This window comes from Siphateles boraxobius, unplaced genomic scaffold, assembly GCF_051911475.1.
Source record: "Siphateles boraxobius isolate OS27281-9 unplaced genomic scaffold, OSU_SipBor_1 22, whole genome shotgun sequence".
In the NCBI taxonomy this organism is placed as follows: Eukaryota; Metazoa; Chordata; class Actinopteri; order Cypriniformes; family Leuciscidae; genus Siphateles; species Siphateles boraxobius.
Window position 1 is genome coordinate 383,874 of NW_027508833.1, and position 144,179 is coordinate 528,052.

Below are 144,179 nucleotides of genomic sequence, written 5' to 3' on the forward strand. Positions count from 1 at the left end.
GGTAAATGCTGAAAGACCTGCATTCTTTGCAGTTGTTTATTGAGAAATGTAATTCTTGAGCTGTTAAGACTTTTCTCTCATTAAATTCTTCCCATCTTTTATACCCAATCATGATACCCTCACCTTTTTACCAAATCACCTGCTTACTGTGGACAGTTTCAGAACAGTTTAACTTGAACACATGTGAAATGCTTCAGTGATGTTAACACCAAGAATCAGTGCTAGTGATGTAATTTAACTTCCGTTGCCTTTATATTGGGTACATCAATGCTAACTGGGTGATGTTTCACTCTTGTTTAATGCACTTGCATCTTTCGCTAGACACGAGAATAACATTTGAACAAACACAAGATTCAGCTACCTTCATCTAACATCCAAATCATCATCATGAGACATGAGTCATGTGACCGGCCCCGCTGCCGTCCCCGAGGATGATGCCGTCCCCGAGCATGCCTGCTGGAAAAGGGTAATTAAAAGAGTAACAGAAGACAAAGCCGTGTTTGAAGAGAACAGGGAGTGATTTCCAGAGCAACCGGCCGATGGGAGGCTTTTAAAAATAATAAGACACTAATCCCAAAAGATCCTCTATTAAACAGAACGCAGAGGTCTGAGGCAATGATGCATGTTCAAAACAACAGTTGTTTTTTTTGGCATCTGTTACACAAATGTAATTTCCGCCGGAGTGAGTTATTTTACTTCATATGTAAGTAACTCTCCACAGCAATTATTGCTTTAGCACGTGAAAATATGCTTGAGTAAATCGACCCGCATCAAAATAATTTATCCTCAAATGTGTGATAAGCTACGCCGGCTTTAATGGATCAGGTGAGAGGAGGTCAAAACAATGAAAGGATGGAAAATAATAATAATAATAAGTGGATAGCTGGAAACAAGACAGCTTACCTGAAATAACTCAGAAAAATGCAAGGAATGAATTCACATAAATTCATGCATTTAATGTGTTTCATTGAAAGTAATGTACACACACACACAACTTTATAAGGAACACCTTGCTAGTGCCGGGTTGGACCCCCTTTTGCCTTCAGAACTGCCTTAACTCTTCGTGGCACAGATTCAACAAGGTGCTGGACACATTGCTCAGTGATATTTGCCCATATTGACATGATAGTTGCTGCAGATTTTGTCAGCTGCTTTTCCATGATGTGAATCTCCTGTTCCTCCACATCCCACACCTGCTCTATCGGATTAAGATCTGGTGACTGTGGAGGTCGTTTTTGGTTTAGTGAACTCATGTTCTAGAAACCAGTTTGAGATCATTTGAGCTTTGTGACGTGTGTTATTCTGCGGGAAGTAGCCATCAGAATAAAGGGATGGACATGGTCAGCATGAATACTCAGGACGGCTGTGGTGTTTAAACGAGGATCAATTGGTAATAAGAGGCCCGAAGTGTCCCAAGAAAATATCCGTTATACCATTACACCTCCAGCTGTCTGAACCGCTGATACAAGGCAGGATGGATCCATGCTTTCATGTTGTTTACGCCAAATTCTGACAAGACCACGAATGTCGCAGCAGAAATCCGGACTCATCAGACCAGGCAATGTTTGTACAATCTTATATCGTCCAGTTTGGGGAGTCAGTTTTCTGTTATGAGCTGACAGGAGCGTCACCGGTGTGTTTTCTGCTGCTGTAGCTCGTCTGCTTCCAGGTTTGACGAGTTCAGAGATGCTCTTCTGCAGACCTCTGTTGGTTATTTGAGTTATTATTGCCTTTCTATCAGCTGAACCAGTCTGGTCGTTCTCCTCTGAGTGAAAATGCCTTGTTGAAGCCAGAGGTCACAGAACTGTGAAAATCCCAGTAGATCAGCAGTTCCTGAAATACTCAGACCAGCCCATCTGGCACAAACAACCATGTAATGTTCAAAGTCACTTAAATCATCTTTCTTCCCCGTTCTGATTCCGAGTTTGAACTACAGCAGATCGTCTTCACCATGTCTACATGCCTAAACCCTAAAGCCATTGAGTTTCTGTCATGTGATTGGATGATTAGACATTTGCATTAATGATTACCTAATAAAGTGGCCGGTGAGTCTATATATATATATGAGTGAGTGAGTGTGTGTGTGTGTGTGTGTGTGTGTGTGTGAGAGAGAGAGAGTTCATGCGCAAGTAAAAGGTCCATTATATCCTTTTATGGTAAAACAGGACATGGACGAAAATAGAGGCTTTATCATCAGGGAATTGAAGAGAATTCAGTGTATTTTTAATGGACTGCAGAGCAAAATATGTTTATATGTATATAAACCTTATATCACTTAAGAACTTCTCTAACAAACACAAACCACAAAAACATTCTTAATGTGAAACTCTAATATTGTGACATTTGAATGTAATAAAATGTATTTATAGGTCATTCAATTTAATATCTAATATACCTTTTAAAGGTAGCTATTGTTGGTATAAATGCATTAATAAAAAGGTGTGTTGCATGTATAATGTTAGCATTTAACAACTAAATTAATCATAACAGATTATTGCTATGGTAAAAAAACTAACAATTTGAGCAGTGGAATCAGTGCAAGTATCACAGCAAAGGGCTGGTAAAAGTTTTTAATGCTTATTATTATTATTATTTAACATTCATTTCAAAACCAAATTAACAAAATACCTTAAGTGTCAGCAAAATATAAAAATCAAATCTTAGTCACTTTAAACATTAATCCCTTCATGTGTTCTTCAAACCGTAACGTTTAAACACTGAAATGTTGTGAAGATGAACATCAGTTTGATGATAATTCATTTCCACATAAAGTACAATTATACCTGCTAAACCAGCAAATGCTTATGTTCAGCTAGTAAACATTCTTGAAGTCTTTTGTAAAACAAAATAATTGAATCTGAAAGGACTGTAAACATCCTTAATGTTGAATTAGATAATAAAACCAAACAAAGGGTTTTATTTCTGATAACTTCTCAGATCATTCATACAAAATAAAGTGCTAATAAACATACTTGAACGATCCTTTTGAACTATCCACACAAAATCCCATGACATCTGTCAGGTTTGATTTCACTGACGTATATGAGTTCTGATGAAGATTACTACTAGGTTAGTCAGTTAGTGTGCTGTATAAATGGGTTTGTTCCACTAAACTTACACATTAACTTGTCACTAAAGTTACACATTCAAGTTGTTTGTAGTGCTTTCAGACTAAAGTCCCACCAAACCACCAAAGATCCTACAAAAGAAATCATTGGACCTTTGGGTTTGGTGGCTCAGATAAAGGTTAACTGCGTTAAAGCATTAACAATCTAACTAATCAGAACAATCACAACGTCACTGCCAACCAGTGTTTTCAACGCTCAGTATCCAATAAATGACAAACGTTCCCAAATAAATATTCCAAACACAGAAGTTTAAAGAGTCGCGTGAGTAACTCACTGAATCAGAGTCAAATAAAAAAAGGCAAATTATATTTTCGTTCTTCTGTTTTGGTTTTAGTGCATGAAGTTTCGCTCCAGATGTGAATGACATCATTTCCATCTAAACAACTTTCCCATTCTCTCGTGCCTGGAATAAAAACAGAGAAAATATAAAATGAATGCAAATGTGTATTCCCCCCCAAATCATGCAGATCTAGTTCATTATAAAAGAGCCAGAAGTTTGTGTGTAGTGCTGCATTTAAACACTTTAAAACTGATGAAACTGTGCTCTTTACTTGGTAGGTTGAATATGTGGCCTGGTTACATATATAGTGCTGCTTCCTAGGGTAATTCTGAAGCACTTCAGCTCGATAATGGAGTTTCAGTGGGCCGCTAAATCCTGTGAGGTGGGACACTTCAAATCTGCAAGTCAAATGAGGATTGATGCTTTAATGCAGCACTCACCATATCAGCGCCGGTGTTGTGGTCGGGAAGAGCTTCGCTCGGATCCAGATTCAGGACAGACAGACTCGAGTCCATCAGTTCTTCTGCGAGAGAGAGAGAGAGAAAACACACAATCATGATCTCAGTGAAAACACAAGGATGCACAACCTCCCAGAACCTGCTGTGCATCACAATCATTGGAGTTTATAACAGTGCATTTGCGTCCGCACGCTTTTTCAGCAGAGTTGGTTCCAGAAGTATTGTTTCCTGTTCATTTTTTCCATAAGGATTAAAAAAAGTCTTTGTTAAAGCATTATAAGTGACATTCGAATTAAAAATGTAAAAAAATTAAAAATTAAAGTTGATTATCTCTATAGAAAATAAATATTTGGAGTTTAATATATATATATATATATATATATATATATATATATGGAAACATTAAGTTTTTTTTATTGTTTTTGAAAGCCTCTTCTGCTCAACAAGGCTGCATTTCTTTGATCAAAAATACAGTAAAAACAGTAATACTGTGAAAAATATATAAATACTTTAATTTAGCAAAGGCACATTAACAAAAAAGTTATATTTATAATTAATGCTTCCATAAAAATATTAAGAATGAATAATAATTAGAAATGTTTCTTGAAATGTTTCATTAAATCATCATATTATAGTGATTTCTGAAGAATCATGTGAAACTGAAGACTGGAGTAATGATGCTGAAAATTCAGCTTTGATCACAGGAATAAATTACACTTTACTATATATTCACATGGAAAATAGTTCTCTGTTTTTACTGTATTTTTGACCAAATACATGCAGCCTTAAGCCGAGTGCACACTGTGTGATCTATAATAGTCCTTTGCGATAGTTGCTTGTCAGACTGTACGAACATGATCGCTGTAAACCATGTCACACTGTAAGATCTCAGTTGTCATTAATGTCAGACTGTACGAGAGTAAAGACGCGTTAAAAACTGGCGCATGCAAGAAAACTTGTCTGAAGTTTTACATCATCAATCAATGACACATTCAGTGACAGTGAGCTGCGTTACACCCGGGATTGAAATGGTGGCTATAAAGAAATCTCTAACGTTAATTTTGGTCACGGCTTGTCTTGAAAAACAAAGACAATATGACGGTGGTCTTAGGAGAAGTCACTGCAGGACTGCGAGTCGAATCTTCTGAATTTCGTCTGAGGTCAAATTTGATCACAGCGGTCATTAATTGGCTGTCGGTGAACATGTCAAACTAACGATGAAAGACTTCAGATTTTAGCCTAGGATCAGACGATTCTTTTAGGATTTGCTAAATTTGTCTCAGACGGCCAAAATCGCACAGTGTGCACCCGGCTTTAGAGAAGTCAAGAGACTACTTACAAAAACATTAATGTTTCCAAAATTTTGACTTGTTTATAGGCCTACAATATCATTTATATACATTTATACAAATATATACATTATCAGAACAGATTTTAAAATACTAGGTATCATACACTTGCCGACTTTGTAAATTGTTACAGAGAAAAACTGGGCATCAAACACTAAACGACTGAGGCTCAAATCGGCTCAAAATATAAAACATGTTTTTGATATCCTCCAAAAGGATGGAATCATAGTCTGAAGCTAAATCTGCCTGTGCCCATCACACACTACAAGATTTTCTGTGATATTCGTCAACTCCGACTGCCCAAAATATGAAAACTGGCAGAGACTTTCAGCAACTATTGTTGGCTCATCTAGACTGCAAAAAATTGAGCAAAAGTCATGTAGTGTATTCCAGTGTTGGAGCAAGTTTCACGCAGCCAATGTTTCGTACCGTTTCCTCTAGAAGAGCAGCTCTTGCTGTGTTCAACAGGTTTGCTCTCAGACGGTTCTGCTGATATACAAACATCTGCAGGTTTAGGACACGATGGTTCAGTTGCACTTCCTTCAGTGGCTGGATTCAGTTCTATGAGTGTTTCCTGCTCCGGAGAAGGAGGTTTTATCTCTTTCTGGATACATTCCCTGTCGTCTCGTGCCGATGTTTGTTCATCGTCTTCAGGGCCGTTCGTGGTCAGTGAGTCCGCTTGCAGAGCACTGGTCTCGGTTTCTGACTTGTTCTTGTCATGGTTCTCAGAAAAGCGGACCTTTTTCTCAGTGGCCCTCTGAGAAAGCGGCTCTGAATGAGCAATTTCCTTATAAACCCGTCCATTCTGGTCCGCCGTCCCATTGGAGGTCACGGCACCGATTGTTTTCAGTGACTCTTCAGATGCACACGGCTTTGTGTTTTCAATGTCAGTCTCTGGATTGACGCTCTCAGGAGCACAAAGAGCATCGAGCTCCTCTAAAAACTCCTGTAAATTGCAATCTGGATAAACCTAGCAGAAATCAACCAACAAATACATGTATTAAAAAAAGACTGAAACACTAAAATCTCTTTAACCTCAAAATTGACCGTTTGAGTGAATTTCAAGAAAACGAAGACCGATAATCGGTTTTACCGATATTTATGATAATGGTCAGTCTTATCTCAAAACACCTACAAGATGATGCAATTTCTCGGTGGATCTAGGGCTGCAACAACTAATCGATAAAATCGATTATAATCGATTATGAAAATCGTTGTCAACGAATGTCATTATCGATTAGTTGGTCTGCTTACGTCACGGGGAGCGTTTACTGGTACGCACACACACGCAAGGTCTCTCTCCCTCAGGCGCTCTGCCGAGCGCGCGCGCTACACGGTTTGGAGCAGTCTCTTCTGTCTCGCATGCGCGCTCTTGCTTGCGCGCTCTAGATTTCGGGAGTTTGAACTAATTCGCGGGCATCAGGGAGCCGCAATCAATATGCGGGAGACTCCCGGGACTTCCGGGATGTCTGTATTTTGTCTCGAGCATCAGGTTGTGCAATCAGTTCGCTCGCAACGTAAGTGATGGATTAAAATAGCGCTACCGCAGAAATAGGTTAAATTAAAACGGTCTTTACAAAGCGAAGCACTAAATACAAAGGCAGTTAATAACAGCAGCAGTAAAATATTGTTTTTTAGTCACTGTACTCAGTGGTTTTCAGCGAATGCTTGTGCACTAATGCATCATTTCTCCTGTCCTTTACTCAAGCCTGTTAGCTTGCTGGGTAACGTTACCTCCATTCCGTTCTCTTTTTATAGCATTTGTCTACTAAGTTTGAATTGTTTTTCAAACGCGATCTACTGCGGCTCTACATTCACACAATTTTTTTCAGTCTTTCTATATTTATTTAATCAATTTATCCTTATATTATATTCTTTTATATATTATATATATAATATATATTATATTCTTTATCCTTATATTCCTTATATATAATTAATTTTAAATAAAAATTAAATGAATTATATATTTTAGATGTTTTTAGTTTGTTTTTAGTTCAGATATTCACATCTGAACAACATGTCTGTGTAAATTTGTTTTAACAAAAATTGTGTTAAAACATAATATGTTGGATATCATTTTTTTAACAATAATCATGTTTGTCAACTTGCCATCAGCAATTATCATTAAAAACAATGCAAATATTGATATTAGTAAAACTCAATGTGTGGCTTTTGCACTTTTTAAAGTACACTTTTACACATAAATACCCTGATTTACGGTTTTATTTAGTTATAATAAAAAAAAAATCTAATTTAATTTCTATCCGATTAATCGAAAAAATAATCGTCCGATTAATCGATTATCAAAATAATCATTAGTTGCAGCCCTAGGTGGATCCCATATTACAAAACCGATATTCAATTAAGGAAAAAAATTGTAATATGGGATCCACCGATAAATGGCGTCATCTTGTGGGTGTTTTGTGATTTGCACACAAGACAGACCATTATCATAAATATCGGTTCTGGATATCGGTTTTCACATAAACATGCAAATAATATCCAGAAGTTATCCCAAAAATCTAAATCAAAAATTTGAAATAAAAACAATTTGAAACCTATATTTAGGAGTATTCAAATAAATTTTATTTTAAAATTATTTCCATAAAAATTAAGCACATTTTCATCCCAAAATGTTCATTACTGTGGCAGTAATAATAACTATGATAATAAAAATCACCTGCAAATGCTCCTCCTGCTCTTTAGCATCCCACCTGAGGGCAAAATGAAGAAATGTTTTACAATCTTATTTATGATTTTAAAACAACTCCTTGTTATTATATAGTAAATGGACATTAATTTACTCATTAAACATGGTAATTGTTTAAAAAAAGTCTAATGTTTTGGAATCAAAGATATTATTATATGTTGTTCATTAATATATTTTTTCATTAAAGATGTTATAAATTTAACTAAAAGTAATGCCATGTTTTTAGTGTCAGTGTTCTTTGAAGTACCTTGGGTACCATATAAATAATGTTGTATGAATATTAATATATGATTTCAAGTTTTCATGAATAGAAGTCAGATGACAGTATATGTACAATCGTATTTATAGTAACCTCAAAGAATACTATGTTTTTATCTCTTTAATAAAAAATACATTAATGAACAACATAATAATATCGGTAATACTTTACAATAAAACTTTAACTAACAATGAGCAAGAACTTGTTTATGCATTAACTTAAGGACAATTCCGGCCAAAAATGAACCTGGGGTAAATAACACATGGGTACCGAGTCGACCGTTCTCTGGGATACGTTTTCATGATAATCTAATGTACCCAGTTTTAGCCTTAGTTTTAGTTTAACCTCAGATTAGCTTATAACGCTAGTATAGACGGCATAGAATAAGTAAAAATAAAAATCGCTAGTTAATACCACTAACAAGGCTCAAACTAGCCCCACACTAACACGGTAGCATAATGAGGGTCTCTACCTGCAAACCGAAGCATTGAGAACTGTGTAAGTGTACAGACAGTTTAATAAGAAGATACTTTATAAAGACAGTACACTTCACGTATACAAGCAGGAGCCATCTTTGGAAAACAGTCTCGACCAGTCGAACCACGAACGGCGAATGACTATCGACCAGGATGTAGCGCGGCGTTCGTGGTTCGACTGGTCGAGACTGTTTTCCAAAGATGGCTCCTGCTTGTATACGTGAAGTGTACTGTCTTTATAAAGTATCTACTTATTAAACTGTCTGTACACTTACACAGTTCTCAATGCTTCGGTTTGCAGGTAGAGACCCTAATTATGCTACCGTGTTAGTCCGTCTAAATCGGTCCAATGGCGGTTTCCGATAGAACGGGTGAAGGTCTCTACGTGTTACTGTCTTTGCGCGTGGCAAAGTAATTTAGTTACAATTAAACTTATCTGACTCCATTTTATCAACACCTCGAATTTAGGTTAGATTGCCAATTGGTTATTTGTCATTTATATAATAGTTTATCAGCACATTGATTATTCTTTTTAGCACTTTACTTTAACACTTTAGGTCCTCACGCCTTCTGTTTAACGCTGGTCTCACGATCACAAACCCGTCAGTTTTCGGCCACTAAACAGAGGTATTTGCTATATACCAGAGATGGTCGCATTCGCGCTTACACAGTCAAAGACACTTTGGTATTGCCCCCGTGGTTTTGCATACACTTGACTTTAAAGTAACGTTTACTTCAGTAGAGGTATGGCCGCTATTACAGATATAAGTCCACCAACATTACTTCTCTTATAATAGCTTTGGATTGGCCATGCCATGGTTTCCCACATACACTGATCTCAAGTAACATTACATTAAAACAGAGGTAAAACACACCCAAATTGAGGTTGTTCAAGCAGCATTTTGCTGTCCTAAACGGAAATCCACTTCTTGTCTTTACAAAACCAAGTACACTTGAATTAGTGACAAATATTATTCGTCACTAATCTGACGCAGATTTTGGGGTGACATACGAATCTACTAGTTTAATAGTTTAATCTACTTGGGAAAACAATTTCAGAGCAAGACAGAATAAGATCAATGTTTACAATTTAATTATGTCAGGTAAATGTATCAAGCCAATTTCATAATCAGTTCAAAGATAATCAATACAATAACATCAAAATGCTCAGAGATAAAGAGTAAAAGATGTAGGCTAAACCCGACATTTAGAAAAATGCCTAATGCTGAAGTCTTTGAGGTCCTTCAACATTATGGACTGATCTGAGTTACATAATCGCACACTGAACCCTCTTCAGCATCTCCCTAAATACTCAGACCAAGGCAGAAACCTCTTTTCAAATGTTTTTTCATTAATTCTCAATGGGAATTTGCATTAATCACCGTCCCAGACTTACGGGGGACAGATGTTGATTTACATGGGGGCGCACCCACAGCAGTTAACAAGATATCTCGAAACTCTACACCTTATTGGTTTACTTCTGTGGGAATGAGACCTTTGTACCAGTCACACTGAGAAATTTCAAATTATACCAAACATGCATGTTGTTGTATGATAATTGTTAAAATTGCACCACATAGAGTTTTGGGTGAATTTCAGGTGATCTCAGCATGAGAGAGAGAAGGAACGGGGGAATGGAGGGGCAAGGGAAAGAGATGTAGATTAGGATGATGCTTTGGTGAGACTTGCGTCTCGATTGATGATGCTAATTTCACAAGAGAGAGTTCAAATGTTAATTTCCAGAAAGGTCCCTTGTCTTCTCAGGGAGTGGTCGTTCAAACAGACACGGCATGTTCAAATTCCTCAAGTCTTACAGGACCTGATTGTGAAGTTTAACCATTATTTATTTATCTTCTAAAACAGCATCACAATATCTTCTGATTACAAAACATTTGTTTGGCCTTTTTGTTCAATTACTTCGTTTAATGAGCAAATGAATGTGCGTTTACTGTATGATTACAAGGAACTGATTTGAACTTAATGAGATTTTAAAAGACGAATTGTATCATTATAAATCATCCGGTCATGTGATCGGATGAGTTTGTGGTTGAACGTTAATGCTAAGTGGGAGTGGACATGCTCATAACCATAAATCCCTCTGAAAAGCATTTCCCATCATCCTTTGAGTCTGGGTTAATGGATTTGAGGTGAAATGTGGCAGGATGTTACTGTAAACGGTTCAGCACTTTAACAATTGAGAACGAGGTCAGTTTACCTCCTCGCTCGCCCCGTCAGACGGTCTTTACCCTTCGCTTTACTCCCCACCACTGGGACACTTTTCCCCTTCTTATCAGACGCTTGGTGTCGACCTAGAAAATCCCAAACAAATCAACACAATGCAGAATGTGATGTCGTCAACTTGACTACCAGTTTATAATCTTTAAAGTTTCAAATGTATAATAAAGTTTTGGATATTATTAATCACACAGTGCCACAACACAATACATTTTTATAATATATTTCCAATGAAAACTGAGCTTTAATTTTATTGCAGTGTTGAACTGTCTATTAAGGAGAAAATATTATAAAAATCATTAGTATATTATATTAGTAAATATACAGGACACATTTTAGAAAATGTACTGGGAAAGAAATGAAACATGGAAAAACAAATTATGATTATATTTAGATGTTCAAGCACTTTAGTGCTGAAAACCTATTGTAATTGCTTTTAAAAAAAAAAATCCCCTAAAACGCATCGTGCAGCCCAAACCGTAAGGCCTAGAGACTTGAAACTCGGCCAGATGGTAGGCCTCAATTTGGGTACAGCCTATCAGAGTATGACCCCGATTGGCCCATAGGTGGCGCTACAGCAACCAAAAGTACTAAATTCCGTGGAGATCGGACCATAGGTGGCGCTATGACTGTTAAAAAGCTTCAAAACCATGTATTTCCTATATATGGTAAATTGCCTGTATTAGCTGTAAATGGTCTTTTTCCATCTACGATCATATAATGTTCATATCATAATGTTCAAAACCATCATAAATCATTATAGATGATAAATCATCCTATAACATGGTAAATCATGCTAGAATCATATTAAATCATACTAGAATGTGTTCAATTGTGGTAAACCACGCTAGAGCAGGCTAAATCATGGTGAATCATACTAGAACTTGGTATATCATGGTAAACAATGGTAAATCATGCTAGATTCATGGTAAATCATACTGGAACATTTTAAATCATGAAAAATCACACTAAAATTTGGTATATCATGGTAAATCATGCTAAAACAAGGTCTATTCCATCTATGATGTCAGTGGTTAAATGCTTGCTACATAAAACTTAATGTCTTTTGATGCTTGTGTGGTTAAAAATCTTAAATGCCTTAACTGCTTGAACACCGCTAAATGCTGCTTGCAGCTTTAATTATGATTATATCTGCTATTGCACAGAAAAGACTTTTAGAATTTATAAACTTTATTCATTCATACTTTGTTTTTCCATGATTCATTTCTAATATCAATTCACAAAGCTTGTTTTTTTTTCCATTACAATTTTCCTGCATTACATTTTAATGATTTCATTAAAATGTAATAATCAAAAAGGACGTTTAATCAACTGGATTCACAAAAGTTAAACAATTTAATAATTTATAAAAATTTGAACAATAATAATTTTTTCAGAAATTAGTTTCAGTTTTTTTTAAAGCATCTAATGAAAACTAAACTTGAATTTTATTGCAGTGTTCAATGTGATCTGTCATAACTGCCTATTAAGAGAATTATAAAAATATCATTAGTGGTTTATTATACCATAAAAAACAAGCTAGAAAATGTATAAGGAAAGAAATTAAAGACAGATTATGAATAAATAAATTGTATGAAATATTATGATTGTATTTGCTATTGTACAGAAATGACTTTGCTTATAGAAATCATGAATGTTATTTATTCATAATTTGTTTTCCATGTTTTATTTCTAATATCGATTCACAATTGTAATAAAGCTTTGAGCGTCCCATCATTAAATGTACTGTAACTAGCACTTGGTTGGTCCATTTTGGTTAGATGTGCTCGAATCTACAGATTCCAATCCATCATAGTATTCCAAAGGTTTGAGAACAAACTTTCGCAGTGTGTGTGTGTGTGTGTGTGTGTTTGTTCAGTGCCCTGCGTGGCGTACTTTGTACCAGTCAGTTAAATGTTAGTTATGGCTAACATTTAGTGCCTTCGTGTTATTTTGGGTTTTATGAAAATGTTCTGAGTCTAATGGTTTTCAGGTGATGTATATGGGAAGAGAACAGGTCAGTCGATCGTGCGATATACATTGTGCCCGTAGTAATGTCAGGTGTTAGACACACTAGGTAAGAAGTGTGCGCCACCCTTTGTATTTTTGTTTTCTTAGAGAAGGTAGTTTATGGCGTCGAACACGCTGAAGATTTCGGGTTGTTTTTCACATTTTATTTTGTTAGGTTAGAGGTTGTGGGGATTAGTTTAAGGGAATTATTTTCGTTATATTTGGTTCTTTAATTTGGCGCCACTTAAGTTCTTTCTCCCTATAATTATTTATGTTCTTTTCTTTCTTTTGTGGGGTTCCATTTACATTGTACAGCTCATACACTGTATCTAGTGGCTTCGGCTTTCTGCTATTCCCAATCTAGCAGCAGTAGTGTGATATCTGAATGTTGCGTTCTATCTCCTAGACCTTTAAAAGTTCATAACACTCATCTATATCATTCAATCAATTTCTAGGTCCAGAGTTTTTGGCTTTACGCACCTCTGGATTCTTCCGATCTCAGATTTCCTCTTCTGTCGTTTTGACCTCCTATAATCAAATATAATTAACCCAGAAAATACAGTAATTACACACTACATATGGTAAGACCCAATCTTCAACAGAGAAAATAATAAATTTGTATCGAGTATCTCGATCTCAGCTGTAAATGGGTTTCATCTAAAAATTAAAACATTCACCTCTGTTTGACGTTCCTCCATGTTCCTTTTCAGAGACCCTACAAATAAAACATATTGGAAAAAACACACACGGCAACTGAACATCAAGACAAAACAATCACTGACAATTCCAACAATATACCATGCAAATCAAGCTCAATGTGCCACTACAAGTGCATGTGTTAGTTAGCTTACAGAAGCATGCATTTTAGTGCTGGCACTGACTGGTTTATGATGTTATTGGTGCAGATTTAGATTTATGGCTTCCAGATGGAGCTGGTTGACCAATTATTTTTAAACGACAATAGTGTCCGGACAGGAGGCTTTTCTTTAGACTTTAGAGACCCATTTTTCTTTCCATAACTTTTTAAAATGACATTTTCTTCCTTGATTTTGGAGTTAAATATGATCTGGATATTTCTTCATGAGACTTACCCAAACAGAACTTGAATAAAGGGATGATAGTTGGCTGGAAAAATTGTTCTGACTTGAACACTTGTACTGGACGTTCAGTGATCAAGTGTTTTACCTCCCACAGAACAGTTTCGCTGCCCTGAACAGTCTCTAGTGTACATAAACCCTCCCATATAAGGCAAGGCATTCAAAGCACCCTAAAAATAACCTCTTGTCCCCGTCCACTCGATAGGGAAGATTATTTATTTCAGAGGAACCCATATGAAATACTGAAGACTTCCAGACACTTGTTAACATTTGGCCAGAAGTCTTGTTTGTGGTACTGCATGTTCAGGTTTGTGAGGACTCACTGTTGGTGACATTTCTCTCTCTCTCTCTCTCTCACACACACACAAACGTTCATTTCACTAGTGAAGACATTGCATAGACTTCCATTGATTTTATATCAGGTTAATGATATAACCCATACCCCTAAACCAGGGGTTCTCAAAGTTTTCATAGGTGAGGGCCAATTTAGTAACCCAACATTGAACTGAGGGCTGCCAAAGGGGCGGGGGAGAAAAAGAAAAAAAACTGAAAAAAACCCCCATTTGAAATAATTTCAATGAACAGATTGCATTTCTACAGTTTACATTTATTGCAATAAACACATTTTAATTCATAACTGAGGCAAAACCTGGCGAGTTTTTTTTTAACAGAAACTTTTAAAATAGCTTACCAAACAAGTCATCATCATTCATATCTATCATTGCCTGTCAGTCGCGTTTCCATTATTGCAGATTTTCGCAAATGTTTTGCGCTATTATATATTTTTTTTTACCGCAACTGAAAAACGAAAAATTAACGGTTGTTGTCTTTAAAACGCAAAGTTGAACACCAACATTTTAATTTGAACTGGCAACAGCAACTGCTGCGCAAAAAAGTAAATAGACAGACTTTTTCAGATTTTTGTTTAAATTAGCCTACTTTTTGCCCCTTTATTAAACATTTAAAATATTCACAAATTAATATGGAAAGCATGTCGATTTTACTGGTTTTCTAAGGCCAAATTAGAACCTGGAATTTATATTTATATTTTTCCCGCAGTGCTGAATGAGAAGAGCCATATAGGCTATAGCCGGTGTCTCTGGAACCACAACCCACAGAAAGGTGATTTATAGGTGAGTTATAGGCGAATGATAATGTGTCTGAAAAAAAAACGAGGCATTTTAATTGTTTATTAATTATTGTTTTCTAAGTGTCGGCTAAAAACATATCTCTATCTCCGCTGTTAAGCAGATGCGCTTTTAGAGAGAAATGCACCTTTCATACGGATTACATAATCAGAAGGTTTTGCTTTCGATTCGAATTTGTTTAAAAGTGGACATTTCAAGCTTTCGCCTACATAGGTTATATTGTTTCAGTTCTCGCGCTCCAGTTCACGGAGATCATGAAAGCGCGCAGGCTAGCTACTGATTGTTTTATTTTATTTTACAAAAGCACAATGTTTTCTTGTTATTATGAGTTTACACAAATAAAAGTAGTTGCGAATAATGTATTATTATTTTCTGTATGACCAGAAATGATAGAGTATTTTAAGTTGTTTCCACTGTTGATAGGAAAATGCAAGTGTTCGCGCTAGCGAAAAATTTGAAAGTTAATGGAAGCGCGGCTATTAATAAGCTTGTCATTAAGTCACACTGAATATTGATTACTTGGTCAACATACCCTTTTAAATTGCAATGGGATTTGTGGTGCTGTTTTCGGCCGCTAAACACCACTAAACGGATAGATTAATTTTTTCAAAGCAATGTACAGTTTTAACAGTTTTACAGATGTTTTTCAGATGTTATCGCGGGCCGCCAGAAATGTTTCCACGGGCCGCCATTGGCCCGCGGGCCGCAGTTTGAGAACCTATGCCCTAAACCTACACATCACAGAACATAATAACATAAAACATGGTGTTTGAACATAAATGTGTTGGCAGTGTGTACACAACCACCCAGTATTCTTATTAAAGCTACTAAAGTTATTCAGTCAAGAGCAGAGAGTGATTTTCAGTTTTTCTTTTGTTGTTTGATTCATATTAACAGCATATATACAGTATATCAGTAAGTACTGTATATTATGCGGCTTTCCCTTAAATACACAGATCTAATAGACGTATGTGATTTCTTTCCTTGCTGTTTATGTTCACAGACATATGTGAACGTTGCAAATACACATGGTTATGTCAAAAACACACAGTTTAATCTCAATAAGACGTGAAAGAGAACTCCGTTTAATACTCACGGACGCTCCATCTGACAGCCAGCTTTCTGTGCGCGTGCTTCGATGTGTGCGCTCAGAAAACCATATATCAAAAGTTTAGATTGATATGGCTTGAAAAGGCACCAAGGGTCGGGGGCGGAAAAAAGGAAAAAGAAGAGACAGCGGGATGATACTCGCGCGTCGCTTGTAAGACAATGTTTTAAATAAAAATGTTAGTTTTGTAGCGCGGGCGCCCTTGCGTCGTGTATGCATGTCCAGGGGGGCGTCGCTAGCAGTGCAAATGATCCGGGGCAGGCTTTTTTAGCCCTGCATGTTGAATCTTTTATTTTAACGGGGGTCCGGGGGTTTCTACCCCGGGAAATTTGTGCTAAACCACCAAGCATTTGTGTTTAGGGCACCCAAATGGCTAGCGCCGGCCCTGCATGTGAGCTTGAACAAATGATTTAGTTTTTGTCAGAGTATCCGAGGCACGAGCTGGGGAGCAGCAGCTCATTTGCATACATGCACGAAAACAGCATGTTTTTCCTTCCACTCAAAAATGCATTTACAACATGATATACTAAATGATCTGTGGGGTATTTTGAGCTGAAACTTCACAGACACATTCTGGGGACAACTGAGACTTATATTACATCTTGTAATAACTGGCATAATAGGTCTCCTTTAAATAAAAGCATGTTTTGGCCGATTTAAAAGACGTTTTAACTAGTGAGGACCAATAAAATATCCTCACTAGTCAGTTGTCATAATATTTAACTGCATAAGTAACGACATTTGGCCCTCACAAGTATAGTCAAACCTTCTCACACACACACTCTCACAAAGCCTTTGTGCTAAGAAAACCCTTAGTTATGAAGGGTTAGTGATGAAAAATTATGAAGATGAACATTTATTTCTTTAGTGTAACATCACTGATGAATTGTTCACTGAATATGTAAAGAGTCCAAATTGCTTTCATGTTGACCATAACCATGTAGTAATGTTATGATGATCATTTATATGAATGCATATGCGCTATAAAAACATTTACAAAAAAAACTCAATCTGGTGTAAATCTGCATGCTGTGGAATAAATATACTGAATTTCAGCAACAAAAAAAAGACAAAGACTACATGAACTTTACTTCTAATAATCCACATCACTTTTAGCTCATCGTCTAGTGCTGTTTGATTCAATTACTTGATTCAGTGAGGTCATGAGACATGGAGGACTTTAATTCAAGACATTTGACCTTAAAAAGCCCATCGGTTTCACAAAAGACGTGATTCATAAACTTTCCCTGAAAACAACTTCAGTTTTAACAGGTGGAGATATATGAAATTGAGTTCTTGTTCCCACTCAAGTTCTAGTTCTTCTACATCAGCTCATGTTTAATCAAACCAATGAAGCAGATCAGACTTAAGCAGAAGATCTGGCAAGACGTCTTGAGCAGTTTGGCATCTAAGAAACTTTATAGTCATCTGAGCGGAAACAAGGGTCTTTTATAACCTCTAAGACATAAACAAGAGTCCAGCTCACTGATGTGGGCAGCTAAAAGGTCAAAGATCATTCATTAAACCAATTTTCCTTCCATAATGTGACATTTCTCAGAGCGAGACAAGATATTTAAGTTAGATTTGAATTTGAGTTTGAATTGGATTGTGCATCTACACATTTCCCAATGGTGACGCATCTTTTTCACAGCTATTATTATTTGATATTATTGCTTTAAATGTAGACAGTAACAAGCAAATTACTCTATTACTATAGGCAAGATTTTAGAAAGGCTGCAGAATCTATTGGCTACTTCGTGTAAGTACAACAGTAACCTAAAACATTAACAGTTATTCAATAACATGATACCTTTGTTGAGTTTTTGTTGCGAAATTTATTCGGCAAATGTATCTGCCTCAAAAAAAATGGTGTGCATTTTAAGATTTTGTACGCAATTTTTAATGTTGTTCAAGATCTCAAAATTTGCAAAAAAACACATGGATGGAAACAGCTAATGTCTAAATAGATATCTGAATATTGGTTAGTAATGCATGATATATCAGCCACCATATCGGTATCGGCCGACATATGTTCATTTTTAATGTTATCGTTATCGGCGAGATAAGAAAAATTGGCCGATATATTAAAGGGATACTTCAGGATTTAGCATTAAGCTGTGTTTGTATCAGTAGAAAACCAGTAGTATTTTGAATTACCGTGCTGAAAATGAAAGCCATTTCAAAAGGTTTTCTGATTAATCTATAAAGCATTTAAGTTAAGACAAATCAATGATATGAGTGAAGCATTTGAACTCATGGATCTGAAGGTGTCAGTAAGACAGCAGACACAGAGACGATTCAAACAGCTGGAATTTATGTAAGAGGCAGTTAAACAAGCAAAAAAAAAAAAATCGAACAAAGAAGAATTCAAACTGAATCAAGGTGCAAACTAAAGCAACACAGGTTAGTTTCTCTCACGTCAGAACAGAAATGAGGCGCTTGCGTCTGGCTTACATCAGATCGGCTTTATCCATGTCCCAGGCTCTCCTCCACTGGCCTTTGGCGTTTTTGTGCCGGGCCACACGCTCTCGGTCGATCTCCTCGCGCTCCTTCTTCCATCGCACGTACTCAAGATGTTCTTCCTTAGATGCAATGCTCAGTTCAGCGATGGCCTCAGAGATCTGTGAGATCATTTGAGTGTCAAATACAGAACAAAATAGAACCAATTTGTTTCTATGTCTTACATTTTAAATTTAAAGGGAATTTTTTCCTTGTTCATCTTTCTTCAGTGTGTAATGTTGCTGTTTGAACATGAAAAAGTCCCTCCAGCGGGAGTTATTCTCTATATCAGTGTCAGTGTTTCTGAACTCCTGAAACGCCTCCATTGTAGTCTTGAGTTTCTTCCGGGAACGAACACGTCACAATATTCCTCATTTAAATAATTCTTACGCAGAATAAAGGGGCGGGGCCTGGTTTAGTTAGTTAGTAGTGTGTTAAACTGGCGGTTATGATAAGGGGCAGAACATTTCCCAAACACACTCGAAGCTCTTGACCAATCACAACACACTGATCCAGCCGACCATTCAGAGCACAGTGTGCTTTTCAGAAGGAGACCGGAACTAAACAGAGCGTTACTGACAGACTGGGAAGAGAGGAGCTGCAACAATGGAGAATATGACGAAAATAATGTGTTTTTTAACATTCAAGCCTGAAAACGTGTTCTAGTAGAGCCCAAAAACAACATCAAAACTTTGAAAAAGGGCATAATAGGTCCACTTTAATATTCCTTATTCCACAGCCAGACATATTTTCAACCATGTTCATACTTTTTATTAAATGTAATTGTTTTCTTTCACAATGATTATTCATTATAATATGATTATTTATAGATGCAAATACTTAAGCTATTATGTGATTTTTATTTTTTTTATGCAGAAATCATACCCATTTCTTACTTGTAAAATCTGCAGTTTGTCTGTCAAATGCACATGTAAACGGTCTAATTTGACAGATGAATTTGTGACTAATTACTATTAAGTCTGACTGACCAACACAAAGCTATGGGAAGATGGAACAATATCTTCTTTCCCTCCCTTTTAAAAGCTGATGAATTATTTATTTTGCTGTCCTAACAACATGATTAGTGGCATTTGAACATTTTGTTTTAAGCTCTGTGCGTTTAATTTAATTTGAGTGTGTGAGTGGTGGAAACACTCTCACCGGGACATCGTGAGAACCTTCACATCGACTCCATTGATCTTGTCCTGTGTCCTCCTAAATAAACACACAGATGAGAGAGAGACAACGTTACTGAAACCTCAGTGTAAAAGATACAGATCAAGACTTCAAAAACGGTGATCCAACAGCTGAGGTTTACTGTTACTGGTGCACACACACACACACACACACACACACACACACACACACACACACACACACACACACACACACACGCACACACGCACACACACACACACACACACGCACACACGCACACACACGCACACACACACACACACACACACACAAATATTTAGAAGGGGAGTGGGTGGGGTAAGATGTGACACCTGAATCTGAGCATGTCACCATATTTTGAAGAAGCACATAACACACAATAGCTGGGATGCGCTGCCCTCATGTGGATTAACACAAGCATTACACTTTCTTTAGTGACATCATCATCATCAGCATCATCAGCATCAGCTGCTAGATCTGTAGATGATCTATGCATTAAAGTTCAGAGCTGGTAATGACAAAGCCATGAGACACACACACTGACTTCATCTGTAAATCAGTAGGGTCTCATACAATCTCTAGAAACCTTACAACGGTAGAGTTTTGAAAATGTGGCATTAAATAGAGCAGTTCTCAACCCAGAAATGACTGATAAATTCACAGACAGCAGAGAAGAAACGAGGATAAAATGCAACAAACCATTTAGTTGTGTTAAGTTTGGATCGTAGAATAAATAGAGCCATTTTAATAACTCAGATTTTATAAAGTAGGAGAAATACTTCCCATATCATTTGATGTTGACGTCAAAGCATGCAAATTAAACTACAGTATTTTCAGCACAAATTAATCCGTCACATTAGTCAAATGAAGTACATGTCAACATGGACAGGTTGTGCGACAGACAAAATTCAATACAAAATCAGCTGCAGTGAGAATAAACAAGTTTTTGCTGAACACATCATGGTTTTGTGGTTAAGCATTAAAATTCAACATTTATAAACCAAACTACTCACTTTTGTTATTCAGCAGTCATGTTAATAATGTTGTACACTTTACAATAAGGTTTAATTTGGTAACATTAGTCAACATGAGCTTTATTCAAATCATTTCATGTTAATATCATCATTTACAAATACATTGTTAATATAAAAAGCTCTATTTGGTAACATTAGTTAATGCACTATGAACTAACATGAACATTTTTATTAACTAACAATAAGGTTACTAAATGGCACAAAAATATATTGCTCATTGTTAGTTCATGCAATGTTAACAAATGTGATCTTATTGTAAAATGTTACACTTTTTTTTCCTGAAGCAAAACCAGCAGAGAAATGCTGTCCTAAAGAGAAACACACACTACTGTGACAGAACGAGACTAAAACACACCAAAAGTGTCTCTCAAACTGGCACGTTGCCTCTGCACTCATAATAAACATATTCAGAAGAAAGAGCAGCCAAATGTTAATTAGATTAAACCATACAGATAATTATGATTGCAAACAATGAACCGAGAGAGAGAGAGAGAGAGAGAGAGAGAGAGAGAGAGAGAGAGTGAGAGAGAGAGTGAGAGAGAGAGAGAGAGTGAGAGAGATAGAGAGTGAGAGAGATAGAGAGGGAGAGAGAAGAGAGAGAGAGAGAGAGAGAGAGAGAGAGAGAGAGAGAGAGAGAGAGAGAGAGAGAGAGAGAGAGCTACACTGGCTTCTTTTCTCTCTCTCTGCTTCTGTCCTCCATCATGATCACAGCATGACATCACTCGATATCATTTATGGCTGTGGCATGATGTCATTCTTCTGGAAACATATTTGATGAATGCTGCGATCGGCGAGGGCAGAGCACTCAACTGCACTGATGCATTATGGGAGAATCATACTGTATCATACAGAATACTCCCACTCACGTTACTAAAATCTGTCTGACAGCCACTAGAGCATCGGCTGCTCACAACAGTGATGAAGTTAACATCAAATATGAGTTTTGGATCAAATTATGGCATAAACTGATTTTTGAAATACTTGTATTTCAGCCACCGTGATTCAGACACTTTCCACCATCCAATCAATTCTTCTTTTATATAAAATTGAGACCACCTTTTTTCTCATTGAATCTCCTCTTTCACTCTGAAAATGTTAGATTATAGAATTTAAATGTGTTTTAAAGAACCTAGCAACCACTCAAACGGCCATAGCAACCACACCACAAAAAGTGTATAATGGCCAGTGTTATTATTGTTAACTAAAATTAAAAATATATATATATAAAAAAATTCATTAATTGAGATAAAACTGTGGGAAAATAACAAATATCAGATAAAAAAAATTGAAATTTTGCCTTGGCAACTATCTGAAATAAAAGTAGTTAAAGTAGTAAAATTACTAAAATAAATTAAAGCAAAAATAGAAATATTTTGACAAATACTGCCCTTGCAGCAAGTGTCTTATGGCCAGGGTTGTTATTTTTAAATAAAATTACTAAAAATACCTTTCGTTAATTGAAATAAAGCTATTATTAAAATAAATTTTACATAGAAAAACTTAAAAAATAGAAATGCAGCCTTGGCAACTAACTGAAATAAATAGCTTAAATTGAAGGACTAAAATGATTAAACATTATTATATATAGTTTAAAATATAATAATATATTATTATAACATTATTAAAGAACTCTAATAAAAAATTAAAGCTACAAATAAAAACTAATAAAAATGACAAAAGCACAAAACTACTAAAACAAACAAAAATTAAGAAAAAGCAAATTAAAATTTTTAATCAATATAACAGAATGTGAAAAATACTAAAATAACACGTCTCTCAGTTTTTAAATGTAAAACACAGACGCTCAGTGAAGTCATATATCTTAAAACGCGGCCGATGCTCAGAATCACACTCATTCAGTCAGTGTACGAGTGTGTGATCAGACAAAAGCTCTGATGATAAAGCGCTTTGGCTCGGCCTGTCACACAATGGGCCTTTCAGACGGCGGAGGACAGAAGCAGCTGCCGTCCAGACAGATCAGCCCCGCCGGGGGGAATACAGGGGACGTCACATCGGTCCACACCCGCACATTCCCACACGTCAGTGACAATCTGACAGACAAATCACACATACGTAACACTAAACCATCACTTCTGGGTTTGAGTTTCTTATAATGGCATTTCATTTTATCTTTTAATTAATACCTCAAATAAATGCATCACAGTTTACACACAAATGTGAAGATGCAAAAAACGTTTTAACACTGATGATAATCAGAAATGTTTATTGAGCAGCAAATCATATTATAGTGATTTCTGAAGGATCATGTGACACTGAAGACTGGAGTAATGATGCTGAAAATTCAGCTTTGAACACAGGAATAAATTATATCTTACGATATATTCACATAGAAAACAGCTATTTTAAATTGTAATAATATATCACATTTTTACTGTATTTTTGAAAAAATAAATGCAGACTTGGTGAGCAGAAGTCAAGAGACTTCTTTCAAAAACCCCAAGCATTTGAACAGCAAACGGTGAAACGGGCAGAGAGAAAATACCCAAACAAAACAAATGAGAAAGAAAGAGAAACAGTGTGAATCAGTGTTTGGTGTGGCTGGTGATCCAGTGACGTCAGGCGTCTGGAATCTACCAGAACAACTGAACAGACGCACAAACTTCAGCCCAATGAACATTCACACGCTCGGCTCTTATAATCAGTCCTGTCATGTCTGAATCTATTTACAGCATCAAGGCTTGAGAACCAAATGAAGAGGGCGTCCCAGACACATGCTGGTAAAACTCCAGAGAACATCTGCTCACCTCCGGGACTCTCCTTGTGGACGGAGGACGCTTCTCTCGTGCGTTGGACTCCAACACTTCAACACAACACTTCAACCTCACTGAACTTACGGGCCGGTTCTGGTCCTTTCTTTCCCCGAACACCCTCTTATCCTGAAACAACATCACATAAACACGCTCTAACATCCTTTAAATTCATTCTCGCTGTCTAATGCCTGTTATCACAAGTGTCTGATGAGAGTTACTGACGAGTAGAGCTGCACGATCTGGGGGAAAAAAAAAAAATCGAATCGTGATTTTTCTGATAAAAATGTATAATTTTTTAAAGCTCCAGGTTGCTGTGCTTGTTTATAGGGTTGCATAATTGGCACAAACCTTATAAAAATACACATTAAACTTATTATTATTAAATTAAATGATATTATTAAACAAAATTAGAAATATAACTGCGGTTTAAAAAAAAATATATAAAAAGAAGTGACCATTAAACCATCAAGTTTTTATTTTGACTTCTCATTGCATATATTGTTTCTCTATTAAAACGCCACTTTATTAAACTTAAATGGGTTTTAAAGCACCTAGAAACCACATAGAAACAAGTGTGAAGTGGGAAATAAAATATTAATATTAGAATGAAAAACACAATGAAAATTATAAATGCAGCCTTGGCAACTAACTGAAATAAAATAAGTTTAATTTGATGTACTAAAATTACTAAAGCTAAAACTAATAAAAAAATAAATCAGAGCTAAATAGAAATAAATAAATAAAATAACAATGACAACATGATAAAATTACAAAAATTGAAATAAAATATAATGGAAATGTGAAAAAATTAAAATAGGTCTGAAGCCTTGACTCTGTATGTAGTCCCTCTCGAATAACTCGGTCTCACCTTGATGTTTGCTGGCGCTGTGACGAGCAGCTGCCGTCTCTTTCCTCTCCCGATGCCGAAGACACTGGATCCGGGATCACAGTCCTTCTCCAGCTCTCCTTCTCTCAGCCCTCCCGGCCTCTTGGTCACCACACGCTGATCCTGAACACAGGTGCATACAACATGAAAACTCGACATCATTATTAATATATACTAAACTACTCTTAGTTTGTTTTTCTACACATTTAATTTACTTTAGGTTCCTGTAGCTTGACTTGTATAACAGTGTTAGGTCAGCAGTTCTCAACCTTTTTGACTCCAAGGCTCCCCACATGACTATTCCAGTTTGTGATTAACTAGATACATAAAATAAGGATTTAAAAAATATTTTATCACAGTTTCTAACTGAAGTGTTGGTACAGTACAGCCTCCTTTAGTGTATTAAGCACTAAGCAGTCAACAAAACGCACTCTTGCATAGCTCATATTTTTTTGTAGGGTTGATAAAAAAAAAAAAAAAAGGTATTTAGGCACAATCAGCTACAAAACTGAAAAACATATCTTATATTATAACATTATATTATGCTAGAAAAGTACAAAATAAATACAATAAAGACAAATAAAACTAGTTTTTGCACTCCTGTTATCTTTTTCTGCCCAGCCTAGTTTACCTATCCACGAAAGGTCCCATTTCCAGGACACGCATATGTCATCACTGGACTGTAGTGAGATTTCCATTAAAAAAATCAGCACAATGCCAAATGATTTTTTCTCATTATAACAACAGAAACAACTTAAAATACTTCATCATTTATGGTCATACAGATAAAAAGAAAGACATCTTTCAAAACACTTACAATAAAAACAAAACATTGTGCTTTTGTAAAATAAAGAAAACAAACATAATGCCGCTTTCTGCCGTTCCCAGTTTCCGGTCCGTGAAGTTTGTCTCGCATGTCACAAAAATTAAACGAAACTCAGCGTATAGGCGTTTATATTAGGGCTGGGTAAAAAATATCGATTTCTCGATTTTAATCGATTCTCATTTTTACGAACCGATATCGATTCTTAAATCCCAAGAATCGATTAGTCATCCTGTTTTCAGTTGATGAATGAATGGAACATTGTAGCGCGCATCCCATCCAATAAACGCAATAATCTTTGTGCTTTGTTACTATTGATATGAAACAAAGTCTCAGATTTCAAATTACGTCCATTTTCTTATTTTCAATTCAAAAACATAAATACCGTTTTGGCGCTGTGGCGTGAGATCGCTCTGGCAGCTCAAGAGAAGCAGCAGCGCCGAGCACACATGATCTTCTCTTCCGCCTTAATATTACCAGTTACAGCCAGCGTGAAATAAACATGAATGAGCATCTGAAAGTGTGTTAAAAGAGTACAACTTATCGAAATCCTTATTGTCACATGGAATCGCACAATCAGTGTTTCAACCGAGGAAAGACGTCAGTGAAACAGCTTGTAAACAATGTCATGTAACGTCACATTTACCTCAGAAAAACCATATCCAGTGACCATGAACTCGTTAGTCAGCTAGAAAAATTAACTCTAGAGAGGAGCATTTTGCTAAATATATGCAACATATTACATATGCATTTTATGTTATTTTATAATTATTTTATGTTTTTCAATATTTAAGGCATGTTTGAATAAATCTGGCAAGTTTTTATGACAGCCACCATTTAAATATTTATATTTCATATAACTTTATTATTAGAAAAATAAATAAAAGTGTAATTGTTTGTATACAAATCAGTAAATCTTTACCTTCAATATTAGGCTATAGTAGGCTAATGAAACAATTTTAATGATACAACTGACTCCCATAGTTTACAGCATTGGTTAAGAGATTTGTTTTCCTTGAGAAAATTTGCCATGTATTGTACCTGATATCCAAAATAATCAATATTGAATCAAATCGAATTGCAAGCTTGTGAATCGAAATCGAATTGTGAAATTTGTGTCAATACCCAGCCCTAGTATAGTATATGCTCAAGCTCTTGCATGCCATTTAAACTCTGGGTTTGGGTTAGTGCATAGATCGTCTCTTCCTCTTCTGGTGCTTTTTTTTTCCTGTTGTGGCGGTTAGCAAACAGCATTGCATTACCGTGCACACCCCCTGCTGGACTGGAGTGTGAATCGCCCGTGACTGATGGATTCGTCATCTGACTGTATGCACCGAACCGTGACGGTTCTGGACGAATGTACCGTTACACCCCTAGTAAGTAGTGTTCAATTTACTCTTTTCAAAATATTTCTAATCAATATTTTTTTTTTTTTTTTCTTGTGATGAAGCGATCATAGCTGGTTAAAGAAGTTCATATGCTATTTTAGCTGTCCATAATTTTTTTAGCAAAATAATCCCGATTATCAGTTTATCCTGTGAAGGAATAAAGCAGCTCACATTGAAGGATTTGTTGATGGTGATGGACAGATCATCAAGCTTTCCCTTCCTGCCGTGGGGTGACATCACTTCCTGTTCCGCCCGCTTTTTATCCTCCTCCACTTCCTGCAAAACATCATAAGGAAATCATATCATAAAGGGATCATGTTCTGCATCTCTTAGCATTTTTGTTTTTGTAATAATATAAAATAATAGAATAATAAATTGAAAGCATAATAATTTAACAAAAATAGATGAATCCCACACACTGCTATAACTTTCGAACAACATTTTGGGTCACGTGACCTTCATCAGGCATTGTTTTTCTATTTTCCATAGATTTATGATTTCTTACTAAACAGGACTTTAAATGATTTGTTTACAAATTTCAATTAGATCTAAATGTGTTTTTTGGCGTATTTTAATCAGGTTCTCACCTGGTACCGTTTCATAAGTGCTTCATTTTTCTTCCGCAAGGCCTCGATCTTTTTATCCAGCTCTGCATCCTTGTGTTCCTTCTTCATCATCATCATCATCATCTCTGTCGAGCTCTGAGCACAGAACGGTTTATGAACATTACATACACAAACACAATAATCCAAACAATCTGTGAGACATAACAAAGATTGTCTGCCAGCAGGGTTCCTGTTATTTACTGCATCTCACATGACAATGAAAATCTTTATACACAAACAGCAAAATAATAGTTTTGCACATTTTTCTTGTCCAGACATTGAAACAGCCTGGAGGAAAAATAACAGAACTACATAAAGCAAATCTAATGGAATAAGGCTGTGTTTATATTATATAAATGTCTAATGCCAGAGACCCAGGAGAAACAGTCCAGGACTGAAATATAAACACAATGGCATATGATTAGTTATAATCAGTCAATTACTGTCTACATGTTTCTTTAACACGTGTACATTTGTGGGTTTAACTGCACATGGACATGCCATTATTAGCATCAGCTGCTACGAGTGGCAACATGAGCTCAGCGCACTAAAACTCCTCATGCCATCAGCTGTTTCAAGACGTCTGACATTCACATGTGACCACGATTTCAAACACTGTAGCTCAAAACTCAGCCATAACCCTCAGATATTGAGCAGAAAACGGTTTGCAAGGATATTTAGTTTTACAGCATTTGCCAGAATCTCTCTGTTAATATTCCTCAAACATTTTGGTAGGGTTGCATGATTTGGGGGGAAATCCAATAGCGATTCTTCAGATAAAAATTGCAAATGTGATTTAAAATGCGATTTACAAAAAATTCCAGGTTTGATTTTCTTGCTTTAATTTTGTCAAAATGTTATGATTATTTAAATATGGCTATAAAACAATAATAATTTTAAAATTATTAATTATTATTATATTAAAAAAATTACATTCTAAATAAAAACAAAATAAGAAATATTGCAAGTTAATAAGAATATTTAAGTAAAAATGTATATAATAATGACATTATAAATGTTAACTTGCAATACTATTATTTATGGCTGTCTTAATTTTTTCATTAGCTATGTTTCCATTCAAAGTTGTGAATTTAACTTATGTGCAAAATTGGAATATAATTGCATAAAACATGTTTGCGTTCTCATCCCATGTGTTCAAAAGAGCAAAATCATCACTTCCTGGGAAATTGGCGCAAAATATCTGCAATAAAAATTTAAATTTCTGCAGTCGGGCTGTTTTTCCCTCCTTCATAAATGAGTTTGTTTCAAAGCGTCAGACGAAACTCAATAAGTGCTGTCATGTTCTCTTGCGTTGGGTTGCTGGTGTTTGGGAACACACTCGTGTGAGACGCTTCTGGAGGGAATTAAACCAATTAACTCTGATCACACACTTTGACTAAGGCGTTTCAGAGCGAACAAACCAACATTTGAGATGTTGCGATGCCATTGGTCCACTGGTTAGTCCAGTTATCCAATCACAGCCTCTGCTGAGGCAAAGTCACCTGAGTTTGTTGTTGCGAATCAAGGGATTTATTCAGTAAATGTGTTTATCCATTGTAGTTTATGCACGTCTTCTTATCGGATAATTTTTTTATCCGCCTCAATGGAGTGCATGCAATATCCCAAAATGCGCATAAAAATAGGGGGATGGAAACCTGGCTATTTTCAAAAACATTTATCTAAATTGCAGCCTTAGTGATTTGATAATCACACAAGCCATCTCCTGATTTTAGTTTTATTCTGATTAATCATATAGCCCTACTTTTTTGGTTTGTTGAAAACCTCTAAACTTATGCAATTAAAATACAGACTTAAAATGTTAAGTCACTATGTGAATGAGTGACAATGTTTTGTCTGCTTCACATTTCAGACATGCTTTTTGATTATTAAAATTTTGAATTAATCCATTAAAATGAAATCTAGAAAAAATTACATAGAGACCAGAGAATTTGAGAACAATAAAACAGATTTTGGGAAAAAATAATGCGAATTTCAAAGGGTGCTAAAATTAATTTTTTGTTAAACTTTTAGTAAATCGGTGTTAAATTGTATAAGTTGCATTATTTCAATTAAATGGTCCATATGTAGAATTCAGAAAACCTTGTTATTAGCGACACCGGTGGCCATTAAGTAAATTGCAGCAGCACTTATTGCTTGTGCTCGCACTCGTGAACAGTAACGTACAAGAGACTGAAGGCATTGATATACTCACGGCGAAGATCTTTCACTTTCTTCTTTGCTTAGAACAGAAGTAAAAAGAAGTTGGAAAAACCTTTCCAATGATTTACTGTCACCGAACACCTAGATGCCGTCCACACTGCTTAGAGCCACGTTTAGATGAATATGTGAATATGTGCTGCTCTTTCCTCTCAATAACAAAATAAAGAACAACTAATGACAGCGGTGAGAAAACAGCAGATCAGAAATCATCTGATCATAGAGATGTGTGGATGTTAGGGGTGGGGGAAAAAAATCAATACAGCATAGAATCGTGATATTTTCTGTGGCAATACTGTATCGATACACGGGCGCCAAGTAGCGATCTTTTATTATTTAAATCGCCCCCTAAACCCTCATTCACTAAGTTAGGCCTGTAAGACTGGAAAAACTGGAAGGACTTTAAGAGAGAGCCACTCTCTGAGAAAACAAAGGAAATTAACATTTGAACTCCCCCTCATGCACTATTGAGACGAAGGTCTCACCTCCCTCATCCTAATCTACATTTCTCTCCCCCATTCTTCATCCTGGCAGAGATCTCCCAAACTCACACAAGAATCGAAATGGTTCAATGTGAATGATTATCATCGAGTTTTATACATGTTTGGTATTATTTGAAATGTCTCGGTGCGACTGGTACAAATGTCTCATTCCCAAAGAAGTAAACCAAAAGGTAATAAAGTTCTTAAGAAGTTTAGAAATATCTTCCACACTGGAGGGTGTGTCTTTGAGTTAACACCTTCTGACCATTTGACTGAATGCTAATTTTCCACTGCCAGCAAATGCTGACTTACCACTGTGGATGATGTTTAGATTTGAAATGAGGTCTGGGTATATAATGAAACGTAGGGAGAGATCGGGGCCTTTTCTATTTTTGAGATCGGCCCGTGAGGCTGAGTTGCGAGACTCTCAGCCTCACGCATTTCTTGTCGGGTAAACTTTTTCCTCTTTGTTCTAGAGCATTTGATGTTTTGCATTGATTATCCTTGAATTGATTATGAAATTGTAATGATACATTTACCTGACATATTAAATTGTGACATTTGATTATTCTAATTGACTTTGACATTATTTTCATTCAAGAGTTTAAAAGAATAGTAAAACATTCGCTCACATTTAATGATGCACAGATATCATTAAAGCCTTTTCATTTATGGAGTCAGATGAAATAACGAGAAAATACATATGAGAAAATTTATTGCATTTAACCAAAAATACTTTGCCGCGAGAAAAGACAGTAATACGCAAAGACCTTCACCGCTAATTCGATTACCGCCATTGGATCGAGTTAGACGGCCTTACAGGCCTATTCCCTAGGTTAGTCCACTATTACTGTTCATTTGAAGGAGTGAATGAAAATGAATGAGCAAATTCGGACAGCCGTTGAGCGTAGGTTACATAAGCTGTACATTCTGTGAGACAGAGGCGCGATCTGACACGCGTCCCTATTTCTCACAAATCTCTACGTTCATTTAAGACTTTATTTAAATCATTTAAGACTGCTCTTATGAGGACACTCGACAAAACGGACATTTTGGCATAATTTGTGTGTTATGGTTTGTTCAAGTCTTTTCTGTGTGTCGTGTGTGTGTGTAATACAGGCAGGATTTAATGGATACTGCGTAATTGCGTTAAATATTTTTAACGCTTTAAACTTTTGTGTTGTTGTTGCGGTGCTGCGGTGGGCAAGTGATGAAACCGTTGTTGCGACAACGTGTAACACCGAATATCGTAGCAAGTCTAGAGCTCACAATTCATGTGAGAGATCTCCTATTCAGAGAATAATTATGTCCTGTCCTGTAATACGGTCCTGTGTCCTGAATGTTCAAGAAAAAGTTTTCAAGTTTTTGCAATATACCCTCCTAAGTTTTTGCACTTCAGTTAATGTGTAGAAGATAATGTTTACAGAATTAAATGTGACATTTAGAGTGAGTCGAGCGGTCTTATTTTCCTCATTTTTTGTAATGCCTTTGAAAAATATGGGGGACATAAATCGCAATATAACAGAATCGAATCGCAATACTTGCTGTATCGCAATATATTGGGAAGCACAATAATATTGAATCGTGGCCCAAATATCGCAATACTATCGAATCGTCACATTTTTGCCAATTCCCACCCCTAGTGGATGTGTGAACCAGCTCTGAGATTCACTGGCATCATGTCGACAGATGAGGTCATTAAAATTACACTGTTATGATAGTTTAATTATAAAGAGATAATTATATTTGAGACTATCGACTATATAGATCTGGCGTTGTGAGACTATAGTTTGAATTAACATGCTGAACTACTGCAGTTGCTTTAAGCGGTTGCTTAACCACATCAGCAAAAGGACAATAAAGTCACTTAACAGCACTAATAACTGAGGCTCGAGTTGAAATTGCCCACTGAGTTCAACTAAATCCAGAAAACTCTGCATTTCAAAACTGTGCATTGGACAAAATATTGGTAGCACTTCACTTGAAGCCTTATATATAGATATATATAATGCATTATAAGAGTATTTTTAATGCATTAAATATGCCTTGTAGTGCACCGAATAATGTATTGTGTGATCTCATGTACAATTGTACTAACACATATCTATTCATTATTTCACCTTTAGAAAGTATATTTGGTAACACTTACGTTTTTATTAGTTAACAGGAAAAAATAATGAACAATAATTCTACAGAATTTATTAATCTTTAATGTTAATTTCTACATTTACAATGAACTGAAAAACAACTGAAACACGGGGCTACATAAACTAGACATGTGAAACTAATACGTAATAGAAACAAACGAGACCATAATCAGAAACCAACAAAACCGAAATCAAAGCCTGAGAAGGAAAGCCTGAGGAAAGATGAACGCACTCAGCCGATCTCTCTCTCACTCGCTGTCTGTTTAGGCTTGTTTAGTACAAATCACAATGGCCACAGAGTCTTAAAGTCCCCCTGTAGTCAATAATTTAATCCATTTATCCCTTTGATCACCAAAATTATATATTCAAACGTTTTTACCAGGAAAAAAAAATCTTCATGCCATGAATGTAACTCGACACCCTTGTCTCATTTAGTATACGCGGTTCTATGAATACGCAAATAAGCCCCGCCTCCACTCACTCACTCACTCACCCATCTCAGAGATCCACTCGTTGACGATCACACGTTGATCTGATTGGTTACAAGGTAGTTTGTGACGTCAGAAACACCAGCGATTTCAAAGCGTGTTTTTGAGACTGTCTTTGGTTCACTGCAGTTTTAAGAAGAAAATACTCAGCAATCGTGTTGACATGAATTTGCCCATGGTTTGTCTTGAAGCATATTAAAAAACAACACATAGACATATAAACAACATTAAAAGCTGGATTTTCACCACAGGGGGTTGTAACTATATTGCAGTTATCACGACAGCCCTACATCTGTCCAATGCAGAGTGAAGCAGAGGAAGACTAAGCCACCGTTCCCTGCTGTCACTTCATGTGAAGAGATGTGAAATTCAGCCGAACTATGACTCGACACTCATGCAAACCCACTGAAACTAGAGCCCGACCGATATATCGGCGGGCCGATATTATCGGCCGATTTTAGGCATTTTCCTAACTATCGGTATCGGCATTTATAATGGCCGATAAATGAATATTTAAAAAAAATGCGGGTACGGTGATTCATGTAAGGGTGGCGCTGCCAATAAAGCACCAAAAAAGCTGTCACAAGAACTGGCAAAAATAATGATTATGAATACAACAAATATAGCAAGGAGACATTTTAATTGTTTATTAATAAACAAGTGTTTTCAGTCAGTGTCAGCCAAAGATGAAGTTGACGATGCTGACTCGCGATCTTCAGTGAGCGCGCGCCAGAGAGAAATGCACATTTCATACCATTACATGAGTCTGTCTGTCTTTCGTTTTGAATTGTTCTGTTTAAAAGTAGACATTTCAATATAGATATATTTCAATTCTCAGGTCTATACGCTGAGTTTCGGTTCATGAGACGAGCTCCAGTTCACCCGCAGGCGCCTCCGTGTCGAGATTATCTATCGTCTGCTAAATTTACTTCTTATAAATTAAATCCAGGCAAATGGCTGATGAAACATTGATTAAAATTAAGATACAATTAATACAAAACGAAATTCACTTTGAAACGAAAGGTTTTGTGCTTTCTGTTTGATGTCTATGTGAAAGTTTCAAAGCATTAGTGCCGCTTTCAGAGCGCTCACGTCCGTAGTGCTGAACTGTCGCGTCTGTAACATTGTTTTTTCCTCATAAATGCAAACACGAAAAATAAAATAAAATAAAATGAATATTTTATGTAGCCTGTGGAGACTGAGAGCCAACCCTTCTTCATCCGGTGGGTAGTAGCTTGTGATTTGCGCAGTGTAATTCACAGAATTGATTTCTCTGCTACAAGCCTCTGTCACGTATTGTGTGAGCTTGTGACTATTGCAAGCGCGCAGCTGAGAAGTCCTGATTATATTGTCTGCTATATTTAGGCCTTCTTCTTATTTATTAAGGCAATTGGTTGATGAAACATTGATTAAAATGCGTGGCGCGAGCGATCTCCGACAGTAAACTGATTCTGCTTTGTCTAGGGTAAACAGCTGTTGCGAAGCGAGCAGTAACGGCCGCGTCCGGTGTAGACACAGTGTTAAAGCTCATTCTGCCTGATAACGCTACGTTACAACATCAAGCAATATTCCAAAAATGTATATAATTATAACACTTTATATAGGGCCATTTTGCATTAAGAGTAGCCTAGTTTCACGTTTAGTACATTTTGCTTACTAATTATTTAAAATAGTATAAAAGTACTGTACATATGTAATTAAAAACGTTTTCATTATGATATTATTCATTTTACTTTAGTAAAAAGATCTGAGTTCTTCCTCCACTGGTAGAGATTAGAGGAATTAAGAGTAAAAATAGAAGATAATAAGGTTTTGTCAGTGACACTTTTTATATATTTATTGATACAAGTTATGACTAAATTAAAAGACAAAGTCGTCGTTAGTGAAGATTATGCAACAGTATTTATAATATAATATAATATAACATGCAATGCAAACTAGTTTGGTTACAGCTCAGCTGTATAATTCTCATTCTATCATTCCCCCTGCCTCCATTACATATCTGTGTCACACAAGTGTTTGATTACCACATTTGAGTGATCATTGCAAAACGTGTTTATAAAATATATTTATTCTGTTTATAGCTACTGTGTAAAGTACCCATCAAAAGTTTGTACAAACCAATAGGAAAGTGTCCAAACTTTTGACTGGTATACTGTACTATAATACACATAAATAATATTGCTACTGTATTATAATATACACATAAATAATATCGGCCGATATATCGGTATCGGGCTTTTTTTACTCCCTAATATCGGTATCGGCATCGGCCCCCAAAAATCCATATCGGTCGGGCTCTAACTGAAACACATGCAGCCGCAACGCTTGAGTGTTTGCACACATTTAAAGTGACAGCACTCAATAGATGGCATGCTACAAGCAAACTCAGCAATTGTGTTTTTGTGCTATGATTAAACTGCACATCAGCATTTTATGCCATCCAGCTCTCTAGATATCTGTAAACAGCACTATATCCACATACTACAACAATCATGAACCCCCCAGACACAGATCATTTATTAAAACTAAACTGCAAAAATGGTCATGACATCACGATCATGAGCTCATTAACATTTGACCGCATAAATTTGGATAACACACACACTCATTATTCAGCAGGTGGACACACCCTGATAAAAAGTTTAGAGAGGAAAACTATAAATCTTTAGGTGCAGGAATTTTTTTTACATAAAATTACAAAGGATAGAAAACTTGAATGTAACACAAATATAACATATGATCCCTGTAAATAGATTCACATGCATTGCAATGGAGGAATTAAATGAAATTCTGCATGGAGGATTCTCATTGGTTAATATCAGCAGAATAAGTTCTGCTACTGATGACACCAAACATCTTAACTTTGTTAAGATTTCCAGCATTCCTGTTTCTCGAAGCACACACTAGTAAGCATATTATACAGGCCCTCTGTGGGGAAAAACATGCAGACTAATAATTCAAATGTGTCTGAAACCACTTCATATTAAGGGTGCAGACCATTAAATAAACATACAGTCATCATTTACTCCCTCATGCTGTTTTTGGCACCCATTTGGCTTTTTTTCTGTGGAACATGAAAGCAAAGATGGTGATTTTTACTGAAAAAGCTCCAAAAAAAGACACAGAAGCACCATAAAAGTACAATCATGAAGCATATGATTGGTCTCTGAAATACAAGCTATTACTTGCCAAACATCTCCATGCAACTGTGAATAAGATTTGAGAGCTACGGCAGAGGGGATTTTTAGAGAATAATGACTTAAATTTTAGCCTGTTCCTTTGTTTTCAGAAGACTTGAAATATATAGTGCAAGACACTTAAAAAAAATGATTTTTCGAAGTCGATTACATTTTTCAAGAAAATACTACTGTATTTCAGTGTTTCTTCAAAATTCAAAGTGTTACGTGCCGTTTCTTTGTAATTATTTGTGAAATTTACAAGCAAATTTGCAATGCAATAATTAACACCAAAATGCAATAAAAAAATGCAATAAATTTTCATTATGCATCACCTGGAAAACAGTGGTTTAAGCATTCTTCAAAATATCTTTTTTGTGTTCGGCATAAGAAAGAAAATCATGTGGTATTAAATGAACTCATATTTGGGTGAATAATCCCTTTAAAGAACATTTTAAGTGATAATGATGCACACTTTTAAAAATTAAAGTTTCCATAAGGGTTCTTTTGCAGCAATGAAATCCCCAAAGATCCTTTCAGTGATCACTTCTTAAACTAAAAAATGTTTCTTAGGTGTTCAGAACATTTTATTTAATCTAAAAACCTTTTTCCCATTATAAAGAACCTGGAAAGGTTCCATGGATATAAACTGTTCGTCATGAAACCACTGATTCCAATAAAGAACCTTTATTTTTTTATAAAATAAGTGAACAGTTAACAGATTGCAAAGGCAAGTGCACAAGGAACTCACACAGACTTCGGTTGTCAGGGGACCAAAACAAACCTCGCGGAGGTACAAACACATCCAGAAATCCAGTGCAATACGAACCAACATGAATCATCAATGCTGCAAAAAGGACTGGGAACATTCCAGCGCTTCCCACTCATCTGCACAGATCACATGTCAAACAGCCCAACACAGCGGCTCTAACTATAAGCTGACGTTCCCAAACCGAGGCCTCGTTCTTCAGAGAAACGTGCATCTGACAGCAAGCTCACGTTAGTGTGAGCCTACCATCCTCATCCAGACTGCTGGGGAAAAAAGGAACGAGCAGGATCCAGAGACGAGCAAAGATGTGCACGAAAAAGAGATGAAAAAAGCTAGTGGAAGAATGAGAAACAGTGGCACTCACAGCTCTGTTCATGTCAGCAGGGAAATCTGGGATCCTTGCAAACGGCAGGCAGCCGACGCGGCTCGGGGAAGAAGCGCATGGAGTCCCGGATCATGCCTTGATTACAAAAACGCCAGTTGGGCTGCGAGCCAAGATCTCCGAACGCAAAGAAAAGCCCTGCTAACGGACCCCGCCACTCACCCGTACGGCTCAGCCTCTCTCTCTCTCTCTCTCTCTCTCGCTCATAGTTAAAATTACCCCTCACTACCCCACCCACGTCTGCTGTCATACCCCTGAAAACCATTCATTCTATGACTTTCAATATGGGATCTTTATAATAACAGTGAAATTTAGAAATCAATACATTTAAGAGTGTTGAACTAGAAACACTTTTCACACTCTCACTAGTCGATTTAAAGAAATGGTTCAACTAAAAAAAATCTTTTTTTTTACAATTGTTTACTCACTCATGTTGTTTCAAAACCGTTGGACAGGGTTGATGAAGTTAATAATGAATGAAATCATAAAAATGCAACCTGGTTCAGTGAGTGATGATTCACCCGAACCAGGTCGACTGATTCATTAAAACGATCCGGCTCATAAGAGTCATTTGTTTGGGTGGATTCATCTAATTTAAAATTAAACATTAATTCCAATGCATGACGAACACTGACATAGAGATGAACTACTTAAATCCAGCAATTAGCTATGTTCTGGGTTGACAGGTTGTTGCTAAGGAGTTGCTAGGGTGGCTTTGTAAAATTTGACAACAGCACATGCCTCCGAAAGGTACATTTGCATACTTGCTTCTGAAATTCACATAAAACAAAAGAACTGTGGTTGGTTACTTTGCATGTCAATTAGATATGCAAATATGAACTGAAGACACGCCTCTTCCTCTTTAGATATGCAAATCTGAACTGAAGACACGCCTCTTCCTCAAGTACTTAACTAATCCACCACCATAAACAAACTCTTATTCTCTTCTGCTCTAGCTCATGTACTAATCTAACTAATCTGTATTTATATAACTTGTATTTTCAACTTGGTATTATGTACTGCAAAAATTATTATCTCTTATAAACATTTGCTTGTGGTTTTCCTCACCTATAAGTGAAAATCTTTTGCTAAATAAATAAAAGCAAGTGCATAAAATAAATTAAGACTTTTTTATGGAATATTACAGTGTATTTTATAAATTATTAATCAGTGCACATCTTATGCCTGGTAATCTTGAATCAGAATTACTTCCCTTCCCTCTTGCAGCATCTCTTGTCTTCTCTGATGACGAAGGCGGGGCAACCTGTCACTCACATGAGATCAGCCAATAGCAAACCACAACCATCCAATCAATTCCCCACAGACAAAATCAAGCCCCGCCTACATTTGTTCTTGTTCCAGAAGCCGTTTCACTCAGATATACGGGACAATAGAGAAGAAAAAAGTGTATTGTAACACTTTACAATAAGGTTCATTAGTTAACTACATTAGTTAGCATGAACTAATAATGCACTGCACTTATACAGCATTTATTAATATTTGTTAACGTTAATTTCAACATTCACTAATACTTGATTAAAATCTTGTTAACATTAGTTAATGCACTGTGAACTAACATGAACAAAAAATGAACAGCTTTTGTATTAACTAACATTAACAAATATTATTAAAAACAATAACAAATGTACTGCTCATGGTTAGTTCATGTTAGTTAATACATTAACTAATGAACCCTATTGTAAAGTGTTACCAAAAAACTAGTGCAACCCTAACTTTAAATGAAGTAAGCCTAATCAAGTCTGGTTACATGAATCAAGATGACTTCACAATCTCGATCTGAACACAACCAAAAGTGTTTCAAACACTCACATGAGTCTTGTCCTCCAGCAGATAGTGTTCGTCCGTGAACATGATGAGATGCTCCTGGTGTTGCATGATGATTCCTCAGGCTCTGTGATCCTCCGCTGTAAGAAACAATGACAATTCATGTGTATATAGAGAGACAATTCATGCATATATTCAAATTATCCAAAAACAAACTTGATTATTGGCAGAAAACATAAAGAACCCAAGTTGAACAGACACAGTATATTCTTTTGAACATGGAAATTCCATAATATTTGATGGAGTAGTATTATTATAGTAGTAATATTGAATACAGTACCAGTAAATATTATTATAAATGGGTCATTCCTGGGATTAGGTCATATTTCAACTTGTATTTTTTGTTTATTATATTATAATAAATAATTCATTTTCTAAATACCCCATATCATTACCCACATCAGGCATTAAAGATCTTTTATTCTATTATGTATTATTTTTCACAAGAAATCAACACAAATAATACTTACAATATTGCACAAAAAAAGTATATACTGTGCACAATTTGTTAAATATTTTCTATGTACAAATTCAGTTAAGTGCCTCAGTGACATATTTAAATGTGATCTTTCTTTTAAATTATTTGATTATTATTTGTAAATAATATAATTCAGACATTAAACAAGAAAATGTATGTCCAAATGAGGTAAAATAATCAAATAAACCAGTATTCAGGGTGGATGTGGAACCGCTTACCTGCCCACTAACGTTACGTATAAAAGATAAGTTATGTTCATGATTACATACCGCGTATTGTGAAAAGCTTTTAATATTTAATTTAGGTGAACCACCACTTTAAAAAGTCTGAAATATTACCGAATCCCAGGAATGACCCAATTATGAATATATCCAAATAATATTCAATATTATCATGGTAAAGCAACAGTACTGTAAGTAGCAGGTAACGGTGGTGATCTGGTTTGTCCTGCTCAATATCTAAACCATATAGCTATATATATAGTTGATGGTTTAGATATTGAGCAGGACAAACCAGATCACCACCGTTACCTGCTACTTACAGTACTGTTGCTTTACCATGATAATATTGAATATTACTTGGATATATTCATAATTGGGTCATTCCTGGGATTCTGTAATATTTCAGACTCTAAACTGCATCAACTAACGTAAAGTTAGCAAACAGGAACATTCTCAGAAAGTTGTGACAAGGTCCTCAAAGTTAAGAACAAACGTTCTTCCAGTAACTTAAATAAAACGTTCATTCAAAGTAACCTGGTCTTTAATATTGTTCTCAAAACGTTAGCACAAAAACATTGTTTATACATCTTTCATGAAACGTTTTTCTGAAACATTTCATTTGGACGTTAGAATGTTTTTAATGTCCTACTTTCTACCAGATGGTTCAAATTGGTCCCACATTAAGTTACTTTGCAAAACGATTAAACATTCGCATAACCAAGAAAAAAAGTTTTTACATTTTTTTGTTGAAAAAACTAAACGTTTTGAAAGTTCAAAAACATTCCGAACGAACTTTTTCATAACGGTTATAAAACGTTTTTAGAACATATTATTGTTAGCTGGGTAGACTAGCAATCAATCAAACTAGAATAAAACAGCACTAAACCATCAACAATAATGTGTTTAAGACAAAAATAATGTTATGTAACTTATACCTCTGAAACATTACATTAACTAACTTAACGTTACATCTGAGATGGAGTTGTAAATCACAGATTTGACAACTCTATGTTTGTATTGTAACGTTAACGTCAAAAACGCGTTCAGCATTTTTATGTTGCATTTTTATAACACTTCAGACATTAAAAAAGAAAAATTATGATCAAATGAGGTAAAATAATCAGATAAACCAGTATTCAGGGTGGATGTGGAACCTCTTACCTGCCAACTAGGTATAAAACACAAGTTAATTTCATTATTAGCAGATTGAACTGAGGCCTGACTGAGTGACGTCACCGCGCGCTTCAGATCGGGCGCCACCTGCTGCTCAGTGACGAAAGTGCGGGACCACGTGATCTGAGCTACTACGCACTTTCATAGCTGTGCTCTTCATTTTATTTATGACAACTGTTGACTCATTTGAGTCTATTTTTATTTCTCTCAAGGAAGTTTAGCATTTGATCATTAAGTCTCTGGGCAGTAGACGTTCTTGGCAATATATATAGGCTACACATAGGCTATTAAACAGTGCAACGACAGAATAAACAGTGTCCAAAACCAGGAATTGGGTCAAAGTGCACATCTATAATAAAAGCAACATTGCATGAAACTATTACACGAGTGTTTTATCTACTGTATAGATGGTTTAGTTCAAGATATAGGTATTGAATGCTAGTGAAACTGAAAATATATTATATTCATAGGGTAAATATCAAATAAAAATCCCAAATCAGTCTGTTTCAGAGGGCACACCTGAAACACTGAGCGTAAACCACACCTGTTGCTCGAGGGGAAACAAAGTGTTTTACTACATGACCGCTCATCTCCACAACACTACGGCTGTGTATGCAGACCATTAAAAAGGAGATTCAGATGTCACTGTGGTTTCATGTTACACACTCAAATAGATACCTGCTCTTTGAGCATATTTATGTGTGTCTTCTCATAAACCAAAAAGCAAAGCACACATATCTCACCCCCAAACTACACATGTAAGATCAAAAAAGTGATACATTCAGCATTAAATACTACACTGTTTGTGTTACCTTAAGCTTTTCAAACCTCCCATTTTTCCACCCCGTTCTGCTTTATAAAACATGAGCAATGTGGAGAAAATGGCTAGATGCATTTATCTGAATATACTGGGTTTGCACATGTGACATTAAGGCTTGTTTAATAGGTTATATGTTTCTATTTTTTTGTGCTTGGAATTTTAATGCCATGTTTAACATTGTGTGGTGATTTTAAATGTTATAAACACAAAACATTATAACCAGTATTTATTTCCTTTTTTTAAAAATTCACATTTTAACCTCTTTTCATGCGTATCAAAACAATTTTGAAACAAAAAACAAAAAAATTAGACCGCAAGTATGCTACATTACGAGACTTTTGGAAACGCCAAGATCTTTTAAAAAATAAACCTGAAGTTCAGTATAGTAGCAGGTTTTATGTTGATCAGACACACCTCCATGTCGACCAATCAGATGAGAGTGAGGTGTTAAAGCAGTGACTCATGTCATTAATGTGAATAATACCGGTGCTTGTCCCAGACTATCAGCTTTCACTAGTCATAACAAGAATATGCTTTTAAATATGCTTGCGTTGTTTTTAAGGAATGTTTTTATAAAAGGATTAAAATCTGCACCTCAACTTTATTAACTTGATTATAACTGCAAGTTCATCTTTATATTTTTAAAACACCTCATCTAACTGATTTATGTCATTTCAAACATTAACAAACACTATAGTGGTACATCATTGTCACTAAAATATTTTGTGGTGTTTTCCTTTTAAAATTATGTCATCTCCTGGAGGTATCATGTACTATAGTCAGAAACTGACTTTTGTTAAATTTTGCTATTTAAAGGTATTTCTACAAAAGGCTAACATCTAAAAATGTAGGATTGGGCTCTTGGCAACCAACTGTCAATGTGCATGTGTGTGTCAATGTTCTGTGATGGTAAACATGACCAAACCTGTTCATTCTCTAAGGATTACAGTCAAGAACTCTCACCTTCTTGGCATGGAGTTGGTTAACCTAGTTAAAGCAAAAGCCTAAGTGGTGTGATATCAAGAACCTTGCATAAGTAGTTTTGATGAAGCGAATCTCATGAAACCTGTCAGGAACACATCACAATTTACCCCCAAAATCTAATGAAAAAATAATAAAATCATCCCCCTGTTTCACAGACATACATGTTTGATCTGAAAGCAACGTGCACTGACAGATCTTAAAATATGTCAGTGGCATTGTCTCACACAATGTTTTATAAGGCACGTTTATAAAAGATACTAAAATGGCCTACTTGAACTGAGGCCAATCTAAGCCCTGTCTGTGATACAAAGCATAAATGAAAAGGGGAAATTCATGAGAATTTAACACATTTTCTCCCATGGATCTGCTTGTTAACATGCTTTATTAAATCAATTATAGATGACGGGTGCACAATCCTCTATATATGCAACTCATTCATACACCTTTACAAACACAGAGCGGGTTAATCCAGATTCACAGAGCAAACACCCTAATGCTTTATGTTTCAAAAGAATATAAAACAAACATACACCATCAAGCAATACTTCAATTCTATTCTCAAGCTCAACATCTAGTGTCAGTTTACATGTGAACTTATGCAAACTTTAACATGAATCAATATCCTTAGGGAAACCTTCGTAAATTCTTAGTTCTGTCCAGGATAAATATGAGATAGATATTTTAAAAGATCTAATTTGTGAAACAAATTGGTAATCTAAATATTACACCATCTAAATGAACAGGTTTTATTTAAGTCAAATATATTATTTGATATTGCTGAATCAACCTTGTAAAGCCGCGCTGGATCAGGCCAATGAGGGTCTTCTGATCAGCGGGTGAAGGGCTCTGCGTGTTACAACTCTTTTAATTTAATTCAAGATTAAATGAAATACATTTTCTCATATGTATTAACTCATTTCATCTGACTCCATAAATGAAAAAAGGTTTTAATGAAATCCGTGCATCATTAAATGTGAGCGAATGTTTGACTATTCATTTTAACTCTAATGTAAATTATGTCAAAGTCAGTTAGAATAATCAAATGTAACAATTTATTGTCAGGTAAATGTATCATAACAATTTCATAATCAGTTCAAAGATAATCAATACAAAACTTCAAATGCTCTTGAATAAAGAGGAGAAATGTTAACCCGACGTTTAAGGCCTAGTCCACACGGACACGGGTATTTTTATAACCGGAGTTTTTCCTCCAGCGTTTAAAAAACAAATCCCATCCAGAAATGCTCGGTTTCAAAAAAATCTCCGTCTACATGAAAACGCAAAAACACGCTATCAAGCACTGTCGAGACGTACGCAGCGGCGCACAATCTGACGTCAAACACAGCGGATAACGTCGCAAGGCAAAAACCCCGGTTTTACTGTGTACACGACAACACTGCAAATCCTCACCCTGGCAGGGGTTTTCAAAAATGTTCGGTTTCAGTGACCTGATACTGCGATTCCATGTGGACGAACGGCCGGGCCGCGTAAAAAAAGTCACGGTTATAAAAATACCCGTGTCTGTGTGGACAAGGCCTAAGAAATACATGAACCTCACGGGCTGATCTGAGCTACAGAAAAGGCTCTGATTCTTTTGCTGCATTCCATTATATAGCCATAACCTCCTTCACATAACATGGTAATTTGCTTTCGGAAGTCACACCTTTTGTGAGTAGACGACCATTTGTCTGAAAGTCACACCCTCCTGTGTGCAAGATATTCCTAAACCTTTAAGAACTGTATTACCTTTTGGTTTACTTCTTTGGGAATGAGACATTTGTGCCAGTCGCACTGAGACATTTCAAATGATACCAAACATGTATAAAACTGTATGATAATTGTTCACATTCATTTCCACAGGTAATTTCTTTTGTTATTTTAGAGAATAGCCCTCTCTTCCAGTTTTTCCAGTCTTACAACCTACACTGTAAAAAAATATATGATCAGTAAGTTATGACCAATCAAAATAAGTTTCCTGACTTTAATTACCTCAAATGCAAATGAAGATCAGCTAACACTTTCAGTTGTTTTCTTTTGAATTTGAGTAAAGTCAGATCTATTTCTATGGTGCGTTACACAATAAAGATGGCTTCACAGTAACAGAAAAATAACGGAATCAATGATGCAAACCTCATCAAATATGAGGCTAATCCAAATTCTGCTGTATGCGGCTCTAACAAGTCAGTTCAGTGAAAAAGTTTGGTTATTGAATTATGAAAGATGATTACTTTGAATGAACGTGAACTTTTTCATTCACTCTCAGAAAAAAATTGTACCTTGTAACAGCTTGTTACTGGGCCAGTGCATTCAGAAAAAAAGGTACAAAAGCTGCAACTGCAATATCTTTCACACCTTAGTAACTAAAGAGTACATACCTTAAAGGAACATTAGTACTTAAAAGGAACGAACGTATATCTTATGAAAAGGTATCACCCCAGTGACAACAGACAACTTTGACCCTAATTAACCCCTAAATTCACAGTAGTACCTTAAGATTCATATTTCTACTCTAAAATGCACCTTTAGGGGTAAAAAAGGTATAAAGATGTCCTTTTAAGGGTAATGCTACAGTGACAAGCAGCTGTACCTATAAAGGTAATTTTTTGTACACATTTTCTGAGAGTTTGTAAAATGTTTCTCTGCATCGTCTCATGTAAACTCTACTGTAGTCACAGACAGTTGGGTTAGCATCTCACAAGATCTTTCTGACTTTTGTAGATTTTCTGGTTTGTGAAGTGGAAACGGAGGCTGTAATTATGATTCCTTCAACTGCCTATTTCTGTGGACTTGCCAAGATATTTTGGGCGTTTCTCCATTCAGATTGCATCAGTGTGGGACAATAACATTCCTCTCCCCATGAAAAGCAATAAAACATCACCATTTTACAGTAAGAGAACTTTTACATTTAAACGCACATGTTTATACATGTAGGGATCAGATGTCTTAACTTTGCAACTACAAGCCAACTGTTAGATTAGGGTGCGGGTTAGTAGAATAAGTTGATATGTACTTGCAAAGTTACTTATAGTGTCTAATGTCGAAATAAAGTGTGATGTTTAGTGCATCAGTCATGCACTCAAATACATGAAACATACTAATAGAGGAGATTTAAGACACATTTTTAGCATATCCAGAAAACACAGTTGATATTAAACATATAATTATCATTCAACTCTTTTTATGTGAGCGCGCAGACTCCAAACGCAGACTTGTTTATCCACTCTTGGGTGCGGATGAGCAGGTATCCGTGTCACCTGAGGGCGGACCTAAACGTATAAATACAGCAGGGAAACATTATTTCCACACTGAAAGAAGACAAGACAAGAGGTAAGACATTCTTCATTTATTCGCTGCAACAGGACTGAGAGATATTTGTCAAATGCATGATTAATGTGACTGTTTGATGAGAGAAACCAACACAGATTGAATAATTTATTGCATTTAGAAAATTCATTTGCTGATTATAACCTTGTGAAATAATACATATAATTCAAGCATGCAGTCAAAGGCAAATTCGCTTATGACTTTTTTTTTATAGTTCAACTTTACTGCCAAATTGCAAATCAGAAAATCTCAACATGTGTGATAAACGTAAGTGATATTTTATCTAAATATATTGACATCTTTCTGTTTGTGGCATCGACAGACATTGTATTAAATGTTTAAGATGTTTTACATTTACACTTTTCAAATTGTTTTCATTAAATGCCCTTATTTTTGTTTTCCTAATGTCTACTACAGCACCAAAGAAGGTGAGATATTTATATTTTTAAATGTGCATAGCAATTCATTCATTAAATAAAAGGTTAATTTTAAAGAATGATACACTGATCATACTGTATATTAACAGGATTGCGGAGAAGCGGATTCCCACTGTGAGGTATGAAGACAATAACTTCAAACACTTAGCCAAACAGTTAAAGAACTTTTCCATTTTATGCTAATCATATTGTCATATTTCCTGTCTCATTGGGCTCAGAGGAAGGTGGAAAGGTAAAAAATAAATAAAAATGTAATGGTGAAAAACATATGATGCAACTTTAACATATCCAATGACACATCTGTTTTACTGCTATGTCTTCTAGGGAAAGCATGGAAAGGGCCATGAGAAAGGGAAGTCAGGAGGTGAACATGGGAAAGGAGGTGAACATGGGAAAGGAGGTGAACATGGGAAAGGAGGTGAACATGGGAAAGGAGGTGAACATGGGAAAGGAGGTGAACATGGGAAAAAAGGTGAACAAAAAGGAAAAAAGTGAGACTAAAACTTCAAAGCCTGAAACTACATGATGGTCCATGCAACAAACTGGGTTTCAGTTCAACTTTGCATTCAAATAATTAAATTAAAACATCCCTGAACAAATTGTCTTTGTTTTTAATCATTGAGCATGAGTGTTTTTAATGGACTGTGGAAATTGTATCTGTTTTGTAAGCAATAAACACATCAGAATCTAAACTCAGAGATTGACATTCATTGTGAAACTGTGCTGTGCAAGAAACAAAATGCCTGAGATGTTGCATAAGTGACACACAAACAGATTAATGGCACAAAAGGTCACTCGCTACCCACCTTTTAGGAAGAGAACCTAAAACTCCAATAACAAAACAGTGCAAGACCAATTTTTCAGCAGCATTGTTTAAGTACTAAGCCAACCAGGTCAATGAATCCCAAACTTTTATTTGAAGATTAAAAAATAATTATATGAAAATTGAACAAAACACAATAGGCTGGACTTAATAGCTTTGATGGAAATAACTATCCCACAAAGAATTGCAAATGAAAAAAAGTTGAGTAGTCACAAAATATGAGAGAATGCATTATGGTGACATGGCATTCCCTGAAGACCTCTTGGTGCAATTTGCTCACTGAAGTTTCTTAAGAGCACCATGGGTAAAGCAGTTTTTCCACCAGTTATTATGTTAAACATTAATAAAAATAAACTGTGGGAACTTAAGTTCTTCCATTACTTTAACTCAAACAAGTTAAACAATTTTAACTTAAGTTATGAGATTCTACTTACAGTAATTCAAATCAGTTTAAAGGGGTCATGAAATGAAAAATCCAATTTTCCTTGAGGTTTTGACATAAGAGGTCATCAATTTATAAAAATATCCTGAGAGTTTCGAAACTGAAAATGTCCTTGTTAGTCCAAAATCAACTTTTATTGTGACCAGGCCCAGTGCACGACTCGTCCTGGTGTGTGTCTCTTTATGATGTAATAAGGTAGTGAAAGACCGCCTCTGCAGAAGATGAGCTTAGGCCCCGCCCACTGGCATTAGTGAGATGAGGAAGACAGAAGAGCACAGGATCACTCACTGGACTAAAAACAACATTACCTTCCAAATGATCCTAATGCTAGGAATGTGGTTGTTTATTTTCAACAATGTGAATGTCTGAGTTGAAAATAATTCGTATTCGATACATTTCACTGGATTCTTTGATAAATATGTCTGCAAACTGGGCGCAGGCTTTGACGATATGGACTCGACAGAATTGCCACAACATTATGCCGGGTAAAATTAACCCAAAATGTGTTTTATCCTATAGAGTTGTTTTTAACCCAGTTTACTTAGAGGCACCTTTCAAGGCAGTAATTTACTACCTTGCTTTATATTGTACGAAGCATCCAAAAACTCGAATCATTAAAAGCTATTCTCAACGGACACATTATCTGAACTTTGATGGAAAATTGACTCCAGCTTGCATATGACAGAGGAATTACATATAGGTCCTGCACAACTAAAGCCCTACCACCAAAAGAACTCAACTTCAAGTTTGGAACCAACAAGTCTGCATTAGATGATCGAGGAACACAGTGTGTATATATGAAGAGCTGCAAGATAATGAGGTGCCAAATTATGGAGCACTTTATAGGTAAGGAGTAAAATTGTAATGTACACAGTAACAAACCAGCTTGGTTTTACAAGTTTGACTTGAGGCAGAAACTGAACTTAAGTTGTAATATACATGGACTTATTCCCATGGAGAAAAATGGTTTAAACCTCCAGAACCCAACTGCTGCACTCTATATTGGAGCTGTAGAGGTAGTGACAATCCGTTTCCAAACATTAACTGTATGAACCACCGAGTCAAAAGCAGTTAAACTAGACAAGACAAAGTGACAAGTCAGAAACAAGACTGATTCCTCAATTTTATTGATAACTAGTCTTTTGCCCTTGAACCATTAAGGGACCAAGTGAGGCCTTACCATGACATACAAGTCACAAAACCAAACCAGATGGGAGGAGTCAAATTAATTAATGATATTTGTAGTACATACAGAAGGACTGTTGCCCTCCTGGTACAAACGCCTCCAGCTGGAAATGGATCTTGTCAACCTGGGACCGAGGCATGAAGCGGGAGCTGGAAGCTGTAGTTTTGGCATCCACAAAGCACCTGACGACAAAACAATCACAAAGAGTAACTCATGAAAGTCAACTATAGAGCATCAAGCTCAAACAGAGACACCTTACCCATTACATAGTTTAAGTAGCTTTTTGTAACCACTGTGTCACAGTCAAACCACATCAAGGGCCGTGACCTTACCCATGATTCCCAGTTAAGGAATATCTCGGAAGAGAATTCACATCAGGTACTTGAATGGCCACACAGCCATCCACAAACACACAGAGGCACATAATTGTGCTGCTTCACAGATCCCTCGATGTTAAAGGTGCTCTAAGCAATGTCACGCGTTTTTTAGGCCAAAACGTTTTTGATCACATACAGCAAACATCTCCTCACTATCCGCTAGCTGCTGTACTCTGAACACACTGTAAAAAAACATTGTCTCTGTAGACACCCCAGGCTCCAAAAACGGCAACAAAAACAAACTGGGCTAACCCGCACTACGAAACATAACAAACTGTTCCAACCAATAACCGACAAGAAGGATTTGGGGAGTTAGTGCGCGGATGAGGAGGAGGGAGGGTCTAGCTAGCCTCCATTTTTTTTTGACAATACTTTGAACGTCAACAAGAAGTGACGTCACCCAACATCACTTATAGCATCTTTAATAACACCGTGGAAATGGGAGTATGACGGCCTCTGCTAGGACCAATCACACACACACACACACACACACACACACACACACACACACACACACACACACACACACACACACACACACACACACACACACACACACACACACACACACACACACACACACACACACACACACACAATAGCAAGGGTAAAGGTTTATTTTATTGAAATAAAAAATCCTGTAACATCAGCAAGACTTCTTGACCAGCCTCGGTTGAGGCAAAAGGGAACCATGTTGGCCACAAGGCATCACTGCTTACATTTTGGAGTCTGCGGTTCATGAAAGTACCCAGTAAATGGGCTCCCAGTTGCACAAGAAAGTGTAGAAAGTCACAGAGATACTTACCTTTGAAAATGGCATTGAACACCAGCAATTGCACCATCAGCCTGGCCAAGCGGAGTACCTGCAAACTCTTCTGGGGTGTAGGTAAGAGAGAGAAGGTGTAGACAAGCTCATCCTCATTTATATGTAAAAAGATTGTAGTTACCAAGAGGGTCATCCAATAGACTTAACATACACCAAGATTGTGCACTCATATAGCTATGATTTGGAAAAGGTGCACTGTGCAATATGGTGGAATTCCTCAAAAGCAAAATCACCAATTTGTAAAATCCTTCACATCACAACAGCTGCCCTCAGAAGCTCTGGTGTTAACAGAGATAGTCAATGTTTTGGACACATGAACTTAGGATTGAACATGCACATTGGCTGTTCCAGGGTAAAAACTAGCTTTAACACTTAAGGCAAAATATTGTCAAGGGCTGCCTCAACTGGAAGTTCACCTCTGACTCGCTCTGCACCTCGGGAACGACAGGATACCTCCAATCCAAAGGCTTTACTGGACCCTGCAACAACTGTTTCTCCTGAAGGCCAAAAGGCTCCTGTGCAAGGCTTTTAGATTCAGGACCCAAAGGATTCTGAAACTGAGAAGCCACTTGAAAAGGGTTGCAGAGCCCTAGAGAAGAAAGGGCAGGTCTTCTGGAAGCTGGATCTGATTTTGGCCCCATGCTTCTTGGACTATGACTGTACCACAAACTTACCAAGGCATCAGCCAGATAAAATGCAACCACCACCACCACCATTTTTATGGTTCCTTTCACACATTCTGTTGACTATATGTAACGTTGCACCAACATGTCAACTTACTCTCATTAGAGTGTTAGTACAGTATTAGAAGACTGGTAGGGTTAGAATAAGTTGACGTACTTGCAAAATTACTATTCAGTATTAGTCAGTAAAATGTCTGTTGGGGACATTCACAATAAAGAGTTTGTCTGCTTATTGTCTGCTAACTCTTTATTGTGATGGTTCCCAACAGACATTCTGTTGACTATAAGAAACATTGCAGGTACATGTCAAGTTATTCCAACCATACCAGTGTACTAATACACTACGTACACTCTAATGCGAGTTAGATGACATGTAGTTGCAATGTCACTTAGTCAACAGAATGTTCAAAAGGGACCATCAAAATAAAGTGTTAAAAATGTTTTCCTCGACATCTCGCAATTTCGGGGCATGCAGGTTTCCAAACACAATGCACGATTGACACGCATAGCCTTGAATACCACTCTGAAGCGGTATTCGAGATGGTGTGGGTTTAGTCTACATTAAGGCCATACATTTAGTGTATTATTTTTAAGACATGGGAAAGTCTTGCGCACTTACTTCCTGTCACATGCATGTGTGGACAAGTGGCCAAGTCATCAAGTGTGGATTTTTCCACAGGCACTTTGGGTGCTTCTCAATTCTTATTTTTGCATGCTTGTTTCCTTCCCTCACTTCCTTTCCTTGCGTCTCAGCTCCACTCCCTGTAGGAAGTGCGGGAAGGCTGCAAGGAAAGAAAAGGAGGACTGAGGAATCAAAGGAAAACTTATTTATACATTGGAATATTTGGATGACTTGAGTGTCACTTCAAAGCGTCATAGGCAATACTCAAGGGATCTGCCCTTATGTTGTTGAAGTTAGATTAAGAAATTCATAATAAATAATAATAAAGCGAGATACCCTGTTGAAATGTGAGATGTGTGGTTTATCGAAACTGCAAAGGTAAAGTATCAATTCAAATGATTGTGACTGATGTGAAAGGGGGGACAGAGAATTTTTATGTGCGTCACATTTAGTCGATAAAACACTTCCGCAAAGGATACACCTGTGCATTTTCACTTATGACTCCTCAGGAAGCCTCCTCACTCCTTGCCTTCTCGTGGTGCAATTAGAGACGAGATGTCCTTCATGATGGCTGAGCTCGATCGGTTTTCGGGTCATAGGATGGAGCGAGGAGAGGAGGGATATTGAAAAGCACTCACTCACATGACAATTTTCAAAAAAAAAAAAATTTGTATGCATTGTTCATTTACATAACAGCATATTTGGGGCCTTAAAAAGCAACCTTTTGAAAAATGCATTTCAAAGTGCAAGTTCTTGAAAAGTATACCATTGTCTCCGTGCACACAACAAAAACATGAATTTGTGAAAAATGTTATGCGCATGCACATTACATGTTCAGTCTTTAGAGTTGCAGGTATGACACCAGAACCCAGAAGACCAAGTCACTGCTGGTTGCTTTAGGATTTTCCTTATACTTGGACATTCTGTTATACAACGTACACTGCACACACCACAAATGGTTCTCTTATTAGAAACATTTCTAAAAATGAACGTGTAGCATTAATTTGAACTAAAAGTGTGTTGATCAAAATGTCAAATTTGAAAAACCCCATAGGAAAATTTTCAAATGAACCAGCAGCAAATGAGTCTTTGTACGAGTCAACCTGTTCAAAATTGTGGAAGTTGTAGTATCAAAATATGCACTCTTTTAATATTCCTGTTCTCTTGTCTGACTCAGTTACATTACCCACAGTACTTCATGGGACAAGGTGTTCCCTGCAGAGCTCTTTTGGAATGATAGGTTTGCCAAATTAAGAGCACCATCCTTCAGATGAGATGTAAACCGAGGTCCTGACTCAGTATGGTCATTAAAATCCCATGGCACTTCTCATAAAGAGTAGAGATGTAACCCTGGGGTCCTCCCCAAATTCCCTCCATTGGCCCTTGCCAATCATGGCCTCCTAATAATCCCCATCTGTTGAATTGGCTCTCTCCACCTATAGCTGGTGTGTGGAGAGTGCACTGGCACCGTTGTACCGTGGCTGCAGTCACATCACTGCACACTGGTGATGGTTGAGGAGAGATCCCCTGATATGATTGTTAAACGCTTTGGGTGTACAGTAGAACATATGAAAGCTACATACACCTAATTATTAGTAAAGCTTTTCACCAGGAATTCCTGTTTAATTGATGGCTTCAAAAGCATAACCTTGAGCTTTCACAAACTCAAAAGGTTAATCATTTAAAACTCCTATGGAGAAAGTAAAACCATTAACTTCTGGAACCCTATGGTTGCATGCTAGATGTGACTTGCAGTACAGTAAGACTATCAGTTTCACCACATTGGCAGAATAAGGCACTTTTTCCCAAGTCAAAAGCAGGTAAACAAGACAAGCAAAATTACAGTCAGATACAATAAAGGATTGATTAGTAAGTTTTATTGAGAACCTCTCTTTTGCCCTTGAACCATTACAGGACCAAGTGAGGCCTTGCCTTCCCACTGAATGCCTAGTGTAGAAAAAAAATCCAAGTTAGAGCACTTGAACCAAAAGCAACATTAGAAAAGAGCAAACACTACAAACCTCCATAGGGAGAAGCAGCAAATTCACCATCAGGACCACATGTTGAGTCACAGCAACCACAAACTTGGTTGTTTTCATCAGCAGCAAACCACCTGCAACAAGACAAAGACATGGAACCTTCAACATGAGAAAGGTTAGCTTTTAATTAAAAAAAAAAAAAAGAAAAAAAAGAAACATACCCATTGGAAAATGAACAGGACTTGCGCTGAGCATCACTGGGTGCAGAAGCAATACTTGCCTTCAGAATGCATGTTATGTAGATCTGCAAGGGATGACAGACAAGTCACAAAACCAAAGCAGATGGGAGGAAAAGTCAAATTAACTCATATGCATAGTACATACAGAAGGACTGTTGCCCTCCTGGAACATAAAAGCCTCCAGCTGGAACTGGATCTTGTCAACCTGGGATCGAGGCATGAAGCGGGAGCTGGAAGCTGTAGTTTTGGCATCCACAAAGCATCTGATGACATAGCAATCACAAAGAGCTACTCATGAACTGTAGAGCAGCAAGCAATTAGACCTTACCCATGACTGTGTGACAGGGGTTACAAAAGACAACTTAAACAGTCCTACCGCATCAAGAGCCATGACCTTACCCATGATTTTCAATAAAGGAATATCTTGGAAGGGAGTTCACATCAGGTACTTGAGTGGCCACACAGCGGTCCACAAACACACGCAGAGGCACATGATTGTACTGCTTCACAGATGCCTCGATGTTAATAACATCACCCAGGAAATAGGAGTATGAAGGTCTCTGATAAGCCCAATCATCTACAAAAACCCCCCCACATATTTTAGGCACAGCCACAACAGAAAAGGGTAAAAGTTTATTTTATTGAAAGAAAAAAAAAAGAACCAACCCATCATGATCTTCAGGGAGAACAGCAAGACTTCTTCACCAGCCTCGGTTGAGGCATAAGGAACCCATGCTGGCCTCAAGGAATCACTGCTTACATTTTGGAATCTGCGGTTCATGAAAATTCCCATTAAATGGTCTCCCAGTTGCACGAGAAAGTGCAGAAAGTCAAAGATCACTTACCTTTGATAATGGCATTGAACACCAACAATTGCACCATCAGCCCGGGTAATCGGAGTACCTGCAAGCGCCTCAGGGGTGTAGGTAAGAGAGAAGGTGTAGACAAGCTCATCCTCATTCATCTGAAAAAAGATTGTGGTTACCAAGAGGGTCATCCCAAAGACTACAATAAACCAAGACTGTGCACTCATATAGCTATGATTTGGAAAAGGTGCTCTAACAGAGTTAGTCAATGTTTTGGAGACATGCACATTGGCTGTTCCAGGGTAAAATCTAGCTTTAACACCATTAAGGTACAATATATATTGTTCTGGCTTCTTAAGCTCATTTCATACGGTTTATTGGATAGTTTACATCAGATGTTGTTTGAAGCGTTATTTAAAGGCAAGCAACTTGAAAAATCAAGATTTATCCATTTAAATAAAACATGGTCTTAGCTGCCCTGGCTTTGTAAAAGCAATTGAACTGACTTTCCTTGAAAAGTCCTCTGCCACAACAAATAACCCATTAAGATTTAGGAGTTCTTACCATCAGCACGCTGTTGCAGTCCTGTAATTCATACTCAAAGATGAGCACTCGAGACTCAGGATCCTGACCAACAACAGGACATCCACCTAAAGACAGACCAGTTGGCTGGATCAACTGACCATTGCTGAAAAAGTCCTGCTGGACCTCTACAAGAACCCGGTTCTCGCCACATTGAACCGCTACACTGCTGGGAGTCACGGGTTGCCTCAACTGGAAGTCCACCGCCAACTCGCTCTGCACCTCGGGAACGACAGGATACATCCAATCCAAAGGCTTCACTGGACCCTGCAACAGCTGCTTCTCCTGAAGGCCAAAAGGCTCCTGTGCAAGGCTTTTGGAGTCAGGACCCAAAGGACTCTGAAACTGAGAAGCCACTTGCAAAGGGTTCCAGAGCCCTAGAGGAGAAAGGGCAGGACTTCTGGAAGCTAGATCTGATTTTGGCCCCATGCTTCTTGGACTATGAATGTACCTCAAACTTCCCCAGACATCAGGCAGATCAAATGCCACTACCAAAATCACTACGAACACACCTTTCAGGAATCCCATACTAACAAATTTGGATTCAAATACCACAACACACATCAGTGCTTGGCTTTGCCATTTTGTACAGCTTTGAATTAAGTTGGCCCCACCCCTTTTACATTAATTGATTACCTTTGATTCTCCTCTGGACCTGTAGATTGAATGCATCTTGGGGACGCGTGATTTTTTTTCCCAAACCACTTCAGCGGAAATCCCGCCCTGCAGCCGATTTCATTGGTTTAGGTTACAGTGACGGGTAGGTTTAGGGATCAGTGTTTGGTGTAGGCAATCAGTACAGTGATTGACATGACCAATGAAAACTTTAGAATCGGCTGCAGGGCGGGATTTCCGCTGAAGTGGTTTGGGAAAAAAAATCACGCCTTGGGGACACACCGCTCTTCACATTTTGTCTTGGTGCATCTCAATTCGCCTACTAAGGCCCCGTTTACACAAAGGGAAAACGCAGATATTTCCCTGCGGTTTGGCCTCTCGTTTACACGAAAACCCTGTTTTTATCACAGAAAACGATTATTTCTAAAAACTCCGGCCAAAGTGAAGATTTCTGAAAATGCCGGTTATGTGTTGTCGTGTCAACTGGGAAAAACAGGGTTTTAGGTTCTCACACGTCACATTATGCGCCAGAAAATGCTTAACGTCATGTGAGCGCCCTAAGTTTGCAGTTTGTTTGGCTACTGATCATGGATGCCGTTAAGGTGGTACTCATTTGTACTTTTGTGCAAACGCTTTTGGCCTGTTTGCATTTGCAAATATAACTGCAGTACTATATCGAGGAACAGAGGTGTATTTGTTGTTTTGAAAGGAAAAAGAAGGAAAAGGAAGTCGCTCGTGTTTGTTGTCGATTCTGATTGGCTTGCATGGCTTTATCCTTCTCCCTACACTGCCGCCCATAGGTTTGGCATAGTTATGATGGCACTCGACGGTGTATTTATGCGGGTTGATGTAAACGACAAATTTTTTGAAAACGATGTTGTGTGCACAATGTTATTATTGAAAACGGAGGGGGGGAAATATTTGTTTCTCTAAATACCCGGCTATGTGTAAACGTGGCCTTATACTATAAGTATAACAGAAGAGTAACAGAAGAGTATAGCTTTGTAATATAAAATAGCGTCTTTAACAGTTGCTCTCAGTCGCTTAGTTACACGTATCCTGTCACGTAAACTGACCTGTAATTCATCTTGTCAAAGATAAAATCCTCCACATTTAATTTAGTTTCCTACTGTATCGGAGAGAAATGCAGAAGCACGTTGATCTGCCAGTCGTTCAACTTTCATGCAGAGACTCCTCATATTAATGCAAAATGATGCATTTTAAAGTTAATGGCCTAACAGATCGTTATAAAAGTTCACATTGTTGTTAAATTGTTGCAGATTAAATATAACACGGATAACATTACATAACTATTTTAATCAGCTTAAATGTTGATTATTGGTCACCCAAACACCTTTATCTAAACCTCTCAACTTAACCATGGATCGCACACATCCGCCATGTTTTGTAGTTTTCTGACTTAGTTTTCTTCTGACTCTGATCACTTAACTCATGGATGTAGTTCTGAACGGAATCTTCCTCTTAAGCGCAATGGGTTGTGGGCAATATTAGTCATTATAGTGAGCACGGATCCACACTTCGAAAATTGAGCAGAAATAGTAGACCATCTAGGGACTTCTGGCATACTCTTTTCAACCTACTATGCTTTGGGACACAGTTATTTTAATCTCATATACTGTTTAGGATAAAATAGTATGGACATTGAGACACAGGGTCAGTCTCTATTATTTGATAAAAGGGCTGTATCCGAAACTGCATACTTCCCTGCCATATAGTTGTCGAAAAACAGTATTCAATTCAATTCAATTCAATTCAAATTTATTTGTATAGCGCTTTTCACAATGCATATTGTTTCAAAGCAGCTTTACAGAAAGTGCATTTCAGAAATGTACATAGAAAAAATACAGTTAGTTAATCATGTAGTAATTTAGGGCATAACATATCGCCGGCGTGGAGTCATCTCTTCACAGGCGTCGAGTCGTCTCTTCACAGTTGTTTAGTCATTTCATCGCAGGTGTTGGGGCATATGAAGTCTCCGTGAGAGGCTGGATACAAACTGGAGCTGACGAACGCTATTTACCTCGGGACTAGCGTCCCGAGATTACACCAGAAGAGCAGATGGGAGATAATTAGCATAGCTGCTGTTCATAATATTAATGCATTCGATCTAATTCGAAAGTACTATAAAAAAGTAAGCATTATGTGAATGCTTGGCTAAAGAGATGTGTCTTTAATCTAGTTTTAAACTGGGACAGCGAGTCTGAGCCTCGAACAATATCAGGAAGGCTATTCCAGAGTTTAGGAGCTAAATGTGAGAACGCCCTTCCTCCTTTAGTGGACTTAGATATCCTAGGAATGATCAGAAGCCTCGAATTTAGTGATCTTAAAGAACGCGATGGTTTGTAGGGCGATAGGAAAGCAAAGATAGCAAAGATTTTATATCTTTGGTCCATTAAATACACAGGAGCTAAACCATTTAGGGCTTTATAGGTCAGTAGTAGTACTTTGTAATTGATACAGAACTTAATAGGTAACCAGTGTAGAGATGATAAAATTGGTGTTATATGATCATATTTTCTTGACCTAGTAAGAACTCTAGCAGCTGCATTTTGCACTAACTGTAGCTTGTTTATTGAGGATGCAGGACAGCCAGCTAATAAAGCATTACAGTAATCTAGTCTCGAGGTCATGAATGCATGAACTAACTTTTCTGCATCAGAAACAGAGAGCAATGTTACGTAGCTTAGCAATGTTTCTAAGGTGGAAAAAGGCTGTTCTTGTAACATATGAAATTTGATTTTCGAAAGACAAGTTGTGGTCTAGTATAACACCCAGGTCTTTTACTGTAGTGGATAAAGTAATAGGACATCCTTCTAAATTAAAGTTGTATTGTACAAGGTTTTGTGGGTAGTTTTTTGGACCAATAAGTAATATTTTCCTCCGTTTTATCTGAATTTAATAGCAGGAAATTACACGTCATCCAGCATTTTATATCTTTGAGACACTCTGTCAATTTAGATGAGTTAGTGTTTTCATCTGGTCGTGATGAAATATATAATTGAGTGTCATCAGCATAACAGTGGAAATTAATTCCATGTTTTCTTATAATATTACCAAGTGGCAGCATATATATTGAGAATAGCAGAGGGCCTAACACTGATCCTTGCGCCACTCCATAGTCTACTGATGTTATCTTCGATTTTTCCCAGTTTAAATAGACAAAATGATAACGGTCTGATAAGTACGATCTAAACCAGCTTAATGCCTGTCCCTGAACTCCAGTGTAGTTTTGTAGTCGATCCAAGAGTATTTTATGATCTATAGTGTCGAACGCAGTGCTAAGATCGAGTAGAACTAGTATTGAGATACAGCCTTGGTCAGAAGCTAAAAGTAAATCATTTGTAATTTTAACTAGCGCAGTTTCTGTGCTATGAAGCCGTCTGAATCCTGACTGAAAATTTTCATAGATATCATTTTCTTGCAAGAAAGAGCACAATTGAGCGGACACAACTTTTTCTAGAATTTTAGACATAAATGGAATATTTGAAATGGGTCTGTAATTTGCTAGGTTATTTGGATCTACTTGCGGTATCTTAATGAGAGGTTTTATTACGGCCAGTTTGAATATTCTTGGAACATGACCTAAAGATAAAGACGAGTTAATAATATTGAGAAGAGGCTCTTCCACTACAGGCAACACTTCTTTCAGTAGTTTAGTGGGTTTTGAATCTAATAAACATGTTGTTGGTTTAGATGCAATGATAAGTTTATTTAACTCTTCCTGTCCTATAGTTGTAAAGCGATGTAGTTGTTCTTGAGGGGCGATAATTGAGGCTGAGTGATAAGACACCATAAAAGACTGTACATTTACATTGTGTTTCTGATGCTTTCTATTTTCTCATTGAAGAAATTCATAAAATCATTACTACTATAATGTAACGGAATATTTTGCTCTAGTGATGTTTGTTTATTTGTTAGTCTAGCTACGGTGTTGAATAAAAACCTTGGATTATTTTGGTTATTTTCTCTTAGTTTGTGGAGATGCTCAGCCCTGGCTGCTTTTAGAGCCTTTTTAGAACTAGTCATTTTCTCTAGTTTATCTGTTTGTTTGGGTTCACTGAGCAGCTGAGATAGATCAGGTAAGCTATTTGACAATCTATCTATAGTGGTTGGGAGGATTGTTCTGCCTGGTCGATAACGTGGCGCAACATGACAAATTTCAGCAGTACGTATTATCCAAGTTATCATGTAATGATCAGTGACATCATCACTTTGCGGTACAATGTCTATATCGGTTGGATTGGTTCCATATGATATAATTAAATCTAGTGTATGATTTAGACGATGAGTGGGACCACTGACGTTTTGCTTGACCCCAAAGGAGTTTAATAAATCTGTAAACGCAGCCCCTAACGCATCATTTGTGTTATCTACGTTTATGTTAAAATCTCCAACAATTATTGCTTTATCGACATTGACCAATAGATCTGAGAGAAAGTATGCAAACTCTTTTAGGAAATCAGCATAGGGCCCTGGAGGTCTAAATACAGTACAATAGCCAAGGCTAGAGATAATAGGGATTTCTTTCTTACATCTAAGAGCGTAACATTTAGCACAAGTACTTCAAACGAATTAAACCTGTGACCTGTTTTCTGAGTAACATTTAGAATATCTCTATAGATTGTTGCAACACCGCCTCTAAGCCCGATCCGACGGGGCTCATGCTTATAACTGTATCCTGGTGGACTGGACTCATTTAGACCGAAATAATCATTTGGTTTAAGCCAGGTTTCAGTAAGGCAAAATACATCGAAACTATTATCTGTTACCATATAATTTACAATAACCGCCTTAGGTGTGAGCGATCTAATGTTTAGAAGACCTAGCTTTAGAAATTGTTTTTGTTCACTGAAATTGAGATTTTCTGGTTTAATTACAATAAGATTTTTCCTAGATCCTACAGTAGATTTATTGTTTGGCCTCACTAAACGAGGAATAGACACAGTTTCTATATAATGTTCTACACTACTTATATCAATTAAGTTGGGACAGCTAAGACTGTGATTTGGACTTTGACTTACTAGTCATATGGTGTGTAACGTCTTGGAGATGTTGTCCGACAGAACAGCCGCTCCGATTCTGCTGGGGTGCAGGCCATCAGCACGGTAGAGCCTAGGTCGCTCCCAGAACAGATACCAATTTTTTACAAAGAGCAGTTTCTGTTCATTACACAATGACATTAACCATTCATTTAGTGCAAATAATCTACTGAACCTTTCCTGTCCTTGTCGGTACGTGGGAAGCGGTCCAGACATGATGATCGTTGCTTTAGACGATGTGCTGCATACCGTCTCGATCAGGCTCCTGTAGTCCTTCTTCAGAACCTCTGTCTGCCGCAGCCTGATGTCGTTCACTCCCCCGTGCAGCACAACAGCTCCGACGCGCTCGTCACTGTTCAGGATCTCGGGAACATGTGCAGCGACATCTAGAACACGAGCACCAGGAAAGCAGTGAGTGCACACCTTACCCTTACCTGAGGTAGCACGGACATGACGGACGATGGAACTGCCGATGATCACGGCGTCGTCGCGTTCCGACTCGCGAAGAGGGGAGAAGCGGTTCCGGGTGGAGATCTCAAAGACCGGGAGAGGTGGAGAGGTTCTTGGTCTGGTCCTGGCTCGTGTCTTCCGCTGAGGAATCACCCAGGGCCCATGGTGTTGTGTCGGTTCCGGAGTGAATGAAGCCAGGGATGATCGCGTCCTGGGTGCTTGTGTTCTGTGCAGAGAGGCACAAGGAGTAGACGAGGTCGGATTCAAAAAGTTACTAACCACTGACTTGTGAGCATCGGTGCGTGATGTTTCAAGTGCTGAACACCGATCTCGCAGCTCGGCTTGCCTCTCTAGCAGACCACGGATCTGCTTCTCCACGGACTCCACCTCGCCATTATAACAGATGAACAGTAAATTAGTATTGATACTACCAATATCACTACTAATTTAGGACTGAAATCCTGGATATAACCCGTATCCTTTCAGTGAAACGGGTGTAAATGAGACGATCAATAGGCGAGAGTCCACGCGTGCGATGCTAGCGGACTAAAGGCTAGTAGCGGAGATTCGAAAAGTTGGATGTAAGTAGTGAAATCAAAGCAATCCAATTGTTTTTTATAAGGAAAAGTATCGAAGATAAGTTCACATGCTATAAAAATAGAAAGTGCTTGTTTATAGATGAGTGGTAAAGAAGAAAATCAAGGATTTATGAATCAATTCGACGGAGCATCAAACACAAACGATATGTATATGACAAAAGAAGTATGTTCGAATTTACAGTACTCATAAAAGAGTAGGGAAAAAGAACCCGATTTATCTACTTCTGGCGAGATTCTGAAGTGTGCATACGATGGGCACATTACTATCCCATGAGGCCCCAGGAGAGGATCTGTGAATGATGCTGAAAGGTCACAGGACAATGACAACATGGTGGATGTAGTATATGGATTTCATTCATACTACACACACAGTCATACTACACAGAACATACTTTTTAGAGGTTGTGAAGTAATTACAAATTCAAAATAAATACCTACAGAATAGAGTATGTGATTTCGGATGCAGCCATTGAGTGGACATACGTGACACCATTTTCAGCTAAAAACAGACAACTTTATATGCATTTTGGCCATTTATTTACACAACCACAGAGTTTTGGAGGCCTAAAAACAGAAACATTTAAAAACGGGTTTCAAAGTGCAAGTTTTTTAAAACGATACCATTATTTTCTTTGTGTAAACAACATAAAAAAATGTGTGAAAACCGAACACAGATCCTTGTGAGCTGGGATAATTTTGACAACATTGTTGTCTGAACTAAAAATAGGAAAGGTTTTCCTTCGCGCTTTTAAATGTTTTGAGTACATTGGAAATCACTGCTGTTCACTTTGTACATGCTACCCTTAGGATATATCATTAGGAAGCATGGCATTAGTTTTCACTGTTATGCTGATGATACTCAGCTCTATATTTCTTAACACCCTGACGAAACTTACCAATTCACAAAATTAACAGAATGCATAGCTGATATAAAAAACTGGATGACTAGTAATTTATTACTACTTAATTCTGAGAAAACAGAGATTCTAATTATTGGACAAAAACTTCCTCACATAATAATCTAGAATACTGTCTAACACTTGATGGCTGCTCTGTCAAGTCTTCGTCGTCGGTTAGGAACCTGGGTGTGCTCTTTGATACCAATCTTTCATCTGAAAGTCATGTCTCTAGTATCTGTAAAACTGCATTTTTCCATTTTAAAAATATATCTAAATTACGTACTATGCTCTCAATGACAAATGCAAAACAATTAGTTCATGCGTTCATGACCTCAAGGCTAGATTATTGTAATGCTCTACTGAATGGTTGCCCTGGACGCTTAATAAACAAACTAAAGCTGGTCCAAAACGCAGCCGCTAGAGTTCTTACCAGAACCAGGAAGTATGACCATATTAGCCCGGTTCTGTCAAAACTGTATTGGCTTCCTATTAAACATCGTATAATTTTTAAATATTGCTGATTATTTACAAAGCACTAAATGGTTTAGCTCCCCAGTACTTGAGCGAGCTCCTAACACATTATAGTCCTTCACGTCTATTGCGATCTCAAAATTCTGGTCAGTTGATAATGCCAACAAGATCAAAACCGAGTGCTGGCAGTAGATCCTTTTCCTATTTAGCACCTAAAATTTGGAACAGTTTTCCTAACATTGTCCGGGAAGCAGACACACTCAGTTTAAACCTAGATTAAAAACACATCTCTTCAACCTGGCATAAACTATACATTCGTATTATTCAAATCAGTTAAATGATTATTAGGCTGCATAAATTACGTCCGCTGGAACCTGGAACACTTCCTATAACTCCCGATGTACTCGTTACATCATAAAAAGAATGGCATCTATAGGCTAATTTTAGTCTCCGTTTATTCCGAGGTACACTGTAATCAGCCAGACCCGGGCCGTATCCAGCTCAGATGGTGGACTTGCGCCAGGACATGACCAAAAAGCATTCCTGAAGTGTCAGCAGAGATTGTGTCACATAGATTATCCCCTTTGAAGGCCTCATCGACACGACAGCCATTGGCACTGATCCTCAACAAACTCGTCTCAATACGCACGTGATGACACCGGTCTTCTGTTACGTTCCGTGGTTGTGTTATGGCAGTGCTGGGGATTTGTGTTTGTTCTCTCTCTGTAACTCTGCAGCTCTACCAGGTGGGGAAGAGAGGGAGATGATTGATCGCACCTGCTGCTCCTTATACTGGAGACGCTACACATTCAAAAGATGCATCAGAGGACATTCAAACTGAAGCTTGCCTTCCAGAGTGTTGTGACTGTCCCTCACTTGTTGGTTTACTTGCTGTTGTATAACAATAAGACTGTTCTTATTGTTCACCAAGCTAAGGCTTATTGTAGCCTACTACCACTTTTTTTTGTTTGTTGTTGCTACTTTATTCTTGAATACCAAACGGTCTGGAAGCTGTAGGGAGGTGGGTGCCTACTTTTATTTTTGTAATACCTTTTCTCCTGTTTTTGGCTAGTTAGGGAGTTGGTGTAATTTTCTTTTGTTTTTTTGTTTCCTGTTGGAACAAGTCAGAGTGTACTTGTTTATTTTTGCTTTACCCCCTCCTGAGGGTTTGCTTTTTTATTTTTGTTTTATTTTGTCAATACATATTTTAATAAATTTGAGCTGAAATTTGATGTCTGTTGTACAGAGCTGGGAATGGGCTCAGTCACATTTATTTTCTCACAGCAAACCAAACCTTTTTCACCATTTACCCCCTTAACCTAGACAACTTTACATCTGCGACATAACACTTCAAACAGATGAACTGCATAATATAAATGTTCCAATCCAATCTGACCTCTGATGCTGCCTGCATAATTCGTTAGAACACAGCTCAGGACTGAAATCCACTGCATTAGCAAATGAGAAGCCTGGAAAGTCAATAGAAGACTTAACATTTTAATCTACAATAATTCATAAACAATTCACATTCAATCAACATACCAATTTCATAAACAAGCTTGTCCATGACAGAAACTTAATGTAATCTAAAATAAAAAAAACCTGAGTTTAAATGATAGACTGGAGAGTCATGAATACAGATCCCAGAGAGAAAGTGTTTAGTGTTGTATAACCACTAGGGTTTAATGATCAAACTTCAGAAAGTTTATTATAAAATATGAAGCATCACAATATTTATATACAAACTTTGAGCGCACAGGAATACAATAGGGTGACCAACTCCATTACATCAGCAGTGCTTCATGGGACAAGGTGTTACCTGCAGAGGGGTTTTGGATTTATTTGCCTGCCAAATTCTTAAAGAGCATCATGGATATGTTTTCATTATGAATTCTGCTGTTAAACTAAAAACATGTAATGTAAATTGATGGCATGGCTTCAAAAGCATAAAACAATTATGCTCAGTTTAAGGTTACCTATGGAGAAAATTCTAAACTTCTGGAACCCTGTGGTTGTATGGTAAATGGGACTAAAAGGCACAGTAGGACCACCACATCAGCAGAATGAGGCACTCTTTGCCCAATTTAAAATCTGTTAAACCAGACATGAAGCAAAATGAAAAGTCAGAAACAAGCAAGGATTGGATGGAAACAAGCAGCTTTATTGAGAACCTCTCTTTTGCCCTTGAACTATTACAGGACCAAGTGAGGCCTTGCCTTCCCACTGAATGCCTAGAGAGAAGAGAGCCAAGTTAGAGCATGAATAAAAAGCAACCTTAGAAAGAGCAAACACTACCAACCGCCATGAGAAGCATCAAATTCAGCATCAGGACCACAAGTGGAGTCACAGCAGCCACAAACTTGGTTGTTTCCATCAGCAGCAAACCACCTGCAAGAAGATAAAAGACAGGGAACCTTCAACATGAGCAAAGTCAATCTTTTAAAAAAAATTAAAAAAAATAAAGTACCCATTGGCAAAGGAACAGGATTTGCGCTGAGCATCAGTGGGTGCAGAAGCAATAGTTGCCTTCAGAATACATGTTATGTAGATCTGCAAGGGATGACAGACAAGTCACAGAACTAAAGCAGATGGGAGGAGTAGTCAAATTAACTCATGATATTCGTAGTACATACAGAAGGACTGTTGCCCTCCTGGAACATAAACGCCTCCAGCTGGAACTGGATCTTGTCAACCTGGGACCGAGGCATAAAGCGGGAGCTGGAAGCTGTAGTTTTGGCATCCACAAAGCACCTGACAACAATACAAATCACAAAGCAATCAGAAAGAGTAACTCGAATGTCAACTACAGCGTCAAGCAACTAGACCTTACCCATGACTCTTTGACAAAGTGGTTACAAAAAACAACTTAACAGTCCTTCCGTATCAAGAGCCATGACCTTACCCATGATTCTCAATGAAGGAATATCTTGGAAGAGAGTTCACATCAGGTACTTGAGTGGCCACACAGCGGTCCACAAACACACGCAGAGGCACATGATTGTACTGCTTCACAGATGCCTCGATGTTAATAACGCCACCCAGGAAATAGGAGTATGAAGGCCTCTGATAGGACCAATCATCTACACAAAAAACATTTTAGGCACAGCCACAATAGCAAGGGTAAATGTGTATTTTATTGAAAGAAAAAACCTGTACCAACCCATCATGATCTTCAGGGAGAACAGCAAGACTTCTTGACCAGCCTCGGTTGAGGCATAAGGGACCCATGTTGGCCTCAAGGAATCACTGCTTACATTCTGAAGCCTACATTTCATGAAAATACCCATTAAATGGTCTCCCAGTTGCACAAGCAGTAGAACAGAAAGTCACAGAGCACTTACCTTTGATAATGGCATTGAACACCAACAATTGCACCATTGGTCCGGGTAATTGGAGTACCGACTAGTGCCTCAGGGGTGTAGGTAAGAGAGAAGGTGTAGACAAGCTCATCCTCATTCATCTGTAAAACGATTGTAGTTTCAATAAGGGTTGTAAAACCAAGTGAACTGACTTTCCTTGAAAGGTCCTCTGCAACAACAAATAACCCATTAAGATTTAGGAGTTCTTACCATAAGCACGCTGTTGCAGTCCTGTAATTCATACTCAAAGATGAGCACTCGAGACTCAGGATCCTGACCAACAACAGGACATCCACCTAAAGACAGACCAGTGGGCTGGATCAACTGACCATTGCTGAAAAAATCCTGCTGGACCTCTACAAGAACCCGGTTCTCGCCACATTGAACCGCTACACTGCTGGGAGTCACAGGTTGCCTCAATTGGAAGTCCACCGCCAACTCGCTCTGCACCTCGGGAACAATAGGATACTTCCAATCCAAAGGCTTTACTGGACCCTGCAACAGCTGCTTCTCCTGAAGGCCAAAAGGCTCCTGTGCAAGGCGTTTGGAGTCAGGACCCAAAGGACTCTGAAACTGAGAAGCCACTTGCAAAGGGTTCCAGAGCCCTAGAGAAGGGGCAGGACTTCCTGAAGCTGGATCTGATTTTGGCCCCATGCTTCTTGGACTATGACTATACCTCAAACTTCCCCAGGCATCAGGCAGATCAAATGCCACTACCAAAACCACCACTAACACACCTTTCAGAAACCCCATCTTTACAACGTTTAACACAAACACCACAACACACACCAGTTCTTAGCTTTGCCCTTATGAACAGGTTTGAATTAAGGTGGCTCCACCCCTTTTACCTTAATTGATTGATTCTCCTCTGGACCTGTAAAGTTTATGCATTTTGGGGACCCACCGCTCTTCACATTTTGGGTGCTTCTCATTTCTTATTTGTGCATCCTCGTTTCCTTTCCTCGCTTCCTTTCCTAGCGCCTCAGCTCCTCCCCCTGTAGGTTGTAAGGGAAGGGCACAAGGAAAGAAAATGAGGACGGAGGAATCGAATGAAAGCTTTTTTTATACATTGGAATACTTACTCACTCGAGCGTCACTTCACAGCGTCATCAGTAGCGCTCAAAGGATCTTCCCTTATGTTGTTGAAGCTTGTTTATTTAAGAAATTCATAATGAATAATAATAAAGCAAGATACCCTCCTGAAATATGTGAGATGTGTGGTTTATATAAACTGCAAAGGTAAAGTATAAATTCAAATTATTGTGACCGATGTGAAGGGGGAGGAGAATGTATACGTGTGTCACGTTTAGTCAATAAAACACTTCCGCATAGGATACACCTGTGTATCCTCGCTCATAACTCCTCTGAAAGCCTCCTCACTCCTCGATCCTCGACTCCTCGCGGTGCAATTAGAGAATTGAGATGTCCTTCAAGATGGCTGTGCTTGATTGGTTTCCGGGTCATAGGATGGAGGACGGAGGAGCGAGGAGACGAGGAAGGATATTGAGAAGCACCCTTTGTATTCCTGTGTCTCAATGTCCATACTAGCTATGCATCTTAAACAGTATGTGAGATTAAAATAAGTGTGTCCCACAACATAGTATGTTGAAAAGTGTAAGCCAGAAGTCCCTGGATGGTCTACTATTTCCGGTCGATTTTCGAGGTGTGGATCATTCTCACTATAACGGCTAATATTGCCCAAAACCAATTGTGCTTTGGAGGAAGATTCCGTTCAGAACTACAAACACGAATTAAAAGTGTTCAGAAAACTACAAAAGATGGCTGATGTGCATGACTGATGGTCAAGTAGAGGTTTAGATTAGATGAAGGGGTTTGAATGACTAATAATCAACCTTTAAGCTGCTTAAAATATTTATGTCAGGTTATCCATGTTATATTTCATCTGCAACAACAATAGGAACTTTTCTAAAGATCCGTTTGGCAATTAACTTTTAAATGCATCGTTGTGCATGAATATGAGGAATATCTCCACATGAAAGACCCACAACTGCAGATCATTGTGCTTCTGAATTTCTCTACGATACAGTAGGAAATTAAATTAAAAGTGTAGGATTTTATCTTTGACAAGATGATTGATATGTCAGTTTACACGACAGGATGCATGTAACTAAGCGACACAGAGCAAAGGTTGAAGACGCTATTTTATGACGTGACAGCATGACCCAAAGCTTGTCTACTCTTCTGCTACACACTCAAAAGTAGCAAAAACACAAATTTGTGAAAACTGTGACGTTATGTGCATGCATATTACGTGTTCAATCTATAGACACGTAGTGCTTCTTTACAAAGTGTCATTGCCAACTACTAACCTGGCAGGAGAATGCAGCATTTTTTTAGCCGTTTTCACAGAGCCGTGAAAACGGGGATCATTTTGACATTGGTGCACAACTTTTCAAAAACTCAACGGAAAATCTTTTGCATTTTTAGTACATTGTCGTCATGAAAATATATACTTATTTCAGTTAAATTGAGTTCTTGCCTAATGAGCTGATGATCTAAAATACCACCATATCATATGACCTACCAGCACCAGTTGTGTCGCTTCACTGGGATTCATAAATCCTCTACCGTGGCCTCATGGAATAGTGAACGGTCCAACAGATGCACACTTCAGAATCTTTGCAGTAGTAGATCTCTATGCACATTTAACCTAGAGTTTTTTTTTAATACAATGTATTCAGACATACTATTTTGGTGTACTTTTTTTCACATACTACCTAGGGAAGTATTCAATTTTAGACAGCTCAGGACTGAAAACCACTGCATTAGCAAATGAGTACAGTATGAAAGTCACTAGAAGACTTCACATTTTAGCAACATTCATTCACAATTTTACAACCAAGAAACTCTGGCAGTTTTTCAATGATAGACACTTGTCAACTAAAAAGAACCTGAGATAAAACAAATGATAAACTAGAGAATTCATAAATACAGAAGAGAGATTAGTATAATCACTAGGGCTTCATAGGATCAAACTACAGTGGAAGTTTGTGAACAATTAAGTGTCACAAGGTCATATACAGACTTGAGGTCACAGGAATATTATAGGGAGACATTACATTATCACCACTTCATGGTACAAGGCGTTCCCTGCAGAACTCTTTTGGAATTATTTGCTTGCCAAATTCTTAAGAGCATCATGAGATGTTTTTCACCAGGAATTCTGCGGTTAAACACAAAAAAGTAATGTAAACTGATGGCTTCAAAAAGCATGTACTCTACCAATTAACCTTGTAGCTTACAGTAGCTGTATTCAAAATCTCAATTTAAAATTAACTATGGAGAAAGTTATTAACTTGTGAAACCATATGTTGTATTCCACATGGGACTTGAAAAGGTACAGCAGGACTAAATCACGTTCACCATATCAGCAGAATGAGGCACTTTCCAATTTAAAATCTGTTAAACCAGACATGAAGCAAAATGACAAGTCAGATACAAGCAAGGATTGGTTAGTCAGTTTTATTGAGAACCTCTCTTTTGCCCTTGAACCATTACGGGACCAAGTGAGGCCTTGCCTTCCCACTGAATGCCTAAATAAAAAAATAAGTTACAACTTGAAACCATCAAAAGAAACCTTAGAAAAAGCAAAGGCTACAAACCTCCATAGGGAGAAGCAGCAAATTCACCATCAGGACCACATGTTGAGTCACAGCAACCACAAACTTGGTCATTACCATCAGCAGCAAACCACCTGCAACAAGACAAAGACATGAAACCTTCAACATGAGCAAAGTCAGCTTAAAAAAAAAACCCAAAAACATACCCATTGGAAAAGGAACAGGACTTGCGCTGGGCGTCACTGGGTGCAGAAGCAATAGTTGCCTTCAGAAGACATGTTATGTAGATCTGCAAGGGATGATAGACAAGTCACAAAACCAAAGCAGATGGGAGTAGTCAAATTAACTCATATTCATAGTACATACAGAAGGAATGTTGCCCTCCTGGAACATAAACGCCTCCAGCTGGAACTGGATCTTATCAACCTGAGACCGCGGCATGAAGCGGGAGCTGGAAGCTGTAGTTTTGGCATCCACAAAGCATCTAATGACAGCAAGCACAAAGAGTAACTCATGAATGTCAACTGTAGAGCATCTAGCAACGTGACCTTACCCAGGACTCTGTGACAAAGTGGTTACAAAACAGTCCTACCGCATCTAGGCTTACCCGTTATTCTCAATGAAGGAATATCTGGGAAGGGAGTTCACATCAGGTACTTGAGTGGCCACACAGCGGTCCACAAAGACACGCAGAGGCACATGATTGTACTGCTTCACAGATGCCTCGATGTTAATAACACCCCCCAGGAAATAGGAGTATGAAGGCCTCTGATAGGACCAATCATCTACAAAAAAAATAAAATTAGGCACAGCCACAAATCACAAGGATAAAGGTTTACTTAAAAAAAAACACTATACCAACCCATCATGATCTTCAGGGAGAACAGCAAGACTTCTTGACCAGCCTCTGATGAAGCATAAGGGACCCATGTTGGCCTCAAGGCATCACTACTTACATTTTGAAGCCTGTGGTTCATGAAAATACCCATTAAATGGTCTCCCAATTGCACAAGCAGTAGAGCAGAAAGTCAGAGAGAGCACTTACCTTTGATAATGGCACTGAACACCAACAATTGCACCATCAGCCCGGGTAATCGGAGTACCAGTAAGTGTCTCAGGGGTGTAGGTAAGAGAGAAGGTGTAGACAAGCTCATCCTCATTCATCTGTAAAAAGACTGTAGTTACCAAGAGGGTCATCCCAAAAACTTTACATATACTAAGACAGTGCCCTCATATTGCTATTGATGGGAAAGTGCTCTGTGCAATGGTGGAAAAACTCCTAAATAGGAGCATCAAAATTGTTGCTTTGAAGGGTTATTTAAAGTAGTTTGAAAATTCAGGATTTCCACATTCAAATAGAAAGTACTTGGTCTTAGCTGCCCTGGGATTGCAAATGAGAACAAGTAATCGGACTTTCCTTGAAAGTTTTTTAACATAGGAGTTCTTACCATCAGCACACTGTTGCAGTCCTGTAATTCATACTCAAAGATGAGCACTCGAGACTCAGGATCCTGACCAACAACAGGACATCCACCTAAAGACAGACCAGTTGGCTGGATCAACTGACCATTGCTGAAAAAGTCCTGCTGGACCTCTACAAGAACCCGGTTCTCGCCGCATTGAACCGCTACACTGCTGGGAGTCACGGGTTGCCTCAACTGGAAGTCCACCGCCAACTCGCTCTGCACCTCAGGAACGACAGGATAACTCCAATCCAAAGGCTTCACTGGACCCTGCAACAGCTGCTTCTCCTGAAGGCCAAAAGGCTCCTGTGCAAGGCTTTTGGAGTCAGGACCCAAAGGACTCTGAAACTGAGAAGCCACTTGCAAAGGGTTCCAGAGCCCTAGAGGAGAAAGGGCAGGACTTCTGGAAGCTGGATCTGATTTTGGCCCCATGCTTCTTGGACTATGACGGTACCTCAAACTTCCCCAGACATCAGGCAGATCAAATGCCACAATCACAACCACCACTAAAACAACTTTCAGAAACCCCATCCTAACAAACTTTGACACAAACACCACAACACACACCAGTCCTTAGCTTTGCCATTATGAACAGCTTTGAGTTAAGTTGGCTCCACCCCCTTTACCTTTATTGATTACCATTGATTCTCCTTTGGACCTGTAGAGTTTATGCATTAGCCAATGAGAATGGGCTACAATATCATCACTAGTCAAAAAAAGGCTTGAGGTTTTAATCTAAAGCCTTTTTGCAATTAGGAAACCAACAGTTTATCCATGATAGAAACTTAGGCTACATTCAGACAGCAGGCAAATGCAAATCCGATTTTTTGTTAATATGTGATCTGTTTTTCTAATGACAATGTGAACAGCACAAACCATATGGAATCTGATCTTTTCAATTCTGATTTGGGCCACTTCAATATGTGGTACTAAATCCAATACAGGTCAGATGTTTTACAATCGAACTTCAGTCTGAACAGTTAAATCGGAATTCATGTTTAAATCACTTTAAATCAACATTTGTTACGATTCATGGGAGTCAGATTTCGCATTCCCAAAGTTATCAAGACAGTTGTGAAAGGTAATCAGTGAAGGACATTGATGTGTCAGAGCTCATAAGCATTACAGTGACAGCTCTACAAGCAAAACATGAGGGCTCATATCTTAAATGTTTAGAAATTCTGCTGTTTTTTCGTCTTTTTAAAAAAATATTGACTGAGCATAAATTCTCTGGCTTCCTTGGCAGATCACACAATAAATAACCGCTAAAGATGCATGCCCATTGGTACAGAACGAGCATTTTCAATGAACTCCTTTGGAAGTTGAGCTTCACTCTCACGAGGTGCATTGTGGGATTGACAACGGACAGGAGAAAGCGTTGAACGTCAAAAGGTTGGGGAGTTCTGGCAGTTTCTTAACTGCAAATTATAAAATCAAAAACTTAATGCAGCCAATTGCTGTGAGGTTCGGGTGACGTCTGTCTCGCGTACAAAAATATGCCCGGTTGTCCTGAAATTTATGCTGAATTTGCGTAAATCATATTTTTTACACATGCTTTGTTGTTATATGTAAGGCTAGATATTGCAGTTTAGATGCATCAATTGTTATAATACTGGCTGGGTTTACAAAATAGGCAGGATAGTTTTTACTTGGGGCATTTGGAAACAAAGCTTTCCTATTTCCAAATGTAATCGCATGCATCTCTGATTTTTATTGCCCGTGAGTAAAAACAAAACAAAAAAACAGACGGTGGCACGGTGAGTGTCCAGTAGAGGCTGACATTTTTTGGGGAATCCCACGGGATGGGAAACAAAATCACTATTAACGGACGGGACAGGAAAAAATGTCAGCGGTAATGTAATGTAAATTAACAAAATTTAATGCGGATTGTTTAAGATGGCTTTCATTTCAATAAAATAAAAAAACTACATTCTGGATTTGGGTGGGCATTCTATGATCTACTGTATTTTTACCGTAACTGACAGATCCTGGGAGTGGGAGGGAATGGGAATCATTCTTCTGGGATTGGGATGGGCCGGGATTTTTTTCTGGGAGTGGGAGGGGAGAGGTTTGAAAATCCACTCCTGTGTCACCCTCTAGTGTCCACTGGCGGAAAGGCAAACCCATTTCGAACAAATTTTTTGCAATTTCAGTTCATTCCTATCCAATTGAGAATGTGCGGTGAGAGTGTCATTACTCTAGCTTGTTTCTGGTTGGAGAAAAATGACATGTTGCAACTGTCCCCGGTCTCCCCTACTGTATGCATATAGCCCGATGCAACAAATGAGTTGTAAGGAAAACAATAACTGTCCCGTTTTTATTCTTCACTATTCTTGCGTATTTTTAATTCTTTGGATGTGTAATAACACTTTATTACTTGACTTATGATTTAATTCCCCAGTGAGAGAGATACATCAACATATTGCTAAAACATTTTATAAGTATCAAGAGGTGGAAAGAATAAAGTTTGTTGCAGTGATCACAGGTAAAGTCTAAACATTTTATGACCGAAACCATTTTAGAAATAGAGACAGCATTACAATTCACTTAATACCTTTCCAAGTATTTTTCAACAAGGTTATTTTAATGCATTCACAAAACCATCACATAAAAAAATGGAGCCCTCTTGTGGCTGATGGGATACATTGTACATACATATATACATGCATAATTTACTATATAAATTATTTGGTTTATATTTTACACAACAAAACGTCTTAATTCCCAGAAAAGGTCAGTTTTAACCTTAAGGACTTTGTAGGAACTTTTACCTGCATTTGTAGTCACATTTTTAGTGATACAAGAATTGTCAATAACAAATACAAACTTGATGTTAATGCATTGGAAAACTTCCCTTATAAAACAAAGTACAGTAGTACCATGGTAAAGTGATGGAGTTAGATGGTAGTACCACCGTACTTTGCTGCAGTGTTATAAAATAATTAATAACAATAAAACTTACACCAAGGCAACATTTCTCATTTACGTACTAAAATTACTAAAACTTAAAATAAGGCAATAAAGATTTTTTGCAATATAGAAAAATACTAAAAAGTCATAAAATTACTTAAACTTAACCTAATATATATTTATATATAAAACCAGAATAGCATACAAATATGAAAATAACATTCTGTACTTTATACAGAAAAGTATCCACCCAATATAAAATAAGATAGAGACAAAGAATTGCTTTAACAACTTAAAATATTTATTTTCTGAATGAAAAATATAGTTGTTTACAATGGGATATAATTTAGCTCTTCTGATAGCTGTACATCATCAGAACACACTCATGATGATGGCGGCAAGTTTAATATAGTTAAAAGTTAATAACACTTAAAATCAACCATATAAACAGTATGTGCTATTAATATACATGTATTCTAAAAAGCAGCTCTGGGAAGGGCTTTAACAGTCCAGTTTTCAGCTTTGTTCATAAATTGTCTTGAATCTCCGTTTCCAGTTCAGATGAACACTGATCACGGGTCGCTCACATACTAAATATGAGCAAACGTCCATCATCGCAACAGTTTGCCTAAATCTAGAGCAATAAAACTCAACATGAATTATGAAAAGGTTCTGAGACAGACATTGTGCTTTTGTAACCATTTGCTCAAACACTTACATGATTTATCTCATATAGCACTGACGGATAAACGCGGATTCAAGCCATCGTGTAGATCTGTTCAGATCAGTTGAACTGTTAAACGTATTAGTTCATTCTCGCTTTGAAGTGATAGTCAGAATTCAGATGCACAATATAATGTGAAAAAAGTGATTGTCCTTCACACAGAAAAAAAAAGGACATTGTTTTTTTTACGCACCATTCAGAGCTTTAGAGTGAATTTCAGGTCATATTTCAGCCCAAAAATCAAAAGAAAAAAACATTATAATATTATTATAATTATTTTATATTTTGCATGAAAAATAAAAACTATTTTGGGACAATTAAACCTTTCTGCAATACTTTCATAATTACACATTTTACTCATTACTGGAATTCAGTAAGTCATCAGGACACAATAAATTAAATTCAGCACAACAAATACTTTAAATTGCACTTATTTAAATTGCATTGTTTTGTTTTTTTACTTTTGTTTGTGAAGTGAAATATGACCTGGATATTTTCTGGCAAAATTTGCCAACAAAAAAAAAAAAAGTGAATACTTTCAATAAATTGTAAATGACAAAATAGTTTGAATGGGACACTGCAGGCCTGTAACAACACCATCACGGTGGAAAGTAGCATCAATCAGCGCTGCTATAATAATGAAGATTAGAAGACCTGATTGCAATGTGAATTAAAACGCCAACAGCCTAAATGATTTGATATGGCACATTGTGCTTGGTTCATGCAGTTTCACAGTGTTTTAAGACTTTAAGATAAGAGAAGTAAATGAACTCCATATGCTGAAAATTCTTTGGTAAACCATCATAGCTGGTGTGTGTAAGTTAGTGAGGTCACAAAACGTTAACAATATACCCAACACTATTGTTCACTCCAATCATAAGTCAAGTCTGTGACGCTCTTTGGTGCGTCGGGTTATTGAATGCTGGTGGCTGAAAGAGCTGAAAAAATACAAAAATATCCCTAATGCAAAGAGAAAGCCTTTCTGATTATGATACGTAGAATACATTTGAGAGTTTTCATATACAATTGTAATACATTTTGTAAATTATTTATAGGTTGCGTCAGCGTACAGGAAATAAACCCTCCCGTCTTTGGCTGCATTCAAACTCGAGATGCGTTTGATCAGTGAAACCCATTCGTAGAGTTACACGCTCATGACAAAATCTCAAGAAACAGCTTTAACACTGGACGTGAAACTCCCGGAGTCCTGTTACATCCATCCCATGGTGCAACAAGGTGAATCTCATGAAAAGAAACAAGTCATTTTATTTAGTATATAGAAAAGCAAGTTTTTTTTGTACATTTTGCCTTTACTTTCATGAAAATTGAACATTGTCCATCATATTAATATTTGTGGGAGCTTTTCGTGAGATTCACCCGATCATTTCTACTGAAGTGAAATCCACACACGTCTTTAAACACCGTGTCTGCCGTTTTCGTTTAGGCGCGGTAAACCTTCATGCGTAAACTAGTACAATCCACGAGGAACCCGGTATAAAAGAACCACTGCAGTTCAGCGCATCATATTAAATAACAGCTGCGTCATTCGCGTCTATGTACAGCAAAATAAAAGTGCTGGGACTGACGTCCGCGATCACGTGTAAAAGCCCACAGGGAAATCTGTGAATAATACTGGATAAAGAGAGCGGCGCAGTGTCCTTCATACTTGCCCCGTCACTAATACTGTGAGGAAGCGGAGCCGCGCCGGTCCGGCCCGATGCGTTCACGGCTCCGGCGGGCTGAGAGGTCGTGAGAGGGCTCATGGGACACGAGCCAGCGCTGGTCTCAGATCAGTCTGGAGTTTCTCAGGAACTGAATGAGCACTTTGTAGATGAAGGTGTACTGTGAGAGCGTCTGCACCATCATCATGCGTTGCTGTCGCAGCAGAGTCAGAACAGTGGGGACGTCCAGCATCTGTAGAAACAACCTCAGCTTTACATTCTCAATCTCAAACATGTCTTACAATATTACATAAATAGGCAAAGCAATGCATACTTGTGAAAAAAAAAAAAAAAAAAAGTCATACGCAATGGAAATTCAAAGGGCTGTACATAAATATTATTTAAAAATCATACACATATATATATATAATAAAGGCACATAAATACAAAACGAAAATTGTTTTGTAACAAACAAATACTATCAACAGTAAAAGATATATAATTAATTTAATAATTACATTTAATTAAATAACATCTACTTAAATAACATTTAATATTAGAATTTAAAAAATAATTAACTTAAGTTTTGAACTTGTAACATGAATCTGTTTTTGATATTGACTGATTTATTTATTTGAAACAGATCATTTACACAATAATTATTAAAATATCGTATATAGAAGAGAAGACAAAAGAAGTGTTAGTATTAATGGATAAATATATAAAAAATGGAAATTAATAAACAAATAAAAACAATGCATATAAATAAAATATATAAATATAAATTAAACTTAATTTAATTATAACATTTAATATTAAAGTAAAATAATTCATGTTTTTTATGCATTTAGGTTTAACTCGTGTTTTATGAATCTTGTTTTTTAACTGATATCAGACTGATTCATTCAGTTGCTACAAATTATTTACATAGGAATGATTAAAATATTGTAAATAAAAAGGTACAGAACTAAAAAAAAAATAATGAAATTATTTTAATAATTACATTTAATTAAGGAACATTTAATATTAAATTATAATAATTAAAATATAACATAAAAATTAGTCAAGTGTCATATTATGTAGCCAATTTTGCACTGATATCAGATTGATTAATGTATACACAAATTAATTTTAATACATTCTTAAATAATTTAATAATACATAATTATTAATTTAAATTACTACGTTTTATTTGATTTGCAAATCCATGAATTTTTCAAAAACAATCTTTTTCTGTTGAATATCCAACAAAAGAAATCAATGTGTGATATATACCATTAACATTATGTTAAATTTCTCATTCTGTGACAGGATTACAGTGCAACCCTATAAACTAAATTTATAATCGCTAGGTCCTAGGTCAAATTTTCATAATGTTTTACAATGTTAACGACGACTGTGAAAAGCATTTTCAATGTTTCAATGGCTGAACGGTTGACCCGGGGTTACACCAGTCTGTACTTCTGCCCCTCGCTTTCGTCATATAACTCATGTGCCGTAAACTGTGACTAAGGTCTAAGTGTAGAACAAACCTGTCCAGCCACATGCCTACATCTGCAGAGAATGCCGTCATCTCTATTCCAAGCAACCATGTGTTTTCTAAGCTGAAGCAGAAGTGTAACATTTCTTGTAGCCCTGATGCCAACGGTCAGCAGTGTCTGTAGTTTACCCCGATAAACTGACCATTTTGCCCTGAAATGCTGTAATGCCTTCATGCCACTGTGAGCACAGGACATATGTACCTCATTATGTTCCAGACAAGCAATCATGATCTCAGACAGAATGACCACACCAGTGCGTCCCACCCCGGCACTGCAGTGCACCAGAACCGGCAGGTTTGTGTTCTTTGGGTCGCTGGAGCTGTTTGTGTGTCGCCTCACGGACTGGATCTCCTCCAAGTACGCTAAGACACAGAAATAGAGCCGTTTAAAGAGCCACGCCAGGCTAAAACACTCCAGGCAAGAACAGTCATGCATGATAAACATCACCACAACAATGTTTCTTCAATCATTATGATGCAGCTGGCTTCAACTGTTGATGTTCTTAAGAAACCTCTCTACATGTCTAGCTCATATTTCACACAAAAATTAGAAATTATATTGTGCACCAAGAAAATAAAGCCTATGCAATAAGATGTTGTGACATCACTGTTATGCATTGTGCCAAGACAATTAAACATTTAATCTGCAAAAAATATTTATGACCTCAAAACTATTAAGACTATACAAATGATATAATTACAGACACATATAAACACATTTAAATTGCATTAGTATTAATGTATGCATGCATGCATGTATGTATGTATGTATGTATGCATGCATGTATATATATATATATTATAATATCATAATTTTATTAAAAAAAAAAAAACACACATTTTTGTGCATATTCATATTTTTCTTAATACAATACGATGTTCAGCTATATGTAACTCGGAAATATGACCTGGAGATGTTTTTTTGACATTCTCCTATTACAACATTCCTTACAGCACAGCATGTTCAACAATTTAAGAGAATACTCTCACTTTCCTTTCTGGCTTACTAACAGAGAAATGCAGAATTTGTACAGCCAATATGAATATGAAAACTACAAACAAACTCCTTTGCAGATTCTAACACAACCTGTGATGTCTTGAGTGCCAAAAGCAGTGATGTTTGATCTAAAGAAAGCCAGTTATCTGTGTCATACTTACATAGAAAGCCTTTAAAGTCCTCGGGGCAGCCGTGATCGGGCCAGTCTGTGTACTGCAGGTGCCACACGGTTCGCTCTTGTCCTGTGAGGAGGTGTTTGATCTTCAGGCCCGTTGTGGCGTAGCACCCCGAGTCTGTACGGAAGCGTGTGGTGATCTTAAATCGTCCATAAGTAACAGTGTTGTGGCGAGAACCCAAACGAGGCCAATAGCGGAAACTCTTCTCACGACCTCCTTCCTGCAGGTCAGGATACAAAACAAGCCAGTTTGAGGATGCAAAGATTTAATAAGGCAAAACTCATCAGTTAGAAGAGTGACAATGTAAATAAAAAATAGGGTTTCATTTTAATCCATTCTCATTTTGATGAACAAATCCCAAGAAACGTTATTTTAGTCTATGCTGTTTTCAGTTGATGCATGGCGTGAACAAACATTATTTGTAAATTGTAGAACCTGCCATTCAATGTCCATAACCTCGATAGTCAGCTGAGTCTAGAGAGGAGCATTTTGATAAATATATATATATCTTTATATTTTTACTTAATCTGTTCTTTAATATATAATGTATGTTTGAATTAATCCATCATGAACAAGCGTTTATGACAGGCACTGCTTAACAAACTGGAGTAAAAACGATTATTATATCATTAAAAATTACTATAGTAAAGTTATTATAATAAAAACTACCTTGTGCAATTTAAATGATTCTACACAAATCAATTTTATCCTTTAATATTACAGTAATGTACTAGCTGACAGGATTCCCTGTAGGGCTGTGTATCACCAACAATGTCATGATACGATACGCATCACGATACTAAAGCCACGATACGATACGCATCACGATACTAAAGCCACGATACGTTACGCATCACGATACTAAAGCCACGATACGATACGTATCACGATACTAAAGCCACGATACGATACGTATCACGATACTAAAGCCACGATACGATACGCATCACGATACTAAAGCCACGATACGATACGTATCACGATACTAAAGCCACGATACGTATCACGATACTAAAGCCACGATACGATACGCATCACGATACTAAAGCCACGATACGATACGAATCACGATACTAAAGCCACGATACGATACGCATCACGATACTAAAGCCACGATACGATACGTATCACGATACTAAAGCCACGATACGATACGTATCACGATACTAAAGCCACGATACGATACGCATCACGATACTAAAGCCACGATACGATACGCATCACGATACTAAAGCCACGATACGATACGCATCACGATACTAAAGCCACGATACGATACGTATCACGATATTAAAGCCACGATACGATACGCATCACGATACTAAAGCCACGATACGATACGTATCAGGATACTAAAGCCACGATACGATACGCATCACGATACTAAAGCCACGATACGTATCACGATACTAAAGCCACGATACGATACGCATCACGATACTAAAGCCACGATACGATACGCATCACGATAATAAAGCCACGATACGATACGTATCACGATACTAAAGCCACGATACGATACGCATCACGATACTAAAGCCACGATACGATACGTATCACGATACTAAAGCCACGATACGATACGCATCACGATACTAAAGCCACGATACGATACGTATCACGATACTAAAGCCACGATACGATACGTATCACGATACTAAAGCCACGATACGAATCACGATACTAAAGCCACGATACGATACGCATCACGATACTAAAGCCACGATACGCATCACGATACTAAAGCCACGATACGATACGTATCACGATATGGATCAATTTGGAATTTAAATTTCTTTTGAGCAGAGTTTAGTAACAGTTATATCTTTATTGAATAAACAGTGTTATAACAGTTGTGATAGCTGAAAAACTATTTAGTTTTTGTCATTAAAAAACAATGGTGCACATTCCAAAACTTATTTAATTTAACTCTCAAACACAGTAATTTTTTTTACATTATGTTGAAATCATTTTAAACAAATAAATACAATATAATAAAGATAGCCTACCAATAAAGAGAAACATTTTTGAATAGGTCTTTCACTAGTATTAAGAACTTAATAAAGTAATTAAATGTAAAATAACATTGGGTAGTATTTTAGTCCTGACTAAATTAAATACATCGACTATAAATCCAGATTCCTTATAATTAAAGCTATCTTTTGTTGTTTTGACAACAATATTAATCACAGACACATATGGCTGCTGTCACTTTAAGAGGTAGTGCACGGATCCTGTTTTCATTATACTGTCACATCACATGCATTTTATGCTTATTTAACACATAACCGACTGTGTTGGATACTCACCAAGATCGATATTTTTGACATCATTTTGCTTGTTTTTGGCTGTAAAAGCGATATAATCCGTGAAAAAGAACTTTTGTTACTCACAGGCTGTTTGTGAGGCGGCTTTACTCAATGTAAGCATGCAGAGAAAACCATCTCTCAGAGAGAGCGTGCGAGTACTGAATAGTTTAAAATCGCTTGAATGTTTAGCTTGGTAAGACTTAAAAAGACGAGCGAATGGTAAACTTAAGTGACAATGCAATGCTCGCCCGAATATGCAAGTGAATATTCCGTCATCTCCCAACTCCTACGCTTTTAGGTGTAGTATCACCGCCTTCAGCGCGTTTGATATTTGCCTTGAGCAATCCATTTTGAGAGACAGAGAGACAGAAGACAGCTGGACACTCAAATCAATGTTTTAGGGAATTTCCCGCATTATAAGTGGGAGACCTGCGGGAATGATTAGAATAATGCGTAATACTCGCAATCCCGTGCTGAAATTCAAGCCCTGAATTGGCTACATTCAAAAGCACGACAGTATCGATACAGCGATACGCGCATCGTCAGGAGTTCATGACGATGTATCGATATTCTGAGCACAGACCTAATTCCCTGTATAGTTTACAGCATTAGTTGTAAGGATCACACAATTTTTGAGAAAAATTCTCCCTTGAGAAAAATGTACATGTTCTGTAACTGATAAATATATATATATATATATATATATATATATATATATATTTGATTAGATATCAATTAATAAAAAATAAAAATAAAAATGTATATATATATATATAGTTATTTATATTTATTTATTATCGATATCTAATAAAATCAGGATTGGAATTGAAACCAACCACAAAAACAAAATTTGTGAAACAAAATCAAATCATGAAATTTGTGTCAGTACCCAGACCTAAAGTAATAACAGCCACATTTCTTTTCCGTGCATGCAGAGATGTGTTTTAATGTTCACCTCCTCTGCTGTGACCATGCCGATGATGGCAACTCCTTGTTCCCAAACCATTTGCCAGAAGTCTTGGCAGGTGCTGGAAAGCGGACCCTGAGATGCGATATAACTCCACTCTTTACCTCTGACCGTAACCTGGTAAACAAAGCGGCAGAAATCACAATATGAAGGCTGATTAATCTGATATAAATCAACGGATAAATAAAATAAAATGCATAAATAAAATACAGATGCAAGCATCAATTATTGGGCTCCAAGCACTTTAAGACCTTTAAGTGCATGCATAAAAATATAGGCTATGCATAATTTAGCAAGCTTGAACGAACCTAAATCTAAGCTATTTCAGGTAATTTACAATAGAAATGTAGCATTTTAACATTCATAACTGTTATATGCCTGATCGCCATGAATTTTGAATGCTCAGACTAGGTACTAAAATGTAGTCCATTTTTGATTTGATCATTGTAGGGTCACCATGTGGCCAATCAGGGCAAGACGATCGTTCACCAACCCTTTAAACCATCTTCAGATCCCTAGGATTATAAAATAGGGCTAAATTGCCATGGGTTCTATGAAGAAGGGCTAAATTGCCGTGGGCTTTGCCAAAATGGGTTTTGTTGCAAAAAAACGAAGGGTAGGTTTTAGTGCCGATGTGAAGAGGAGCATAACCACGAAAAACTATATGGATACATATAGGGAGACACTCAACGGCATCGTGGACGGAGAAAAAATTATTTAGTTCTACAACATCATGTCCCATTCATGATGGAGGCTATTCTGACCAACTCAACGACTGTATTTTAGTGCATAATTATTATTTACATTTTTTTAGCAGTTTGTACTTAAACTTTGAGGGTTGGTAGTATGTCATTAAGATCTCTAGTATTACGGTTTGTATTATAAAAATTCTTATGAAATCAGCCGGGTTGAACTCCTAAAATGAAACACAATGTCCTGAGGTGTCAATGCGTAATGTCCATGCACGATTGAACGGGCACAGATCGACAGCTCACCCTGATGTGCGAGGCGTTGATGTAGCCCGTGTTGTTCTCTTTGGTGGGCACCAGCTCCACACGCGTGTCGTCGTAGGGCAGGACATCCTGGAAGCGGTTCCTATCGCTGTTCTCGGGCATCTGAGCGATAGTGCACTCGCAGTTGGGCCGCTTTTTGTGCACCTGCTCGTACTCGGTGAACACCATCCCCTGCTCCACTCGCTGCTCCAGGATCTTACACTGCAGGAAACACACAGCACGTGAGGGTCTGTTCAGAACGTGACGCCACACAGCATGCTAACAGCGAGTAATGATGTATGAGAAAATGAACTGCACTCTCAAAATTCCCCACTTAAGTATTTTATTTGCTATACCATTGAACATATGCCCTCAACAGAACTGCTAGTCGATGACTTTACTATCATTGCTTATAAAACTATAACAGTAATAACATTTTAATTGAATATATATATTATATTAAAAAAAGGGTCGTGCCGATGGACCATATTATTGTGTATTGACGATAGTCAAGAGATATTGCCGATGAATGATGCCTTTGACGATTTTTACATTTTACAAATAATGTATTAAATTATCGTTATTAAGGCTAGTATTATTAAATTAAACTAATATTAGGACCATCAATTAATTTGCCTTACCAATGTCATAACATCACCACACTTGTGATACCGACACGCTTGTATGTGGATTGAGGACTCCTCGATGAAATTGTTTTTAAAAACGACTACAAAACTACATTCCACATCAAAATTGAACTGCAAGTTGATCCATTCACAAATTGTCAAGAGAGCTTGTTGAGGTTATTGAGGTCAATAAAAAGAGACGCATCATTCGTATAGTTGTTTAAGATGAGAACGGCATCACTGTTTGTCAGCATTTTGTTTTGTTTCCACAGCACATTAACAAAACATAAATGCACTAACACTAAAACAAAGCAATTACACATTAATATCCATAAAATGCTATAGGCCTAATAACAGTCTTTATGTCAGGACTCTGGTGGATCATCAGCCATTCTGTTGTGTTTGTTTTGTGTCTTAGGGGGCTTTTCCACTGGGCTCGTTTGCTGCGGTCCGAGCCCGAGCGCGTTTGTTCCCGGCGCCCCCCGCAGCGTTGGTCTGGTTTCACACTCAACTTGATTCTATCGAACTCTGGTGCGTTTGCGTGCATCTTACGTCATTGCAAACGTGCACGGCACATGATAGAAAACACGACGCGGGTCAATATATTGTGTTTTTTATTAATTTGGTTCCATTATTCATAGCTGAGTAAACAACCCAGGTTAACTGTGTGTGTGTGTGTGTGTGTGTGTTTCGCATAAGCTGTTTTTCCGCTGCTTGCAAATGGACTCTTTTGAGGAGACAGTGGATTTCCATTAATTTGTTGCCCTGATTGCACGCACTATGCGCGAATACACTGCAGACTCACTCTTGCTCGTATCCAGGGTAAATCTTCATCCCTTACGTGTGTTTTATTTAACTAAATACATCATAATCGACTAAAACGCATGCGCAGGATACTTTACTTCCTGAACAAGTGCGCACCCGAGTCCGTGTAGTTTTCACATACACGCGAATCGAAGCACGGTTCGGGAGCAACCGAACTCAGACCACCTCCTCCAGGTAGTCTCGGGTTCGGTACCCCAGTGCGCACCCGGGTCCCATGACAAGGTTCACATTAGCGATTTTTCATGCGAACCGTGCCCCGTTCCGAACTAAACTGCCAGTGTGAAAGTTCCCTCAGTTGTCAGTTTCTCTCACTCTGCCATCACAGCTGCACCTCATTCTAATCAGTGCTCCCGCTCTCCTTACACACACACACACACACACACCATCACAGCTGCACCTCATTCTAATCAGTGCTCCCGCTCTCCTTACACACACACACACACACACACCATCACAGCTGCACCTCATTCTAATCAGTGCTCCCGCTCTCCTTACACACACACACACACACACACCATCACAGCTGCACCTCATTCTAATCAGTGCTCCCGCTCTCCTTACACACACACACACACACACACACACACACACACACACACACACACACACACACACACACACACACACACACACACACACACACACACACACACACACACACACACACACACACACCAATTTGCATTGTTTTTCTCCACTACTCATGCTTCTCTCTTTCTTTGATTCTCTGTCAGTGTGTCTTGGTTACCGTCCGTTTCACTACTGTCCTAAAAACAGTCTTGTTCTAGTCGTGCATAGCTTACTTGCCTTGTCTGTTTATTTATTCTGGCGTTTTTCCCGCTGATTTGCCTAGTCCCTGTACTCAATCCTGTTTTGATCTTCTGCTCTTGTTTTGGACTATTGCCTTTGCTCTACCCCCGGGGCTGTGGATCTGCCTCTGCTTTTGACCCTTTGATTTCACCTCTGTCCCGCACTTTGCTTGGTGGCTCGGCTGCCATTTATATTTGTGTTTTGTTTTTTTATTTTATATTTTGGACTATAAATTGAGTGATCTGCTAAATCTGTTCATGGGTCCCCTTTTATCCCAGCACCCTTAACACTTTAGGTCCGAAGAACAGCACAGATCATCTTTGAAAATCAAAAGCGGATTTAAAAACTGACTTAAAGAACTTATTTAACTAGAAATATTGATTGTTTTTATTTTTAATCAACTTAATGTATGGTCAAGAGAAATATAAAGCCAGTAAATTAAGATAGTTGATAGGCTATATCGCAGAGCTGCCAACTCTCACACATTCAGCGTGAGACTCACACAATTGGGACAGATCGCTGTAGCGCCTCAGTTCAAACGGCACATGGACCGATCATCTCTCTTTACTAGTCTACTAGTTAATAGTAAATAAACACGAATGATCAATAGGTATGTTGAAAGATACAGTACAACTTACCGAAATGTATATGCCTCGTACATAATATCAACCAATCAGTGTTTTTCAACCGTGGAAAGAAGTCAATAAAATAGCTGGAGTAGGCTACGTCACATAACCTTACATTTACCTCATTTAAACTCCATAGCATGCAAGTTGGCTAGAAAAGAAAAAAAAAAGTATTTTATAATGCATTTAGTATTAGTATAAATTAGTATTTTGCTATTTATTATATTTTCTACTTATATCATTAAAATATTATAAAGTTGTAATCAAAACCGCATTAGACCTATATTTAATTTAATTTATATTTTATTTTTAACCTTTAATTAAACCAGCTGACAGGGCTCTCTGTAGCCTGTGTTTACAGCATTAGGTGAGATGATCTTTCTTGAGAAAAAATAACATGTATCTACTGTACCTAAAACCCATCCAAATTGAATCAAGATCAGAATAAAACCCCAATAATTCAATTGAAATTGTAAAATTTTTATCAAGCAATAATTAAAAAAAGCAGTAGCCTATGCCAATTATTGGATCATGCTGTCGCTAAACTTAATAAAATTATGTTTAGTTAGGCTACCAAATGTTTTGACAACCACAATAGCCTACACTTATGGGAGGAGGACGACATGCATCACAAGCAATAATTCTCACTCCAAGCTAAACTTAAAAGTTGGCAGCTCTGATATCGTTATCAGCTTTTGTTGAGGTAGATTCATCTCTCGTCTCTGAGATAATGTGCGACAGACGGCAAACGCTCAGACAGTTTTTGCATTCACTTTTACTTTTAGAGAATAAAGAGCACGTTTACATGCACATTCTTAACCCAGTCATGCTGAATAAGCCGACAATGCATGTGGTCATGTAAGTGCGTTAACCAGTTTTTTCTTTATCAGAGTAAAGTCATAAACGGCTTAAGAATAAACCGATAGATTTTTGCCCCTCAGCCAGATTTCTCCCAGCATTTAAAAACATTAACCTGTGTTCTTTGGGCTTATTAAAGTTGGACAGGAGAGCATTCTTACTGTGAATGTAAGCGCATCCAGACAGTGAGCTTTTCACGCTAGCTACAGGAAGGTGGAAATATATCGCAAACTAAATTATAAAAATGCGTTATCTCGTACAGAAGTACAGTCAAAATGCTGCATCTGTAACAGCATGAGGATAATATGTGTCTGTAAATTTCCCGCTGACATGTTAGTTTTTAATGCTCTATTTAACATCACATTAGACAAAATAAATGTAATGCTCCGAGTCAGATACACAAATTATAAGGTTATTATGTTTATACCTCACTACCAGGAAATAACCTGATTTATTAATAAGCACTCATTTATTAATAAACATTTCAAACATTTATTAATAATAGGAAAAGATTCTCATTTTCCATGATTATAAAAAGGAGTAAGTAAATAAGCAAATAAATAAGCAAATTAATGAGTAAATAATTAAGCAGCCCACCACCTTCACTCGAACTGAAAGCAGAACTTACCCTCTCATCATTAGACGCGTTCTCTGGGTCTTCCTTCCCTTCATCGGGCAGTGGCATTCTGGACAGAGTCAGGCCGTTAAGAGCCGCCAGCTTCAGGGGTCCCACCTTCTTGCCCTCCGAGCGTTTCTTCATGCCCTTCATACCCGGAGACAGCGATGGAGAGAGCGAGAGAGGAAAACAGAGTCTGAGGATCAGGATCTGACACACAGCTGTGCTCTTTGAAAGAATGCAGCTTTTCGGGTCTAACGGCCTGTTGGGACGCATTTTTCAAGTCACGCGTATAAAGTTGCATTTCTGGCCTCACCCCATTGTCCAAACACCTATTTTACATGCTGACGAAATAAAAGCCACACCAGTTGCATCCTATGCAATTACAAATCAGCTTGGATTTCCTTCAAATTACTGGAATTGATCATCTTTATATCTGCAAATGAGATTAGAGATGCACCGATTGCAATTTTCTTGGTCAATTCCGATTATCTGTAAGTGTTACCTGCCGATATCGATATTTGCAGTGAAAGTAAGTAAAAAGACCGTAATAAAATAAGAACAAATTGCAAACAACAGCACAAATAAATGCAATAGAATAAAGAGAAATATGTAATAAACACGGCTTTAAGTTTTTTCAGGTGGGTCTAATAGTAGGTCAGTATTCAGGTAAGAAATACTACAGAAATTAAAGTAATCAAATGTAAAAATAACACTGGATAGTCCTCAATGTAAAAACTAAATAAGATTATTTAATTTAAGATGAATGTTTACAATTAAAGTTACAGAAGTAATTCAGTCAAGAGCAGAGAGTGATTTTCTATCTTTTGTTGTTTATATTTAAAATTGTCTAAAATTAGACTGCTGTCACTTTAAGAGTTTATGCACAGATCCAATATACTGTTACACAACATGCATTATCTTTCTGAACTTTTTACGTTCCAAAACTGACTGTGTTCAACTGAATACTCGCCAATACAGTCATTTTGACAAAATTTTGTATGTTTTTGCCCATTTAAGCGCAGTAAGCCACTCATTTTGGTACTGGCCACTCACAAGCGTCAAAATAGCGCCTTGTCTCGTTCCTGTGAACATCTTGTGATTTAAGTGTACCGTCACACGCACGGGCGTCAGTTTGGTTTGAAATGTGCTGGGGACGGAGACGCATTCGGAAGTGCATTTTCAGAAGTGCTGGGTACAATGACGCATTCATTTTTTTTTATCTTTCGCGCAGGTCATGTTTTGAAAGACGATGTCCTGTAGCTTACCAATGTAAATAAATAAAAAATGTATACAAAAACGTGATGATGTCCAACTCGTTTTATGAAGAAGAAAGCTTTAAGTTTTTAAAAAGCATTAGATATATGACCAGGGGCGGAGCGGCAATCGGGACTTTTCCCGGTGGGCCGGTAGTGTTTCGAGGCTGCGAGGGCCGGTCTGATAATAGTTATACATTGCAAGTTCAAAGCAACACCATCCGGCGGCCTAACGTACGGCTGCTGCCCGCTTGTCAAACTGTGCAGCCTCTCTGCTCAACCCGTAAATAAATGCATCGATCTGCAAATGTTGTTTGAGTTCTTGGTAGATCTTTTGCCAAGCGTGTCAGAGGTTATGAGTTCTAATCCGCACACGTATAGTTTTTTTTTTCTCTCATCAAAACTGAATATGTTCATCGGTGGTTACAGTCTATACTATGGTCACACAAAGCTTGGGTTGCTGAATATTCGATCCCTTACTTCAAAAGCGCTCATAGTTAATGATATGATTTCAGATTATAACCTAGATGTGCAGTGTATGACAGAAACCTGGCTAAAACCAGACGATTACATTACTTTAAATGAGTCCACCCCCCATGATTACTGTTATAAACATGAACCTCACCTGAAAGGCAAAGGGGGATGTGTTGCTGTAATTTATAGTAGTATTTTCTAGTAAAAAAAATCTAGTTTTAAATATACTTCTTTTGAAGTGTTGGTGCTTAATGTAAAAATATATAATGTAAACGATAAATCAAGTTTGAGAATTCTGCTGGCAACTGTATACAGGCCACCAGGGCACCATAAAGAATTTATCAAAGATTTTGCTGACTTTCTATCAGAATTAGTATTGACTGCAGATAAAGTCCTAATTGTTGGTGATTTTAATATACATGTAGATAATGGAAAAGATGCAATGGGATTGGCATTTAAAGACATTCTTAACTCTATTGGAGTTAGACAACACGTGTCAGGACCTACTCATGGTCGTAATCATACTCTAGATCTAATATTATCACATGGAATCAATGTTGATGCTGTTGAAATTCTGCAGCAGAGCGACGACATCTCAGATCATTATCTAGTCTCATGTAAATTACATTTAGCCAAGGCTGCAAAGCCAACTCTGTGTTACAAGTATGTTAGACCTATCACTTTTGCCACTAAAGATTGCTTTATCAATAATCTTCCTAATCAGTTTCATCGTCCAAGCATCCCAGATAGCTTAGAAGAACTTGATATTGCAACAGAAACTTTTAACTCTCTCCTTTCCAGCACTTTAGACACAGTTGCTCCGTTGCGCTTAAAGAAGATTAAAGAAAATAGTCCAACGCCGTGGTACAACGAGCACACCCGGGCCCTTAAGAGAGCAGCCAGAAAAATGGAGCGCAACTGGAAGAAAACAAAACTAGAGGTATTTCGGATTTCATGGAAGGAGAGCTCGATTGCTTACAGAGAGGCTTTAAAAGCTGCTAGATCTGCTTATTTTTCAACCCTATTAAAAAAAAAAAAACATAATCCAAGGTATTTATTTGAAAAAGTGGCTACACTAACGAAAAAGAAAGCTTCAAGCCCAGAAGTTTCCAAGAAACACAGCAGTAATGACTTTATGAACTTCTTCACTTATAAGATTGATAATATTAGGGACAAAATTATAACTATGCAACCGTCTACTATAGCATCGCATCAGGGAGTGCATTATAGTCTCCCTGAGGTAAAATTTGATTAATTTGTTCGCCATAGGAGAGGAAGAATTTTGCAAACTCGTTAATTCATCTAAATCGACAACATGTATGTTAGACCCTATACCGACTAAACTACTGAAAGAGATGCTTCCAGAAGTCATAGATCCTCTTCATAACATCATTAATTTGTCTTTGTCTCTAGGATACGTACCAAAAACCTTTAAGCTGGCTATGATTAAACCGCTTGTTAAAAAAATGCAACTTGATCCTATAGAATTAGTCAATTACAGGCCGATCTCAAATCTACCTTTTCTGTCAAAGATACTAGAAACGGCAGTATCCTCACAACTGTGTTCCTTTCTTGAAAGAAATGATATCTGCGAGGATTTCCAGTCAGGATTTAGACCGCACCATAGCACTGAGACAGCTCTCATTAGAGTCACAAATGATTTGCTCTTATCATCCGATCGTGGTTGTATCTCTCTATTAGTGTTACTTGATCTTAGTGCTGCATTTGACACCATTGACCACAACATTCTCTTAAATAGACTAGAAAACTATGTTGGCATTAGTGGAATTGCATTAGCATGGTTTAAATCATATTTATCTGACCGCTATCAGTTTGTAGCAGTAAATGAAGAGATGTCTTATCGATCACAAGTTCAGTATGGTGTACCACAAGGCTCAGTACTAGGACCGCTGCAGTTCACTCTGTACATGCTACCTTTAGGAGATATCATTAGGAAACATGGAATTAGCTTTCACTGTTATGCTGATGAAACTCAGCTCTATGTTTCTTCCAAACCTAGCGAAACTCACCAATTCACAAAATTATCGGAATGCATAGTTGATATCAACAAATTGGATGACTAGTAATTTCCTACTACTAAATTCTGAAAAAACAGAGATTCTAATTATTGGACAAAAAACTTCCACACGTAATAACCTAGAATACCGTCTAACACTTGATGGCTCTGTTAAGTCTTCGTCGTCAGTTAGGAACCTGGGTGTGCTCTTTGATACCAATCTTTAATTTGAAAGTCACGTGTCTAGTGTCTGTAAAACCGCATTTTTCCATCTTAAAAATATATCTAAATTACTTCATATGCTCTCATTGACAAATGTGGAACAACTAGTTCATGCGTTCATGACATCAAGGCTAGATTATTGTAATGCTCTACTGGGTGGTTGCCCTGCACGCTTAATAAACAAACTACAGCTAGTTCAAAACGCAGCCGCTAGAGTTCTTACCAGAACCAGGAAGTACGACCATATTAGCCCGGTTCTGTCAACACTGCATTGGCTCCCTATTAAACATCGTATACATTTTAAAATATTGCTGATTACTTACAAAGCACTAAATGGTTTAGCTCCCCAGTACTTGAGCGAGCTCTTAACGCATTATAGTCCTTCAGGTCTATTGCGATCTCAAAGTTCTGGCCAGTTGATAATACCTAGAATATCTAAATCGACTGCTGGCGGTAGATCCTTTTCCTATTTAGCACCAAAACTTTGGAACAATCTTCCTAACATTGTCCGGGAAGCGGACACAGTCTGTCAGTTCAAAGCTAGACTAAAAACACATCTCTTCAACCTAGCATTCACATAACACTCTATAGACTTCTATAATTCAATATTAGGCTGCTTAGATTAGGTCAGCCGGAACTGGGAACACTTCCCTTAAATCCTGATGTACTTGTTACATCATATGAAGAATGGCATCTACGCTAATTTTAGTGTCTTTGTTTATCCCGAGGTTTTCCCGCAGCCTGCCGGATCCAGGCCGTTTCCAGATCTGACGAAGGACTTTCGCCTGGACCCGATGACAATGCAGTGCTGAAGTGCCAACTAGCCTCTCCCTATGGAGGATCCCTAATACCACTCTACAGATAAAGCGTTGTGGAATTTTTCGGTTTGCTTACCTACCCAAAGTGATAAGATAAAATAAAATTCTGCATCAAAATTTATACACAAGACAAGTAGTTTGTTTAGGCATGGTTTATAAGGAATTACAAACCTGCGCACATATATTCAAACGCACATAACTATAGAATCAATTCTTAACGCGCATGTGAACGCCATCAGCGTCTATCACAGGTTCACGTTTAAAGTCTGTTTAGAGAGAATGGTGTCGTCTTAGCGGACCCTAATTTAATAACAAATGATCATTTAGACGGAAGTGAATCAATCAAAACTAACTTTAGCTGGAAAAAACATTTTTCAAGAACCACTATAAAACCAAACCAATCTCTGTTACCTTAAATTATATGTTTATCTCTGTAAAGCTGCTTTGAAACAGTCTACATTGTTAAAAGCGCTATATAAATGAGGATGACTTTACTTGACTGACACGCCCAATGATTAGCTTTTGGGCAACTCACAAACCTGTAGTTCCCTCAAGAACCCCTGCTTTAGGTAATTCTGATTCAAATCTGATCATTCGTGCACTTACTGCTGGTGGAAGGCCATCGATGTTCCTTCTCGCAGGTGGAACGTCAGAGACGGGTCTCTTAAAGAGGTCTCTCTTCTGTCTCAAGCGTCCCTGTCCGCTCAGATCCCCCTCTGAAACCGAGGGCATCATGTGTCCGGGCTCTCGAAGAGGAGGAAGCTGCCCTACATCCTCCGGTTTGCGGATGATTGGATGGGCCTGGTACGTGAGAGAGCCCGTCGGGACCGTGTCCATACCGTGGCTGAACGGATAAGCGGGCGGCTCTACGAGGGACCGTTCCAGCGGTGTCATGTGATGCTCAGGACCGCCCACAGCATCCTGAGACTGGGGTGTGTGACGCCCGCTGTCGTCTTCAAACTCTTCTTCCTCACCGCTGCTGTGCACCAACATCGTGGCGTCGGACAGGGATTTTTTGTGGCCGTAGAACACGTCCTCCTTGATGACCACGTCCTCAGGCTTCGGGACCTCCATGACGACATTGATGTCGGAGCCAGATGCCGTAGGGGTCATCGCCTGGGCAACCGGGGGCGGAGTCTCGGCCGCGGATGCAGATACCTGGGTAGATGATGCAATTTTTTTTTTTAATAATACATTTGATCAAATATAGTTCAATTTAGAATCTTAGATTATTAATTATAATTAATTACAATAATTGAAAGCATTTTTAATTATATAAATTGATATTACTTATTGAGAATTAGCAAAATGCTGTTGAAAAATTTCAATAGGTATAGCATTCCACTGAGGTTAAACGCGTTAAATATCCATGAATTTCTCAATCTTGAGTCTTAAATAATTATATAATAATTAATTGTATAATTTATGCTTTTTATTGAAATATATAAATTATATCTAAATTATTAAAAATTTATAAAATACTGTTTTTATGTGAATAAAGATGTTAGGTCATACAAAAGATGGAGATACATGGGTAGCTGACAGATAAAATGTCAGTGAAGTAAAAAATTTAATAAATTACCTCAAGTATAGTTCAATCCTGAACATGAAGATTGCTAGTAATTACATTATAATAAATTACATAAATATTAGGATTCTTATTTAATTAGATATTAAGAACTAGCAAACTGCTGTTGAAAATAGTTTAACCCTTAAACCCAAAGTGTACAACCGGCACTGCACCCCCCAACCCCCGCAGAAAAACATCATTTTCAAATCATTTTAAAGCTTAGAATCTCAGCTTTTTAATACATCTAGCCACTTTGATAAACTCTTAACGAGTGCTGAGTAGTCCCCTCTTAAACAGAGTGTACCGCCCGCGGGCGCCACCTAGCTGCGAAAAAATGTATAATCATATTCTTCAAAACTACCTTGATCAACTCAAAATAGGTGTCATTTTAAAGCTTAGAGTCTGAACTTTAGACTGAATGCAGCAAATTTGATTAACTCCTAAGTAGTGCTGAGATATTTGCTGATAAATAGTACAAAAAAGTATTTCATAAATTATGAAAAAAAAAATTTCTATGTACTGCAATATATCAAATACATCATACAGCTCAGATTGTCGTGTGTAATGTGTAGGTCTCAATGAGTAGAATACAACAAGCATAAAATGTTATACACATTTAAAACTATTTATGCTATTACTACTGTCACACTACTCGCCTTCCTCTCCTTCAGCCTCATGTTCTCCAGTCCGTACGCCAGCCCGGCGATCTCAATGGAGTTGCGCTTGTGCATGTGAGGACGGCGAGGCGTGACGAGAGGCTCGCTCACCTCCTGCAGCGAGTGAGCCACGGGAAGACTGTCCTCCTGGAAGGTCTGCACTGAGTGATGCACGCGGCGAGTGATGAGATCCGGGTTACTGCTGCTGACGTACAGGTGACGGGACAGATCCGGGGTGCTGTTGGCGGGTCGAGGATGAGGGTAGGGATACGGTGGAGGCGGCCAGTAAACCTGATTCCTTATGATGTTGGGCGCCGGGTACTCTTGTGCCTGCTGGAGCTGGACGTTCGTGAGTTCGGGGACGCTAACGGCGCCCACCACGGGGCGTCTCTCGGTGGGATAGGGGTATGGAGAGGGACTGTGGAAACTGTAGTTGAGGTGGAACGGATACTGGCCCGCTCCGTGCTCGCGGATCTCCGGTTGGCTGTAAACGAGCGGATCCGGTCGACTGTAGGCGTAGGAGTTTCCGATGTTGAGGTTCCTCATGGAGTGGCTCTGGCGCTCGGAGGGCGGGATCATACCGAGGTTCTTCTGCCTCATATAGGTCTCGTAATCAGGCGTGGCACGGTAGGACGGTGGGATTAGGGCGCTGTGTCGGTGGGAAGGCACGTAGTCTGGTCGCATGAGGTCACTACCTGTGATGCTCGGGTTGGAGGACATGGGCGAGGGTTGTAGGTAATGCTGTGGGTTGTTGAGGGAGCTGGTGCTTTGGGCGCTGTAAACGCTGCCGTTACGGATCCTTCCGTTGTACTCGTGCGGAGAGCGGTCCAGACTGGTTTGGGAATGGTAGTAAAAACCATTCTGGTTGTTGATGTAAAGATTATCTGTAGGAAAAGTAGAGTCAGTATTTTAGGTCTTGTTTTTGTGTGTGTGTGAAAACAGTAGCTTTATTGGCATGACCAAGTAATATAACATATTATTATTATACAGTATATTATTGTTACATGACTTTAAACTATTCAACAAATTAGAACATTTGTAAACAGCTATTACAAGTACAAATATCTAAACTTTTTTAAAATCAAGATACATGAACTTGAGAAGCAGAATGATATTAAAGGTGCAATGTGTAAAAAATTTGAGTATCTATTAACAGTGGTGTATAAAGAACTTACTTAATAAACCGTAATGTTTTTATTACCTTAGAATGAGACATTTATATCTACATTGGCGCAGGAATCCCCTTCTATGAAGGTCGACATATTGTGACGTCATGTTTCTAGCGTAGCCGACAGCGAACAAACAGCGTTACAGAGCGTGTTTCGTCACTACCTTGAAAGAGAAGCCGCAGAAAGCTAGAAGCTAGCCATAAACACTGTGAGTAATGACTTTTCCCTTGTCAGTGGTGTAAAATATGTAGTTGGATTGTTTCATGTAACTTAATTCTTCTCCCTCGCTGTGTTATGGCTTTGCTATGTGGGGATAAATGTGCTGGTTACGTTCGTGAGAAAGCTGATTAGTACTCTTGTCATTGACCGTAAAACAGTTACAGGAATCACCAACCCGTCGATCTTGGAAGCATTTTAAGTCGATCGAGTTTCCAAAATCAGAGAAAAAAAGCCTATTGTGTGTAGTAAATGGTGTCTAGGGGATGCGGAGGCGCGCGCGCTGTTACAATCACGTTATTTTTGCTGCAGGCAGCTTTGGGCTCATGCGGACGCGTCCAGTATAAACAAGGCTTAACGCTTTAACCAGCTCATCCACAGTAACAGCTCATATTAGCCAGCTAAACTTTTACTACCCTGTTAGAAAAAATATATAGTTGCATATTTTCATGTGGTTCTTCTCCCTCGCTGTATTATGGGTTTTCTATGTGGGGAGAAATGTTCTGGTTACGTTCGTGAGACAATCAACTAATTACTACTATTATATTATATATTAAGACCCTTGATCCTCACCTGACCATGGCTTTGTAAACTTTATCCATGATGTGCTTTATAATGGACTGTGGTACAGAAACTTGGTTTACTCTGGCTATTCTCTGCTGTCTCAGACGACGATGTTTGTCCCGTTTTCGCCACGGTAGCTTCTTCGAAAGGGAGGGGTGAGCGGTGGGCTGAGCCCTTAGTGTAAACTCACAACCGAACCGCTAGATGTCGCTAAAAGTCACACACTGCACCTTTAAGTCTTGTTTTCTGTTTAAACGTAAAGGAATAGTTCACTTAAATTAAATGCTGTCATTTACACACATTCTTCAAAATATCTTCCTTTGTGTTCAGCAGAAGAAAGAAATTCATTCAGATTTGAAACAACTTGAGGGTGAGTAAATGATGACAGAATTTTGCTATTCCTATAAATCAAGAAGAAAAACAATCTCCCAGTGGGGTCAGAAAAATAAACTTGTTTTCTCTTTTAAATTAGTTTTTCTTTAAACCCCATTTACAACCGACAGTGCATTTTCGGCCTGTTTTACCTTGCGAAGACGTGTATGGTTCGGTGTAATGGCCGTTAAAGTGCATCTGAGGTGCCATCATGTAGGGTTGCGGTTTTGGCTGCATCATAAGACAAAACAAAAGCAGCATTATTCAGCAGGACACATTAAGTCTGTGTCAAAACTAGTGAACTCCCTCAGACAGCACTTTGAATCATGTAGGTAGACCGACAGCGTGAACTGTTCCAAAGTTAGGCAGCATAATTATATTAAAAGTTGACTGTATACAGTTTCTTATGTTTATTAGATTATCATGATGCTCATTTCAGTTAGGATGCTGCCTTAAAAGAGAGCTCCCTATGAAGACAGCAACGTTTTGCAATAGAGCTACAGTAAATCACATGAGATCATGCAGAGCCGACAAACATCCTAAAGAACAACGTTCATTGTAAAACTGTTGTGTAGTCCATGAATAACCGGTATAATGCTGACCAGAGACATTCTCGTAGAGGACCGTCGCCTCACTGGGTTTACAGGAGCGGGCTGAGTTTGTCTGTAATAAAACACAAGACAATAAAAGAAAGTTGAAATAAACCAGAGTGTAATAAAGTTCAAAGTTGTATTTCTCATACACAGCGGTTCACTATGGTAACAAAAAAGTAATGGTTGACATTTTTAATGACAACTAAAAACATGTCGCAATATTTTTTACATTGCAGCAACACTATGATGCTGTAATGCAAAAATAGTGTAACGTTAAATATTTATAAAAGATTGTAGCATTTGATTTAGACCTGGTTTCACAGACAGGGTTTAGATTAAATGAATAGTTCACTTCAAAATGAAAATTCTGTCATAATTTACTCAAGTTGTTTCAAACCTGTGAGTTTCTTTCTTTTGCTGAACACAAAAGATATTTCAGTATGAATGTCAATAACGAGACAGTTGATGGACCTCATTGACTTCCATAGTAGGGAAAAAATAAACAATGGAAGTCAATGTCGTCCATCAACTGTCTGGTTATCGACATTCTTCAAAATATCTTCCTTTGTGTTCAGCAGAAGACAGAAACTCACACAGGTTTAAAACAACTTGAGGATGAGTAAATGACAATTTTCATTTTGAAGTGAACTAATCCTTTAAGCCATGATTAGGCCTCAGTTCAATTAGGACATTTAAGCAGCTTTAATAAACGTGCTTTAGAAAAAACATTACTGGTGTGAGACAAAACAATGCCACTGATATATTTTAAGATCTGTCAGTGCAAGTTGCTTTCAGTTAAAACAGCTCAAACATGCATTTTAGTGTGGGACTAGACTAAAGCCTTGTGTGTGAAACCAGGGGTGAGTGCCCATAATTCATCTTGATTTAAATGAAAAATAAAGTTAAGAAAAAGGTAGTTCTCAGGAATTCCCCGTCACTCTGTAGCCCATGAGAAGGCTCTGAGCAGGAATGCAGTAACGCTCACCCCTTGTCAGCAGGCACAGAGGGACGCGAGAGGGTTGGAAAGCGAGGAAATGAAAGAGAGAGAATGGACCTCTGGGAGCCCTCAGAGTTCGGGCCATCAGACAGCTCTCTGGAGACAGCAAACGGACAGCGGTGAAGCCACCGAGAGAAAGAGACGCACAAAACTACAGATGCACTGATTTAGCAGCCAATAAAAGCATGTTTTCAACATTGATACTAATCAGAAATGTTTCTTGAGCATCAAATCAGCAAATTATACTGATTTCTGAAGGATCATGTGACACTGAAAACTGGAGTAATGATGCTGAAAATTCAGCTTTGATCACAGGAATAAATTACAGTTTACAATAAATTCCCATAGAAAACTGCTATTTTGAATTGTAAAACAAGGAAATGCGAACAGCTTAAAATACAGTAGCATTAAATATTTATTCATTTAAATGGCTGTCAATAGCTTAAAATAATTATTAACCATTCTTTTTTGTAGTTGATGCATTTCATCAATTCTTTGTGAAGAAAAACTTAAGCCTGGTGCCTTAGAAAAATCTAGCATATCTTTCTTGACTAAATAAATTACTAATTGACTAATTTCTTAAATAAATGCAGATTTATATCAAAGTGGAACACTTAGGGGTACCGGTAGTTTTAAATCAATAATATCAAGTATGAGTAATAGTGTTGTGATGCTTGACAAATACCACTAATAAATTTGTAATTTTCATTTTTACAAATTGTAAAAATTTAATTTTTTAATATATTTTTTTATTTTTGATCAAATAAGTGTCACCTTGGTGAGCAAAAGAGAGACTTTCAAAAACATTAAAAAATGTTTTACCAAGCCCAAACTTTTGTATGGCAGTGTAAATTGGTTCCTGAATTACGAAAAGTTTTCTTTTTACTGTGCCTATAATGTCGTCCTGTTTCACATCCAAGCAACAGAACCAATCTGGTAATGAGTATTTAGTCACAACATTACAACAATAAAAATATTTTTTAGAGGAAAGAGACAAATGAAGGCTATGTGTTTTGTTTAAATCGTATTGGCCAAAATCAGTGCACCGTAACAAAAACAAACACCACAGAAAACACAAACTTACAAACTGCTGTTGTTAACTTTGTAAAACTTGTGTCGCGCCAACCACATTCTGCACACGTATTTGGACGTCTCCATGTCTTCCTGAAACAGAGCCAGAACATTTTTACCAAATAAAATCAGGCTAGGACTAGGACTTGTGTGTTTCAGGGCCTAAATGAGTGGCGTTTCTTAAAGGCTAGCAACAGATCTATTCATTAATATGAATGGACATACACATGGGCATTATTGTGATACACTCTTCAAAATAAAGTTTCCAAAAAGGGGTTTGTTAAGAGCCTTTTTTCTTATTGTGAAGAACATTTAAAAAATAAAAAAATAACATTTTTCCAACATAAAGAACTTTTTGTGCATCTGAAAGATGTTCCATGGATGCTAAAGGTTCATCATAACTCCAGGTTAATTAAGTCTTTCAGTTATTTCAGGCCAAGAAAAGCATCTGAACTATCCGAGACGTGCAGATGCAGACTTACGGTCTGGAACTGGATTGTGTCTTCTTTGTTGGCGAGCTCCAAGGCAAAGAAGGACTTATTATGAGTCATATTATTAATGTCATTCCACCTGCAGAAACAATGAAGAGCTTGAGTCAGACACATGACAGCAATACACAGCCTAAAAACACGATACTATAAACAGCCTTTTGAGGACTAGGGCATTAGTGCACAAGTTACAGCCTTTGGGCAAGACATAAATCTATACATTTAATTTATTTATGTATTGCTCTGACAAAGGGTGATTTGCTCCTAAATAAGAGAAACCAAAAATTTCAACCAGCCATTGTTCATGAGGACATAAAAAAATAAAAAATAAATCTAGCTACAGTAATCAAGGAATGTTTTATCACACATTGTTTCACTACATTACCACAAGTAAGAATATTTGCTCATATTTATTTATTTATATGCAGCAATATAAAACTGTAATATTTACCTACATATTTTTTACTAAAAATAAATACATGCACACATACCGAAACATGAGAGGTGCTTTCCCATTTTTGTGCTTGACAAAAATGCCGTCCTGACAAGACCCGATAATCACATCTGTGCTCTGAGTGTCCTGTTCAGACACAAGGAAATGCGAACAGCTTAAAATACAGTAGCATTAAATATTTATTCATTTAAATGGCTGTCAATAGCTTAAAATAATTATTAACCATTCTTTTTTGTAGTTGATGCATTTCATCAATTCTGTGTGAAGAAAAACTTAAGCCTGGTGCCTTAGAAAAATCTAGCATATCTTTCTTGACTAAATAAATTACTAATTGACTAATTTCTTAAATAAATGCAGATTTATATCAAAGCGGAACACTTAGGGGTACCGGTAGTTTTAAATCAATAATATCAAGTATGAGTAATAGTGTTGTGATGCTTGACAAATACCACTAATAAATTTGTTCAGAAGTTCATTCTCTATCATTTACTGTTAAATTAAACTGTTTCTGTATTAAACATAATTCATTTCTTATAGGGATAGTTTCTGTCATCATTTACTCATCCTAATGTTGTTCCAAACCCATAAGACTAAGATCTTTGAAACACAAAATAAGATATTTTTTAATAAAATCTGAAAGATTTATGTCCATCATTTGAAAGTCTATTCACCCAAAACTCTCATAAAGAGATTAAAGTACAATGAATCAGTAGTTTAATCCAAGTCTTCTGAAGAGACGCAATCGCTTTATGATTAACATTTAATTTAAACTTTTATTACAACATACAAAATGCATTAAAATTTGGTCATGGAAGCTCAAGCATGAGAACCAATGAGGTTCATTCTCTTGTTACATCTGTTCATCATATAAAGCCATCGCGTCTCTTCAGAAAACTTAAACCGCTCCATTCATATGGATTTACTTCATATTTCAAAGCTGCTTTGAAAATCGGAAAAATTGTATAAAGTGCTATTATAAATAAAGTTTACTTGATTTGACAATCCCTGTATGAACGTTTTGAAGCGTCAGAGTTTTGGGTGAACAGATTTTCAATGGAGAGACAGAAATATCTCAGATTCAAGTGGAAAATATCTTCATTTGTGTTTGGAAGATGAATGAAAGTCTTACGGGGTTTGGAACAACATGAGACATGACATCATTTTTGGGTGAACTAACCCTTTAAGTGTATGCATTCATTTTGTGCACAACTGTTGTTCATCAGCCCTTGTTATATTTCTTGTTTTGACAACATTAGTTCTGCTTATTGCAAAATGTGTCAAGGGAATATTTTATGCGGTAAACTGAATATTTTCTAACTAAACAGTCAGATTTATATTCCTGTGCATGGTTTGGCACAAAACTAATATGGGCTTTTATTTGCCGATTTACCTTCGCTTGGACACTCTCCTCACCGTACCCCTCCATCTTCTCCACCTCCTGCATGTAGAGTAACTCCGCCTCTGGTGCAGAAAGACCTCTGGAAACAACAACACACACACCATCAGCTCTGAGACACTACAGCACAAAGATCACATTCAACAATGTTGCAGTCATCTGATCGCTATTATCAGGCTCTTCCTCATTCTTATGGTGCATTACACAACAAACAATGTCAGAGGACTACAAAGCTTACATGGATTTATTACAAGACGCATTAAAAGATATTTCAGCTGCATGACATGCCATTTTGCATGATATTTTTGTGATATTACCAAATAACACAAGTACAAATGTGATACTGATTTATACAGAACAGTTCAATAAATAAGTTCATAACAGTTCAAACAAAGCGTTTTTTCATTTAAAATAAATCGCGTTTTGAACAAATCGGGTGAACCGATGATTCAATGGCCCATTTATAAAGAGAGCTATTTAATTCTTCCTGAATGAATCAGCCGTTTGAAGAATGTTGGTGACCAAACTGTTTTGGTTACCATTGATTTCCATTGTATGAACAACAAAACAAAACAAAACAAAAAAATACTGAGACATTTCCCAAACTTTCTTAATTTATGTTCCAAAAAAGAAAGAAAGGCGTACAGGTTTGAAATGACACAAGAGCGAGTAAATTAATTATCCCTTTAATACCCATTTAATCTCATGGCATTATTTACCCATTTAATCTCATGGCAGTTGTAATTGAAGTGTAAATAAATTCATGCCACCACTGATCTGCAATAAACAGTCTGTAAACATATCTAAATACCAATTCAGATGCAGCTTCTGGGAAAAAATCATGGCCTAAAAGCCTAAAATGTTGAATCAAATAAAATATTTCTTTCTAAAGCTACTTTTTGTAATGTCTATTTAATCATCTCTCATTTAACACAATAATGACTTTAAATTTGGATAAGAAATTTCCTCAAATGATGATGTGAGATTAATTAAAATGTAATTAATTTATTATTTAAAAAATTTAATTGCTTGACAGCCCTAATTAAAACATATTTTGTAATGCTCTTGAAGGATTGTGAATCTAGTTTAAAGACTTGCTCTTAAGGGAACATATGGCCAAATAAAAAGTGCATTAAATGATCATGATTCAGAACGCTGATTTATTTTATATATCTGAATAAAAAAAAGGCAGTTTTGAAAGAAGTTTTGTTTCGAAAGATCCTTCAGAGCATGCGTTCAACACGTTAGGGCTGGGATATGCATTTAATATTTCCCTGAAACAATATTTGCAAATATTTCAATACATGTCCCAGCCCGAAAGTGTCGAAAGCATGCAAATCTGCTCTGAAGGATCTTTCGAAACAAAACTTTTGCAGGAAAGCCAAGAGCATTTATGTTGCTCTGAGTCCAAAGCACTGGTCATAAGTCATGTCAGGCGTTTGACAGCTGCCTTTGAAATCCTTTAACGAGTACCATCTGAACACATCTGATAATCATGAAGACTCCTAACTGAACCTCCCTTAAACACTGGCGAACTATCTCAGTCTTTTCCAAATGGGAAAACAAGCAGATTTGGCAGATGACTACAGCCTCTCACCGATAGTTTTGATAGAGCATGGCGACTTTTTGAGTGGCCTCCTCCACAACCCTCTCGTCCTGTATCCATGGCTGAGAAAAGAGGAGAAACAGAGAGAATGAACAAGCTCATGAAATATCCTGCCGTTTTTAAATCAGGAAAAGAGATGTTCAATGATTACTAACCATTGGAAACAGCACAATTTTCTGAAGGAAGTCCTGGGAGTCATATCGATGGAAGTCTCCTAGGTCAGCTAGAAGCATTGGACAAACTTATGTTTAGTGTTAGATTAAAAAAAGCCCCCAACTATAACTCTGACACTGATTCTTTAATATCAATAAATTAATATTTCAGTTAACTAAATGTACATTATCCAGGGTTATTATAGTTAACTAAAACTAAAAGGCATTTTCGTTACTTCGAAATAAAATAAACGTTTAACTGAAATAAAAAAAAATATTCCTTTATTACAGTTACATTTACTTTGCCAAGGCAACCTTTCTCATTTTCATTTAGTTTACCTTGCTGTACTAAAATTATTAAAAGTTGAATAAAATAAAGAAAAGACTAAAAACTATATAGACATAAAAAAAGTAAATTGAAAGGAAATCTGAAAAGATAAAAACTAGTTAAAAATATGAATAAAAACTATGATAGTATCTCAATGATAGTAAAATAACACAGCCATTATCTGAAGATGCACGAGTTTAATGCCAATTATTAAGGAAATCTCTAATCCAATCTAGTAATAGAGATCTTTGATTTATCAAAACACCAATTAAATCAGAAGTTTATTTTGCAATTTGTTCATTATTATTTTATTTGATCTTATTAATGAAGACTCACTGAAGTTATGAGCTAGATAAAATGTGAGCCCACAATATTGCAAACTCATCTTCAACATTCAGGGCAATGGCACATCTAAATTTAGAAAAGCTGAGAGACGTTTTGTTATGAAAGGAATCGATTTAGCCTTTGCAACAGTAGTAGTTCAACATTAACAGCATGTCTATCAACCCGTTAGAAATGTTCACAGCTATGCCGACAATCCGAAGCATCAGCAATGCTGGAGCACAAAAATAACTCATCGAAATGACACAAACCAAGTGAAGACAAAGGCCGTTTGACAGTGCAAATACAGTGGGGACATGATTTGTTTATCTGGTTGTGACAGTGAGTGATGTCAGTTCCTATGTAACTGGCGCTGCCAGATATATCAGCGAACGAGATTCTTGTGTTGGGTAAATGCTAAAGCTGGGCGGCTCGAGCCTGGCAGCAACGCTTGATAAATGTTGCTCTGATTTTCTAGACTTACAGCCTGTAGAAATATAAAACCGTACTTCATGATGGAGTATCTGGACCCGTGAACCAGACACTGGCCAAGCGTTATCTTAGGAATGTTAAAGCAAATGTTCTCTTGCAACATCACGTTATGATTGAGTCTCAAAACATCTTTTACATTATATAAAAAAGATAAGATTTTTACTGGATTTTTCATATACCTAAATATGACTTTAAGAGTTTGGAATAATAACGATTTTTTGAAAAAAGTCTCTTCTGCATTACCAGGCCTGAATTTTATTGATCAAAAATACAGTATAAACAGTGAAATATTATTACAATGTAAAATAGCTGTTTTCTATGTGAATATATGTTAGTGTAATTTATTTCTGGGATCAAAGCTGAATTTTCAGCATCATTACTCCAGTCTTCAGTGTCACATGATCCTTCAGAAATCACTATAATATGATGAATTTCTGCTCAAGAAACATTTATGATTATAATCAAATGTTGAAAACAGTCGTGCTACTTCAATTTCAATTTTTTGTGGAAATTGTGATATACTACCATTATTATTATTTTTTTTTAATGGAAACATAGATGTCTTTACTCTCACTTTTGATCAATTTTAATGTCCTTACTGAACTAAATTGATATTTTTTTCTTCTATTACATGCTGTGCATTGAACTTCTACTCATTCATCAAATAATCCTGAAAATAAAAGTCTTAAAAAAAAAAAAGAGTAATATAGAATAATTATATAATAATATATTATTATAGAATAATAATTGAGCAGCAAATCAGCATATTAAAATGTGTAATGATGCTGAAAATTCAGCTTTGATCACAGGAATAAATTACACTTTACTATGTACATTCAAACAAAACAGTTATCTTAAAAATGTAATACTGCTTTTACTGTATTTTTGATCTTATACATGTAGCCTTGGAGGAGAGAAGAGACTTCTTTCAAAAACATGAATAAATCTTAATCATTCCAAACTTTTGACGAACTCCACCACAATCACTGTATGTTTTCACTGATATGAGTGATGACAGGAGTTTCATCTTTGAGTGAGCTACTCCTTTAAAACCCAATTGAATGGAACCAACCGAAAAGAATATTAATATTGCAAATGCCCCACACAAAAGATTAACGATCACTAAATCATCTGAAAACGGGGGCAGTGACGCGTAAGACCTGCATCAATTCTGATATCTCAGTACATTCAAATACCTGAAATGCCAAATATAATAATCAGAAAAAATACCTTGCACAGCCAAGCTGGCCAAATGGATGGCTTGCTCAATGGAGCATGGGATCTTCCCCTCCAGAACGTCTTTCTTCAGCTGGAGATAATACTGATATCTGCGCGAAAAACCGGAAGTGAGTAAAAGCGTCGTAACAGCACTGATGTGATCATTTTCAGACATATTTTTGTCATTAACCTGGTTATTTCTTGTTGCAACTGGGTGACAGTCGACACGTAGAAAACCACCCCAAAGTAAACGGTCGGCTCCAGCCCGTACTTGTCAAGCTGTTTCTTCAGCGCCTTCTCCAAATCAATCCATCTCTGCTGGTTTTGTTTGTTGTAGTACCAGAGGCTGAAGTACGTTATCTGGGGAATGAACAGAATTTCACTGATTGCTCTTTTACTCATGAGAAACAACTGGCCCGGAGGCTGGCGGACATTCACGTGCTTAACTTCAAAACCTGGAAATACTCTCAAAGCTTTGAGTAAGATGACTATTTGCCAAAGCTAAAAGCTGAGACACTGTTCAACATCATATATTTGAACTGCTTGAAATTATTGGAATCACTTCAAAAATGAAAATACAGTTCAGTGCAACATGTGCAGCGCAAGTCTGACATATAAACCACGTGAAATTATAATGAGAACATTATAATTGTGTATTTAGGACATGGTTCTGTTTTTGTAATCAGGCTCTAAAAATTTGGATTTATCACCAATATAAATCGGTTATCGGCTTTCAAACATAAAGAATTATCGGTTATCGCTATCAGCCAAAATGTTTAAATCGGTGCATCCCTAATTTTAATGTATTAGTAAATGCTGAAATTAACATTTACAAAGATTAATAAATGCTTTAGAAGTATTTTTCATTGTTAGTTCATGTTATCAAACGCAGTTAAATAATGTTAGCAAATGCAATCCTATTGTAAACTGTTACCAAATCTGAAATAAAAAGGCAGAACCTAATATATACACTTTAACGTATGCATTTATACAATCTTGATGCTGAACTGGACATGATATTTTGTCTCAATTCTAATTCTGCTTTAATCTCAATCCTCTAAAATCGAATAAGGCATTTTTCTAGCAAGCACACAAATAGTAGCCACATCTTAAATCACTGTACTAGTGAACTTTAGGCTACTAAACAGACTTTACGCACTGGGCGATACTCATTCGACATGTTTGAAAAGATGTTGCGACCTATAGCGATATAATAATCTGAATTTGGGGGGAAAACACTCAGACTTCTCACGAGAAGTTGACTGCATACAGACGAAGTGCACTTAGTCCAGGCTGAATTCTTGGCACACATGCATTTAGGGTGTTTGACAGCATTTTGGTTGCAGTCCTAGAATAGCCTAGACTCCAGACGGCACCAGCGAGCTAAAATAAACACACGCCCATGGTGTGTTAAGGTGATTTCGACCAGATTAAACCAAGTTGATGTCTCAGTAGCCAGAGGACGGCCAGCCTACCTCGCGTAACTCGAGTCTCTGCGCAACTGCCTCAAGACATTCCTGGCCCGTGCTCTCCACCGAAAGCGTGAACTCCACATATTCACCGTTGAGCAGCTGTATGCGAGTCACCAGGCAGCTTTTGCTGGACACCGTGTATCTTCTGGTTCTCTTGAGTTTTAATCCGAACGGAAGGGGCATGTTGAACCGGTGCCGCAACCTTCCTCGAGCAGAATGATTTTATTCAGCTTTTCTCCGTGCTTAATCCATGGAGAGGTTCTGGATTATACAGGGCTCCACAAGACAAACACATGAGTCCCTGGATAAAGACAAACCACAGCAAAACAGATTAGCAATGACCGCTTAGAGTGATAGCAGTGTTTATCTGCTCAGCGGAGGCTCACAGATAAAAGGCAAAGAACAATGCAAAATTAATAAAATGCAGCTAATCATGAATAGTTAGGATGGCAAAAGAAAGAGGGTTATCTAATTTTACAAAGGAGGAGAAAACACTTTATTGTTTGAACCCACATTCATCTGTCTCTTAGGAATAGGACTAATACTAATATTAGTGTTTGTTATGTAAACAACACTTCTATGGTTGTTTATGCATTTACAAAATGCCATGTCATGGATGGCTTAATACTCCATATATGTTTGATGTTAGGGACATTTTTGTTGCTTTTGTGTGATTTAAAATCTGTTTCTTGAAGTAAAACCGGTGCTTGAAGCTATAGGCATAGTTCATTAATTAAAACCGATTTTAGAAGCATGACATTAATTAAATTTACACAGATAACATGAGGCATATGCACAAGCTGTCATAGAGAAATCAGTCCGCAACTCAAAACCTGACTCATAATTGAGATCAATAACATAATTCACATAACGTTAGTTATGAACCAATCAGTCAAAAAACATATGCACCATTATGCAAATATACAATGATAATATTTCGAATTATTATATTATTAATAAAGTGACCCATTTATAAAAAAAATATAAAAATCCTCCACTATCGTCCATCTATTAATGACACTGAAAATAACAACATAAACAAAACATTAACAGAGCGCGATTTAGGCTTTTGCAGGCCATTTAAACCCCCCAAATCTGTAAAAATAAGCACTTTACTTTATAAAAGTACATCAACGCTCTTAACCCTTCGGCCATAAATTAAAATAGATGAGTTTTTTGCCTTTACGAAATATAACAAACACCAAAAATGTCTGACTAACTTTTGGAGCAACAAGTGACCGCAAAACCGCACGCATCCAAACTGGACTTCTACACTTCATTAAATAAGACGACAAAGTCTCCAAACACACATTTGAACGTCTAAATACATGTGATTTATTGAGATGTCTTGAGTTTTATCGTAAATTAAGACTTTAAGAGCGCGCGCTGGCTAACACTGCTAACACTTTTGAGTAAAACTGAAAAAGAATAGTTTAAACGGCTTTTTGCCGCTTACCTGCTGGATTATCTGATTTATTATATCCTTAATTTATAGCATGGATAGTTTTTGGAGTATGAATTACGGTTTAAAATAATAATCCGATATTTGGTGGTTTATTTTTTCGGGATTGACGCATGTTTGAGGTTCCTCGGGTCACACTCCTGCTGCTGCGTCACATCCGCTCGGAATACCAGAGGAAAGGTGACCGGGATCATAATTATCCGCGGCTCTATTTTCTCTCACACCCATGAAGTCTGGACGCTTTCCCCCCCAATTTCAACACATCCACGAGGACTTTTTTTTTTTTTTTTTGATGGGGAACAGGTTTAAATTGATTTTTAAATTTTTTTGGGAGATGCAAGATACGGTCAGATTTGATTGAAAATTGAGATAAGATTAATAAATTGAACAATAGTGCTGCGCCTCGATACAGGGCGCGTTACGTCAGGTGCGTGGAATGCGTGGAATGAGAGCAGCTGCTGTAAAGCCATGTGAATAATTGCAATGTGTGCTTTCTGAAAGAAGGTTTCGCAGTGATAAACAAGACTTTATCATCTTTTGCGGATCTGTAATAAAACAGTGTTATCTGTTAAACGTTTTAGAGAGCATATAATTAAAGTTAGTTAGAACACTTATGTGATTTCATTCTCATGGACAATAAACATGAACCAAATGTGATTGCAAAAGCATTTAATTATCTATTGGCTATTCCATGCAACAAAAATACAGTAGTCTGTAAAAGTCATCTGAAATATAAAAACACATATGGTAACAGTTTTTCATTTCTCAGTAGTTAAAAAAGCAAAACACTTAGTAAACAATTAAATCAACAGGTGATAAAAGAAAGCTAACAATGTAAACTATATTGTGTATTTCAGTGTAACAAGTGTTTAAAGAACACACAACTTTTTAAGCCACTCATTGTGACTTTAAAGACAGCTTCAGGTTTATTACGTTTACTAAAACATTCTATATGAATACAGCAATTTTTTTAATGTGCATTGTAAACTCAAACAAATGTAGACTGACCTCTAGTTATTCGGGTGTGTGTGTGTGTGTGTGTGTGTGTGTGTGTGTGTGTGTGTGTGTGTGTGTGTAACAAATACAAAAGCTATAAAGATGGACATCTTTCAAAGTTTAAATAAAAGTTAAAATAAAAATCTGCTGTATCAAGTATATCACTGAATATGAATACTGCAGCTTCACAAACTAAAACCCTCAAGTAAAAGTCACAGCATGAGTTTTGAATGACTACATAAACAAACCACACTATGAGCAGAAAATTTCAGGAAAGTGCTGAAAATACTGTAATGGCTTATTATAACAATCGATTCCTGGAAAACACACGGCCTCTTCCTTTCATAACATTAAAAAAGTTAATCCTGATATTCTACAGAAAGAGTTACAGCGCCTCAAAGAAAAAGCATTGTGCTTTTGCAAATGTTAACCCTGAACACAGTGAATTAGAACTCATCATCACTGATGTCGCCTCTCGTTTGCGCTGGTTCGAACACTTCCTGTTGAGTCTCTGACACACTTAACGACTCCGCCATGATTTTCCCAAGTTCATCGACCTGTTCTAACACTTCGTTCCTGGGATTTTCAGCAGCACGGTTGACATGTTCAGTATCACTCAGGAACTCCTCGTCCAGGCTGTGGTTTACAGGTGTGGACGCTACAGCAGGACTGATGTCCTCGGTCTGTCCTCGGTCCTCGTTAAACACGTTCTGAAGAAGATAATCAACATCATCTGAAGCCAGACGTTTTTCTTCTGCGCTCAGAGACGTGATGGGGGCAGCGGGGGGACTCTGCAGGTCCTTCTGGAGATCGTCTAGAAGGTGCCGCATTTTGTTCTGTTGGGAATATTAGAGAGATGGACTGATGTGAGTGTGAGGAAGGAAGGAACGCCAGGGAGTTCAAATCAAAGCCGCCTTTAAAGTTATACTAAAAAAGCGCAATGGTGTGACACCAGATCCGTTTTTTTAATGCATGTCAATGGAGGAGAGGCTTCACTACGCTGAATAAACTGCTTTTGTTGCTTATTTAATGAATCGACAGCCTATTGGATAACCTTCAACATGTTTGCTCGTAAACATCTAATGATCTATTTTGAGTTTACACTGAAAAAAAATATTGTTTTATAAGAGAAGTCACAGAGGTATGATTCAGTTTAAGGCACTTCTCATGCATTTCTTTGATATCCGCAAACCGTGATTGACTGTCACACAATTCAGTGGATGGTCATGTGACACCTACAACTCAGGTGATTGGTTAAAAAAAACTGCGTGGTATTGAGAGTCATATAATGAAATGTTTATGATTTTTATGTTGCTTGCAACAAAAAAAAATATAAAGAAATAAATATACACACTGCTGTTCAGTTTTCTTCTCACCATGGCTGCATTTATTTGGTCAGAAACAAAATAAAGAAAACAGTAATATTGTGAAATATTATTACAATAGTTATTTCTATGTCAATATATGTTCAAATGTAATTTATTCCCGTGATCAAAGCTGAATTTTCAGCATCATTACTCCATTCTTTAGGGTCACGTGATCCTTCAGAAAATAAGATGATTTGATTCTCAAGAAACATTTATGATTATTATCAATGTTGAAAACAGTTGTGCTGCTTTTTTTTGTAACTGTAACTAATCTTTTGTAACTATAAAGGTCTTAACTGTCACTTATGATCAATTTAATGCATGCTTGCATTACATTACATGCTATAAAAATATTAATAAATATATTTAAAATATCATTAAAACCAATAATGAGGAAATTGTTTGTGCTTTTCCTCATTTTAAATCACTTTATATAAAAGCATCAGACTAAAGGTAAAATAAATGTAAAATTCAAAATACTCACCTCATTTAATCGATGTCTGTTCATATCAATGTGCCGTTCAAACAGTCTCTTCAGAACCCTGTCAGGAACGACAGACTGATAAGAACCAAAAAATGCCTTGCAATTTGCCTCCATACATTAAAAAGATCTCACACACCTGTCAGAGTAAAGGCCCTGAGTTAGGATCTCATTCGTCACGTCTGTAATGAACTCCAGGTACATCAATTCTTCCTCCCTGGCGAAAAGAACAAGTTCAGAAAGTCCACACAGTGACACAGGAACATGAATAAACTGAAAACACAATTGATTGTTATAATTGTATTCTTGTATTATATCAAAAAACAAAATCAAGACTTTGTCAAAGAGCATAATAGGTCCCCTTTAACAATATTAAGTGGGATATTAGCGGTTTAAATGCCACATTAGTGAAATATATCATGCATTTCAGCGGTCTAATACATGACACTCACTCTGCTGAAACTTTTCTCATTATTGGGGATCTCATGCCTTCTGGTGAAACCCTGAAACAAAAGAAAAGAGTCTTTTCTCTTATGTATAAATGTGTAAAAAAGCGAACGAAACCCAGCAAATATATAACTAACTTCAAACATTGTCTCATACTGTTTTAGTGAGCTCATTACATTGTTTGGTAGCAAAAGCATGCCAAATGCATATATATATATATTAATATTATATTATAATATATTATAAAAACATGTGGCATTTGTGTAATATACAGAAAGTATACCTGAAAGTTTACCTGAAAGACGAGAGAAGAAAATCACTGTCCTTAAACCTGTTTGTCTTGCCATGATGTCTAAATGATTCTTCGTCCGACCACTCGTGATCAAGAGCAAATGTCTGCAAAAGGACAAAAAAAACCCTAAATATTTAAAAAGACACCAATGTGTTTATATTTGAGCTTTTCTTTGTTTAGATTTAAGCTCACTCCGGACATTCATCAAAAAACTTCATCAGGTGCATTCTGGGATGCTTTTAAAAACAACTAAAGGGAGGAACATTTGTGATGATGCTTTTCAATCACTATCCATGTCAACTTAAATAAAAGAGATGGATGGATGGATGAAAAGGTGAGTGAGATGGATGGATGGACAAGGATGGATGGATAGATAGATAGATAGATAGATAGATAGATAGATAGATAGATAGATAGATAGATAGATAGATAGATAGATAGATAGATAGATAGATAGATAGATAGATAGATAGATAGATAGATGTGTACAAAAATGAGCAATAAATGTCAATCAGAAAGTAAATTATGCTATTTTGCCAAACGTGCCACAAGTTTCCTCCAGACTTGCCTGAAGCGACTCAAGCTGTGGAGAAAAGCCTTGTTTGGACCGTGTGCTGCAGACAACAGAAAAAACACAGTTATAACATCAGATGGGCATTTTAAATCCCACATAACAGCTCTTTCAGTATCAGTGATTACACCTCCGGTGGCTCGTCTCCTGTCCACTAATAGAGGACGGTTTCTCCTCTTCCACTTTCCTCCGTGGAGGAGTGTAATATCGATACTGTAACAGTGTGGACTGGTGGTGTGACTTCAGCGTTCTCGGAGTGAAGGGTTTCTCCGGAGTGAAGCGATGAGTGTGTTTCAGCAGTACGTCACCGCTGTAGGTCTTCTGTGTGGGGTCCTGAAAGCTTTTAAACCCTCTCTGACTGGCAGACGTGGCACAGGACGGGCCTGCGTCCTGCCACTGAGGGTTTGGGCTTCGGGAACTCAACTCGGAGGCAGATCGGAAGTGGTTCGCAGGGGTTCCAGATGTTTGGGATGGATATACAATTTGCTTGGAATGAAACGAGGTGCTGATCCTGGGCGATGACATCAGCGATTGGTCCAGGTAATGATAGGCACTATCGCCACCCTGAACGGACGGTCTGCTCTGGAAACAGAGGAAACTACAGTCGTGAACACAGTTTCTGCCAACCAACGTGATATAATGAAGCACAAGACGTTAACTTACATTCTTAGAAGAACAGGAGGTTCTTGAGTTTATCCTAGTGCTCCTCTGGGAATCAGATCTTCTCGACTGACTTCGAGTGTCTTTCCTTAATTGCTCACGCCGCTTTTGATCAACATCTACAAAGGTAAAAATCATTAAAAAAATGATAAAGAACAATTTAATGAATGAGGTACTAGTATAGTAATTTATATCTGGTTAAACAAAATGTTAAATATATTTAATTTAATATATTACATTAAATATTTTATTTAATACATTATATATATCTACACACACATATTATATAAACACACACATATTGTATACACACACACAAATATATATATTGCTGTCAAATTGATTAATCACATCTAATATAAAGTTTTTTAATATAATATATATATATATATATATATATATATACATACACACACATAACATTTGTGTATATATATATTATTTTATTTATATATATTATATATGTGTGTGTGAGTGTGCGTGCGTGTGTGTATACACAGATGAGCATGCACACACACGCATAATATATATTTATATATATATGTATATAAAATTTTATTTAAAAAAAATATGTTGTTTTACATTTTTTAATCGATTTGACAGCAATATATATACATATATATCTGTGTGTGTTTGTGTGTGTGTGTGTGTGTGTATTACTCAAATGAAGTAGATTGGTAATATGTGACTTTCTCTTACATTTGATATTGCTATGCAAGCTTTTAGGCACAGAACAGTCCACAGCAGCTAAAAGAAAACAAAGGAAGTGGTATATAAAGTATATACAATAAGACAGGAATAAAGCATAAAGGAAAACTCCCAAAAACGAAACATTTTCCTCTAGCCATTGCCTTTATAATAAATATGTAAAAACTATAAACTTGACATCATTGCATGTATTTGAATTAAAAACTTACCTTTGGCTGAATACAGCTTTCTGTAATGTGAAACCATGTGGTCTTTAATCATGTACTGATTCATCAGTTTGCCAGATGAACCAAAACAGAACCCTAAAAGATGAACATTTGAGCTATTAATTTATACATTAAACCCCTAACATTAGATTGTTTACTGGTGCAATCACAATTAGAAAACAACAAATCAAACGGTCTCAGATGGCATTGCCATGCTTCTTTGATTTTACCATGGCACATATCCAAAACACTATGGTATTAACGCAATATCATGTCCAAATACATGGCATTACAGTAAAAACCACGGTTTATGTATAAAACTTTTTGTATAGTGCAACTTTACTGCGTTTCTCTTAAACTGACATGCTAAAAACATAAATAAAGAGTTTAAAAGCGTCTGTGCTTGCCTAGATAATTATATTTTGCCCAGCTAATTATCATTTAACGTTACCTGGTTTAGTGTCCATGATGAAAAACTCTGGCTGGAGTCTCATACTCGGAAATCTTCATTTTAAACGTTCATATGAACGCATGAGGTAATACAGACACATCAAAAATACTCCATACACTTTTTTTCACAGATATCATCTTTCACAGCTGTTTTGCTAGCTGCTAGCTGCCAGCTAATCTGTCCTCGCTACCGTGAAGCTTCACCGTCGCCATGTTGGTTGCTATGCGCGCGCCTGACGCCAAGAATAAATCTCTTAAAGGGACAGTTCAACCAAAATTGACAATTCTGTCACCATTCACTCGCCCTCAAGTTTTTTGTTCCAAATCTGAATTAATTTCTTTCTTCTGCTGAACACAAAAAATATATATTTTTAAGAATATGGAAGTCAATGGGATCCATGATCAACTGCTTGGTTACTGACATTCTTTAAAATATCTTCTTTTGTGATCAGCAGAAGAAAGAAACTCATATATGAACATAATATGATGCCATAAAGAACTGCATGTGCAGGGTAAGATTTGTGAAAGTGTACATAAGATTGAAAGCGTAAATAAAATGTGCGTGTGCAAGAGAAAATTTGTAAAGGTGTAAATTGCCTTTCAAGTCTAAGAAAAAAATATTTGCTGCATTTTACTGTTATTCGTAAGTGTATTGCATGTATTGTGAAACTGCAGCTTCATGCTTACGCAAAATAAATGGATCTGTATTCTGATGACTTCCATTTTGTCTGCGCTTGCACTTTTGGCACGTTTTTATCGCACAAATACAGCCAAAAGCATTGCAAGCCTGTGAGCAGCATTTTACAGGCGAAAACAACAAAGCCAGGGACTGCAAAACAGATTGATCGCGTAAAATGAAACTTTTTGTAAAAAAATAAACTTCCTGAAATAAATCGATGTGTATGCATGTTAAATAAATAAATAAATAACTCGCGATTGCTTCATAAGCTGTGCACCACCAGGCTGACTACATGTGTTGCGGCTTTATTTCATTGTGTTGTACATTTTCCATTGTGTTGTTGTACATTTTCCGTAGTGTTGTGGATTCATTTAGTTGTGGCTTAATTTCGTTGTGTTGTGAACTTATGTTTGCTTTTTAAATTTTTGCACTGGGGCTCCGTAGATTTGGATATCATGCAGGGTCGAAAAAAACACTTGGTACCTTAAAAAACACTCAGCAATAAAGGGGTTAATCTCCAACATTATGAGTGTACCCCCCCCCCCCCCACACACACACACACACACACACAGAGAGAGAGAGAGAGAGAGAGAGAGAGAGAGAGAGAGAGAGAGAGAGAGAGAGAGAGAGAGAACTGGTAAGAACTGGTAAGAGCAAATTAGGATAAACTGCCAAGAATAAAATGCTAGCTATTGCAAAATGTTTTTAATTACCGCTATCAATTCCTTATTTTGTCAGATTCTTTATTATCAATCAAAGACTGAGTAACAAAAAATGCTTTCCATGTGTTCCCTTTCTAATAAAATGTTATTGTTTGATAGTAATCATAATGCAAAACCTGATACTTATCTAACAAAATAAATATATAAACCTAGACTTTTAGAATGTATAAATATAAATTTAAATGCAAAACCTAATAAAAGTAAGAAATTATGTTTGAAAAAGAAAAAAAACGAGGGAATCCAAAAGCTTCTCTTTATATTTCTACAGGGAGCTATACAGTGACATCATGACATTACACAAGGGTTTATTTTAACACCTCCAGATGGCACTGATCTCACTTCTTCGCTCTGTTTTAAACTGAAATATTGAATTTGTTGAAAAAAAATAATAAAAAAAATTAATGGAAAAATATCTCATAAAAATTGTAGAAATATTCCATAGTTACATAAAATCCCCTCAAATTTCTAAATAATAATAAAAAAATATTATTGTACACAAATTTTCAAGGCTTCATACAGTCATTTTTATTCATACTTTCCAAATCTGTCCCACACTTTCTGCTTACTACAATCATCTAAAAGAGGAATGAAGTAAAATTAGTTTAAATTTGAGTTTGGAGTACTATTGTGTAATATGCAAATTAACCAATTTAATATAAACTAGTTCTCTGCAACTTAAGATATTTAGACTATAGTGACTATTTTAAACACTTAAATCAATATTTTTTCCCCAATAGTCAAAGTCTAAAACTTTCCAGTAATAAATAAATCTGTAAAGGCGCGTCAGAATAAACAGATTGACCGTGTCCACCTGATACTGAATATTTCATATGGAAAACTGCACATGTGTTTATGATCTCATGCCACACTCATCATTACTAATAGATGCTGAGTCTTAAGGAGGTGCAGTAGTTTCATCCATATTTCATGAGAAATCTCCGGGTGCTTCCTGCTCAATGCAATCAGACCAGACCTCACATCAACAATGATGAACAACTCACCGTCCTGTAAATATGATTTCACAAGCATAACAGTACAATTAACCAATATTAGTAGACAATATTGGGCCTATTTGCTATTAAAATGCATTAATTTAATAACAAAATAATCAAATGTAAAGTATATTGTTTCATTTTTATTTATTATAATGTTTTATTAATTGAAAGTGTGATCGTGAAATGATATCAAAGAACTTCCGGATTTGCATCAATAAATTCATATATGATTTGTAATGCAGAAAATGAATGATTGGCAGCTGATGGCAAAACTACTGCTAATTACCAGCAGAGACGAGGAGAGGCGAGGATATTTGAAAGCAGTATTTAATCAAAAGCACATAAACCAAGATAATCCAACATAGGAAACATCTATCCGATGATGATGATGATGATGATGATGATGATGATGATGATGATCAAACAGGTGGAACAAGGAAAGTGACAATATGGCTGAATCGAAAATCGCCCCCGTTATCCCTCATTCACTATTCCCTACGTTACTCCACTAACAGTTCACTTGTGAGCGAATTCGGACAGTCGTTGAGCATAAATTGCATTGTGGGATTGAATGAGTGCACTCAATAACATCATAGGTTTCCTCAAATAATGCCCTATTTAAGGGGTATGGTGAGATTTCAGATTCAGCCTGAAACACAAGGGTATAAGTATTTTCATACAAAAAGACTAATAAGGAACAGGTGATGGTGATTATTTGTAACCATAGAGACTAAAAAGGGTAACTATGGAGACGAAAACATTACAGGAACAAACCACAGGAAGAGAACACAGGCACAGCGAGACATAGGAATATAAAAATAAAAGTCCTGAAACATAAAACACAGGGAAATCATGACACTAATGGAATGATAATATTTATTAATTATAATATTGAATGCAATATGCAATGTTACATATTGTATAATAATATTCCTGACATATTTAAAGAATAACTTACAGTAAGTAAATTAAATAGACCCTATTTTGTTTTTTACAAGGGTTTTATGAGCAACTTAATAAAATGAACAGTTGAAGTTATTTTATTCAAATGTAAAATTATTAAAACGTATTACATTTTACTAATATTTTGTTCGATTTTTTATTTATTTTTATAATGTTTTACTGATTGAAAACATTTTTTAGGGTTTATGGTCAGATTTAAAAAAAAAATGTTAACAAAAATTTTTGATAGAGGATTGTTGTGATATGTATCTATAATTATGTAGACTATTGATGTAAATATATTTTTATATGGGATGAAATCATATCCGGTATGTTAAATGGATTACGGTAATAAGTGTGTAAATTACCGCAGGTGTATGCATGGCATGATGAAGGGTTGAACCCGAAAACATTTTGCACTCTTGCACTTTTTTGCACTTTTGCACTTTATTTGTGGCCTCTACAATCCTGTGAGCTTTTTGGCTTATATTCGTGTGCAGATCTTTTTTCTGATTATTATATTTAAATAATAAATAAATATACACCATCCTAACAGTAATGGGTTAAATTACTACACCCTATTATGGTTTTTAAATTATTATGAGGGTTTATGGCTTGAACAACTTAATAAAGCCCACAGCTGAATAATTATCCTTCCTGTAAATGAGATTTGACCACTTAATATCAAATAACAGTGAATATAAAAATGTATTCAAATGTAAAATGATGCTATTAAAATGTATTACATTTTACTAGACTATTTTCATTTTCTATTTTATTTGTATTTATTATTATAATACTGTGTGGAGTGTAAACATGCAGATAGTAGCTCATAAGCAGTATATTTAACATAATATATTGTTAATTACAATATTTTACAATATGCAATTTTAAATATTATAAAAGCCTAAATAATAAATTATTGTCATATTTAAATAAATATACAGTAGGCTAACAGTATTAGGATAATTTTTATTTTATTTAATAATTATGAGGATGTATGTATTGATGAAGTTAATTCATCCCACACTTGACATACATAATTCATAACTGTCTGTAAGTGTTGATTCGCCGCTCGTGAGTCCAGCCTCCGCGCGCTCAGTCACACACACCTGCTCTCCACGCGCTTCACACACACGGGGCGAAACACGCGATGATCAGTGAGTACAACTTCTATCTGTCAACCTCAACATCACATCTCCATGATTATAGCGAGAGTGAATGACTGAACAGCTTTTCCAATGACTAAAAGCCTCAGTGGGAATCCTGACACAAAGGATGAGGCGTTGCTGAAACAAAGGGAAGTGATTTACGCGCGATGCCGAAACGCTCCTGGATTCGCGACATGATTCAATCCCATTCCCAGCAGATGTTTCGCGCTTTGTTTCGCTTTCCTCGAAGTGATGTGAGCCTGAAGCTGATGAGAGTGCGATGGTTGGTTGGGTGGAGAGTGTAGAGAGAGAGTGTAGAGAGAGTAAGGCGTGCTCGAGCATCATCATCATCATCATCATCATCATCACCTCTTGGCTTTGAACCATTTGCTTATACTAAAGAAACAAACACTCCGAGAGCAGCGATAATGTAGCCTGTTGTAGTCTCTGGTTTGAGTGTATATTGTAAGGATAGCTTTATTTGACACTTTGATACGGAAAGCCCCTTTGGACCATCATGAAATGCCCATTAGAGAATCCAAGAAAACAGGTGAACTGGCATCCTGAACAAGGTTAGTTGTGTCAGTTTGTTATTCCACTCAACTTCTGCTTTTTTATTCAGGACATCTGCTGTTTTCTATCACTCTTTCAATGAGAAATAACTTGGTTTGATAGATTGTCACAGTTTTTGAATTTTTTTTAATAAAATGATCTGTCTTGGAATTGTATTGGCTAATCATCAGATTTTTGCTTAAGAAAAAATGAGCATTTGAGATTTGAGTGGAAACATCTGAAGTGCTTTTACAGGAAAAATCCGTGTTGCAATCATGTAATCAGTGATAATTATCTGGATTTATAGATATATTTTATGGCATACTCTATACACACACACACACACACACACACACACACACACACACACACACACACACACACACACACACACACACACACACACAAAATCATTTAAAAGTCTCAAAAACAAGTTTTAATCACTATATGTGTTTTATAGCCTATTTGGGCTTTTGTCTTCTATATTCATTGGAATACTCATTGGAATTTTCATGGACACATCCATAACAGTTCCTATACTTTATTGGATATTGATTTGTGTGGGCTGGGCTGACAGGTTTTATATCTCTGAGCAGATGTAGGTGTCCTTGAGTCCAAAATTATGGATGTTCAAGTCCATTCATTGATTATTAGGCAATGCCTCACTATAAGAATCGACATAGAAATATGCACATGCACGTTCGGTTTATTGAATCGATAAGTTTAATGCATGTGGTGTTTGATGAACCCCAAACGTGCAGTATTTTCTGTTTCATTTTTACAAAGGGACTGATGGAACACTGTAGTGAAGCAGGCGAGAGGCGGAGTCTGCATAAATTATGGGGTGGTTTGAGCATTACATCACTCTGCCTCACAGGCTCCGCCCACTGTCCCCCACAAAGGGAGCTCTGAATCTTTAAACGGGGTGAAACGCATCAGTGACTCTCACAGGGCTCTGAAACCCTCCAAATCATATTATACAATCCATTGGACAGCTAATGTGTTCGTCTAGCAGATATCCTCTGTGTTTAAAAGACTGAAGCACTGAATCTCACCTTGGTATTCACTCGTTCATGAGAGATAATGCTGTATCATCTGTCTGTTAGAAAGCATTCACCTCGTTCATGAGAGATAAATACACTAGGCATACAAAATCACCTTAGAAAAAGAGATGAAAGAATAGATATATCTATCTATCTATCTATCTATCTATCTATCTATCTATCTATCTATCTATCTATCTATCTATCTATCTATTCATCCCTCTATCTATCTCTCTTTTTGTCTATCCATCCATACTTTTTATTATATTTATGTTTTTTTAACTTATAAAAATAATTTATAAAAATACTGTAATACAATGATTTGTTTTAAACAATATAGCAGCTTCAATTAAAGAAGGTAGTATAATACTATAATGTATTAAAATACTTTACAATATATTATTTCAATAATTGCTATTTTTTTCACATTAGACGGCCTGGCATTTTCTAATTTCTCCAGTCTTACAACTGTAATGAACATTGAATCACACTCATGAAAACAAATTCACAATGCAAAAAGTCAAGGCCCTAAAAACCTATGGAACATTGTACATAGTGAAACATATCACAAGGTACAATATAATATAATCTCAACAATGTCTCAAATGTCTCAACAACGTCTCAAACTGTTCTGCCCAGATGCCACAGTCTGCAGTCAAAAGTCAGAGATCTCAACATGAACTCAAACACTTCTCAAAGTCTTTTAAGAGCAATAATTAAAAAAAAACCTCCTCTAGGTCTCCAGAACTTCTATCTCTAAGCAAAACAAAATTTGATCAGAATTCCAAATAAGACGCATGTCACATTCTTTTGATTATCTTGAGAAAGAAAACTGTTTACGGTCGCTCAGCTTTTGATTTTTTATCAGAGCTTGTAAATGTTTTAAATGAATGTATATGTGTGTGTATTGTAATGTATCTGTAATCTGTATCACGGTGTGTGTGTGTAATCAGTCCCAGGTATGAGGGCCTATGGGGATTGTAGTCCGAATGGTAACAGTCAATATTGTGGTGAGAGCTCCCTCTGGTGATCCGGAGGAAGCGGAGAGAGAGCCTCTCCTGTAACAGAATGTTTGTATGTATGTCTTTCAGGAGATTTTAAAGGGGCACTCGGCAACTCTTCGCTGATTTTCACTTTTGCTGTTGCATGTTTTGTCAGCGAGCTCCTACAGCTGTGAGGTGTATATTTCACAACACTGTCGTAAAAAACTGACTTGCGGCCCCTCCTCCCCCTTTCTACCGCTGCTCATGTGCATTTGATATTATCGGAGCCGGACAACTTTATCGTGTGGACTTTGTCTACCGAGGTGGGTAATACATCACACACATTGAGGGCGGCGTATGTATTAAACTCGAATTGCCATAAAGCAGTTTGTGTTTCTCGCTCGTTCTCGCTTCTCACAAGACTTCCTATTTCCAACTTAATCCTCATGTAGCAAAGTTGGTTTTCCACCTGGGGACGTTGGGGGGAGCGGGGAAAGTCCCCATTCTCACCAGAACAGGTTATTAAACCATCCACATGATTTCTAAACGGTTCTATTAAGTTGAAATAGTTGTCAAGTTCCCCTTTAACACTCCGGCCAACTCTCCAACTTGTGACTTGCCTGGTTAAATAATGTCTTCTCTATCCATCTCTGTCTGTTTCTCAGTGGCTGTTCAGACAAACATCGTCCCTGTGAAGAAGGCTGAGTCCAGTGCGGTTCAGTCGAGTCTGGTTCAGGTCGGCGAGGTCCAAGCGAACGCTCACTGCCCGCTCCCGCGCCTCTCCATCTCGTCCCGCTCTGCCAGCGCTCTCACCGGGATGGACTCGGGGGCGGACGGCTCGGATCTGCACTCCGTCATGAAGTGGAAGACGGTGCTGGCCGTGTTCGTGGTGGTGGTGTCGTACCTGGTGTGCGGCGGGCTGGCGTTTCGGGCGCTGGAACAACCCTTCGAGAGTTACCAGAAGGACAGCATCACACAGGAGAAGGCCCTGTTTCTGAAGAGGAACCCCTGCGTTTCTCCAGCGGAGCTCGAGGACCTTATCAAGGTCAGATCACGTCTGTGGAGAAGTATAATACGTGGAGAAATGCCTAGCCTAGATCATACTTCATAAAAAAAAATATATAATAATAATAATATATATATACTGTATATATACTGCATATGTGTTTGTGTATATAGGCAACACACACACATACATATATACAGTACAGGAAAGTCTGGAAACATTACTATTTTTAATGTTTTTGAAAGGAGTCTTTTCTGCTCACCAAGGCTGCATTTATTTGATCAAAAATAAAGAAAAAAAGTAATATTGTGAAATATTATTACAATTTAAAATATTGGTTTTCTATTCTAATATACTTTCAATTATAATTTATTTCTGTGATCAAAGCTGAATTTTCAGCAACATTACTCCAGTCTTGAGTGTCACATGATCCTTCAGAAATCATTTTATAAAATATTAAAGTATAGATATTATATAAAAGTATATATATATATATATATATATATATATATATATATATATATATATATATATATATATATATATATTCAGTGATGTGAATAATTTAGGACACCCATGCTAAAGTTGCATAAAGAGAGGAATAAAAAATCACCTTTTGGAAATTTATCTTAATGCCTTAATTTAAAAAATGAGGAAAAATCCAACCTTTAAGGACACCAATTTTCTTTGTGAATGAATTATGTATCATAAATAAATAAATGTTCTTCCTTAAAATACAGGGTGCATTAGTCAGGACACCACTATGTTAAATTCCCATAGAGACAGCAGATTTTTATTTTTAAAGGCCAGTTATTTCATGGCCTTTGGAGTTAAAATATCCCACATCATCACATTCCCTTCACCATCATACGTAGAGATCGGCATGGGGAACTTTCCATAAGATCATCTCTCAATGCAAATCATACCAGCTATTTGGCTAACTGAAATAACACCATGCCAATCTCTAAATATGGTGACGGGAATCTGATGATGGGGGATATTTTAATTCCAAAGGCCAAGGGAACTTTATCAGGATGCATATTATCCTGGATCCATGAAATAACTGGCCTTTAAAAATAAAAATCTACTGTCTCTATGGGAATTTCACATAGTGGTGTCCTGACTTATGCACCCTGTATTTTAAGGAATAACATTTATTTATTTATGATACATTATTCATTCACAAAGAAAATTGGTGTCCTTAAAGGTTGGATTTTTCCTCATATTTTAAATTAAGGCATTAAGATCAATTTCCAAAATGTGATTTTTTTATTCCTCTTTTAAGGCAACTTTAGCATGGGTGTGTTCACTTATTCACATCACTGTATATATACTCTTTTTATAAATGTTTCTATTTTTGAATGACGAATAAACCATTAAATAAAAACATTAATGTTTTTAAAATTATTTTTATATGAAGAAAATTAGTATATATATGCACTTTTATATTATATTTAATATATACATTCTTTTTAAAATCAAATTTACATTCAAAATGGTAATTTTCAAATAATACTGTAATATAATGATTTTTTATACATCTAAATCAGGCAGCATAGCAAATAATATCATAATGTATTAAAACATTTTACAATTTATCATTTCAAAAAAAGCTCCTTTTTTGACATTACCATAATGAACATTTTGGGAGAAATTAAGGTTAATTCTCATGAAAACAATTTTACAATGAAAAAAGGCTTGATGGCCCTAAAACCTTTTTTATTTTATTTTTCTCCATTTGATTTTAGGGAAAAATGACACCTTTACAAGTTTTCGTGAGATTAACACAAAGTTAGTTGGTTGTGAAAGTGAAGACATAAAAATGCTACATCTATCTATTTAGAAAGCGTTAAAAATGATAAAACAGGTTGATATTTAAATACCCGTTAATTGTAAAGGCTTCTTAGGAGATACTCTAACCGTAAGGTGTTTAAAGACTCAAAAACAAGTCTTTTCCAGTGATGGTGGGAGTCAGAAACAATAAGAATAACAACAACAACCTTGCCATCTCCTCTGCTGTTTTGCTCCGGCCGGCGCTGAGCTCTAATTGATCAGTAAATGTCACTCCAAGACAGACATGAAATCCCTCTGGGAATCAGCAGGATTATTAACTCTGACTTGTGCCAGCAGAAACTCACTGTAGGCTGAATTGTGTGTAACGTGGTAAAGCACCAGCACTAGGTGTTACATAACATTTCTCACATGTATAGAAAGGAAATGTGTTGCCTTCAATTAAAGCTTGGCTTTGATTTCTCACAACACATCCTACACAGCCAACCAGGGGATTACTGGAAGAGTGGATGAGATCATTATACAGAATATACATTATATAACAGGCTGAGAAAACAATGTTCAGTAATAAACCCTCAGAAAAAAGGTACAAAAGCTGTCACTGGGGCAGTATCTTTTCAAAAGGTGAACCTTTGTACCTTAAATACCCCTAAAAGGTGCATATTAGTAAGAGTAATTCCACTGTGACAGCTTTGGTACCGTTTTTTCTCAAGAGTGTATAATTAATACATGCTGGAAAACTTTATTGTTCATTGTTACTTCATGAAGAGCTTTATTGTAAGGCCTTAGTTACCATATATAATCAAAACTTACAATATCATCTAAAATTAGACGTTCACCTCAAGGTTATTCACTATCAAAACAGATCCAGTGCAGTGCTTGTGCTTGAAATATAGCATACTTGCAGCAAACTGCAAACTTTATTGCATGTTGGCCAGTCATTATGCAGCTGTATTCAGTGTGTTAATCTTTCAAACCAAGGTTATTATCGTTAACTAAACCGAAAACCATAAAAACTTGAAACGAAAAAAAAAAGAAAGAAAAAAAGTAAGCTTTGCTGCTAAGGCAATATTCCTCGTTTTCATTTAGATTAACTGGAAGTTCTAAAAAATCTAAAACTAAAATAATATAAATTAAAACTATATAGGAATTTAAAAAAAATGAATAAAAATGACAAAAACACATAGAAAAGTACAAAAACTTTAACTAAAATTAAACTAAAGACAGAAAATTAAAAGGTTATATATAAAAATGTATAATAGTATATCAATAATACTAAAATAGCTCTGTCACATGACCACATCACACTTAAGGCCAGATTTACTAAACAGGGCAAATTAGCATGAGAGCGCAATCCCATAAAAAAGCTGATGGAAGTGGAAAGTTCTGGACGTGATCTACTGACGAACACAGACGCAGCCGGATCATTTCCATAAAGACCAGCACAATCTACCAGGAGCAGCGCAAATTAGTGTCTGGTTTCAAACATGCTTTTTTGGGGTGGTAAATAATGGCGCAAATAGCAGTAAATTGACTCACGCAAACTTTAGTAAATCAGCTTACTTCATTTAAATACTCTCCTTCCATATATTTTGCGTCTGAAAGGAAAACAGCTACATATGCAATAATATCAGAAGCAAAAATAACCCTGTCCTTGCCTTTTCAGCGAGTAAATGTTTTAACTGCAAAAGAGGGTTTGCGCTGGCGAAAGCTGTAAGTAAATGTGGTCCTAAATGTTTAAATCATCCCTTGTGATCATTCTACAGTCTGACCTAGTTTTAGTTTTCACTCAAAAACCTGACAATACTGCATGCATGAGTGATCAGATCTTACATTGATACACACCTACATCCTTCTTCATTTCTGTCCTGTTTGAGTCATTTGTGACTCAAATGTGCCCTACATCTTCTAATTAAGCTCACGCCCAAAAAAAAAAAAAAAAAAAATCAATTCTCCATTTCCAGCCAAGACGGTTGAAACGGACCCCACGACGTGGTGTTTAGGGAAAAGGCTCTTGAGGTAATCAATTATTTATTGTTTGGCCCAATCTCCTGAGAGAAAAGCCTTGCTGGAGCTTTCCGTCGTCCTCATCGTCCACACAGATCATGTCCAAACCTGTCCATTCTGTAAATGCCCACAGAACACAACAATCACAAACCCTGGAAAGCTTGCATATGTATTTTTTTGTTGAGTATCATATTTGATAGCCTGACTCTGCCCTCCTTCGTACTTCCGCTTAATTTTCATTTTCCTTCAGGACTACGTCTGGGATTGTGCTGTAGACTTTGGTTTTCTCCGATCAATTTTTTACCGGGCCAATCAGCGAGCAGAGTGAGTGGCTGAGAACGATGACGTTGATGTCGACTCGTGCGTTATTTTGAGTTGTAGTTCAGTAATGGGAGCAGAGAAAGATGCGAGCGAAGCCATTCGGTCCGTTGTGGCAACGCTGCCGAATATCAAGACGTTAAAGCCGGAGCAAGAACAATCTTTGCTTAGTTTTGTTGGTGGCCATCCTCCCCACGGGTTCGGGAAAATACATATGTCACGACCAAATGTTAACGACTGGTTATGGCAGATAGAGTGACTCTGGGCAGATCCAATAGTTTAAGACTTCAATAGAGTTCCCGCCTACAAGGAAGTTAACGCTTGTCGATGGAGCGGTGCCAGACTCTATGTACAAATGAAATGTATGAGAGTCTGGTGGGACCAGGCTACATATTTGATGCATCAGGCTTTTATGGCTCATATAGTATGATATAGTGAGAGTATGTATAGGGAAAAACACCTCGGTTTTATTCAGAGGCCCAAAATGAGCCAAAATATGAAATTTGAGACAGATGCTGATATTTATTATTGATATTTATGTACAAAAAATAAGATTACATTTTTAAAGCGTGCAATGCAAATTACAAATATAGCAGACTACTGACATAAAATATAGATATATCAGTCGTCAATATGCCTAGTTATATAATAATTAGGGGTGGCAGTGGCTCAGTGGTTCATGTAGGTTGTCTACAAGCCGAAAGGTTGGTGGTTCTATCCCCGGTTCCACCTGACCAAGTGTCGAGGTGTCCTTGGGCAAAACCGACGAGCTGGATGGGGCCTTGCATGGCTGAATGAATGGGTGAATGTGAGGCAATATGTAAAGCGCTTTCGTGGCCATGGGTCTGTTAAAGCTCTATTTAAATCCAGTCCATTTACCATTTATGTCTTAGTATGATATTTAAATGCATAGTTTTATGATCAAATCTCTGTAGTCTTAAAACATATAATGCAATACAATGATGATTGAGAGATGAACAGATAAACTTTCCTCAAAAGCCTGATGATCGGATTTGAACATGATTTTCAAAAAAAATTATGTATGCAAAATTAAGTAAACCGAAGTTGCTTCGGTCCAGTAAGTGTTGATCTTGAAATATTACAAACAATATCAAAGTTATTTTTACGTTTACTTGATAAATATCTACTTTCACAGCAGAAAGACATGTGAAGCACAAGCTGAAGAAGGATGTTTGTACAATTACACTAAAAGACCTTTTATTTGCTAAAAAGTATAAACTACCAATCAGAGGACAGAAGGACTGTAGGAGATAGTGTGCAAAGGCTTTTCAGCAAAGTTTTGATCAATGCAATATCAACCCAACCATGTAGTTTCAAAACAAACATATTGTAGGGCGTGTTAAGTATCTTAATGTTGCAGATTCGGCTTGAAAAAGTGTCTGAAAAAGCCTTTAAACCTGCATTTAATTGCACCAGAATTAGATGCCAGTCATGTTGACATGTCTCCGTCCTGTCACGCGAGACCAGGTGTTGTTGTTCTTGGCTGTCAGCAGGACTGACTCAAAAATCTTCCCACCAGGACACTTGGCAAATCCTACCGGAGCAGAAGAAACATTACTCAGACTTCATCGTTTTCTTGCTGACAGCATGTTGTTTCGTTGTGTTTTTCTCTCTGCTACACTCTTTAAAAAATAAAGGTTCCAAAAGGGGTGTTTTGCAGCGATGCCATTGAAGAACCATTTTTCAGTGACCAGTCCTTAAATTAACCATTCTTAGTATTAAGAATCTAAAGAACCTCCTTTTCACTATAAAAACCCTTTATGGAATGTAAAGCTTCAATGGATGTTAAAGTCCCCCTGTAGTCAATAATTATATCCCTTATAACTCATCTCTGATCACCAAAACGACTCATTTAAAAGTTTTTTCCTGGGAAAAAATTTTTCATGCCTTAAAATAGCTTGAATGTAACTCGACACCCTTGCTTAATTTTTTGTACGCGGTTCTGTGAATATGCAAATGAGCCCCGCCTCCACTCACTCACTCACTCAGAGATCCACTCGTTGACGATCACACGTTGATCTGATTGATTGCAAGGTAGTTTGTGACGTCAGAAACACCAGCGATTTCAAAGCGTGTTTTTGAGACTGTCTTTGGTTCACTGCAGTTTTAAGGAGAAAATACTCAGCAATGCTGTCGACTTATGAATTTACACATTTCTCTTAAAGGATTTTAAAAACCACCACATAGACTTATAAACAACATTACAATCTTGATTCACCACAGGGGGGCTTTAAAGGTTCTTCACGTAACCATCGATGACAGCTCTTTACGTTTAAAAGTGTATCTGACTTATTGCAATAGTTTTAAATGGACTGATTGGACTTGATCGTTAATTTCTGTTAAAAAATGTTTTTTTTTTCTGGGTACAAAAACATGTTGTACTGCTTTACGATTAAAGCAAGATTTGAGTGGATACTTTTAAAGACAGCATTACCAGAGTCCGCTCAGGACTTACCGATATATTGACTAAATTTACTCAGTATAACCCTTTTATACTATTCCTAAAAATACTCTTTAAGAAGAGTCACAAAACCTGATCAGATTACTGACAGACGGAGCCCATTGATTTTCAATCCAGGGTTTTCAGCCACAGAAACCCAAAGCGGTGGGCTTTACATCACATCAGGCACTTAGCAAGTCTGATCAGGATTTTTGTGAATTATTTTTTTAGATATTCAAAGTTCTTGGCTGACATTGTGTAAAGTGACTTGGAGGAGGTGGCTTTTTAAAATGATTTGCTAATAGTAATTTTTTGTAAATGTAGGATTTTTTCCCCTCATCATTTGCGCCTGTCTTGTGTGGTGTGCCCCAGGGATCCATTTTGGGACCTTTATTATTTTCCCTTTAAATGCTTCCCTCAGCCCACATTTATCACAAATACATTTCATTTCACTGTTAGAGGACAATTCTCAGTTTTACCTTCCAGTAAGGCTATCATTCGATATGTTATTGAAATGTGTAAATGATATCAAAAGGTGGATGACAAATATTTTTCTGCAGCTAAATGAGGATAAAAAGGTTTTAATTCTAGGTTGTCCTGCAAATTCCTCCCTTGATCTGGAAGCCCAGTTAGGTCCTCTCTCAACCAGTGTACGCAAACAGATTAAAAATCTTGGAGTGATCTTTGACTCTTCATTATTTTTTCATAAACAAATTAGTGCTGTTATTAGAGGAAGCTTTGTCCATTTGAGATCTATCGCAAAGTTGGAGCTTCTTCTTTTTAAGGCAAAGATTTAGAAATCAATACCCCTCTGGTCTACCCACATTATACATTTTAAAGGCGTACACCTGAGACCCACGTCTCTCTGTAGGCAAGGGCGTGGTGAGCAGGTGCTTGCATACATCATGCATTACCACAACATCCAATATGAATATTCAACTGTAGTAGCCACCGTTCAACCTGAAGAGGGCAGCACTCAGACATTTTTAAACCATATACTGTAGAATTAAAACACTCCCAAATGTCAAAAACTTTACTCGAATCAATGAACAGCATTAATAAAGCCCCAGTCTTACAGATCATTCAAAAAAAAAGTTTTTTTAGGGTTGAGTTATCCTTTAAATACAGCACTTTGGATCAATTCATATTGTGTGTAAATGTGCTCTAGATAAATGTTGTTGTAATATTGTCGGATGGCATTACCAAGTAAAGTACCAAAACAACCATTTAATATTCAGAGAATTCTATTTGCATTGTGCACAATTTTCTAGTGTGTCTAGCAGGTGTGTAAAGTCCATGGGTCAGAAAGTAAAAGTCCTGCCATATGTTTATTCCACCCATGAACTCAGCCAGCTCATTTCACTAATTAGTTCTATCTCCTGGCTGAAAAACTGTGCTAATTAGCAAATCCAGGTGATTGGAACAAAATACTGAGGACTTTTACTTTCTGAACCTGGACTTTACACCTCTGGTGTCTAGTACAAATTCTAGAAATGGGCAGTTTGATTCCCTGTAAGTATCTGGTCTACTTACTACAATAGTAATGCTTCCAAAATGGCCATTTGGCCTTTTTCTCCATGTGTGTCTTTTCCCAGCATGCAGTAGACGCGGTCAGCGCTGGAGTGAGTCCCATTGGAGACACGTCCTATAACTCGAGCCACTGGGATCTCGGCAGCGCTTTCTTCTTCGCTGGGACCGTCATCACCACAATAGGTGAAATACGCGAACCTTCAAACATCGCAAAATATAACCTCTGACAGTTCAAACTCAATACAGAAAATAAAAAACGAAATAAAATATGCAGTAAAGTTCATACTTTATACTACAATACAAAATTGGGTTAGAGAAATGTTGAAATGTTTGAAATATTTGAAATGTTGCATTGCCAACTAACTGTTGAAGCACTAAAATTGCTAAATGGAAATAAATCAAAACTAAAACTAGAATGAGAATGAGAATAAAAGTAAACTTGACCTTGACCAAAAATGCATACTGATTTCACAAAGGCCTGGTATTAAGATGCATTTTGGTCGATCGGATCACAAGAAGACGACGCTAAATACAGTTGTAAACGGGGCCTAAAATGTTGTGGGCTTGTCCACTTTCAAACACTTCCAGGGGTAGTCGAAAAAGCATTAATTCGGATTAATTTCATAATGTAAACGCTCATCTGGTCGAATGAGTTCGAACAGCCACAAAAGACGCCTCCTCTCCTCCTAGTGACCTAATGAGTAAACATGTCGTAGGAAGCATGCTAGCCAGACGGGATTTAAACTTTGTCAGCGAGAGACCCAAGTTTGGTTTGAAGATGAAAAACCATTCTCACCATTCCTGATTTCTAACACACACTCACAGTGTTCAGCTGGTCTTGTGGCTTTCAGAGCAGAAACGAAAGCTGCTCTTGTCACTTTCATATGTAAAAATTACTCAAGCTTATTTTGTCCATTAGATCGAAAGATCTGAAAAAAAACCATACATTCACCTGACCATAGACCCTCCCCTTGAAGAAATCATGACAGAAGTGGCTGAAAGTGGACAAAAGAGACGGATTAAAACACCAGGTGTAAACGTGTAAACAGAAGTGATCTGATTGACCAAAACGCATCTTAATACCAGGTGTAAACAGGGCAAAAGCTCTTTAAAATGGGAACTGAGATTTGCGCAGACCTTTATGCAACTGACTGCAGAACACATGCAACTTTCTGCGAAGATCTCCTCTCTTGTCCTTGTCTTAACTTCCCTTTTGTTCAACAATCAATAATTACTGCCATGTTCCCTCAATGAAACCCACCAATTGTCTCTCTCTGTATCTGTGAATCAATGCAGATTTAAAATAGGGGGTCAGCCAGAGCGGCTTGCATCAGCGCCATTAAATAACCTCTTGTCTTCTCCACCCACATCTGCAGGCTATGGAAACATCGCACCCAGCACTCAAGGCGGAAAGATTTTCTGCATCCTTTATGCTATATTTGGCATCCCTCTGTTTGGCTTCCTGTTGGCCGGGATTGGTGATCAACTAGGGACCATGTTTATGAAGAGCATATTGAAGGTGGAAAAAGTTTTCAGGGTGAGTAGAATTACTTTTGATCTACTGAGGATTTTCAACTGCTTATTGGTTATATAAATATGTTAATTCACCTGAAATTTCCTCACAGCAAAAACACAGGCAAATCAGTCAGACCAAGATCCGCGTCACCTCCACCATACTCTTCATCATCGCTGGCTGCATTATTTTTGTCACCATCCCAGCTGTGATTTTCAAACACATCGAGGGATGGAGTACTTTAGAAGCCATATACTTTGTCGTCATCACTCTCACGACCGTCGGCATTGGAGATTATGTAGCAGGTATGAGCACCCATTGGGACATTTCACATCATTTTACCTAGTAAACTCAAAGGTTGCTTAATTCTTATAGCTCAACTGGTAGAGTATGGTGCTAGTGACACACAAATCATTGGTTTGATTCCTACATTCTTAAAATGTAAAGATTTCAAATGTTTTTTTGCATTGATTGCCATAGAAGTACAATTCTTGGTTCCTAAATAACCTTTTAATGAACAGTTCTTAAAAGAGCCTTTTTTCTTACTGTGAAGAACATTTTAAAAATGTAAAGAACCTTTCTCCGATATAAAGAACTTTTGTGCATTTGAAAGCTTTCATGGATGCGAAAGGTTCTTTATGGAACCATCGATGCCAATAAAGAACCTTAATGTTTAAAAGTGTAGCAAACTCATATATTCATATTAAATGCATTGTAAATTGCTTTAGATAAAAACATCTGCCAAGGTAATACATTTTAGTGTCATATTTCACCTGACAGCTTCTCAAAACACATTTCCTGGGAATTTTGTGTCTTTCAACAATGTTCAGGTCTTGATATTTCGGCTGTTTGATTATTTTATAGGTGGAGATCGCAGAATAGAGTACATGAAATGGTACAAGCCTCTGGTCTGGTTCTGGATTTTGGTGGGTCTGGCGTATTTCGCAGCGGTTCTCAGCATGATTGGAGACTGGCTCAGGGTTCTGTCCAAGAAAACAAAAGAGGAGGTATGAAATGTCAAACAAAAATGAGTTTTGAAGGTATATCATAGTAGATAAGAATGATGGCCAATATGAAATTTAGCATTGTTGTTCAAAGTCTTATTTACCTTTTCTACACATAAAACACATGAAAAATAGATTATAAGCGATAAAACTAATGGCAAATGCTGTTGTAAGTTGAGTTTAAATGGTAAATTCTGTTTATTGTTGGCTATAAATGGTAAAATATATAGCAAATTCTGTTTAATTTTTACTTTGGTAAAATGTGTTGCAAATGCTGTTTTACATTGATTTTAAATGGTAAATAATTGACTTTAAAGGGATAGTTCACCCAAAAATGAAAATTCTGTCAGTGTATACTCTCCCTCATATTGTTCCACAAATTAAGATATTTTTGATGAAATCTGAGAGCTGGATCACTCCTCCATAGAACTTGCCGGCCTCGAAAAGTTATTAAAGACAGCATTAAAATAGTCCAAGTGAGTACAGAGGCTCAATCCTCAAGTTTATCAAATGACGAGAATACTTTTTGTGCGCAAAAAAAACAAAAATAACGACTTTATTTCAACTACTCATTTCCTTCTCTGTGGGCCTCTAGTCAGTTCACTAGTGTAATAGCGCAACGCTTCTGTGTTGTACGCATCACACACATGACCAGCGTCGGCCAATAGTGAACCTACGTGTGACGTAGCTCTACGCAATCACACTACGCTAACTGACTCGAGGCCCACAGAGAAGGAAATGAATAATTGAAATAAAGTCGTTATTTTTGTTTGTTTTTTGCGCTCAAAAAGTATTCTCGTCGTTTGATAAACTTAAGATTGAGCCACTGTAGTCACTTGGACTATTTTAACGATGTCTTTAATAACTTTTCGGGGCTGGCAAATTTCAATCCCTTAGAAGCCTATGGTCCAGCTCTCAGATTTAATCAAAAATATCTTAATTCGTTCCGAAGATGAACGAAGGTCTTACGGGGTTGGAACTACATGAGGGAGAGTAAATACTGACAAAATTTTCATTTTTGGGTGAACTATCCCTTTAAATAGTAAAATTTTGGCATATGCTGTTACATTGGCTTTAAATTGTAATATTTGTGGCAAATGCTGTTATACTTTTACTTAAAATGGTAAAAATGTATGGCAAATTCTGTTGCACATAGGGGGTTTAAATGGTAAATGTCAAATGATGTTTTACATTGACTTTAAATGGTAAAATTTATGGCAAATTCGGTTGTACATTAGGTTGAAATGGTCATTTTTTGGCTAATGGTGTTTTACAGTAATTTTAAATGGTAAATTATGTTTTACATTGGCTTTAAATTGTACAATTTTGGCAAATGCTGTTTTAAGTTTACCTTAAATGATAAACACTTATGGCAAATTCTGTTGTACATTGAGTTTAAATGGTAAAATTTATGGCGAATGCCATTTTACGTTGACTTTAAATGGTAAACGCTGCTTTACATTGGCTTTTAGAAATGTGGTACATTCTCCCTTCTTAAGCCCACGTGAAGCACATTACTGAATGGTTTGTAAATGTCACGCTCACAGTGCTCTCTATCATCCACTACAGGTTGGAGAGTTTAAGGCCCATGCGGCAGAATGGAAGGCAAACGTTCGAGCGGAGTTACGCGAGACACGACGACGCCTCAGTGGTGAGATCCATGACAAACTTCAGCGGGCGGCCACCATCCGCAGCATGGAGCGCAGACGACTGGGTCTGGACCAGCGCGCGCATTCACTGGACATGCTGTCGCTCGAAAAACGGGCTGTGTTTGCTAGTCTGGATGCCGGGCGATTTAAGACGTCCTCGCAGGAGAGCATCAACACTAAACTGAACAACCTGCGACTGAAGGCGGAGTGTGGCGGTAAGCATGTTTCCTCCGAGGAAAACTTCCTCAACCGCTTCGGTTCGCTCACCAAACTGGCCAAACGCAACAGGAGTAAAGATCTCCGCAGGAACATCCCAGAGGATGCAAACGGGGAGGGCGAAATCCTCAGCAGTAACAGCAGTAATGTCACACTGGGAGAGGAGAGAAGAGAGGACGAGGAGGAGGAGGTGGAGGAAGAGAAAATAGCAGAGGCGAACACTGGCTTTACGTGTCTGTCTCACTTTCCTGAGGAACCCAAACAGCAGAACGGGTTCGCACCGGCCCAGGCCAAAGAACAAGAGCGAAATAAAAGACTCGAGCAAAAAGAGCATCAACCCTAAGCAGACGACGACATGCAGAGAAGGCAAATGACTGACGTCAGAAAATGTGCCTTTCTGTCTTGTAAGCTGTGGCTCGACTCATTACGATGAACCGCAGCTGATTTTCACTGTGACAAATGACAAGTTGCCAAAAAATGTGAAAAGAGCTCAAGGAATACAGACTGACATCACCTTAAAGGGACAGGTCACCAAAAATTTTGAAATTCCGTCATTGTTTACTCAATCTCATGTTGTTCCAAACATTCATGACTTTCTTTCTTTAATGGAAATCAAAGAGAGCTGAGCTGCAAAAATGGCAAAAAAGTACCATAAAAGTGGTCTATATGACTCATGTGTCAAGTCGTATATGCTGCTTTGTGTGAGGAACAGATTGAAATTTCAGTGAAAGCCTGAAATTAATTGAAAACCTCTACAATGTAATTTTTACATTTTAGGTCTCAATGACGAGATACACCAGAACAAATGACGTTTTATTGATCATTGATTTTGAAATTGGTGTTACATGTGCCATATTTTATTTGAATGAGATTGACAGCTGTGGTGAAGGGGAAGATTTCAACGAATAACATTTTTTGGAGCTTACAATGAATTATTTTATATTATTATTAATATGAAAAAGATCTCTCTGGACATACTGCAACATATCTGTTTTAGTCAGAAATTGCCTTCCTTTTTGTTCCACATAAAAAGAAAGTGACATTAAGTAAATAATGTCAGAATATTTACCTTTTGGATGACCTAAAGCTTTAAAATAAGTTATTTATATTCTTTACAACATGAGCACTCTTCACAGGACAGTCAACACAGACTTTTTGAAAGGCTTTTGCTGTTTTCAGGTGTATCATGGGTCACTGAAAGCCTTTTATGCTGTAAATCGTGATGTCTTAAGAAAGAAAAACCTGCATGAATATCTTCTGCTGCTCTGGTGAATCTGTCATCTATGATGTTTATGGAGGAAAATCATCAACTTTTTCGAAACACTAACTTATTGAACATAACTTCAAATTTGGTTGAGAGACGTTCTCAATAACCTTTTGATTGTCATGCCAGTTTCTACACAATGAATTCAAATCTGTCCGTTAAATGCTTCGCTCACACTGAAGTCTACAAACATATCAATCCCCTATTTGGTGATAAACAAAATGACTGGAGTCAAAGCCATATTATTGACAACAAATCAACAAGAGGGAAAAAAATGACAAAAATTACATTAGTGAACAGATTCTGCTGCATTTGAGACAAGCATATCACATTCATAAAGCAAGGCTTAAATGTCCAAATACTTTATGGGGCTGCTGTAAATCACAAAAAGCCATTTGTTTTTATATCATCACCTGATATGAGTTCACATTGATTTTATGGCCACAGAACAATGTCTTCCAACGTAAAAAGTCAAGTGTGGGTGTAAAACATGTAAAACATTACTGACCCATTGCATTGGTCCACAATAACACACACACAACACACACACACAACACACACACACACACACACACACACACACACACACACACACACACACACACACACACACACAATATTTCAGGTAAAATAGCATGCAATAATGGTGTTGATCATGTAAAGCTGATGTAAACGTCACAGTGATGTGAGCTGGAGTGAACATTTCAAAAAGTCATGGTCTTTGTTGTCATGGTTATCACATTCATGGCTGTGCAAACATTACATCAAGTGTAATGAGTGCCTTTGAAAAAATAAATCATGAAATGTGACTTTGGCTTTGTTGCACTTGCTGATGATCCAAATGTCGTAGGCAGTTCGCCTGATTTCTCCTTGTTTCAAAAAGTTTCAAAGTCAGCTGTAAAACCTGGAAACTTGTACAAAATTTGCACATAAAACACATCAATGGATCAGACATCCTACATGACATAACATACATTGCTTGTATGTGCTTGTGTATAATATGTTTCATGCCTTAACCTCTCATAAGAGGTCTGATTTGCTCAGATTGACACGATCATTAGCCATAGTTTCCAGATTCCAGCAGCACATTACAGGACTCTTTAGGTCTACAGATGACATTATGTGCTCTGACACACACACACACAGATCACAATATCATTACTCTGAGAGAGTTTTTACACGATATAGCAGAAATTCCTAATGGAGGTTCGTAACCTCAGGGATCATTGTGAAATAGCATTGGGTTCATGCAACACAACTGTGGTAGAACTGCTAAGTCATATTCAATTACACAACATGTACAATTAAAAAGATTAAACAAATCAAAATATTATACACTAAAATATATAGGCCTCAAATGTAAGATTCATGCATTTGAATTGCAAATAAAATCCACCCATTTGGACTGCATAGTTTTAACAAATTAATAAACTTAATGTGATGTATATACGTATTTGTCAGTCATACATAAATGAAATGGGTAAGATTCCTGCACTCAAAGAAATCAATGCATAGTTTATTATTAACTATTTGCATCTATTTTATTTCATTTAAATAATTATGTTTTTAGCGTTAATTCAAATTACGTATAATCAGCATAATTATGTTAATTGTGAAAACAATTATATTTATTCAGTAAAAAAAAAGCATGAACATGGTTAAAATATGTCTAGTTGTAGAAATGTATGAAATGGAAAGAAATTGATTTTATCGATGATAAAGTTTAGACCTTTAATACACAGTCAGTTTATTAATACTATTGCAGAAACCTCTCTCATTTATTATACATACCAAATATTGTCAGTGGTAATACGAAATTAAACAAAATATTGAGATCTACTAATTTCCACAAATACGACCTCACTAATAAAATGGATGCAGTGTTGATCTTGTGGTGAGATGCCTCAGTAACAAAGATGGTGATGTATGATGCTTGTTTCTCAGCATGTCATAATTTTGAAATGCATTTAGTTGCTAACTTGCACAGATCTGAGGTCATGCATGGTGGGTTTCTCAAAAAGCATGCTTTCTTGAAAAATAACTAATGTGACCCATCAACTGTATAATGAAAGCATGCAGAATGTCCAAGGTTGCAGCAACCTCCACTTATCTCTGTCAATAACTGATTAATAGTGATGGATTGTTCACATGCATCTTTCTGCCATGGTTTAACCTTTAATCCTGTTACATGGATGACTTTTTAGTCATTGTGTTGCTGCTCAAGCGGTCAGGATGTTAAATATGGTGTCATATATGCGGCCTCACATTGAGGGAATCTGTGATAGTGCTCATGATTGGTGCATTTATGACACTGAGAGGTGAAATTTTACATAAAAAGTCTGTAGGCCGGATCATAAGACCCTCTTTATCCTCATTGCTGCATGGGTAAATAATAGGGCTGGGACGATACACCTATCTCCTGATTCGATACTATCATGATACTTGGGTTTACAAATTCATTTTTTAACAGTCACTTGTCGCCACTGTAGGATTACAAATTTTATTTAAATGTTTAATTGAGCTTCCAATACAATAGTATAGAAACTGAGAAAGTTTAGTAGACTGAATTTAGGTATCAGAGTATCAGCAAGAGATTCATTGCCAGTCCTGTTCTCTCTATTGTAAGTTAAATGAGTCAGATGACTGAGACTCTCACCCTTTGTTCTAATGGCTCTCGGAGCCACTGTCCCAATCGTTGAATAGTCCGGCTGGTTGGATTAGAATATGTAACACTCTCAGTCTAGGGCAGGTTCCTAAACCTGTATACCTCATTTACATGGTTATGTTTCAGAGTGCCTCCATCTCTATGTAACTCCTCCCCTTTTAAAGGTATATGAACTCTACTGTATACTGCCTTAGTTAGACTTGGGTAAGATTTTAGACTTGGTGTTACAGCATCGCAACAGCAAAGCCTTCAATAAAGAGTAACTTCTGCATTGAAAGATGGGTCCGCTACATTGACCCTGTAATACCTAGCAAAGGTACAAGGTGAGGTCCATGATGCCGCTGCGCATATGTCCGTTAGTGCCACCCGCTTCAGTGCTGCCCAGGATGTGGCCAGACTCCTGGTAGAATGAGCTACCAGGTTCCCTGGGACTGGTAAGCTCTGACTGGAGTATACTTGTGCAATAGTGTCTGCTATCCAGTGTGATAGATGCTGTTTCAAGGCTGGTTTTCCAACACTTTTCTTATCAAAACACAAAAACAACTGAGTGTGTGAATGTCGTAACGACTGTGTGCACGCAATGTATGTGCGAAGTACTCGAACTGGACATAAGGTAGCAAGATCAAGCTCTGTACAATATAGATCAGGATCAGGTTGAAACGCTGAAAGTTTGAACTTAAGAACTTTAGGCAGGAAAGCAGGATTCGGCCAAAGAGAGACCCCTGAATAGTCTACTTTCCATTTCAGACAGTCTTCACTTACTATTAAAGAATGTAACTCACCCACTTTTTTTGCTGAACAGATCGCAAGAAGGAAAACTGTTTTCCATGTTAGTGATTTAAGATCCGCTTGGGCCAATGGTTCAAACGGAGCTCTAATCAATGATTGTAGAACCATGGGAAGATCCCAGGATGGTGATCTCAGCCTTTTTTCTGGATAGAGGCGACGTGGCCCTTTGAGAAATTGAGTAACCAACATGTGTTTACCAACGGATAAACCTTCCAAAATACTATGGAAATAATAAATAGCCGCAACATAAACTCTTACTGTATTGACTTTTCTTCCTGATACTAAAAGTGACTGAAGAAAACATAAAATAGAATCAAGACCACAATTCGTGCGGTCCAAGTTTTTGTCCTGACACCAGTTAGAGATCACACGCCACTTGCTCGAGTAGTTATCTAAAGTGGAAGGCGCTTTAGCATTGTTTAAGGTTTTCCTTACTGCCTCCTCCAGCTGACAAGAGAGGGGCTAGGTAGGGGCTAAACCCAGAGTTGTAACGTGTCTGGGTTCGGTTGCCAGATCTGACCCTCCACTTGAGAGAGAAGGTCTGCTCTGATTGGTAGTGGCCACGGATGGCCCTGTACCAAACGTATGAGAAGTGGGCGCATTTCGGGGCGATCAGTAAGATCCTGCAATGTCCCAGATCCACCCGTTTGAGCAAATGAAGAATCAATGGTAGGGGAGGAAAAGCGTGTAATAAATCTCCCGGCCACTTGTGAGACAGTGCATCAAGTCCCAAAGGCCCACCTTGGCCGTTCAGAGAGAACCACATCTTGCAGTGGGTCGTCGCGGCTGATACAAACAGGTCGGTGTGGGCTTTTCCAAACCGGGCCCATATCAGATTCACCACCTCCGGGTGTAATCGCCATTCCCCCGGGAGAGGTCCAGTTCAAGAAAGGAGATCGGCTGCCCGGTTCACTACTCCGGGTATGTAGACTGCCCTGAGAGAGGCGAATCTCGGGTAGACCCAAAACAGAAATCTCCTGGTTTGCCTCCTTGATGATTGATGTGATAAACTGCCGACATATTGTCGGTCCTTACAAGAACATGCTTGTCCTGTAGGAACGGAATCAAGTGTCTCAAAGACAGATAAATTGCTCTCAGCTCCAGCACATTGATGTGTTCCATGGTCCAGGGGAACACCCATGAGACTCTGACTGTTCTGCCTTGCCAGATGGGCCCCCCGACCTGTCAGAGAAGCATCGGTTGTCACCACTTTTCTCCTTGCTGGACACATTTCATCCTCTGTTGAAACGAAAGTGGCTAACTTCTGTCAACCTCATCTATAAGCAAGGACAAAAATAAAGCAATTCAGTTTGAATTTAATATCGATTCTCTAATAAAAAATAGATTTTAAAATAGTTTAAAAAGTGTTGCAATACCTAGGTAAATCGTGGTAGATCATACTAATCTGACACTAAACCCAAGCTCAGTTTCACTCCTATCCTAAAATATGTCAAAATCATAATTCATAACACAATGCATGTGTTGCATTCTCAACATTGCCCACAAAATACATTAATGTAAATTGCTTTCTATTTCCGGTAATCTACTGACACAGCAAAATTAGTTTGATGAAAATCTTGCTTATCAAAATTGTAGCTAAACTGCAGACATGTTGCTACTGTATGTAGTTGGTAAGATGTTCTGAGTGCATTGCTATGGGGCTCTGGGTGGTTGCTAGGGCATTGCTATATGGTTGCCATAATGTTCTGATTGGTTGGTTAGTGCTCTGTTATACAGTTGCTATGTTCTCAAGGTAGTTGCAAGGGCATTGCTAAGGTGTCCTAAGTGTTTACATAAGTGAAAAGAGTCAGATGTGACTCAGGTCCCTCATTCCATGTAAATCAATGCGATTTTTTAAAACTTGTTTATTACCCACAAGGCAAAATATAAGTCTGATCCAGTATAAAAGTACTTTAAACTCAGAGCTACCAACAAACAAACAAACAAACAAAAAAAAATCTGTTTGACTTGCGCACAATCTTGATTATTGTTGTAAGCCTTTTTTCCCCCAGCGATGAGTAACCAATCACAGACATGTCTGTTGAGTGCATGAATCCAATGGCCAATCAGTGACGTTTAAATTATTGAAACAACAATCGGTACTAAGCAATCTAATACACTATGCATCTTAAGTTAAGAAGAAGCTTAACAAGTACTGAAGAAACATCACTCGATTTTCCTTCCTTGTGGCACAGAAAATCAACTCAACACAGCTCGAAAATGGCAGAGATTACAGCACAAACTCTCCTGATTAATCACACGCGCTGCGAAATCTAGTCTCTGACCATTATTCGACTGTCAGTCACAAGACGGTATTTCTCAAGTTCAACTCACCAAAAGAATCGATCTGGTGCTCAATGATTAACACTCAGGTGTTTGAGATAGACTTATCGCAAAAATCTACAACTGAACGGATGGAAAGATGACGCTTTGAGGAGGTTCGCACGCGCTGACTTTTAAAAAGGTAAGTTATGGGGGTTTATTTACTTCGCAAACGCTTAATGTCGGCGTTACTCTTGATTATTAGCAAAATATTGGATGAATTAACCCAGATAGCAAAAAATATCCGCACGGATTCTTTTTGCCACCGGCCCTAAGCTGTCGGCTATAGGTGCGTCTCGCTGGCGGGGAAGAAACGTTTGCCGCCGAATTCGTCACTCCCATTTTTTGCGAGATGCCGCCGGCGAATAGCTGGCGGGCCGACTGCTTCATTTTCTCTGGCGGTTGCCTCCGTCTAATGGACCGCGGCCGGCTGGCGGCAAGCCGCTTTGAAATACAAGGATTTCTACTCTCAGAATCGACCAGCCATGGCTATTTTTTTTTTTTTTTTTTGCTCCAAAGCCATTAGGGTTTAGGCTATAACAGATTCTTGCCTCTTGATTCCATGATAAGGTTTAGGAAATGACATTTAAATTACTTTGTAACTCTGAAGATTATACAGTAAAATATATTTAATTATTTTATGCAGGTACAAATTATTTACATTTCTTTGATTGATGCATATTTGAGACATGCACCAATAAACCAAAAATAATTTGACAATAAAACTTACTTGGCAAGAAATATCTTTCTCATTAGGTTTTAAAATAGATATTTAATTAATGGTATGAACAATTTAGCAGATTATTTTTTTAAAGGCAATTAAAAAAATCTAAACACATAACATATAAATGTTAGAAATGTATTACTAAAACACATTACAAAGACTGTGAACTGTGAAGTACTGAATTGTGGAGTTAGACCGTACAG

General features: G+C 37.2%; 7 protein-coding genes and 2 long non-coding RNA genes across 16 annotated transcripts; 2 read left to right on the forward strand and 7 right to left on the reverse strand.

The window, feature by feature from the left end:
• Positions 1-2,555: 2,555 nt before the first annotated feature.
• Positions 2,556-40,915, reverse strand: ccdc9b (coiled-coil domain containing 9B). 3 transcript variants are annotated; one of them, XM_077238279.1, is made up of 15 exons: positions 40,813-40,915; positions 38,938-39,032; positions 27,426-27,539; positions 27,010-27,114; positions 24,610-24,750; positions 23,736-23,867; positions 19,922-19,975; positions 18,716-18,882; positions 13,586-13,623; positions 13,389-13,436; positions 10,879-10,972; positions 7,899-7,932; positions 5,645-6,185; positions 3,849-3,931; positions 2,556-3,531 (listed from the first exon to the last, which is right to left on the reverse strand). In XM_077238279.1, exons 2-15 carry the CDS (start codon positions 39,001-39,003, stop codon positions 3,505-3,507), a joined length of 1,644 nt encoding a protein of 547 aa, XP_077094394.1. In that variant the 5' UTR covers positions 39,004-39,032; positions 40,813-40,915; the 3' UTR covers positions 2,556-3,504. The 3 variants fall into 3 exon arrangements, with proteins under 3 accessions (XP_077094394.1, XP_077094395.1, XP_077094393.1); XM_077238280.1 differs by lacking the exons at positions 38,938-39,032; positions 40,813-40,915 and adding an exon at positions 37,090-37,318; XM_077238278.1 differs by lacking the exons at positions 38,938-39,032; positions 40,813-40,915 and adding an exon at positions 36,708-37,296.
• A 4,475-nt stretch (positions 40,916-45,390) lies between these two features.
• Positions 45,391-46,593, forward strand: LOC143746481 (uncharacterized). Of its 3 annotated transcripts, none has more exons than XR_013206565.1 (4): positions 45,391-45,515; positions 45,823-45,955; positions 46,167-46,219; positions 46,370-46,593. It is a non-coding gene; the product is annotated as an uncharacterized LOC143746481 (long non-coding RNA). The 3 variants fall into 3 exon arrangements; XR_013206564.1 differs by having other exon boundaries at positions 45,426-45,515; positions 45,816-45,955; XR_013206566.1 differs by having other exon boundaries at positions 45,480-45,515; positions 45,870-45,955.
• A 6,612-nt stretch (positions 46,594-53,205) lies between these two features.
• Positions 53,206-55,538, reverse strand: LOC143746455 (zona pellucida sperm-binding protein 3-like). Its single transcript, XM_077238250.1, has 8 exons — positions 54,937-55,538; positions 54,412-54,530; positions 54,233-54,336; positions 53,966-54,143; positions 53,712-53,829; positions 53,549-53,631; positions 53,370-53,461; positions 53,206-53,295 (listed from the first exon to the last, which is right to left on the reverse strand). Exons 1-8 carry the CDS (start codon positions 55,516-55,518, stop codon positions 53,225-53,227), a joined length of 1,347 nt encoding a protein of 448 aa, XP_077094365.1. The 5' UTR covers positions 55,519-55,538; the 3' UTR covers positions 53,206-53,224.
• Positions 55,539-65,188: 9,650 nt separating this feature from the next.
• On the reverse strand, positions 65,189-67,198 carry LOC143746457 (zona pellucida sperm-binding protein 3-like). Of its 2 annotated transcripts, none has more exons than XM_077238254.1 (8): positions 66,618-67,198; positions 66,390-66,508; positions 66,209-66,312; positions 65,951-66,128; positions 65,682-65,799; positions 65,516-65,598; positions 65,348-65,436; positions 65,189-65,279 (listed from the first exon to the last, which is right to left on the reverse strand). In XM_077238254.1, the coding sequence occupies exons 1-8, from the start codon at positions 67,158-67,160 to the stop codon at positions 65,209-65,211; spliced, it is 1,305 nt and encodes a 434-aa protein (XP_077094369.1). In that variant the 5' UTR covers positions 67,161-67,198; the 3' UTR covers positions 65,189-65,208. The 2 variants fall into 2 exon arrangements, with proteins under 2 accessions (XP_077094369.1, XP_077094367.1); XM_077238252.1 differs by having other exon boundaries at positions 65,189-65,271; positions 65,341-65,436.
• A 2,678-nt stretch (positions 67,199-69,876) lies between these two features.
• LOC143746456 (zona pellucida sperm-binding protein 3-like) lies at positions 69,877-72,031 on the reverse strand. Its single transcript, XM_077238251.1, has 8 exons — positions 71,437-72,031; positions 71,034-71,152; positions 70,851-70,954; positions 70,596-70,773; positions 70,355-70,472; positions 70,195-70,277; positions 70,031-70,122; positions 69,877-69,961 (listed from the first exon to the last, which is right to left on the reverse strand). The coding sequence occupies exons 1-8, from the start codon at positions 71,980-71,982 to the stop codon at positions 69,891-69,893; spliced, it is 1,311 nt and encodes a 436-aa protein (XP_077094366.1). The 5' UTR covers positions 71,983-72,031; the 3' UTR covers positions 69,877-69,890.
• A 2,609-nt stretch (positions 72,032-74,640) lies between these two features.
• On the reverse strand, positions 74,641-109,635 carry ptpn21 (protein tyrosine phosphatase non-receptor type 21). 2 transcript variants are annotated; one of them, XM_077238247.1, is made up of 21 exons: positions 109,467-109,625; positions 108,014-108,311; positions 106,729-106,898; positions 106,551-106,648; positions 104,183-104,250; positions 104,019-104,089; positions 102,416-102,503; positions 101,063-101,151; positions 100,566-100,653; positions 100,097-100,176; positions 99,001-99,108; positions 98,025-98,085; positions 97,575-97,653; positions 95,102-95,985; positions 93,482-94,033; positions 88,101-88,235; positions 83,731-83,949; positions 82,724-82,852; positions 79,445-79,679; positions 78,489-78,649; positions 74,641-76,999 (listed from the first exon to the last, which is right to left on the reverse strand). In XM_077238247.1, the coding sequence occupies exons 2-21, from the start codon at positions 108,191-108,193 to the stop codon at positions 76,871-76,873; spliced, it is 3,624 nt and encodes a 1,207-aa protein (XP_077094362.1). In that variant the 5' UTR covers positions 108,194-108,311; positions 109,467-109,625; the 3' UTR covers positions 74,641-76,870. The 2 variants fall into 2 exon arrangements, with proteins under 2 accessions (XP_077094362.1, XP_077094363.1); XM_077238248.1 differs by lacking the exon at positions 99,001-99,108 and having other exon boundaries at positions 109,467-109,635.
• A 489-nt stretch (positions 109,636-110,124) lies between these two features.
• On the reverse strand, positions 110,125-115,891 carry spata7 (spermatogenesis associated 7). Its single transcript, XM_077238249.1, has 11 exons — positions 115,652-115,891; positions 115,204-115,296; positions 114,986-115,033; positions 114,290-114,405; positions 113,757-114,208; positions 113,624-113,669; positions 113,059-113,159; positions 112,769-112,819; positions 112,456-112,533; positions 112,320-112,377; positions 110,125-111,304 (listed from the first exon to the last, which is right to left on the reverse strand). The coding sequence occupies exons 1-11, from the start codon at positions 115,692-115,694 to the stop codon at positions 110,915-110,917; spliced, it is 1,476 nt and encodes a 491-aa protein (XP_077094364.1). The 5' UTR covers positions 115,695-115,891; the 3' UTR covers positions 110,125-110,914.
• Positions 115,892-120,078: 4,187 nt separating this feature from the next.
• Positions 120,079-137,140, forward strand: kcnk10b (potassium channel, subfamily K, member 10b). Of its 2 annotated transcripts, none has more exons than XM_077238255.1 (7): positions 120,079-120,711; positions 123,383-123,762; positions 131,896-132,013; positions 133,207-133,367; positions 133,456-133,648; positions 134,208-134,350; positions 135,917-137,140. In XM_077238255.1, the coding sequence occupies exons 1-7, from the start codon at positions 120,657-120,659 to the stop codon at positions 136,553-136,555; spliced, it is 1,689 nt and encodes a 562-aa protein (XP_077094370.1). In that variant the 5' UTR covers positions 120,079-120,656; the 3' UTR covers positions 136,556-137,140. The 2 variants fall into 2 exon arrangements, with proteins under 2 accessions (XP_077094370.1, XP_077094371.1); XM_077238256.1 differs by having other exon boundaries at positions 120,079-120,148.
• Positions 127,197-133,065, reverse strand: LOC143746459 (uncharacterized). The gene is made up of 4 exons (XR_013206559.1): positions 132,968-133,065; positions 131,834-132,028; positions 129,274-129,394; positions 127,197-127,638 (listed from the first exon to the last, which is right to left on the reverse strand). It is a non-coding gene; the product is annotated as an uncharacterized LOC143746459 (long non-coding RNA).
• Positions 137,141-144,179: the final 7,039 nt, after the last annotated feature.

Bases quoted from the DNA above. Each gene is read 5' to 3' on its own strand.
- kcnk10b (XM_077238255.1), top strand. From the start codon at position 120,657: ATGAAATGCCCATTAGAGAATCCAAGAAAACAGGTGAACTGGCATCCT. The intron at 133,368-133,455 runs GTGAGTAGAATT...ATTTCCTCACAG, and splicing joins AGGTGGAAAAAGTTTTCAGG to CAAAAACACAGGCAAATCAG. The intron at 133,649-134,207 runs GTATGAGCACCC...ATTATTTTATAG, and splicing joins CATTGGAGATTATGTAGCAG to GTGGAGATCGCAGAATAGAG.
- spata7 (XM_077238249.1), bottom strand. From the start codon at position 115,694: ATGAGACTCCAGCCAGAGTTTTTCATCATGGACACTAAACCAG. The intron at 114,209-114,289 runs GTAAGTTAACGT...CTCTGTTTCCAG, and splicing joins CCTCCTGTTCTTCTAAGAAT to AGCAGACCGTCCGTTCAGGG. The intron at 111,305-112,319 runs GTGAGTATTTTG...TATTCCCAACAG, and splicing joins ACAGACATCGATTAAATGAG to AACAAAATGCGGCACCTTCT.
- ptpn21 (XM_077238247.1), bottom strand. From the start codon at position 108,193: ATGCCCCTTCCGTTCGGATTAAAACTCAAGAGAACCAGAAGATACACG. The intron at 99,109-100,096 runs GTAAGTTTGTGT...TGCTGTCTCCAG, and splicing joins AAAGTTAACAACAGCAGTTT to AGAGCTGTCTGATGGCCCGA. The intron at 79,680-82,723 runs GTGAACATTAAA...CCTGACCTGCAG, and splicing joins GCATGGTCACAGCAGAGGAG to GAAGGAGGTCGTGAGAAGAG.
- LOC143746455 (XM_077238250.1), bottom strand. From the start codon at position 55,518: ATGTGTGTTGTGGTATTTGAATCCAAATTTGTTAGTATGGGATTCCTG. The intron at 54,337-54,411 runs GTAAGTGATCTT...CATGAACCGCAG, and splicing joins GTTCAATGCCATTATCAAAG to ATTCCAAAATGTAAGCAGTG. The intron at 53,296-53,369 runs GTTTGTAGTGTT...TTTCTACACTAG, and splicing joins TGCTGCTTCTCCCTATGGAG to GCATTCAGTGGGAAGGCAAG.
- LOC143746457 (XM_077238254.1), bottom strand. From the start codon at position 67,160: ATGGGGTTTCTGAAAGGTGTGTTAGTGGTGGTTTTGGTAGTGGCATTT. The intron at 66,313-66,389 runs GTAAGTGCTCTG...CATGAAATGTAG, and splicing joins GTTCAATGCCATTATCAAAG to GCTTCAGAATGTAAGCAGTG. The intron at 65,280-65,347 runs GTTGGTAGTGTT...TCTTCTCTCTAG, and splicing joins ATTTGATGCTTCTCATGGCG to GCATTCAGTGGGAAGGCAAG.
- ccdc9b (XM_077238278.1), bottom strand. From the start codon at position 36,791: ATGTTGGTTCGTATTGCACTGGATTTCTGGATGTGTTTGTACCTCCGC. The intron at 19,976-23,735 runs GTGAGCAGATGT...GTGTTTATTTAG, and splicing joins CCACAAGGAGAGTCCCGGAG to GAGGACACAGGACAAGATCA. The intron at 3,532-3,848 runs GTGAGTGCTGCA...TTTTTATTCCAG, and splicing joins ACAACACCGGCGCTGATATG to GCACGAGAGAATGGGAAAGT.
- LOC143746456 (XM_077238251.1), bottom strand. From the start codon at position 71,982: ATGGGGTTTCTGAAAGTTGTTTTAGTGGTGGTTGTGATTGTGGCATTT. The intron at 70,774-70,850 runs GTTGGTATAGTG...TTTTTTTTGTAG, and splicing joins CTCCCTGAAGATCATGATGG to ATGATTGGTCCTATCAGAGG. The intron at 70,123-70,194 runs GTATGTTTTTGG...GTCTTGTTGCAG, and splicing joins TCCTGTTCCTTTTCCAATGG to GTGGTTTGCTGCTGATGGTA.